Raw genomic sequence first — 144,179 nt, forward strand, 5'->3', positions numbered from 1 at the left:
GAGCACAGACTTTCACTGAGACTTGGATAGCAGGATCCAGCCCGTGAGGCTGTCTTGCCCGCCCTGAGGGTTGCTGTTGTTTCGACCAGCTCTCTGCAGCGGAGGCCCCAGGCAGTAACTTTCACCCGGACCGAAGGCTCTTTGACCGACCGGCTCTTTGCAGCGGAAGCCCCAGGCAGTAACTTTCACCCGGACTGGGACTTGGGTAGAAGACCCTGAGGGTTGTTGTTCCTCAGACCCTGCTCTCTGAGCCCGGCGCGGCTGCCGCTTCCGGGAGCCTTGGACTCTGCGCTCCTACCCCTGAGGTCCGAGGGATCTCGGGTTCTGGCTTTTAAGGGGAGCCGTACCTTTTGAACCGGGTCCAGGTCCAGGAGGAGGGTTCCCAGGGTCTGTGCTGTTGATCGTTTTGAATTTCGGCGCCTTAGGAGCTTATCGTTTGAGATCGGTCGGGAAGGGTTTTCCGGAGATCTGAACTTCAGCTTTCTCTAAGCCGCCATCTTAACCGGAAGTCCTATTATTATTATTATTGTAGAATTAATGGTTTTATTTTCTTTTTCCTTTTCTATAATCTGTAACCCAGGGCAAATCACTTACCTTATCTTTTCCTCAGTTTTCTCAACTGTAAAATAAGAATAATAAGAGCACCTACCTCTCAAAGTTATTGTGAGGCTAAAATAAAAGCTCCATAAAACAGGGTCTGGCACATAGTATGTACTGTATACTATATATGTTATATATGGGGTGCTCAGGGAGGAGTAGTATCTCTGGTATGGAGGGCTTGTCGTGCCCTCCTAGGGCAGCTCTCCAGCCTCTGACCCTCACCTGACACCCAGCTCTCACTTGTGGCTCCCAGTAGCTGCTAGCATGCGGCAGCGGCCACACCCCGGGCAACAGCTTCAACAGGCCAGCTAAACCTTGTGAGGGTAGCCATCGGGTCGTCGTGGACCCCTGGTGAACCAGGGCTTTGCTCACCCAGCATGTGAAGACTGCTTCGGCGGAACAGGCGGAAGAAACCAATAAGAAGGTTCAATGGCTGAGATGGCAATGCAGCAAGGCACTGTGGAGTGCTTAGGGCGTGTTGGAGCACAAAAGACAACACGGACATCCAACACAGCTGAGGAAGTCTCCAGGTGTAACGACTTTCCGTGCCACTGGACTCAGGCTTCCAACGCCGAGAGAGTGGGACTGTCTCTGTGCATCGACTTTTCCACTTAAATCTCCTTCACGCACAAGTGTCTTTGTGCACACTCATCTATCCTAACCCCGTCCACTCTCTTCAAGACCTGCAGCGATGGGGGAGTGGCGACGCAACAGGTGGAGGTGACCACTGGCAGTTGTAGTCATGATCCTGCACGTAGGCGGCCCACGGACCAGTGGTCGCTCGGCCCTGTGGGCAGCAGGGATGTTCGGCAGCATCCTGGGCGACTGAGCAGCCCTCTCTAGGACAGCACTGCTCACCCTAATCAAGGGAGGGGACTAGAAAAGGTGTCCCAAACATTGCCTGCCCTACAAACACCCGGTCAGCACACCGCGGCTGGCGGGTCATCCCCTTTAAGCGGTCGAAATCAAAGAAAACAAAATATGAAGAAACTCCTACTAGGAGCATGGAACATCAGGACATTACTTGACAGAGAGAATACCCCAAGACCTGAGAGAAGAACAGCTCCAATCGGTAAAGAACTGGCGCGATATAACATCGACATCGCAGCCTTAAGCGAAACACGCTTACCAGAAGAGGGATCACTCAGTGAACCCACCACTGGATACACCTTCTTCTGGAAAGGTAGAGCCTCAAATGAAGACAGAATCCACGGTGTTGGCCTGGCCATCAAGACCAGTTTGCTCAAACAGCTGCCAGACTTGCCTGTGGGCATCAGCAAGAGGCTCATGAAGATCCGTTTGCCTCTCAGCAAAGACTGGTATGCCACAATCATCAGCATATATGCCCCAACACTGACCAGCACAGAGGAGACCATTGAGCAGTTCTACTCTGACCTGAGTGCTGTCCTGCACTCAGTGCCCACAAATGACAAGCCGATACTACTGGGAGACTTCAACGCCCGCGTTGGCCAGGACCATGAAAGATGGAAAGGAGTGCTCGGCAAACACGGCGTGGGCAAAATGAACAACAACGGCCTACTGCTACTCAGCAAATGCTCAGAGTTCGAACTCACCATCACGAACACTGTGTTCAGAATGGCGAACAAATATAAAACAATGTGGATGCACCCAAGATCAAAACAGTGGCATCTCATTGACTACATCATTGTATGCCGGTGAGACATCCAGGATGCACAGATCACCAGAGCCACGAGAGGAGCTGAATGCTGGACAGACCACCAATTGGTTAGAGCGACTCTTCAAATGCACATTGCGCCTCGCCATCCAAAACGCGCCCAGACAGTTCGCGCATTTTACAATGTGAGTCGTCTTAGAGATCCATCTTATTTGCAAACATTCCAGTCCTGCCTAGACAACAAGCTGTCTGCCAAGGGACCACTCACTGGAAGCTCAACTGAGAAATGGAACCAGTTCAGAGACACAGTGAAGGAAACATCAAAGGCAGTCCTAGGCCCAAAACAACGCAACCACCAGGACTGGTTCAAAGACAACAACACTGCTATTGAAGACCTATTGAGCAAGAAGAACAAAGCCTTTATGGAGTGGCAAAATAACCCAAACTCTGCTCCTAAAAAGGACAGATTCAAGTCTCTCCAAGCCACGGCGCAGCGTGAGATCAGGAAGATGCAAGACCGATGGTGGGGAAAAAAAGGCAGAAGAAATCCAGCAGTTTGCTGATATGAAAAACTACAAACAATTTTTCAGTGCCCTCAAGACTGTCTATGGGCCATTAAAACCCACCACCACTCCCTTGCTATCCTCTGATGGTGACACTCGCATAAAAGACAAAAAAGGCATCAGCAACAAGTGGAAAGAACACTTCAGTCAGCTTCTCAACCGACCCTCTTCAGTCGACCAAAGCACCCTTGACCAGATCCCCCAAAACCGCTCCATTGAACAACTTGATGTCCCTCCTTCAATAGAGGAAGTGCAAAAAGCTATTCAACAAATGAGTGCAGGCAAGGCACCCGGTAACGACGGGATCCCAACCGAGGTGTACAAGGCCTTAAATGGAAAGGCGCTCCAGGCATTCCACATAGTGCTGACCAGCATATGGGAAGAGGAAGACATGCCCCCAGAACTCAGAGATGCCTCCATCGTAGCCCTATACAAGAACAAAGGTGCACGAGCAGCCTGTGACAACTACAGAGGCATCTCACTACTCTCCACTGCCGGAAAGATCCTATTACATTATTATTACATTTCTATTTACATTACATTCCTATTACATTCCTGGGGCTGTCTTTTGAGGATTTAGTGTAGAGGGTGTTCTATGAACTCTTTCAATGTCAATTTTGCCCTCTTGTTCAAGAACATCAGGGCAGTTTTCTTGGATAATTTCTTATAGTATGATGTCAAGATTTCTGTTTATTTCTGGATTTTCAGGTAGATCAATGATTCTCAAATTGTCTCTTTGAGATGGGTTCTCACAATCAGTCAACTTCTCAGTGAGTTATTTCATGTTTCTTTCTATTTTGTCAATATTTTGACTTTGTTTTATTAATTCTTGCTGTTTTGCAAGATCATTGGCTTCCAATTGCCCCATTCTGGTTTTTAAAGACTGGTTTTATGCTATAATCTTTTGATTTTCCACTTTAATCTTTTGATTTTCCTCTATAATCTTTTATTTTCTTTTTCAGTTTGGTCTATCCTGCTTTTCATGGCTTCCAGCTATGTAATTTTTATCTCTAGTTGGGAATTCCTGTCTTTTAAACTGTTATTTTCTTTTTGAATGATTTCCCACTTTTCTTGCCACAATTCATCCATCTTTCTCATAAGCTCTGATTTAAATTCTTCAAGAGCTTGTGGCCAATTTCCATTGGGGGGGGTGGATGCATTTATTTGTTCATCCACTTCTGCTATTTCCTCTGTAGTCTAGATTTTTCCTCCATAAATTTATCGAGGGTCAATCCCTTCTTCTTGTTCCTCTTGGTGTTGGGAGATTGTTTTTCCTGGGTATTGTTTGCCATCACTATGCTGGTTTTTCCTTCCCTTTCCAGTCAGAAGTCTGAATGAGGAGGGCAGGCTCTCTGTGTATGGAGCTAAGGAGTATGGTTTTTCCTTGAGGCCAACTCTCCACAGTTTCTATGATTTGCAGCCCACCTTTGCCTGCACTGTCTCCTCGCTCAAGGTCTGTGCTCTTCAGCCTGCTCGGGTCTCAAGTCTAGTTGCTCTCAAGGGTAGGTCCTTGGTGGTCTCAGTCAGCTGCCAAGGACCTACAGGTATCCCTCACTCACTTCAGAGGTACCCCTGCTCGCTCACTGATTCTAGCACACTGTCTCTGACTCTAGCATACTGTGGTACTATGTGGAGGGGAGGGGAGGGCTGGTCAGCTCATGCTTTGGTGGAACCTATTTCACCCCCTTATAGTGTGGGAATACTCAAATCCCATGTACCTTCAATGCTGCACTCCACTGTGGAGTCCCTTCATTGATATGAATTTGGGGTTTTTTGGCCTTTTGAGGTAGTATTTATCGGTAGGAGATGAGGAGAGGAAGAGTCCTGTGTCTACACTGCCTCCATGTTTACCTGGAAGTCCAATGCTATTAATTTTAGAGAAAATAATTTCAATTAAATGATGAGGTCAGAAACCAGATTGCATTGAGTTTTGTGTGTTTTTTAATTAAAATTTTATTTTATTTTCAAACCAAGATCAGTTTTTTTATCCATCCCAGATCCCTTGCTACACCCCTCATTGAGAAAGCAAGAAAAACAAAACCTCTCTTACAAACGTGTGTAGTCAAACAAAAAAATATTTTTCATTGACTATTTTTTTAATTAGCTCCAATCTGTCCTCTGAGTACATCACCACCTTCCCTAACAGGAGCTGAGCAGCAGGCTTCATCATGAGTCCTCAGAAATTGTGGTTTGCCATCTTCTTGTTTTGAGTTTTTAAGATTTCTAATCTGATAGACAAGCAGACAGGTGTGTGTGTGTGTGAGAGAGAGAGAGAGTGTGTGTGTGTGAGAGAGTGTGTGTGTGTGAAAGAGAGTGTGTGTGTGAGAGAGAGAGAGTGTGTGTGTGTGAGAGAGAGAGAGTGTGTGTGTGAGAGAGAGAGTGTGTGAGAGAGAGAGAGTGTGTGTGTGTGTGAGAGAGAGTGTGTGTGTGTGAGAGAGAGAGTGTGTGTGTGTGTGTGTGTGAGAGAGAGAGAGAGAGAGAGAGAGAGAGAGGTGCGTGTGTGAGAGAGAGAGAGTGTGTGTGTGTGTGAGAGAGGGGGGGGGAAGGAAAGGAAAGGGAGGGAGGAAATGTTTTAATCAGCCAAAATCCAACTTCTCACTCTCCAGCCCCAATCACTGACCCACCCCTGTTGCAACTTAGAACACAAGAAAAACAATACCCATTACAAACATGTTTAGTCGATCAAAACAACTTTTCACATTAGCCATGTGCAAAATAAAAATATTTCATTCTGTACTGAGTCCTTCACTTTTTTATCAGAAAGTGGGGAGCATGTTTCTTCATTAGTCTTCTGGAATCCTGGTTAGTCTTGTTACATTGATACAAGTTCAGAACAATAGTATTCCATCACATTTATACAGTTTTCTGATTCATTCTCAACTGATGGACAACTTGGCAAATTCTTATTCTTTGTCACCTCAAAAGGAGCTATAAACATTTTTGTACGTCCTTGGAATTTGTTTTGCTTAGAACTAATCCCTTCTTTAGTCTACCCTCCCTCTTCCTTTTCCCTCCTATTTCTCTTTTGAGAGAAATGTATTTCTGTACCTAACTCTGTGTGTCAGAGTATACTTCCTACTTTTGACCAGGTTAGATGAGAATAAAATTCAAATAGCAGCTACCCCACCGCCTTATTTGTATGGATGTTTACTTGTACACCCTGATTAGGTGCTAATTTTTCCTTCCTTTCCCACCCACTATCCCCTAGGTTATTCTTCTTTTTCCATTCTTTTCTTAGATCATTAAGACATAACAGAACCATTTCTAGACCTTGTCTAATGGGGCTCCCTCTATAAGTTCTGATGATGAGACAGATCAGAGGAAATGCATGTATCATTTCCCCATATTTGAATATAAGTAATTTATCTTTGTTTAGTTCTTTATCATTGTTCATCCACATTTACCTTTTTGTTTCTCTTCACTCCTTGTGGTTGAACTTCAAAGTTTCTCCACAGCTCTCTTGTTTATTCAAGGTCCTTTCCTCCTCCCTCTCCTCCCTGTCCTCCCCCAGCATTATATTCAGTTTTTCTGACTCTAAGCCCATAACCCTTGACACCTGGGATATCATATTCAAAGTTCTTGGCTCTTTTTGAATAATGGCTCCTAATTTGTGTGTGATTCTGACAGTGATTCCTCAGTAATTGAATTCTTTCTGCCTCCTTGCAGTATTATTTCTATGATCCTGAAGCTCTAGATTTTCGCTACAATGTTACTGGGAATTTTCATTTTGGGGTTTGCTTTAGTAGGTGAGCTATAGAGTCTTTCTAACTCAACTTTGCACTCTGCTTCTAAAAAATGTGGACAATTTTCTTTGAAGATTTCTTGAAAATGTCCAAGTTCTTTTTTTATCATAGAATTTTTGGTTTTACTTTATTTTCCCTTTTCTATAAAAAATATATAGTTGTGGGGTCAAGATATATCAGATTTGAATTGTTGCTGATCACTTTACTGCAGCCATCACTGTGAGAATGGGGATTTTCTTCAGCTTCTTACCTGAGAGCAAATGAACCAGCAGCCCTTGAAGGGAGCCATGGATTTTTCACGGGTCCCAACACGATCCTCATTAGTATATGGTCCAGTTCTCACCAGATGCAAGATAACCATTTTCAGCTGGCTGCTAATTCCCACATTTCTATCTCTGCTAGAGACAGCACAGTCTCATTCCACTGTAACCCTTTAGTCTACCCTTCCTCTTCTACCCTTTGCCTCCTATGTTTCCCTATTGAGTGAAATGTATTTCTGTACCCAATTCTGTATGTCTGAGTATTCTTCCTATCTCTTGGTAAGGAATGTGTGTTCTTGCCCTTATTCCCCAAGGCTCTCACTCCCCAAGGTCTTCAGGGATATGTGCCCATGGAGATATGTGTGATAATAGAGAAGATGGGCTGGTCACATGGGAGGGCTGATGGGTGGGCATCCCAAGGGACCCATTAGTATCCTGTCAGGAGAAAAAAAAAAGTCTCCAGCACACTGGGTGGATTCCTGTAGTAAACTTTAAGAATATGTGGATAAAAGTTATAGGATCATAGATTTTAATCTGGAAGAGTCTTTAGATGCCATTGGGAGTAACCTTTCTTCATTTGACAGATGAGGTAACTGAGGTGGAAAAAGTTTAAGTGACAATCCCAGGATCACACATCTAGTAAATGTTTTCAGGAGGGTCTGAACCAAGTAGACTATGACTCTTAGTACAGTGTCAGCATAGGCAGGCACAAATGGGTGGCAATCTCCATTGTTGGAAGGAACATCTAAAATTAGTGCAATTACAGATCCATTCAAATATGGCTCCATAAAATTCCATTACATTACATTCCTAGGCATTTAGGTGGTGCACTGGATAGAGTACTACTAGACTTTAGAGTGAGGAAGAAACTATGACCCTGAGCAAATAACTTAATTTATCTCAGCCTCAGTTTCTTCATCTGTAAAATTATGTCCTTGGTTCAATATTAATAATAGTTAGCATTTAACATTTGCAAAGCACTATATATCTGTTAACTCATTTGGTTCTCACAACAACCCTAGGAGTTAGGAGCTTATCATAATCCCTATTTTACAGATGAAGAAACTGGATTAGATTGAGATAAAGTAACTTGTCCAAGGTCATACAGCTAATAAATGTCTGAGGCTGGATTTGAGCTCAGGTCTTCCTGATTCCAGGTCCTGCATTCTACCCATTGCACCACCTTCTTTCCTCTAAAATTTTTTTTTTATCTTAGCTATCATGCACTAATCATTAGTATTCATTTTATGAATATCAGCTCATTTGATCTTCACAACAATACTGGGAGGTAAGTGCAATTATTACATTATTACTCTATTTTATAGATGAGGAAACTGAGGCTGACAGGTTAAGTGACTTGGCCAGAGTCACACAGCTATTCTCTGAAGCAGAATTTGAACTCAGGTCTCCCCAAACCCAGGTCCTACCTTCTTTCCTCTATATGACCTGCCTCCCAATGTAGACTTATCAATAAAATATTACTTATATTACTTATCACTAATTCTCTGATTTGGGGACATGAGTTGTTTCCCATTTTTTGCCTTTATAAAGCTGTATTTTTGCACAAAGATAAAAGTTTTGTACAAGGATAAATAATCTACTTGTAATTTTATTATTAAAATAGGAATCATCAATTATTGAAAGGCTTTTTTATCATTTATTGTATATAACACATTTTATAGTGTGTTCTCTGACTGTCAAATGGGCTTGTTAAGATACACTCTCGATATTGTTTTTTGTTAGATTCTTAAATAGCCGCTTTGACTTTGAGTGCTATTTTTTAATCTATCAATTTGAAGTTTGTAGACAAATGCCAAGCGATTATGCTATTGTTTACCTCTGTTGGAAGGTTGCCAGCACATCCATGTTAATGATGCAGATTAAACTTAAAAGGGTATTGTGGGTACACTCTCCCCCTTCCCCCCCCCAGAGAGCTGATCATTTAACATTTTACTAGCACGCTTCTGATCATACTTGCAGCCTTGCTGGCATGGCAAAACCTGTCAAAACTTGTGCTCCTCTGACATTGTCTTCTAGAGAGCTTGGTCATCTTCATATCCTCAAGGCATTCAAGTGGGACTTTTGGGGGAGAGGATTGATATGCATCAAAGGGCTTTAAACACCAGAGAATTCCCCAGAGGTAGTTAGTAATAGGGAGCCAAAGCAGTGAAAGAATGTGGTGGATTGGCCATAATTCAAATACTACTTTGGCAGCTCTGTGGAAAAGTGGAGAAATTTAAGGCAGGGGGAGCAGTAAGAAGAAGATCGCAATAGTGCGGAGCAAGAGGTGGTCATTTGAGTGAAAAGGAGATAAAGGCTGATGTTGAAGAGACAGCACTGACAAGATTTGGCAGCTGATTGAGTGAGGAGTCAAGGATGACTCCCCATGCAGAAAAAAAATCTGCATCCAATTTTCATGGAGCAATAATCATCGTGACCTTCCTTTGGCTACTTCTCCGATTACTTCAATTATGGTTTTGAGAACCTGGTAAAATTCAAAACCATCAGAAAACATCTGTGCCCCTTTCTGTTCACAACATAGTACTACTAAATTTAATGTAATTGTAGAGTCAAATGGAATTTAAGTGGTCTGTCTAGTCCAGTCATTTATAATTTGTGGGTCACTGACCCATATTCACAAAACGAGTGTGTGATATCATTATTTTTCAGTCAGTAGGCATTAATAATACAATCACTATCAAATATAATTTTTTAAATTATTAAAAGGGTTGGGGGGCAGCTAGTTGACTCAGTGGATAAAGAGTCAGGCCTAGAGATGGGGAGGTCTTGGGTTCAAAACTGGCCATAGACATTTTCTAGCTGAGTGACCCTGGGCAAGTCACTTAATCCCCATTGCTGAGCCCTTAACCATTCTTCTGCCTTGGAACCAGTACACAGTATTGATTCTAAGATGGAAAGTAAAAGTTTAAAAAGAAGGGCTTGGGAACCATTCCTTTAGTTCAATACCTTCCTGACTAGATTAGAAAATGGACACCCAAAGGAGATAAAGGAAATGCTCTAGCTTATACTGCTAATTGAATATCAAATTTGAGACTAAGAACAAAGGTCCCCTACTCCGAGGCCAAGAGCTCGCCATTATACCTTACAGGCAGTGGTTTGGCAAAGGGGTAGCTAGGTGGTGCAGTGGATAGAGTACTGGGCCAAGAATCAGGACAACTTCATCTTCTCAGACACTAGCTGTGGTCTTAGGCAAGGCACTTAATATTGTTTGCCTCAGTTTCCTCATCTATAAAATGAGCTAGTGAAAAATGGCAAATATGGGGAAATGGATCTGAGAAATGGCACAACCATTTTGGAAAACAATTTGGAATTATGCAAATAAAGTGACTAAACTGCTTATTCCCTTTGAACAAGAAACACCATTAATGGGCTTATACTCAAAGGAAACATTCATAATAAGAAAGTCCCAAATGCATCAAAATACTTATAGCAGCACTTTTTGTGATACTTAAGAATTAGAAACAAAGTGGATTTCCATCAATTGGGGAATGACTAAACAAACTGGTACATGAATGTAATAAAATAATCATGAATGTGATGAATGCAGAGAAACATGCATCTACAGGAACTGATGCAGAGTGAAGCAGAAACTAGAAACAATAGACAGTGACTGAAACAACCTAAGTCAAAAAAACTGCACATATGAATTAAAAGGGAACACAACTTTATCCAGACCAAGCAGTACTCAAATGAAGACATATGAGAGAAGACACCCCTTTGGAAAGGTCTCAGGTCCATGGGGATTACACATTGCACATACCTTGCAGATTTTTTGATGTATATTTTTGTAACTATTTTATTGTTTCAAATGTTTTACACTTGTATTTGTACAAGCATGTTTTCATTGATTATTTGTTTTTATTGAAATTTTATTTTCTTTGATCTATATCCCTAGGGCAGGTTAGCATAGATAAGGTGTAGCAATAAGAATAGGATAAGTGTAAGATTAAGATTTTTTAAAATCTCTCCATATGCTCAAAGGGGAGAAATTATAAGGATGTTAGAAATTAAATCTTGTTATATTAGTTTAGTGATAAGAAGTAGAGAAGTTGGCTTGAGAAAGAATTGGAGTTTCAAACCAAGCTGAGACAGTGTCAGTTTCAAGTCTAACAGGTTTTCTGTGACCATTGGCAGTCTCTCTCTCTGAAGGCTTGGAGGAAGTAACATCTTTTTTATCTCTCCTTATTGAGGTAGAAGGAAAGGAGAAAAAGGCCTGAAAGAGCTAAATGTTTTCCTTTCCCAATTTAGGAAATACTAGTGACTATCTATTTCTATTTTTTTTTAAACCCTTACCTTCTGTCTTGGAATCAATACTATGTATTGGCTCCAAGGCAGAAGAGTGGTAAGGGCTAGGCAATAGGGGTCAAGTGACTTGCCCAGGGTCACACAGCTGGGAAGTGTCTGAGGCCAGATTTGAACCTAGGACCTCCCGTCTCTAGGCCTGGCTCTCAATCCACTGAGCTACCCAGCTGCCCCCATCTATTTCTATTTTTAAGATTGTTTTTAACTCTGAGAAGACCAAAGAAAGACCTGGTCTTTAGTTTGAACTCTGAATATGCTAAGGCTCAGTCTTTACTTGGTTCTTGCTGAGACTCAGCCAGCTAGCCTTTGTTGTTTTTATAACTTGGAGACAAAGTTAAGAATTATAAGGATAGTAGTGTTAGTTTATTTAGAATAGTAAAAATTTGGGTTAGTCAGATCAGGATCAGTGTAGCCTGTGTAAATAAGTGAAGTGGTTCCTTGTGGAACCAGAATGTTTTATTTGGATAGAGTTAGAAATCCTTTTTTATCCTTATATTTTCAATAAATATTTAATTTTTTATAATAAGTCTCTTTAGCATCCTTGCACCTGGCCCTGAAGAGAAGTTCACTTACAAACTTCACCTCACTGATATGAACTGAAGATGTTTTGTAAGCATAGCAAGCAGAGTATCTAAATCAGTTTATAACCAATAATTAATTCATTGCCTATTATTTTTACAATATATTGATCAACTGTACTGATTTTTTCCTCTTCTTTTTCATTAAAATAAGTGCTATTTATTATATGAGATGAGCACTCTAGAAGTGGGATGGGAGAGATACTGGAAGAAATGATGATGTAAAAAACAATTTTTATTAAGATTAAAATAAAATATTTACTTACCTTACTTTAAATTATTTCATAAAAACTTATTTTAAAACTAAATTGTCTAAATTGTTCATCTCTGGCTTCCCATTATCTCATGTAAAGGTGGTTTTTAGAATGCTTCTTATTTAACCAATTGGCTGGTTGTTGGTTATCCTTCACACTCAAAGAGGTCTAAAATGATATCACTATGTTGGGGTCAATGTACATAGTGCGTCCAACTTATGGCTGATCAGACCAATATGAGCTTGGAGGGCTCTACACAGGTTGGGCACAAGATGTTTCCAAATCTGAGTATCTCATGTTTCTTTTGAGTTACTGAAATTGCTTTCTTTGATGTAGACATGCCATACTGAATGGTCCTGTGCCAGTGAATCCTGTGTCTCACAATCCATATCAAGGTTCATCAGAGAGACCTTGAGAATATCCTTGTTTCACTTCTTCTGACGTGCATGTGAGTGCTTGCCTTGGGCGAGTTCTTAGTGAAGTCTTTTAGGCAAACATAGGTTTGGCATTCAAACAATGTGGCCAGCCCATTGGTATTGTGCTCTCTGCAGTCTGAATGCAATCCAGTTTCTTGGCTGATCAGTTGGTTGTCCAGGTTTTGCAAGCATACAATGAGGTCAGCACAATGGCTCTGTAGACCTTCAGTTTGGGAGGCAGCCCAATACCTCTTCCCTCTCACACTTTCCTTTGGATCTTCTCAAAGCCTGGGATAACTGTGGTAAATGCATTGCATAAACCTCATCATCTAGGTGGCCATCCCTGGAAAGTACCTTGCCAAAGTAAGGGAACTTATCCAAAGCATTCACAATTTCTCCACCATCTGCTCTAACCAATGGTTTCACTTCTGAATGGTGTGGTGCTGGCTAGTAAGAGAACCAGTGTTTTCTTGGTATAAATTATCAGACCAAATTAGCACAAGTGGCAGAGAATTGATCCATGCTGTGTTGCACCTCAGTTTCAGAGACTGCAGAGTACACAATCATCTGTAAACAGAAAGCCATGCACCAAGTATCCCCCGATTTTATTCTCTGTAGACAGTCACAAGCTCTCTAGAAGTTTAGTGACCAGAAATGGGGACAAGGAATCTGCTGCAGAAGTTAGGGAGCAAAAATTATTTTTATTAAGATTGGGGACTACGAAGATATTTAACCTGAAGAAGAGATTGTTTTCAAATATTTGAAGGCCTGGCATGGATAGGAAGGATTAAACTTCTCCCATTCGGCCCCAGAGGACAGAATCAGGAGTGCCACCAAGCTCTATGCAGTTACACAGGGTTGTTTTTGTTCAGTTGTCCCAGCACATCTGACTCTTTTTGGCCTTGTGAACCATACCATATCAATGCTGTCTATGGGGTTTTCTTGGCAAAGATACTGGAGTGGCTGGCCCTTTCCTTCTCCAGTGGATTAAGGCAAACAGAGGCTAAGTAATGCCCAGGGTTACACAGTTAGCAAGTATCTTGGGCCAATCTTGAACTCAGATCTTCCTGATTACAGGCCCAGATCCAGCTCTACCAGGTAATAGCCTAGCATGAGATGATGGCAGCTGGTACCAGAGTGATGGTAGTGTCAGAGGAGAGGAGGGAAAGTATCTAAGACATATTAAGAAGGTGTAATCAGCTGGACTTGGCAACAGATTGGATATGGCAGACAAGAAGTGAGTTAAGGACAAAATCTAGGTGATCCAGAAGATGGTGGTGTGGTCAACAGAAATAGCAGAATTCAAAATAGGGGAGGGCTTTAGAGGGGAAAATATGAGATCAGCTTTGGACATGTTGAGTTGAACATGTCTATAAAACATCCAGTTGGAACTGTGAAGTAGGCAGTTGGAGATCTAAGACTAAAGATCAGAAAAGAGTATGGCTGGACAAATCAATATGAGAATCATCTGCAAAAGATTACATTTGGATCCATGGGAGCTGATGAGATCACCAAGCAAAATAATATAGAAGGACAAGAGAAAAGGGCTTTCTTGGGGAATGCCTTTTGTGAGGACGAGCTGGAAAAAGATGAAAATCCAGACAGGTAGAGAAGTTTTACAAACATCTGAAGAGAAGTGTATCAAGGAGAGGATTATCAGCAACATTTAAATCTGTAGAGGTCAAGAAGAAAATGGATTGAGAAATGGACATTCTTCAGTTTTGGCAGTTAAGAAAGCCTACTTTAGAGGGAGTAGTTTGAGTTGAACAAAGAAGTTGATTCCCGGACTGTAGTTTAAAACAAGAGAAGAAAGGAAGTGGAGGCAGTTCGCCACAAAAAGGAGGAGGGATAAGATACAGGTTGATGACTTGAGTATCAATGGATTGAGTGAAGGTTGGTTTTCTTAAGATGGGGAAGGCAAGGATGGACATGTTTGTAAACAACAGAGAAGCAATCAGTAGACAATTAGAAACCCAAAATAGAGAGCTGAGATGATAGGGGGTGCAACCTACTGGAAAACATGATAGGATCTGGGATGTAGAGTGCATGTGGATAGCGTTGTCTTGGAAAGGACAGTGGGTACTTCTTCATGGGACACAGGGCTGAAGCAGGAGAGAGCAGGGGGAAAGATGTGAGTAATGCAAAATGACCAAGAAGAGAGGAGGAACTTTTGGTTTTCAATGAAGTGTGAGGTGAGGTCTTCAGTGAAGGGGTAAGGGAAGGACTGTCATAAAGATTTGAAGGTGTGGAATACTTTGAAATAATTGGTGTGGTGATCAAAGTAGTAAATCAATCACAAAGGTGTAAAAGGATTGCCCTGACATTGTGAGGGCCCAGTTGCCATTATGGAACATAAATTTATAGTGGGTCTACGCCATGCCCAAATTTCAGGATTTTCTCCAGCTCTGTTCAGGAGTAGCAAAGACAGTGGATGGGTAGGAGCAGAACAAGGTTGAGCCCTGGCAGGGCACGATTTGCAATAGGATAAAGTGGCAAGGGTGCAGGGAGATCTTAGGTTTAAATGTGGCCTCAGACATCCTAGCTATGTGATACTGTGTGACAAGTCACAATGCCCATTGCCTGGTCCTTACTACTCTTCTGCCTTGGAACCAATACACAGTATTGATCCTAAAATGAAAGATACGGGTTTGAAGAAGATAAGGTAGCAAGGAACTTGAAAACAGGGGACAGTGAAGAGTTGAACTGGTTCACCAAAAAATCAAGATGAGGAAGGGAGGAAAGTATTGGAGTGATGGACTAGGTAAAAAAAAAAACAAGGGATAGAGGACTAGAGGCCATGATGAAGAACAGGTGTAGGTGTCATAAGGCAGAGAAAATGATAAACAATTGTGAGTGTGGTACATAACACCTACCAGAATCTTGATTGGGTAATAAATATGGATTGAATGAACTTCAAAGAAGTTACTGAATGATGGTGGTAGAGAAAGGGACAAAGGGGCAAAGAGAAACAAAAAGTATTATGTCTTCCACTATGATCAGTGCAGGGGTCCAGGGAGGCCATGTCATGAGGAAGACACCAAGTCTTGGGGTGTGTAAAAAGATGGAAGAAAAAAGGATAAGTTTTAAGATGAAATCGAGCTTCTTAACTATGGAAACTTAACTATGGAAATTCCAGAGTGCAGCAGAAAGAATGGGTAGTTTTGGAGTGGGATGTTACAGGACTCAGCTTGAGAAGGATGAGAGAAAGGGAGCAGGCAATGAGGGAGGAGGGCCAGAGTTTGGACAATGCCTGCCAGAGAAGATCAAAATCATTGAGATGGGGAGAGAATGGCAGGGTGGAAGTATGCCAACTACTAAAAAATTAATTCGGGCAGATCATCAATGACAGCAAAAAAAAGTCTACTGAGGGAGGCAATCCATTTGCCATTTCCCATAGCTGTATTAGAGGGTTGGTTTGGATGTTATGAAGGAAGGGAGAAAGAATGGAGCCTTCCCCTTTCAAGTTTAGGACAAGGGATAGAAGGAGTTGATGATATATGCCCCAGAAGGTAGAAGGGTGACATGGGTTATTCACCCCTTCAGTCCTCTCCAGATAAGTCTCCTCACTAAACCTGCCCCTTTCTCCCCTCTATTAAATGGTCTTGTAGATGAACTTCTTCCCTTGGTGAAAGAGAGAGAGATCAGCTCTCTCCCTCTTCCACTGTGACTATTTCCTTCACCCACAATGAAGTTTTTTGAGGATAAATGACAATCTTTTAGTCTTAACAATTAGTGTTAGGGGTAAAACAGGAAGATGTCTGAAGGGTTAGGGTCTAGAGGAAGGAGGGGAAAGGAAGTCCCCTGTCTAAATCTTCCTTCCCTCCCTCCAAAGTTGAGACACACAGGCTTGACAGCCTGGCCTCTGAGAAGTTCAGATGTGGTGAACCTTGGTCTTTGTCACAGCAGAGCAATGTCCAGACCCAGAGTGTTCAGGAGCTGTGAGATCATTAGGGCTATTTCTTCCTCTTCTTAGGTTTCCCACATTTCTTGGGATCTTGGAGGGGGGGGGGGGAGATGGTGTTCAGGTTCAAGGAGGGATTTAGTCTAGTGCTCAGGATCCAGTCTCAGAAAAGACTTTTCCCTTTGCTTTCTCAAGAGAAAGACCAAGGGTTTCCACCCTCGGAATCTCCTCCTCCCTCCAGATTCTAATCCTCTTGAGCTCCTCCCCCATTGCTGATGAGAAGCCTCTGCAGCTTTTCAGACTCTGTCCTTCAAGTCCTTGGATTAGACCTCTATCACATAGCCAATTTACATCCCTCACCCATCCCTCCTTACCCCAGCAGACATATTTATCTCCCATTTCACTAAAATTGAGGCCATCCCTTCTGTTCTCACATTACTCATGTATTCCCCTATTTTTTAACATCATGCCACCCTGGCCTCTCCAATGGATTGATCCCTCTATCATCTTCATTCTAATCTCCAATCTCTCCCTCTCTAGTAGATCCTTTTAAAAAATAGAAATAAAAACCCTTATCAGATCACTCCCATTTGTGATCATCCCATTACTCTCCTCCCCTTTATGGCTACTTGAAAAAACTGTCTATACCTCCATTTCCTTTTCTTCCCTGGACTCTAAACTCCTTGAGAAAGGATTCTCTTTTGCTACGAGGATCTTTATATCACCACCAGTCCTTAGCACAGTGACTGGCACATTACTGATAGTTAACAGTGGTTGCTTTTTAAGATTTTAAAGCATCTGCGAACTGACTTCCAAATTCTTAATTCTCCTAAAACTGCTCTCTCCAAATGACTTCTTCAGTGATCTCTTAATTGCCAAGTTATTGGCCTTTTCTAAATCTTCATCTTTCTAGAGTACTCTGAAGCTTTGGGTATTTGATCACCCAAACACTCTTTTCTAAATTTTGGGAATATTTTTCTGTCTCTAACCAGTTTTCCAGCATCTTCTGCCTGATTTTCACACAGGTCATGCCTACTAGTCATAGGTGTGCCCCAAGAACTGTCTTGCGTCTTCTTCTCCCTCTACCCTCCATATTACCTCACTTGGTAATCTCATCAGCTACCATGGGTTTCAATCGTCATCTGTATGCAGAAGAAGCTATTATAATAATAGCTCACATTTATGTAGCACTTATTATGTACTAGGCACAGTGCTAAGCACTTTACAATTATTATTTCATTTGATCATCATAACCACCCTCGGAGATAGGTGCTATTATTATTCCCACTTTACCAATGAAGAAACTGAGGCAAACAGAAATTAACTGACTCATCCAGGGTGACAACTAGTAAATATCTGAGGCCAAACTCAGGTCTTCCTGATTCCAGGACTGGAACTCTCTCCCTGTGCCCCCTAGCTGCACCTTTCCCAAGTCCTATGCTCACATCTCCAACTCTAAATGTTCAAACAAAAACTCATCATCCTTCCCGCTAAATACTCTGAACTTGTTACTGTCGAGGGTCTTCTCAGGCACCAAGGCTCCCGACTTCAGTCATCCTGAATCTCCTCCTCCATACTAAATTCCTCCCCAAGCCTTCCCTCATGTGGGGCTCAGAACTTAAGTTTCCTAGGAATTCCCTGCCTTCCTTCCCTGTTAGATTGTGAGCTTCTTAAGGGCAGGACTCTTTTGACTTTTTTGTATCCCTGGCATAATGCCTAGCACATCCATGGTAAGCTCTCAATGATTATTGGAGGGTGACAATTGGGAGACACCTGAGACAGGGCAAAAGCATTTGTAATAATCCAGGTGTAGGGTGATGAGACCTATATCAGGGTTGTAGTTGTGAGGAGAATATATATATCCACATAGAGCAGGATTTTTTTTTTGTGGTAGCAAAGAATTGGCCACCAAGTTGGAATACCTAAATAGTTATGCATGAATGTAATAAAATACTGCAGCATCATATAATTGAATATGGAGAATTCAGAGATGTCTGGGAAGATCTGCATGAACCAATGCAGTCTTAGCATTGTGCAGGGTAGATGCATAAAAATATTTATGGTCTGACTGAAGTAAGCAGAACCAAGAAAAAAATAAACACAATATAAATGGAAATTTTGGACTTAAAAAAAAAATCACCAGAATGCTGTCAAATTACAGCATTCAAAAAGCTTGGCCCTGGAGAACAAATGAGGAAATGGGCCTCCTTTTTTTTTTTTACAAAGGTGAGGGACTCTGGGTATGGAATATTTTATAGGATCAGATTTAGCTTATGAGTTGATTTATATCCCCTCTCTGGGAAAGGGAAAGGTAAAAATACTTGAAAATTGAGGTTTTATAAAAGAGGAAAAAAAATGAAAAGAAAAAGGAGGCTTACCTTAAAGTTTGAATTCTTTGAAAGAATTGGGAGTTTTTTGGTCTATAGATAATCATAAAAGGTATAACAAAAAGATATATTGCAAATAAAAGTACACCTCTATAATATAAAGACTTAAAGAGTATGAAAATATACTTATGTTAATAAAATATAGCTAAAAACATATAACCCATTAATTCCCTCTGAGAATAAGCTCACCGCAATACCCACTACACTCAATCATAAAAACAGCTGCATCCAAGCAGTCAATTCACTATTATCATCTCATACAAGAAAAAGTAAATTTATCTTGAGTAAAAAAAAAAAAGAGAAGCAGGCAGATGGGCACAGTTGGCACCAGAGATAGAAATCACCAGAGCAGAGGGACTTCAGTGCTAGAAGAGATTTTTTAATGAAAAAGGAAAAATTCTGTTTGAGGAGTCTGGATTTTAATTATGAAAATTTTATGTTGGAAAAAAGGGCTACAAAAATGGAAATTTTGTATCATATATGATTGAAATGATTTATTATATGACAGATGCCATGCTATTAATTCATGTTATTTTTTTCTCTAAAAATCATTTGGAGTACCACTGGTGGAGTAGTGTAATTCCACTTTTAACAAGTGTATTTTAAATGTACTGCTTAATTACATTTTGATTTTAAAATATGTAAAAGAACTAAGTGACCTACTTAAGATCAAAGAGACTTCTGAAAATGACTAGTATGATACTCTGAACCCAAAATTTGTAATGGAGTAATAGGTAGTGATGACAACAAAACATTATTGGAAATGGCAAAAACAAAAAAACTTCCTAAAAAAAATCATATTTAGAAGTACTACAAGATAATACTGAGGATTTTGGCTTTTTTAATTTGCTATATCTTTTGAAAATATTTTGGATTTTTAAAAAAAGAAAGGAAAAAAGAAAATATTTGGATTCTTCTAAATGCCACGGTTTCAATTCATAATTCAAATTTCTTTTTTATCTTAAGAAAAATTGGGCAGCTTTAGCATATTTGATTGATAATTTCCCCCTCTAATTACCTTTTTAAAAATTCCCTTATAGTATACTGACAAATATTCACAAGTTAAACAGGTTAGTCAAGTGATTTCTTCTATGATCCCAGAAGAATTAAAAAAATGGATGAACTCTCAAGAAGTTATCGACTCCATGGTGATTTTCAGCATGGTGGCTTTGGTGCCAAGCAAATCTCACAACCCAGCCTCTATCTACTGTAGGATTGATACATTTTATTTAAAGCACATGAACACTACTTGTGTTGGTGGAAATAAAAGTCAGCCAAGTGTTTGCTGCGATGTATGTTTTAATTCAAAGTGAGTCTTGACAGTGATACACCAGAAATTCTTATTTTTGACACTCACCAAAATAGTCACTTGGAAAACCCGCTTTTTGTGACAAAGTACAGAAGGCTTGGTCACATTGAAATCACTGAGAACTAGAGAGAAATACTATCGCAAACTCTAAGACACATTACAGCCATAAAAATTTTTTCCCAGTCCTTATTGTAATATTGCACAGTGCAACTGCTACATGACAAACTAGTGTAGCATAGAAATAAGAGCAAACCCAACCAACCAATGAGAGAGGGGGTGTGGAGGAGGGAAAGAAGGGGAGGAAGGGGAAGGGAAGAAAGAAGAGGGGGTGAGAGAGAATCAGTCACAAATCTACAAATTGTTACACAGGTAACAGTTAAAATTCAGTAATCAAGTCTACATCATTGGGCTTATATTTAAACATATCTTTCTACACCTTGCAGTGTGATTTAACTTTTACATAACAAAAATCAAGTCAAAATTAGCAGTAGAAATTTAAAACACTAAAATCAAAAGATTTAGCTGATACAGTAGCATATCTGATTAAACACCCTGAAAGATAAAAATTGATCAGGCATTTTTATAAAAATAATTTGCAAATTAAAAATAGTATGCAAATATGCAACTCTGTAGTCATGCAGTGTTTTATTTTAAAAAGCATTAAAACCAACAAATGCTTATATATAAATGGTTTAAAGAAGGGTAATATTTTTCCAGAAGTTTTTTAAAAATCCATTTGCTTAATTTAGATGAAAGAATTTTCAGAGAAAATTGCATTTTTTTCAAAATGCAAAAGATTTCCATGATTACAATCTTTACAGAGTAGCATACTTAACTGGGGGAATATCAGTAACAAATGTTATTGTGTTGTAAGACAACATTAAGGTTTTGAGTTCACTTGTCAATGTAACATCATCACAGCCTTACAACTTAAAACATGAGAAAATAAAATATATCAGAGCAGTGAAAGTTGCATGGCCCCCAACAAAAAGAAAACAGTTACTGTTGGTATCCCCAACACAACCATTGCCAGCAATGGATTTTGCATTGAGAAAATCTGATTCCCAGGACCAAGAGGCAGAAGAAAATCTGATTCCTAGGACCAAGAGGCAGAAATCAAAATCTGCTAGATTATATAAATAAACTAAGACTGTGAAGGCACATGACAAGTTCACTTAAAAATATTTTCTTGACTCCATAAGTTTATGCTTCTTTATATGTGTAAATTATATTTAAATTCATTTCAGGATACTCATTTTCTGATGTTTTATATACAATTATCTTTGTATAAAATGCATAGAGTTGATTACTAAAAACACTGAAACTTGTGGGAAAAATTAAGCTCCTTCATTTTCAGTGTGTCTAAAAATGTACTGCTGGTATTATTTTGTGGTCTAATACTGTTGTTTGTTTTTGTTTAAAAATCAATTTTAGGCACATTTAATTTCACCTAGATATTCATTAAATAAAACACTGCTTGTGTTAATGGAGTAAAGAAAAATATATCCCTTATTAGGTTACTGACAATTCGGTAAGACAGCTGTACTAGTGGTATGAAATTCATTCATTTAAAGAAATGCTCTAATTTCAAAACATTTGGGGAGTTTAAACTCAAATGCTTTGTTTGCACTGTTTATTCCAGTAAATGCTCTAAAGACTGTATTCCAGATTTTGTCTCTTAAAAAGAAAGTTAAGTCAAGCCTGCAAGATACAGCTTCTCAAGTGTCTACGCAATGCCAGTATGAAAACATAAAAATAATTAAGTTACATTGATATATCCCATTTATATGCAGCGATGAGCTCAAAAGTTAATGTTGATAAAATACTGATGCAAGTAACACACCCCAAAATAACATAGGCAATCATCTTCCATCATTTACAATACAGTAGTTACAATGACACTCCAAACAAGAAAGCAAAATATAAATCAAAATCCCACTTCTATTTCATTCAATCAGACTTATACAGAAATTAGAAAGCTAAATAAGAACTAGTTGATCATCTAATTTCACAGCTATCTGAAGTGGCAATCCTTATATAGCAGCTTATCTATGATACATTCAAGATAAATGATACGATTTATTACTTGCCCATAAGCTAAAACACAGCCTCATTTTAATATCTTTCCCCAAATCCCATTCCTAAACTATGATATACTTGAGGTCTATGCAAAAAGTAGCTACCTTTTTATAGGAAATGGATGATTAAGTCTTTGGTGCTGCAAAAGCAACTTCATTTAAACAGAATCACACACACATACACACACCCACAAAAAAAAAAATAGAAGAAAAAGAAACCCAAAACACACTTTGTAGGGAAAAAAAAGCACATAAAATTTCTTGTCCCTGACGGAATGTATTAAATTAGCACACACCACCAACAGGCTAAAACAAACACCATTGTGTAAAACGGTTAAAAGCTCTCACATGCATAAATGAAAGATTGCACACAAAGGACTCACATCTTTTCAAGCTTCAATAGTAAATATTCTGCTACTATTTATTAAATACTGCATGGTTTGCTCAAGCTAAGATGAAACCACATCATGAATCAATGAGCATTTTGTATTTCCTTTCATTATCTAGTCCAAGTCATGCCTCCTGCACCTCTAAACATTTTAGGAAATCCACTTAGACATGAACACTTCCAAAATAAACTCCTTACACTGTATTGAAGTGCCACTAAACAGTACAAAATGCTGAGTTGTGACAATTTACTTAGCAACTACCCATAAGATACTCAATCAACTTTTCTTAAGCATTACTAAACTGCTTGCTTTTCTTGAAGCTAGATCACACAAAAAATAATTAAGACAGCAGAATTTGGCTATAGCAAAACATGCTGCCTTCTTTATAAGGGAAAAACACCCACTACCAAAATCTACACCACACAAAACCAAAAATGAACATCACTCTATCCAAAAAAATCAGCAGATCTGAATCGTAAGTGCTGCAGTCCTCAACATTTCTATATATGGAGTAACATTAACAACCTTGAATATTTAAGGCACTATGTGTGGGAACGGTTTACAATGCAGCTGAGATTATTAGGACGACATTTAAGAGCAATGTCTAGGCAACATTTTGCCCATGCAAGACACATGCAAATGTGAGAACAATAGCTCGCCTTTTTCGCTAAGTGACCCGACATTTAAATACCAAGACATAGATAAGAACACAGACAGTTTACTTGTCCACTGTACATCTGACACGTGTGCATCTGTTGCTCTAAAGCTGTACACTGAATGGCTTCCCAAATGTAGGCATGTCTTGCACTAATTATAGAAGGCAATTTTATAAAAAATAACAGGAGCAAAACTGGATTTCGGCTCCCAAGAGTCACCTGTCTAGAGTAACTATAGAAGAGAACATGACCAAAGACAAGTTATACCAAATGTGCAAAACACATTAAAAGTGAGTTTTTTTTTAAAGCTCAAAGTTGTTTAAATTGCACCAAAGTCTACATGATTCAAAAAATAATTTTCTTGTGCCATGGCTAATATTTATTAAATACCATGTTTTTGTTTTTAATCAAACATTTGCATCACTGAACTTCCTTAATATACTGTACGAGTTCTCACATATATGGATATTGGCTAAGTTTTGTTGGACTCAGTGGAAATCCAGTGTAAGTAGGTGATGCTGCAATGTAAGAATGTGGTGGGAAGATTGGTTTGTATTGAGTCTGATGAATGGTTGGGGAAGGGAGCAGACGGGGATTGATTCCCACTGGGACTTGATGAACTATGCCATTGGGATGAGAAATACTGTAGGCTGGATGCTGTAATATGGGTCTTGAGGTACACGGAGAGGCTAAGAGGTGGGTAACTGGTGCAGCAGTAGCAAGGGGTGCGGCCGGTGGGTAAGGAAGAAGAGCAGGCTGCCCTGCGCGGGGTGTAGTCCCGGCCAGAGGGGCACGCACCGCCGTATGATTTGGACTCCCCTGGGACAAGGCGAAGGGGTGACTGCTAACAGTAGCTGGGACATAAGCTTGCTGTCTCCGATGTCCATAGTTCCCATTCCACTCTTGATGCCCAGATCCAAAGTGTTGAACCTGTCCATGTAGAAAAAAATAACTGAATGTTATACATAAGAGTATAATTAATTGTAGAAACAGAGCAAAATGGAGACATGTATTCACTGAATAAGACAGGAATTGTCAGTGGAAGGGGCCAAAAAAATCATTCCCAGAGGGTTAACCCTATGAGCTAATTATCTTCAAAGTTAATTAGGCAAGTCCTTGGATACAAGACACACAGTCCATTCCCAGGTCTACAAGAAAGAAAAACATTCAAACCTGGCAGAAGAGTTTGTGCTCCGATGGCATAGACAGGATAGCGTGCCAGAGTAGAATTTTAGTGTCCATATGTTAATCACTGATTAAGCAGGGACAAGGGATTTAGAGCTCTAAGGAAACCTGGGGAGATGACCTAATTCACATCCCCTCATTAAACAGACGAAGAAACTGAGGACTTTGGGGCTTGGAAATAGCACAACTATAATGGTTAGGTTCATTACAAATTCATGTTATCCAATCTCAACTGGACCCTCACCACAACAGGGAAGTCCCCCTCTTCCTCCTTGATTCCATATTTTACTTCCCCAAAAAAGCTATCTGAAATCTATTTAGCATCACTCCTCACACCTGAGTGTTACATCTTATTTTATATATATACATATATAAAAAGAGGCCATTCTTACTTGAACTTATTATTCTCCAATTCTCTTCATATCAAAATCCCTTGAAATCGTCTCCTATTCGCTTCCTTATTCCCTAGTTTATGGCAAAGAGGTGGTCCTTTTTCTTGCCAAAGTCAGACTCTTATATGTATACTGGATCTCATCCCCTCCTGTCTTCTCCAGAAGACTGCATGTTCCTTTATTCTCTATTCCTTCAAATCTTCAGCCTCTTACTGTTCCCTACATTTCAAATATGCTTAAACCTTCCCCATCCATAAAAAATACTTTGATTCATCTTCATGCCAATCCTCACCTCCTTTTCCCAGCCAAACTCCTGCCTCCATTTCCTTCTCCTTTTCCTCATTCCTCAAAACTTTGTAATCTAACTTCTAATTTCATCATTCAACTAAAATGGGTCTCTCCCAACTGACTAATGATCTTACTGGTTTTTTCTTAGTCCTAATACTTTTAAACTTCCTCCTAGATAGTCCCCCATCAGGGTTTTTAGGTACAATCTACTCTCTTGGTTCCCTTCTTCCATCCTGGCTGATTCATTAATTGTAACTACTGGCATTTCTCAAGTTTCTATCCTGGACCCTCAGGTCCACGAAGTTGGTAATTATCCTGGACTCCTCACTCCTGTTCACCTCCTATATCCATTGAGTTGTATGTCTCATATCCAACTCCTGTCCCTCCACTCACACAACTACCACTTTACTTTAAGCCCTCATTCTTCTTGCCTAAATGATTACAATGGTCTCCTAATTAGTATCCCTTCTTCAAGTCTTGTCCCTCTCTAGTCTATTCTCCATACTGTCTCCAAGGTAATTTTCCCTATTATCACTTCCCCACTCCACCAACACCACCAGATACCTAATGTCTTGAAGCCATAAACTCTTTTATTAAGTAAAGCCCTACACAACTTGGCCCCAACCTCTCTTTCTCAAGACTCCTTCTCCCATAACTCTGTGACACAGCTAGAATGGTCTTTTCTCTTTATTTCACACATAACATTCCAGGGCTTCTCTTCAGGCCTTCCATACCTGGAGTAGACTTCCCCCTTCCAGGAGCCTCCCAGTGATCCTCTCTTCCTCCTGGTCAGCTTGGGCGCCATTTTCTGCATTAAGCCTTTCCTGATCCTCCTAATTGCTAGTCCTCTCCCTCCCAAATTACCTTGTCTTTAACTATGTTGTATATACTTCTATTTATTCATTTTACACTGGCTTATATTATTTTATATATACTTCGTCTTCCCTAAGAACATCAAGAGAATAGGGACTGCTTCACTTTTTTTACTTATATTTCTACTGCCCAGCAAAATTCTTGGCATATAGTATGTGTTTAATATCTGTATTTGGACTGACTGTTGAGTGTGACCAAAGTCACATAGGTAGTAAAAAAAACACCCTAAAATTCTTATATATATATATATATATATCTTATATAGGGGTTCACACTTCAAATCCATTATACCACAAAAGAAAAAAAAAATCTTGAGATATATAATTAAACACTAGATCAAGTTAAACATGTAACTATGTAATCAATGGCCTGACTACCAATAATGCAACCTATAGTAAGGAAATCAGAATTCTGAGATCAAAGTGAAACAAAAAATGAGAGAACAGAATGACAACCTAAAGACCAGAACTTCCTGTAGAAGTCTTTCAGATCTACTTAATCTAATCTTCTAATTATTGTGCCTATCATACATGAGTTAGAAAAGAAAAATAAATCTATCAATGCACTATATTTAGGGCCTTTTAACAAAGTAAGACATAGCTGATGAATTCCAATGTCAATAACAACAGGAGAGTTCATGAATAAACACACCTGACTAAAATTCAAATGTTGCTGCTGGGATGCAGTTGTCAGTTTTTGCTGACGGTTACTCATAGCAGAAGACTGGTTTAATCTTCCAGGGGCAGATCGACCTTTTCCTAAAGGCTGACATATGGAATCTGGCAATAAAGAAAATATTGCAAAGTTGGTACATTTTAGATTTCTTAGTAGTTTGCATAGTTACCCAAAATCTTAAAATTAAGAAACAAAAAGGAGTTTATGGGTATAACTTTCCAAAACTTACAATGGCACAGAAAAGTAGTGGAAAGAAATATACATCAGTAACAAGACACTTTCCTACAAAGAAAATTATTTGTACTTTTAAAAAGCATAATGAGAAGAGTCAGAGAGAGAGAGAGAGAGAGAGAGAGAAGAACCCAATTTACCTGTACTTGCCATCTGTTCATCTGAATCGAGTCTATTTTCCAGTCTCACTGGAGGTACCACCACAGTACAGACAGCTGGTTTGGTTTCTGTGTCAACAGTTGCTATTGACTCTGTATTTTGAGAGGAATCTTCTACAAAGCTGCTTTCTACAAATGGACTGTCATTTCCTGAAGAATCTGAGGTTGGGGAACCATCCACTGTATCACAGCCACTCTCTTGTTCATCATCTGACATACTAAAACAAATGACATTTTTATGAAAAACATTTTCCTTAACATTAGTAATAAACATAGCTTTTATGAAATCTAGGTAGCAATGAAAACACCGAATCACAAACACGTTACTGAGAATATGATATAGATTTTCATCCTATAGTCCAATTTCTTTACAGAATTTCTATAATATATCCTTATCAAAAAGTTGCATTAATTGAATATCTAGTTTTCCACATTTTTCTTTCTTTTAAAAAAGAGTACCATCTTCAATTCTGTGCCTTTCAATAATATCCTGAAGGTTTCATGGTGGAACATGAGCTTTGCCTTCAAGGATACCAATAGAAAACATAGAGAAATGGATAACTAGTGGGTTAAAATTAGAATGGAATTTGTTTAGATCAGCTGTAATCTAAATAATCACATACACACAGATACACTGTTACATATACACTTCTGGCCAGGATGGTTTCTCCCTTTTCTGAACTCCTAAAGAGCACTTATTTTATATACCAACATCAGACATGACAGTACATATAACTCTGTGTTTATTCCTTGTCTCCCTATATAGATTATAATCTAATTTAAAGTGAGGAACACTTTATACATTTTTGTAACTGTTAAGACAGCTAACATAGTGGCTTGCATGTAAAGTAACTGGCATTTAAGCCTATCTGCTCATTGAATACTGAGGAAAAATAAGACAAATACCTAAAAACAAAGTGGAAATTTGAACTTAAATTTTAGTTGCCACTAAAAAAAAACTCACTTTTTTTTTCAAGCTGAAGTCAATTTATTTTACTTAAGTTTAGGAACAGAGTTAGGAGTTATAGTAAGCTAGTTATGCTGGTATGGAGAGACTATCTACAGTATGCAATAGATATTTGTTGAATGAATGAAGCATTAAAAACAGGCCTCTGATCAAGAGGAACAAGCAAAAGGATATTCCTAGAAAAATGCCAATCAGTTACCACTGTTAGAAAATACAGCAATTCAAAACCTCTGTCAGGAGGCAATGGGTTAGCTAGTAACATCTTACAAAGAAAGTACATATTTTCTTTTTCAGTTTATCACTAATAGTTTGGTGTGTGTTTCATTCTTAAGGCAAACCAAAGTGGCCATGAAATCAAACGTGCTCATATGGTTTGTTTCTCTATACCAGTGTTGGTGAACCTTTTAGAGATCACATGCCCAAATTGTACCCTGAGTCCCCAGCATTACCCAGACAGGGGAGGGAGGAAGTGCTTGCACTGGGCTGCTGGACAGAGGGGGCAAGGCATGCGAAAAATGTCCTCAATGTGGAAAGGGGGAACAGAGCAGCCCCCTCCAGCACATTGGGGCACATATGCCATGCATTCACCAACACAGTCTATATTGTGAAAATTTATGTAGCATTTAATAGTACTTTATTTCTCACTCCTCTAAACCAATTTAGTAAATTTCCACCACTAAGTGAACTTTTAAGAAAGTTGTCTGATCTAGTTTATTTGAGAGAAGTTATCAGTATGGTAATAGAAAGTCAGCTTGCTTTAGAACCCTAGTCGATCTGTGGCCAACACCACTAGGGTTCACACTTCCCAAGTCTCAGAATTGCTTCTCAAATTCATTTTTATGAGACCTGACCTAGGTATGGCCTTTCGATGGAGTCTTCTTTACCTGTTCGGTCTTTTGCCAGGAGAAGGGCTGGACTGGTCAGAGGAACTGGTGCTTAAGGTGCTATCAGGGCTGCTTAGTGAACACATGCGATCAATATTCAAAGTGCTCTGACAAGCTTCACAATTTAGACTACCTTTACAGCTGAAACAGGAAAGAGAACACAAGTCAAACAGGTTACCTCTAAAAGGAAAAGCTGCTTATTCCCATGACACAGTTATGGAAACATAAAGGAAGTCCCCCCAAAGCCTGGTGATATCTGAAAGTCCCCAAACTGATGCATTCATCCTATTCAATGCTTTCTAATCTTTTTCCATTTTCAATTCTTTTCACGTGAAGAATTTCTAACATCATCAAAACAGCAGGGGCACCTTATGCCATAGTGGGCAGTCAGGAAGACTTTTTTTAAATTTAAGTCAGTGTCCCACAAGTAATAGTTTTTCTGGATCCATCCCAAAGACCCTGGCAGACAAGGAATATTGCTGGAACAAGATGATTACCTTCTTTCCCAATACTCAAGGAACATTCTCTCTAAGGACCATACTAAAGCACACTAGCAGTAATACACTGTAAAGACACTCACTTTCTGACAGAATGGCTTGGTGCTGCATCTTCCTCATCCGTGTCACTACTAATGGTGATCACACTCACTGCAGGGCTAGGGCTATCTGCAATGAGGATGGCTTCCCGCTGTTTATCTGAGACTGATGAATCAGGCTCCTTTCTCACTGAGGTTTTGCAATAATTTCTTTCTTCTTCCAAATTATGATTGTCCTGTGTTTCTGTGCAACTTACTTGCTCAACAGCTTTCATATTTATTATCTTTGGAGAAATAAATGCTGAATTGGGGATATTGGTATTCTGCAAAGAATTACTCCTATAAAAAAAATCAATCATTATTTCTACAGAGACTTATTTAGGAAATAAGTTCAAGATGTCTTAATAAACAAAATATAGGATCATGCATATAACATACATTTATATAGAGAGCTTATGACTTTACACAAATATAAAACACATCATTAACAGCAAATATCATGGTAAAGTACATTCATGACCAAATCAAAAGGCTATTTTTGTAGACATGATATTTGAATAACCTAAATTACTAATATCATAAGTGAATAATAGATCAAGAAGTGCAATAAAAACAATCTTACCAAGTGAAAGTATTTATTTCCTCTCTTCCTGGCTCCCATTCCATTAGTTTTACCAAAATACCTCTGAGAAATTAAGAAGGGAGCTGGCTTAGTGTTTGTTTTTAAACAAACAAGGTCATTTCTAACACAATACAAATGGCCCTTTGTGCCCATGCAAAATGTATTCCCAAAATGAATAAACCACCTACCCCACAATATTAAATACCAACCTGTTCTGACAGAGTTTATTTTTCTTTGTAGAAGCAGGCTGAGGCCAGACAACGTGTGCAATGCCCACACTGATTGGCTGAGGGGCTGAAAGAGTCAGCTGATTGGCTAGAAGAGGTGGAGGGATCACCGAGTTATAATGATTGCTGTGGGAAATCATTTTCCTGGGGAGAAATTTTAGAAATATTAAATAATTTCTGGAGGAAAATCAAATTTGAAAATTTCACAAAAATCTATTGTTTTTAACTTACCCCCAGTCTCCAAGTCTTTGTGGGCCTGCCACAGTCTCAGAAGTCAGCGCTACAGTAGAAGGTCCTACAGGTGTTACTTGCTGCCAGGTGGGTACTAGGATCTGTTGAGTTCGATTAGACCAAGTCTGCTAAATAAATAACCATTTGTGAAGCAATGAGTAATCCTTTATAATACTTTACACAAACTTAAAACCTTAAGAAAAAAAAAACAGTAACCTACAAGTGTCAAAATCCAATAATCTACAGAAGTATTTAATCATCATAAAGACCAATTTCCATAAGTTTTCATGGTCACAGGGCTAACAGATCTTTATAAGAAAAGGAAAGCAAATAAGCTTACAATGCTAAATTGACCAACCTGAGAAAGAACACCTGGCCGGATCTGTAAGGGCTGAATTGTTGGGGCCTGTGATACCAGTGGAACAGCATTATCTACCCTTAATGAATAATTGCCAGCTTTTGCAGGGTTTGCAGGAATACCTATGAAAGAGAAAGTCTTCATAAGAACTAAGAACTTATTGTGCTCATAATAACTACAATATAGAAAAACTAAATAATTTTTAAAATACCAACTAAACTCAATTTGATGGGATTAATAACCACCATATTAAGTTCTCTGCATACAAGCTTTTCATACCACTGTCAAATGCAATTTGTTAGAAAAGAGGTATCCACTTATTCAAACATATGATTAACAATTTCTCTTTCAAATCTATTTTTTGTTAAAAATATATAATGCAAAAATAAAATTTCACATTCAGCCCTCAAAAGTTTGTCATTTCTATGAAAAATGAGCTATTAAAGCTACTCTTTTTTTTCTTCTTTTTTAAAAGAGTCCTAAGAAGGAATCTGACATGTTGGATAGATTTCTTCTGGTTCAATTGCAAGAAACATGGACAAGAATTAAACAGGATGAGAATATTGAGTTATGATCTCTACTAGCAGAGGAAGTATCATACCAGTTAAGATCAGATCTACTGAAGCATTACAGCTTAATTTTACTTTCCAGTCTTCTGGCTGCCAAGTGAAAGGAAGATTTTTCTGACTGCCTCAATAATCCAATACTAAACACTCTTCTTTCCAAAATATATAATTCTTTACAAAAACAAAGCATACATTAGTTTTACCTTCTTACTATTTTACCCTTAAAAATTGTGACATCAGGATCTTCTTCATAATGTCTTATATGACATTTTTGTTTTTCAATTAAATGTCTTGTGAACTGGAAAGCATTTGGGGAAAGGAGGTTATTTATAGTATACTAAAAGGATCCTATTTGATTGTGAACTTGCCCTATTTTCTTCTTCTTCCTAAGATCTCTTTAACAAGAGTTCCCTATAAGATGTTTGAAAAATGGCGGGAAAACAAGAAATGACATAAAATTGAGACTGTAGCCAATCTGTCCTAATCTATTAAGAAAAGAAACACTGAGAGGCCAGTGATGAAAAGTGTCACCTCTTCTCTAACCAAAATGAAAATAAGGTAGCTGAGTTACTACTAGTAAGCGGGAATACAAAGAAAAGCTAGTTTCAAACACAAAGTATATAAGACATTAACAGATTGCAGATTAGACTTAATAAAGAGATTTTTTTTAACAGCCAAATTTCTTTAGCAAGAAGATACATGCATGATACTGAAGAATAACAGATCAAAGTAAGAGCACAAAAATTAATCAACAAGACATTATTGTTAATATGTCAAACACAGCACATCATTTTGTAAATATTAAGCATCAAAACAATTCCATGGGATCTCCAATTTACAACTAGAAGAGACTTGGAGTGACATTTCCTAAGATTGAACAAGATAATCAACTAGGATAAATCCATTTCTCAAAACCTCAAGTGCATCATGTAAGTTACTTTCAATATAGACTAGCAAATGCATTTCAATACAAGCCATCCTCAGAGGCAACAACTTATCATGTGACTTTCTGAGCAGCCTAGATAGTCAAAATTCTAAGTGTTTTCCATTTCTGTTAATCTTGATCATTTTGCTGCACATAGAAATCACAGACAGGAATCCCAAGGAGCACACTAACCTCCTATGCTCCCTGGTATCCTTTCCTCACATCATCTTATGTACTATGGCTTGAGGATATTCCACCTCTATAAAACTACTAAAGCCTCTGTAAGTATCTCATAAGTAAGTGTGAATTATTTTAAGGAAAATTGATAGAATTTTACTGATCTTCTTACCCCTTCCAAAAAGCATGTCTTGATCAGCAAATTCTCCAAGAAAGGGAATATAAGTACACCCAGGCACTGCAGGTACATTGCAGCAATGAATAATCTCTTCAGAGAAAAAAAGCAGAATTCACTTTGATAAGAGTAAAAAGCAGAGCCAACTATTCTCAAACCCACCATGCCAAAAATCACCAAGCCCTAAACTTCTTTCCAAAATTTATTATCTACAAAAAGTTTTCTTTGTCAAGCCTTGTCAAAGCTACTATAAAATCTGACTTTCTAACAATGGGTAAGTTTTCAATTTACTACAAATCTATTATGTTAGCTAAAATCCTTAATACTGGTTAGTTTGCCTTAATACTTAGAAAGCATAATCAGTGCTATGGTATAAATAGGAGAACTTTGTGCAATTCATTTAAATATCTGATAAGTAGCAATTCATAATCCAATAAGTGATAAAGAAATGACTTCAAACTGCAAATATCTGTGCAAGGCACATCACCAAATTCAAGTTAAGAAAGGTGCTAAAAGAAACTTGTTCCTAAATAATAACACACTCTTCAAATCTCATATCTGACTTAATACTCAATATTGAATAGTCAACATTGTCATTAAAGATTTAGTTATCTGTCCATCAAAATCCAATCAATTTCCATATTCCCCTAACTCTATTGAGGGACTTCCAATCTTCTAATCAACTAAATTTTATCCGTGGAGTTATCTCACTTACCCCAGGTCAAGTCAGTTGCCAAGTCTTCTCAATTCTAATTCTATAAGATCTCTTGCAAGAGTCTCATTGTCACCCCAACCCCCGAGTCACCTTCAGCTTTATAATTTGGGCCCATCACATATAATGCATGGTATTGCCAAACTTTTAAATGTAATTCCTACTAAGATCTACTCACAGATCTTGAGCTAGAGAGACCATCAGAAGCCTTCTAGACCAATATGCTCATTTTTATTTCCTAAGCTCTTTTTGCCACATAATTTTTTCCTCTCTTCCACCCGACCAAAGAAAAAAGCCTTTGTAAGACATATGCAGAGTAGATAGAAACAAACATTCCCATGGTTATGTCCAAGAATTTCACTCATTTGGGTTTGAGAGACCATAACCTCTCTATTAAAAGGAAGTTAGCATGTTTCATGATGGATAGTTAGGATTGGTCACTGCATCGATAAAGGTTCAGAAGTCCTTCAAAATTGTATTTACTTCTGTAAACTGTTTTCATGGTTTTGCTCACATTACTCTGTATTAGTTGATACATGTCTTCTCAGGTTTCTTTGAAACCTTCCTTTTCATCATTACTTTCCACTACATTTATATGGCACGATTTGTTCAGCCATTTCTTAAGTCGATAGGCACCCCACCTCCCTGCCTTAGTTTCCAGTCTTTGACACTACAAAAAATAAAGGTGATAAAATTTTTGTGAATATGAATCTTTTTCCTCTTTCTTTTATTGCTTTGACATATAGGTCTATTGTTTTCCAGAATAATTGGACAAATTCACAGTTCTACCAACAGTGCATCAATATGCCAGTTTTCAGTTTTCCCATCATTATTTTTCTTTCCTTCTTTATCAACTTTGTCAATCTTCTGGGTGGAAGGTAGAATATTAGAGTTGTTTTAATTAGCATTACTCTTCTTTTCAAATAGTTGAAGACAGGTTCAAGGTAGCACAAATGAGGCCCAGATGGGTTAACTGAGTTGCCTAAGACCATAGGACTAACACTATATAAACAGCTGGAAGCAATCAATCTCAGACAACCCTCTAATTACAGATAGGAAAATTAAGAAGTCTTTCAATGCCGTACCCAGGTTAGAGGTGCAATTTGAACTCAGGTCCTCTGACTTCAGAATCAGTGCTCTCCCCATTCACTCTATCTCCAGACTATCCCTTTCCAACTCCACTTTAGTTGCTAAATAGCTAAAAGCTGAAGTCTGACCATGTCCTCTCTCTCTGCTTCAAGTACTCCCTAGGGCCTCTAAGATCAAATACAAATTCTTCTGCTTGTCATTTAAAACTCTTTAGAAGCTGGTTCCAACCTGTCTTTCCAGACTGATCCTGACCCATCCCCCTCACTCATTCTATTTCAAGCTAAATTGGCCTACTTACTGTTCTCTAGACATGACATTCTCTACCTCTTCCCTCCTTACCTTTGCATATTGTTCTCTACTCTATACTGTTCCCCCTCCAAAATCCCCCCCACCCCCAGGGCTGAGCTCAGGAGCTTCTAGCTCAAAGAGGCCTTTCCTGGATTTCCTCATTATCATGCCTCCCCATCCTTGAAATTGCTTGGTACTTATTTGGTGTGCACCTGTTGCTTTTTCCTGGTAAAGGCGCATCTCCCTAGCATAGTGCTAAGCACATGGTAGGCATTTATTAAATATTTAAACTTAATTGCCCTAACTATGGTATAGAGTAAAAGAATTCAGATTCTAAAAAAAAGATATATTTTTATTGAATTTTTGTTAATATCTTAATTATTACAACCTATTAGAATAAAGAGCACAAATATAATATAAAAATACATTTCTTGATTGAAAATAATTATGAATAATGCTTTTCTATTACCACATAAACTGATCCTGCCATTTGGTGATAAAAAACAATTGCACATACTAAAGATCACCCAGCTCAGTGGATTGAGAGCCAGGCCTAGAGATGAGAGCCAGGGCTAGGTTCAAATTGGCCTCAGACACTTCCCAGCTATGTGACCCTGGGCAAGTCACTTAACCCCCATTGTCTAGCCCTTTCCACTCTTCTGCCTTGGAACCAACACAGGTATTGATTCCAAGAAGGAAGGTAAGGGTTAAAAAAAATGACAACATTTTAACCTGGATTTTGTACAAGTATTTCATAACAAAGAGTCAGTCAAGAAGATCTAGCCTGAAGTACTACTTCACATGCCTATTGGCTATGTGACTGACCCAGAAAAAGTCACTTGAACTCTCAGACTACAAGGTGCAAATGAGGGGTTAATCTAGTTCTCTCACCGGGAAGCTCCTATACCAATGTCATCACAATTCCATTTCTTATGCTGCTCTCTAGAATCACAGATTTCTATAACTAGGAGTCTTAGAAAGTACACAGTCAGTCCAACTTGATAATTTTAGAGAAGAGTTCTTTTAAAGCAAATTCGGTGCTCTTTTCTCTACAGCATACTGTCAAGATTATATACCAAGTAGCTTCTGGGGGCCTCCATACTACTCTTATTCTAGGTTCCCCCTCTGATATAGTCCTTTAGGTTTTCTGCTGCCATCAGTGAACAAATCAAAGAGATTCACAGCTTGTGGGTTGAGAAGTGGTCTGTAACTCACTCAGAACTCCACTATATCTCCAGGGGACTTGAAGACACAATGTTTACACTAAGAAACACACTAAGTAAGGCAAGATTAATTTAATCCAAGAGACTGCCATCTAACAGAGCAAATCTTGCAACAATAAATTATGGGCTCCTAACAGCACTTCTATGATATTTCAAGGCTCCCCAAAGCTCTGGAACCAAAATTGTTACACTACACTATAATATAGCTTCGGCTCTAATAATACATCAACAGGCAAAATGAAAAAATTTCCAGACTTCAAGGTAAAAATTTATGTTGAAAACATGAAAATATGTCAAGTTTTTCCTTGGAAGCTCAACTGTATTTGTGTTTAGAGAAAAAACTTAAAAGGTAGACTCAAAACTCCCAGGTTTAACTAATGATGCATATACTTAAGTTTTTTGTGTGTTTTTGGTTTTTTTAAATAGTATTTCTCCAGGCATCCAACAACTTGACTGCTTGAGATTGTGAGAAATTACAGTTCAACTCTTATGCTCAACTGAAAATTATGAGGAAATATCAGATTTGAGATTATGTCTCATAACACGCATTGCTATAAATAATCTTTTTACCACCGGTGATAAATTCAAGAGTACATAATCAAGCATTCTAAGGATCACAAGATTAAAAGTAGTTTCAAGTTGGATTTTAAGCAAACATTTCATAGTTTAAGGTGGCATCATAATGAATTGTCCAATATAAACTGCAGTGCAGCACATAAAAATTTAGCACTTCCTCACATAAAGAGTTATATGGAAATAGAATCATGGCTAGGCTGAACAGGTAAATTCTATAATTTTACTACCAGAAAAATGATTTTAATATACCTTAAAATATATGCTTTTATTTAAATAGCTATAATATAGTTAAAACTGACTTGGAAAACACAGAGAAAATTGATTATGTGATACTTGCAGACTTTTGGTGATTAAAGTTAAACATTTAGAACTGTCTTCCAAATAAAGTAAGTTAAAATGAAGCAAACATATGTTCCAAGCTTCAGACAAATCTACTCAGATCCTTAAACTAAAATGCTTGCAGTTCTAGATAACATATTCATTGCATATTAATATATCCAATAAGGTAACATAAAATAAAAAGATATACCAATTAGATAAATAACATTCAATTAAAATTGCCTCTTCCTTGCCTTTAAATATAAGACATGTACATAAAACGAAGGACCAGAAAAAATATTATTCCATTTTTTAAAACTGTCAAAATATTTTGCCCCATGATTAAGTTTCTGCTTGGATGTACCTCCTTTTTCACTAAAATTCCAAAGCATAGGACATCCGTTAAAACATTCAAAAACTATTTTATAAGTACTTACTCCATTAATGTAAATTTTTTGAGGCTCCCTAAAAATTAGTAGGTGATCTACAGTTACTCTGGTCTGAAAACTGATCCTTTTTGCAACTAATCTGGAGATAATCCTCTGCAAAATTGACTAGGCTAGTCCTTAGAAAATAAAAATAAGAGTTGACCAGTGGGCCTTTGAGAACCTCCATACTACAAGGAGGTTGGATTCTGATGGATAGCATCAATGAATACCATGTACAAATTTGAAAACCTAGAGCAGTGATCCTCAGAACACACATGGCTTTCAAATACACATAATTCTGCCAAATTATCTACAAGCTCTTCAAGATAATTATGTGGAACCAGACTATAGAAAGTAATGAAGATTTGTGGCATTTTTGGTTAATGACAATAGCTTAAGGGTCAAAAAACTGATCACAATAACCCATAGCCATAAAAAGCATAAAATAAAAGTTCAAATATAAAACTATGCTGAGAAATTATGGAATACAAGCATATGCCAAAACCAGAAACATAACTTAAGGGTACCATACCTTGAATTGATGGGGGACAGATAATCAATGTCTGTTGGGCAGTCCCAGTCTGCACAGGCACTCCATGGTGCATAACTGAATGAGCAGATGTGGTTAATGCCTGAAATATTCAGAGTGAAATAGGCTGGTTCAAATCAATTCTCCCATAATTATATAAGTATAATTTTTTAAAAATCAGACTATTTCCTAAGAGTTCAATTCTTATGGAGTGACAAATGTGCCTAGTAGTAAGTATAACAGAAGCTGATAAAACCCAAAGCCAGAAAGTTAAATTCTAAATGAACTAGAAAAAAAAAACCTGGGAAAGGTGCTTTAAAACAAGAATAAAGACATGAAAATTTCTATATATATTTCTGAATTTAAATTTGAATAATTTTAAAAGAATATGGAAATATAAATTCTTAAATTAAGTAATTTTATTCTTACCTGACTTCTTAATGTGCCTATTTTGGTGAAATTTGTAGTTAGACTAGCAGTACTGCCTGAGGCAACTGGTCTCATAAGTGAAGTTTTATTGCGATTATTTGTATCATATGAGTTTGAGTGAGATTTGCAAACATCCATAATATGAAAACAAGATTTTACACTGCAAAGTAGAAAAGTAAATATAAGTACAGTTGAGTGTATAGTATTTAAAACAAGTGTACAATAATATAAGATCCCAAAAGACTAAGAAAAAAATAGAAAGCTCACATGCAAAGAGAAAGCCAGTAAGAATGTAAAAGAAAAACAATTTCCAAAGAAAAAAAATTCATTAAAGCATACAATAAAAGATTTTAAAAGCCATAAAAGCAATTTTATTACTGTAATCTTTTTGAAGATAGTAAAATAGTAATAACTATCTTGCATCCAATCATTGTTTCCCTAGAAAAAGAACTCCTTCTGAATCTCTAGATATGTCTGAGACAATTGTCTGATATGTGTTGGAATCTTGATAGTTTTAAAGCTTATGAATATAAAAAAAAAGCTTATGAATAAAGAAAGCAAGGTGTGATAATAGAGCTTGGACTTGGGAAAATCTGGTTTCCAGTCCCATTTCTGAAACATACTTCAAACAAAACTAAGTTTAAGATATTCATTGTAGAGGGGATTTCTTCATAAGGAGATGGCTACATTAATTAAATCACTTTCCCCCCTTCATCTCCCCAACCCCTACCCCAAGCTCTTAAGTACAAAGGACTCTGATATTGTATGGAGTTTTTCAAATGGGCTATCTGTCCTCTGCACCTTCTCCCATCATTTTTTTTAAAGCAGTAGCCTGAATATTATTGTCCTAACTATTTAAAGGCATAATTATTTCCATGGGGTCCCATATAAGCATCTTTATCCCTTCCCATACTTCAGGTTCCATCATTAAGGAGGCCCAAGGTATGAGGAAAGGAAAGAGACCTCGAGGACTTGACACTAACTGATATCAACAGCATCCAGAAAAAGTCCATAGTTAAAAGCATCAGCCAGCATCCCTGGTCACACAACTGTCAACATCCTCATACATTTGTATATATGAAGGTATATGTGTATATTTTTGGATTTAATTAGATGTATGATCTTAGGCAAATAACAAGGCCATAGAATTTGAAAAAACTCTAGCCATTGTCTAATCTTGGAGTCAGCAAATTAAGGCCTAAGGGTCAAATCTGTCTAACAACTGTTTTGTATGACTTAAGAACTAAGAATGTTTTTACATTTTTAAATACAAAATTGCGGACCCCTGATAGTACAATCCCTTCAATTCATAGATGAGGAGTCAAGATAAGTGACACATCAAATATCATACAACTATAGTGGTGAGAGCCAGAAAATGAACTTTTTAAAAAATCACAACACTCAGAGCTCTATCCACTATACTGTAAGATTAAAATTAATATCTAATAACGCCAAGTATTATATAAGATGTATCACTTGAAGTAGAAAAAAATACAATAACAGAAGTAAATACCTGAGTAAAGAAAGATGAGAAAAATTCTCCTGCCTGGCACTCCCCCCACCTCCACAAACCGAGATCAGGGGAAAAAAGAGCAAAGGGTAGGGCTACATCAAATTATATCCTTCCTATGTAAGGATATAGGTAAACATGTAAATAGGATGCTGGGATTTAAGAATCCTGGGGAGCAGATTCTAATTACACAATACTTAAGTACTTAAAGAAATTGGCCACAAAGGATTTATAACAGGTGATTAAAAGGATTATTCAGCAAATGTGGAGTTCAGAATAGATGAATGCTAATATTTCTAGGAAAATGGCATCACATTTTTTTCCAGAAATACTTCAAAAGTATATTGCTTAGAACATACTGGTTGCTATGAGGAAAATCTAGAAGATGTTTCATGTTAACAAAAGGATGATTCAATGTCTCAACTGGAGTGATTCTCAAATCGGCATCAATCAACAACATTTTCTTCAACAGACTAACAAATTCTCTTCTATCAGCTTTCTCCGCCAAAAGATCACTTCCTTCTAAATCCATCACTGTGTTCACCTGAAAACAACAACAACAAAACAACACCAGAATTTCAAATAAAAAACAGAACAGAAAATATATTGAAATCTTATATTTAAAATTTTTGCAATCAAAATATGGACATATTCTGAACCAGAGGAAAAGTTTCACAAATATTTTGAAGATTAAAAATGGCATAGAACACAAAGCAGCTTGAGATAAGGGCATAAAGTTTATTCCAATGGCACAAAGGATTTATGGCAGATTCTTTAGGAGTACTATCCTATACTCTACACCCACCATATCCTTACCCCCTAACCCCTGGGCTAGTTGTTCCTTAAAAGGTATTGAGACCTTTCTCAAGAGTTGGTTGGTTCCAGGGACCAAGGGCTCAGGTGATTGATTGCTTTCTGATCATGTCTTGACTTCATCTACAAAAAGAAGACTCAAGACATTGGAGGGTTTATTTATTCTTTGAGTCAATAAAATTGCCTACAAGTGCTAGATTTACAAAGGTTATAATACATAAGAAACTTTGTCTAGAGCAGCTTTGGAGAAGGTTTTTGAGTTCAAGTGCCCAAACTGCAACTTCAAGCTGTCTGTGAGCTATCCCACCTTACTCTAGAGAGCAGAGGAAGTGCCAGCTGAACAGAGGAACAGGGCATGCAAAAAATGTCCTTAGGCACTGGGAAGAGGGGGAACAGAGTTCCCCATGCTGGCTCCCTGCACAGTGCCAAAACTTTGCCAACACTGGTCTAGAGGGTCTTCCCCCAGAAAAATGTTCTACAGCTGAGGGGAAAGAATCTAAGAGGGGAAAGATACAATGAAATGAGAGAATGTTGGCTGGTGGATTGGAACAGGAACTTTGCTCAGTTGAATCAAGTCAATATCTCTCCTTGTTGTATATCTTTCTCCAGCTATGATTAAGTAAATCTCATTTTGTTCACTCTTTCATGTCTCTTTTTGTTCCAATATGGAACATAAACTACCAGGGGACTGGCCTGAATCAGACTCAGAACAGCAGATAACAAAAAATGAAGACCTAACTAAATTACTAGAGGTTTTTTTCATTCAGCAATGTAAAAATGACAGCAAGTAACTAAGAAACTATGGCTGTCAAAACAATAGATTTTGATCAATTAGATCACTTAAGGTGGCCAAATTCATTCAAAGCTACCAAGGACTTTTAAGTTCAAAAAGAATGTTTAATGTATTTTGCCATACTTAGCATTCAAGACCATCAAAAAGAGTTTATAGTACTCACATGCACTATGTCATCCAAACTGTTGAAAATGTACTTTCTGGCTTCTTTAGACTTCATTCCTGTCTCTGCCTCATGCTCTTCAAGAGTCTATACATAAAAACAACAATTTTATTTCTTTTTCTTAAAACATAGACATTAAAATATTTTCAGTATACTAAGGCAGTAGAAGCTTAAAATAATACACATTAGCAATGCTGTATAATATGAAGATGAAAGGTAGAATGGGGATAAAACTTTCAAATGCTACAGGATTACATAAACTAAAGTTACATAATTACATAAGCAATAACTAATAAACCTAATCTGTCCCCTTCTCTCAAATGTTAAAAATTTTATTAAAAAAGCATACAATTAAAAGAAATTATAAATAACATAAAAGTATACCAAGGTAGAAAAGATCAGTGACTTTGTTGTAGAGAATGAACTGATTCTTTTTTTAATATTTTATTTTCTCCCAATTACATGTAAAAATAATTTTTTAAAACTTCTTTTTAATTTAGAGTTTCAAATTCTCTCCCTCTTTTCCACCCTTCCTCTCTCCAATCCTTTTCCCACCTTCCCTGAGATGATAAATAATATGATACAGATTTTACATGTGCAATCAAAACACCTTTTCATATTAGATAATGGACTGGTTTTTAAGAGGGTAAAGAAAGGGGGAAGGGGAGGGAAATAATTCTGAACTGAAAAGAAAACTAAAATTTTAAAAACTTCAGTAGGAAAGGGAAAAAAGAAATTCTATTCAAATGAAGTACAAAATACTTTAAAATATTTTGCTAAGGCACAGACTGGACTCATATATGAAGAAAGAAAAAGAAAGAAGCAGAGAAAATGAGCTGAATTAAACTCGCAGAGTTCTTAAATGGTTTGGGCACTAAATTTATGCAACACGGAAAGAAAGTACAAGCAAGAGCAAAGGGAAGTTTAAGCAAAGAATTTTCTGAAGGTTTTTATTCATTACCTTTAATCTCCATCCAGAATGTGAAATATCTATTTCTCTACAGAAGAATCTTGTAGATTTTGTCCCTACATTTAACAACTGTTCTCCTGGTAAACCTTGAGTCTGTGAAATGTAACGAATCTGAAAAAAAAGAAAAAATTATTAAGGTTCAATTTTGAATCCTACTTCATGGCCTGTATCGGTACGAGTGTTCCCTTCTACCAACAAATCACAATTCTTGTACAATTTAGGAGTTGCTGTGGCCAAATAATTCATCACTCTCCAGCCAACTTGGCAGTGAGGTTCTCTGAGCTTACTTTAGGATATTACTCAAACAATAAAAATTGAGGGGGTTATTGGAGTTATATCTAAAGCCTTTCCAGCATGGAAGAACCTATCAGAGTTAATATTCCACTAGCACAGCCTTTGAGAATCCAAAGTATCTTCTGTAATGTAAAAATATCCACTTAAAACTGATCTTTCAAGAAACCACTATAGAAAAAATTACCAAGATAACTAGAAATAAAAATTTGTGGGAGTAGGTTGGGTAAGACTTAGCAATGATTGAGTTGAGATTGGAGAGAGAGGTTAGGGGAGAAGGAAAAGCTAAATATGATCCCTATTGTTGCCAACCCTGATGACTACAAAAACGATATAATCAACAGAAAGAGGAAAATGTGGAGGATGAGTGGTATGCAGACTTGAAGAATGATTACTATTTAAAATCAGAAAAAATAAATGTATGAAATTCAGTTCAACTATAACCTCTCTTTAATACAAAAGACAAAAATCAGGCAAATGGACAGTATTATGTCACATTCCACTAACTTGTCTTGACAAAGGAAGTGTTCAATCAGTTCAATTACTGATCAAGAATTAACTCTGGAATAGTGAGAAAGGAAACACAGTAGAAATCATGAGAACAATAGCCTTTGGAGAGGCCCCTCATCTTGGAGGAGGCCTCATGGCTGGAAGCCATGTTAAATTTAATTCTCTGCCAGGCCCTCCCTTCCTCTCTCCCTCCCTCCCTCCCTCCCTCTCTTCCTCTCCCCACCCTCTCTCTATCATTTCCTTAATTTCTTCCCTCTTTTTGTAAATAAACTACCATAAAAGCCATTCTGACTTGAGTATTTCCTTGGGATTTAGTAATTAAATCCCTGGCAACCAACTCGAAATATATTCAGTCCAACCATAATTTTTAGCCCTAACACATCCTACTTTCCGTGTTTAGTTTATGACCTCCAAGTCCCCCAATTTGTCCTCTTTTCTATCAGCCCCAACTCCTCTTTTCTTTCCTGGAAGGCAAGACAGATTTCTATACCTGATTATCATGTATGTTCTTCCTTTACTGAGTCAATTCTGATGAGAGTACAGTTCACATGGTCTCCCTACCTCCCATATCTTCCCCATCACTATTAAAGCTCTTTCCCCTCTCTCTTATATGCAATAATTTACTCCATTCTGTTTTCCCTTCTCCTCCTCCCAATGCATTCCTCTTTCTCATGCCTTAATTTAATTTTTTATATTATCCCATCATATTCAATTCACATCCTTGCCTTCTGTCTATGTATACTCTAACTGCCCTAATAATGACAAAGTTCTTTGGCATTACAAGAATCATCTCCCCACATAGGGATGAATATAGTTTAACCTTACTGAATGTGTTTAGACTTCTCTTTCCTGTTTACCTTTTTATGATTCTCTTGAGTCTTATATATGTGAGTCAAATTTTCCATTCAGCTCTCATCTTTTCATCAGGAATGTTTGAAAGCCCTCTATTTCATTGAATGCTCATCTTTTCCCTTGAAGAATTATGCTCAGTTTTGCTGGGTAAGTAAATCTTGGTTGAAGTCCTAGCCCCTTTGCCCTTTGGAATATCATATTCCATGTCCAACTGATCCTTTAAAATGCAGAAGCTGCTACATCTTGTGTTATCCCAACTGTGGCTCCACAATATTGAATTGTTTCTTTTGGGCTGCCTACATTATTTTGTCCTTGACCTGACAGATTTGGAATTTGGCTATTATATTCCTTATTATTATTCTTTAGGAATCACTTTCTGGAGGTCTTTCAATTTCTATTTTGTCCTTTGGTTCTAGAATATTAGGGGTTCTAGAATATTAGGGCAGTTTTCCTTGATGATTTCTTGAAAGATGATGTCTAAGTTCTTTTTTTACCTTTCATGAAATCCAATAACTTTTAGATAATCTCTCCTGGACTTATTTTCCAGGTCAGTTTAAAAAAAAAATATTTCACATTTTCTCCTTTGTTTTTTTTTTGTTTGTTTTTAACTTTGTTTGATGTTTCTGGATGTCTCAAGGAGTCATTAGCTTCCACTTGCCCCAGTTCGAATTTTAAAGGCCTAATTTTCTCAAGGAAGCTTTTGTACCTCCTTTTCCATTTGGCCAATTTTACTTAATAAAGAGTTCTTTTCCTCATTAAATTTTTGTCCTTTTTTCCCCAAAGAGCCAATTCCATTTTTCAAGGAGTTTTTCTCTTCAGTGCATTTTGTATATCTTTTTCCTTTTGGCCAATTTTGCTTTTTAAGGAGACTTTATCATCTTTGTTGTTTTTTTTAAATTCCTCCTTTACTGATTGGCCTACTGTTTTTAACATATTCATTTCTTCAGTATTTTTTGTGCCTCTATTATCATGCTATTGATTCTTTTTTCACAATTTTCCTGTATCACACTCGTTTCTTTTCACAATTTTTCTTCTATCTCTCTTGACTTTTTAAATCCTTTTTGAGCTCCTCCATTAATTCTTTTTTTGGACTGAGAGCAAATCATATTTTTCTTAAGAGGCTTTGGATGCAGTTTTATTCTCCTGAGTTTGAGTCTACTCTGTCACCAAAACAACCTTCTATGTTGAATTTATTTTTTTGTTTGCTCATTTTTGTGCTTTTTTCTTTCATTTTAGTTTTTAAAACTATTCAAATGGGGAGTGGAGGGCAGCTGGGTAGATCAAAAGATTGAGAGTCAGGTGTAGAGGTGGGAGACTGTAGATTCAAATATGGCCTCAGACACTTCACTAGGCAAGTCACTTAACCCTCATTGCCTAGCCCTTACTACTCTTCTGCCTTGGAACCAATACATAGTATTGATTCTAAGACAGAAGGTAAGGGTTTAAAAACAAAACTATTCAAGTCGGGCTCTGAAACTGTGGTGAAAGGAACAGCTGTTCCAAGCTTCAGGTTCTTTGTGCAACTCTTGTCAGATTTGGCACCGGGTATCTATCTGCTTTCAGTTCTTCCAAGGTGGTATTGTAAGACTTAAATTAATATCCCATTACTCGAAGTATTATATTTTATAAGATTTATTAATAATCACTTGAAGTAGAAGAAATAAAAGAACAAAAGTAAAAGTCTGAGTTAAGCCACGTGAGTAAAATTCTCCTACCTGGCACTCACCCAACCACTACAGTCAAGTTCTTGGGAAAAGAGTGAGAGGGCGGAGCTATACTCAAAATATATCCTCCCTACATTAGCACATAAGTGAGAAGGTACATGGAAGCTGGGAAAGAAAGTTCTGGGGAGCAAGTTCTAATTATATAGTATGATGTAAGGAAAGGTGTATTTAATACTCTCCTGGACTGTGCTCCATTCTGTAATTCAAAGCATTTTTACCCCCCTTGGAATTGGAACCAGAGTCTTCTGCTCCGCTATGGCTGCAAGTGCTGTTATATACTGATGCTCCTCCTCACCCTGAAACTATGCCCCAGGACTGTGATCTGGATCTGCATATGGGCAATACAAGAGTCTTGCCCACAGAGTCAACAAGGGGACCTCTATAATCCCCTTCTGAGCTGTTATGTGACACCCCACCACTACCACCACCCATACCATCCTGTGGCTGAGAGAGCCAGAAGCTGAGACAGCTGATTCAGTTACACCTAAGACCTTGGTGCCTGCCCTTGTGCATCAGATCCATCATGCTAGCTTTCTAAGTTGTTTTAGGTTGAAAAGTTACCTCAGCCTATCTTTTTTTGTAAGTTATGCTGCTCCAAAATTTGTTTTGAGGTATCAAATCATTGCTTTTTGGAAGGCAATTTGGTAGATATTAGATAGACTCCTGCATCCTCACCTTCTTTGGCTCTACCTTCCAATTATAATCTTTAAACCAAGTACTATAAATAGAAGCATTATGTTTGTACAATGTCACTGAAGTGGTGTGATTACCTATCTGGCCCATTCAAATGTTGGAAGGCATTTCATTAGTGACATTCTATGAAATAAATATACTGTTATTTAAATCTTTTACATTATCTTCAAGAATCTTTGTAATCTTTTCTTAATTATATTTTGTTGTAAAACCATAACTAAAATTGGTAGCATAACTCTAGTGAAAAAAATTCAAGAGTCAAGAGGAACCAATTAGGATAAAATTATTCTCAAGTAAAAACAAAAATGGCCTTATGCTAATCCAATCTGCATTAGAAACATGATCAGAGGACATCTTTTGAAAAACATTTGGACAAGGATGAGTTTGTGAACAGCAAACTCAATGAATCAAAAGTATGATATGGTAGCCAAAAAGCAAATTCAATCCTAAGTCATTAAGAGAAAGGTAACAAGGTACCTCTGGATAGAGGGCCAAACCTGGAGACAAGAGTCCTATGCTCAAATCTGGTCTAAGATGTTTCTTAGCTCTGACCCTGGGCAAGTCATTTAACCCTAATTGCCTATCATTTACCTCTTATCTGCCTTGAAATCAATACTCGGCAATACTTTGAATCAATAGCATTGATTCTAAGACAGAAGGTAAGAGTTTAAAAAAAGAAAAAAGACTATATTAAGAGAAGCTTAGAGCACAGAGGTAAAGGATGCCATAGCCTTGCCCTGGTCAGACTACATCAGGATTGGGAGTGAGGGGTAGGATCATATTTTAAGAAGGGCATTGATGAAACAGTAAGATGAATAAAATGGTAAATATCATACCTCCTGCACATCAGCTGTAAGAGCCTGAGGTGTTTAGCCTAGAATGAAAAGACTTAGGTAGAGCCCATGATACCTACAGCTTCAAGGCTGAAAAGCTATCACATAAAAGGATTAGACCTATTTTACTTGAAAGTAGGGGACAGAAATCAAAGAAATTGCTGGACATTACAAAGGGCGTGTGTGAATGGAGGCAAGCAGTCAGATGCAAAAGATGTTGTAGAGGTGGAAATGTACAGATTTGGCAACTGCATAAATATGAAATATAAGGGAGAATGAGAATCCAAAGTAATGTGGAGGCTTCATATCTAGGGAACTAGAAGGATCTGACCTGCTTCCCTGTGCTCGCTCTAGCATGGGTCAGGGGAGATTGACCTAGGCACATTGACCGGAAAGGATCTGGTTAGGATCCAGGGGTAAAGGAGAAAATATAAAAGAGGGAGTTCCAGGAAGTGGACTCTCTTTACTCTTGAGAACCCAGTGAAAGGACAGTGACTGAAGAGAGAGCCATGTGGAGGAGCATCCATGTGGCTAGTTTAGAATAGACTTCTTTCTCTCTGTCTGCCTTCTCTTATTCAAGTAAAATAAATTCAAGTAAATATTCATAAACTCTATGGAAATTAAGGACTAGGGTTTTAATTCAGTTTTAACAGTTTACAAAGCATATTTATCTACATGGACCTTCACAGTGCTATGATGAAGATGCTACTGGACTACCTTCTACAAATGAGGAAAAAAATTCAGGCTGGTTAAATGCCTTGCCCATGGTCCTGTAGCTAAAGTGGCAGAGGTAAAATATGAACTCAAGACTCTTCTGACTAAAGATTCAGAGTAGGGTTTTGAGTTTGTCTTTTTTTTTAAAGCCCTTACCTTCCATCTTAGAATCAATACAATGTACTGGTTCTAAGGCAGAAGAGCACTAAGGACTAGGCAATCGGAACTAAATCACCTGTTCAGAGTCACACTCCTAAAGGCCAGATTGGAACCAAGGATCACCCATCCCCAGTCCTGGTTCTCTATCCACTGAACCACCTAATGCCCTTCAGTTTTGAGTTTTTAAAATGTTCTTGGGAATGCCTGAAAACTCCACACACACATTAACTGCATTAAATTAATTCAGAACTTTAGAAAGCCACAATTTAAAAAAACATTATTTATCAGCAAATATTCTTTTATTTTTAATTTTATCTTTATTTTATTCCAATAACAAATTTACACATAAGTTTTCCAAAATTATATGATTCATGTTGTCTTCTTCCCCATCCCAGAGCTGATAAGAAATTCCACTGGGTTATACTTGTACTATCCACTCAAAACATATATCCATATTATTCCTTTTTGTAAAAGAATCATCTTATAAAACCAAAACCCCAAACTAATACACCTGAATAAACAAGTGATAAATCATATGTTTTCATCAATAGCAAAGCAAATATTCTTAAAGGAGTTCTATAGAATGCAAGGCCAAGATGGTTGAGTAAAGCAGGATCTCACCTGAGCTCTCCCAAATTTCCCTCCAATTTTTAAAAAGTTATGGTCAAAAAACTTTCCTGCCTAAGACAACTTAGGAATTTCACAGGAAAGGTCCATGTCAGGGAGTCAGGCTTAGAGCACAATGTAGTACAAGCATGCACCATGGAAAGCCAGCAGTAGTCCTTAGGAACAGGTGCATTGCAGGGAGGGAGAGAGAAGGCTAAAAAGAAGCAGTAGCTTGAGTAACTAAGTTCACAGAGGGTAAAAAGGGGATGGACAACTAGTCAGAAAGGATCAAAGGGTCAGAAGGATCCTTTTCCTGGCACTAGGTGTGTAATGGTAGAAATTTAAGGCTTTCTGGGAGAGATTACAATATTGTAATGGTTAAGAATGTGGCTACAGGATTTATGTAATATTGAACAATGGCCGCCAAGGAATTTACTTATGAAATTCCTAAAATGAAACACTCAAGTCAGAATGGAGTTTATGGAGGTTTAATCACACTGGGAGTAGGGAAAAGGATAGGGAGAGAAGGAGAGAAGAGAAAAGGGAAAGGGGCTACTCAACCTCTGACCAAGGCAGAGGGAGTTTTAGGCCCAAAGGCCCAGGTGGAAAGAATCAGTCCTTAACTCACGTGACCGATCTGAAGGAAAGCTGTCTGCGGGCGTCCTCTCTGTCCAAGCTCCTAACACCAACTCCTTCTCGCTATCCCCACAGGAAGTGCGCGAATTCCAGAGGCTGTTCCCTCCCTCACTTCCTGTGTCTCACAAATGCCAATGGTTGGCTCTAGCTTGGCTTAGGACAGCCCAGGTGGGCAGTTAGTTATTTCTGATTTGTCATTGACTAGCACATGCCCGTGTAGTGTGGGTGTGCACAATTTTTTGGGTGCTAGACCAAGATGGAGACTTTTTAAAATTCACAATCCCCCCTGATGATGATTGGGAGACTAGTCTCCCCAATTGATCACTAAGCATAAGCATACTGCACCCCAAAAATTTCTAACTATAAGTGTATACAAAATTTTTTTTTTTACTAAGTGGAAAATTATAATAGCTATAAATATGGGGAAACAGAGGAGAGAGAAAGACAGCAAACCAATGTTTTGCTGGGCGCATTGACAAAAGCCAATTAGGGGGCAGTCCCCTTTGGCATAAGAGTGTACATTAAAAAATGTTCAATCAACCACACCCCAAGGTTCATTCTGGATCTTCCTGTAGTGAAAAGGTTTAGATATCTTTCTGCAAACAGTTCATTCTCTGGATTCAGTTAGTTAGCAAGCTTCTTCTCTGAAGATTTATCTCGAACAAAATTTAAATCTTGGATTTGATGAAATACAATCCCCCCTGAAGAAAGTGTTGAAAAAACACTGAGTCCAGCTGAGGATTCAAGTTTTAGTTGTGGGAGTGTGGGAGTTAATTCAAAAGAAAAACAAAACAATATGAAAATAAAATCAAAAATCAAAATCAAAAGAAGAAAAGGGAAAAATTAAGGGAAAAAATATAAACCTTTTATATATGCATATTTATATTAAAGAAGAATTCAAAATCAGTATCAAAATCAAAAAATCTATGTATACAAAATTTGAAAAAGCAAGAATAAAAAAAAAAATTTTTTTCCCCACAGGCCCCTGTATTAGGGTCCAGTTAAGTAATTTCTAATCCCACAAGTCTGTAGGACAGAATGTAGCATATTTTACTTCCCTATTTGCAGCCAAGGCTACAGGAAGTTGCCATACTATAGGAGAGAAAAAAGAGGACCAGATTTTTATTTTATATCTAGGGAAGTGTTATTCCCTCGTCTGATTTTACCTTCACAGGTACAAGACCACAGGTGCAAGACCAATGCAATGTCCTTTTGTGGTTCCAGGCAGAGGAGAAGCGCTAGTGCTTGTAGCCACAAGGGAAATGGGGTCACAGGGCATAGTTCGAGGGATGAGAAGAGTGCTTGTCCTCACTGATGGGGGGTTAGGGGGTGTGGGACCTAGTCTTAGGTCCAAGGTAGAAAGATGCACTGACTCATAGGAACTAAAGCACTTGTGGTCACAGTTCCACAGCATAGTGAAGAGTGCTCGTCATTGTTCACAGATAAGAGCACAGGTCAGGAGAACTGTGACATACTTCTCTTTAGATTACACCACCTTGAAGAACTAAAAACTTACAGAGCCCAAAACTAGCTCAGAAAGAAAAAGAAGCACAAAATACCTGAAGCTTGGGACAATGCCGCTGCAGCCAAGGAGTAAAACCCAGTTTTAACATGAAGTTAGAAATCAAGAAGTAGGTTGGAAAAAATAAAAGACTTTCAAGCATGAGTTCTTTTGAAAAACCCAGAGCTGAACAGAAAATATGACTTTCAAATATAAGATGCAATAAAAGCATAATTTTCTAATTCCTGAATTTTACTAATATTATTTTAAAAGATCCCCATGGTAAAATTCACATGAAGGATTAGGTATTTCTTTAATTTTTGAACAAAATTTTAAAATGTTAGTTTTTGCATCACTTTCATTTCCAAATATATTCTTCCCTTACTCTGTAAACTATGACTTTAAAATAGATATTTTAAAAAGAAAGGGAAAAAAACTGCTTGAAACCAACCAATACATCAACGATATCTGGCCAGTAAGGACTAGGCATCAGTATAAGTCTAGTTATTTTAAAAAATTTTTATATTCAAATTTGTTAGCAAGTATCATAACAGTTCTACTACCTGGTCATACTCCAGGGCTCCTGGGTATAGTGGCCATCCAAGGAATAACTCAGCAATCACACAACCCAGCGACCACATGTCTATGGCTTCACAAAATGGCAACCCCAATATGATCTCTGGAGCTCTGAAAAATTAAACAAAGTACATTTGAAGAACTTACTAAATTAAAACCAAAATCTAAAATAGGATTTTAACATTTTCATTACTTTTAAAATGACTTTAAGCAAAATATCCACTGACATAAGAAAATGATTTACCTCTTTTTCTACTTAAAAATTATAAATAGGGTTTTTCACCTTTGCAATTGTGAGATTTTCTTATACTTTAAGACCCTTTGTACACATTACTGTCAAATCATAGATTCCCTTTGCATTAATAATCCATCTGTGCCAAGAGTTTGATATTCCAAAGTGCCTATCAAAGATCCTGCAGTTCTAACCTTCATATTTAATGTTAATAAGTTTACCTAGCTTCTCAAATCACAGCAGGTTATAAGCAAGAAACTGGAGGAGTGGGAAATGAATTAGTCACTATGTAGTAAGAGAACATAGTAAGAGAAATAAATGATAGCTAAAAGCTTGACAGAAGGAAAGGCCAAAAAAATCTCTTAGAACACAAAATAATGGATAGTAATAATAATTATTAATTTTAAATAATTAAATTTTAAATATATAGAAAGTACATAGTTTAGAAAACCATCTATGACTATCAAAATGGTTAAAATAAGTCTTTTAACACCCAAAGGATCACTTTGGTTATCTGTAATTATACCCACACCCGACTGCTCCTTCATTTCCCTAGAAAGCTCAATAACAGCTCAAGTTAAATCTTTGGCCTAGTCTATACCTGAATGCTAGTCATAGAATAACAATCAGAATTCTAATCCTAAAGTGACTAGAAAAGATATATTAAACTCTTTGAAAATTGACATTTCAAATCCTGGCCACAAGGGAATTACATGCTGAAGCACTCCTTCCCTATCCCACAAATAAATAGTCAATCTTTTTACCAAAAATATGTTACAATATTCCCCAGGAATAAGCAGTTCCTAAAGTGATTTTTTTCAGGATAAATATTGTAAATTATCTATTATCCGATGTTCTATAAAAATGAATCCTAAATATTTTTATATGTAGTATGATAATGGATATTTTATTATTTTATTTTAATATCGAATTTCCATATAGGTTTTGCTAAGTTATATGGTCCACATTCTCTCCCTCCATTTTTACTTTCTCTCTCCCAGAGCTGACAAGAAATTCAATCTGGGTGATATATGTATTATCTTGCAAAACATATTTCCATATTTTTCATTTTTGTAACTGAACCATCTTATAAAATCAAAACTCCAAAACATATACTCAAATAAACAAGTGATAAATCTTATTTTCATCTGCATTTCTACTTCAACAGTTCTTTCTCTGGAGGTAGATAGCATTCTTTTTTCTTAAGTCCCTCAGAACTGTACTGGATCATTATATTGCTGTTAGTAGCAACGTCTATAACATTTGATCATTCCACAATATTTCAGATACTGTGTACAATGTTCTCTTGGTACTGCTGATTTCACGCTACATCAGTTTACATAGGTCTTTCCAGCTTCTATTCATCGTTTCTTATAATACAAAAATATTTCATTATCATCATGTACCACAATTTGTTCAGCCATTCCCCAATCAAGGAATATCCTTAATTTCCAATTCTTTGCAACCAAAAAAAAGAGCAGCTATAAATATTTTTATGCAAACAGGTCCTTTCTCATTTTTTTTAAAGTTCTTTGGGATACAGACATAGTAGTGGTATTACTGGATCAAAAGGTATGCACTGGTTTATAGTCCTTTGAGCATAATTCCAAATTGCCTGTCAAAATGGTTAGATCAGTTCACAACTGCATTAGTATTCCATTTTTGCCAAATTCTCTCCAATATTTATCATTTCCCTTTACTGTCACATTGGCCAATCTGATAGGTATGAACTGGTTCCTTGAAGTTGTTTTAATTTGCATTTCTCTAATCAAGAAGGATTTAGAACATTTTATCATATGACTATTGACAGCTTTAATTTCTTCATCTGAAAACTGCCTATTCTATCCTTTGACCATTTGTCAATTGGAGAATGACTTGGATTCATATCAATTTGACTTAGTTCTTTATATATTTGAGAAATGAGGCTTTTATCAGAGAAATTTGTTATAAAAATTTTTTCTGAGTTTGTTGTTTCCCTTCTAATCTTGTTTGCATTGGTTTTGTTTGTACAAACCTCTTTTATATAATCAAAATTATTCATTTTTTATCTTGTAATGTTCTCTGTCTCTTGTTTGGTCATAAATTTTTTCCTTCCCCATAGATCTGACATGTAAACAATTCCATGTTCTCCCAATTATTATAATATCACTTTTTATGTTTAAATCATATACCCATTTTGACCGTATTTTGGTATAGAGCAGTGATGGCCAACCTTTTAGAGACCAAATGCTGTGTTTTGCCCCCCCCCCCAGTCTGAGTGTCACACATCCCTCTTACCCCAGATAGAGGTAGAGGAAATATTCCCATTGGGCTGCTGTGCAGAAAGGCATGTGAGGTGAGTGGCCCCAGCATTCTGCTCCCTACCAGCTATGGGCCATGTTATGAGCTCTGCTCCCCTCAAACCTAGCTCTTCTCCAACCTCTCCCTGGGAATCACCCTCACCACAGACTCAACAGGCTACTATCTGCATCACACCCAGGATGTCTGCTGTCTCTCCCCTCAGCTCCTTATCCCAGACAGAGGAGGGAAGAAGCGCTCCCATTGGGTTGCTGGGAAGAGGAACAGGTGATGAGAGAAATGTCCTAAGTCACATGGAATGGGAAGGAACAGTTCTGCCTCAAGTCCCTCTGCCTTTCTAGTAATGAACTCTGCGCATGTGTCATAGGTTTGCCACCATGGGCATAGGCTATCAGATACTGATTTAAACCTAATGTTTGCCAAAGTGATAATGATAATGGATATTGATTAGCTAACTTGAGATATGGGCCAAAAGTACCTTAAGAATCATGAAGAAATGTTAAATTACTTTTCTAAGACTTTTCATTTAAGAATCTTAACTTTCTTTATCTCATGGACCTCTTTGACAGTATAGAGAAGCCTATATAACTCAGAATCATGTTTTGTTTTTTAAATCATGCAAAACATATTTCCATATTAGCCATATTGGATATGAGAAGCAAGAAAAATAAAGTGAAAAAAGTCAAGCTTCCGTCTGTATTCATACTCCATTAGTTCTCTATCTGGAAGTAAACAGTATTTTTCATCATGTCTTTCAGAATTATCTTGAATCATTATACTGCTAAGAACAGGCAAATCATTAAGCAATCATTGTATTATGTATAACATGTATAATGTTTTCCTGGTTCTGCTAATTCACTTTGTATTAGTTCAAATAAGTCTACTCAGATTTTCCTGAAATTATCCTGTTAGTCATTTATTTCAGCACAATAGTATTACATTACAATTTACATTACATTACATCATATCCATAAATTGTTCAGCCATTCCTTGACTGATGGGCATCCTCTCAACTTCTACTTCATTGCTACCATAAAAAGAGATGCTATAAGCATCTTTGTACATATTTCTTTTTTGATTTTTCTTTGAACTCTTTGGGATATAGACCTAGTAGTGCTATGGCTCGGTTAAAAGGTGAAGCATTCTCTCTGTCCACACAGATCTAATACCCCTTAAAGGCCTGTACTAGAAGCCCTCTATTTTGAGGGGACCTACCAGAGTTTTAGCCCCACTGAATCACCTTTGAAAACAGGGTGACTCTGTACTTTATTTCATAGGAGGATCTAAGTGCAGGTGACTGGTACATAACTTTATTGAACTGTCTTTCAGAAAGGGATTTGAGGCCATTAGCTGAGTGGAGCAATGGAGAGTGCCAGGCCTGGAGTCAAGAAAAGCTGAGTTCAAATATTACTCCAGATATGTACTAACTATGTAGTCCTGGGCAAGTCACTTAACCTCTCTCGACCTCAATATCTTAATCTGTAAAATGGGTACAATAACAGAATCCACTTCCCAGAGTTGTTGTAAAGATCAAATGAGTTAACTTTCAAAGGCACTTTGCAAACCTGAAAGTCCTATGCAAAAGCTATTATTATAATTACTTACTATTTTATTAATATTATGAAAATAAGGAGTTCTGCTACATTTCCAAATCACTCATGGAGTGAAAGTTCATTTGTAGATGTAATTCAACTTAAGTCAACAAACATTTTCTAATCACTATGTGCCAGGCACTATGTGTGACATTCAATAAATATTATTAAATGTATGCCATGTGCAGAATTCTATGAAATACAATAGATTAAAATAATTTCCTCAAAGAGTTTATGTTCTAATGAAGATAGGTTACTGATATAATCATTTCTGAGTGGTCTATGTGCAGTCACACCACTTACTTGTTAAAAAAAGATAAATATCAAAATGGAGGAATATGGAAAGCTGATATATAATTAAGGCAACTCCAACTTGACCTAAGTAATCTGCTAATATAAGAAAAATAGGAAACGGCTAAAAGGACTGACACTGACACTATCATTTCCCAAAGGAGCTTAACAGATAAAAATTAGTTGACATGATGAGATCAAAAGATCCTAGAAACCACCTCAACCTTCTCAGAAAATGTTACATAAGTCTTACCAGGTGGAGAAATAACATCCAAAAGCAATACTAATTTAGATAAAGAATGTAGTGAAGTGAAGGGGCCAGTTGACATGTACTTAGAAAGTCTTGGGTTCACATCCCACTTCAGATACTTAGGAGAGAAGGAAGGCTGAGCAAATCTCTGAAGCTTTCTATGCTTCATCTTTAAAATGAGGGAGTTAGATTTGATTATTTCCAAGGTATCTACCACTCTAAATTTATAATGCTGAACAGAATAAAATTTTGTTTGTAAAATCTTAGGGAAAATAATGATGCAAGGTTATGAGCAATATTTATTCATATGAAGGTACAGAAGCAATAAAGGGACAAGCAAGTCTGTGAAAAAAATTAAAAGTACAATTAATCATATCTAGAACATTTAAAGAAAGGATAATGAAAACTATAAAAACCAAACATTTACTAAATAAATGAATAAAGCATTTTTTGTGCACTCACTGTACAAAGCACAGTGCTAAGGGCTGAATATACAAATAAAAAAGTAGGACAGTCCTGGTATTTAGGGCAGTTACTTTCTAATGGAGAAGGAGAAGATATCTATAGAAGGCTTCAACTGCAAGTGAGATGGAAAGATCCCACTGTTCTTAGAATTCTGAAAGTTCATTAGCAAAGCAGACGTTACTTTTAACTTTTAATGTCATTTCTACTGATAAAATCATTAACATTATTATTTCTAATAATCTTTAATAAACCTCATAAAATATAATATTTTTATCAGTAGAGACTAATTTAACTTTTACACAAGGAAGAGATGGCATCTAGACAGTTAAAAGTTTCACTAATGGACAGGGCAACACAAATTTGCCTAGCCCCTACTTGGAAATATAATGATTTCCCCCAAAGATTCATCATTGCTGGTCATTTAATGAAGCTTTACACAGGATCTGGTCAGGATTTGTGTAACAATAAATAGAAATTAATTTCTAAAACAGTGTTTTATAAAATTCATTCAACTATTAAATGATCATTTATGGAAATGTGATTTGGAAGTGTTTATGGAAACATTATTCTATGACCCAAAAAAATCTATAAAAGTATTAGTTAAAACTACCAAGATGTCTAACATGACTATTCACAAAGACCACAAAAGTACCCAAGCCAATGTTCATTCCCCTAAATTCCCCTTTGTTTTTCAGATCTAATTATTCTCCACTTCTCAAATTTGTTATTCATTATTAAAAATTTCTAAATACCTTTGGCTTATATTTTCCTTTTTCCAAGTAATGCATTTATTTATTGTACCTCTACTACTGAAATAAGAACTACTCTATTTATAGGAAATCTTTGCTGTCTATAATAAGCTGTGTAACTAAGTATCTTTTTCAACAGTTTGGTGTCATGCCATGTCACACTGAAACAGGTAGGTAGCTTTAATTAGGCCACTGTACCACACTGCACAAAATTTCTTCACATATGATTTGACTTCCTCCAAGTTCCTAAGTGACTATAAAACAAATTAGAATTAGAAAATTATTCTGCTCCAAAATATCAATCTCAGTTCCTAGAGGCACATTAAGATGCTCAGACAAAAAACAGAGGTTAGATGTCAGTCTAGGTTCAATTCATGAAAAGATGGCAAAAGCATTTTTGATATCACTTTTCCCACTAATGAAATATGATAGTATGCCTTGTCATTTAAAATGTGTTCTGAATTAACAGTATCTTTCTCTTCTGGGGAGGAGGGCCTTGAGAGTTTTCATTATTTGATTTTGTACAGTCAAATAATAATTCCTGAAGTTCTGAACCACCTCATACCTGTAATAGTGGGATTTTGCAAACGTCTTCTTCCTATTACATACCAGAAGAAGAATTCCTTCCATAAAACAACCAACAAAATGTTCAATCTGCCTTTAAAGCCTTCCAGTGAGGGAGAATCCATCATCTCTTGAGGTAGTCTTTTCTTTACACCAAGTCTAAACTTGTGTCTCTATAAATTTCTCTATTACCTCTAGTTTTACACTCTGACAACAAGCAAAACAAATAAAATCCCCTTCCATATCCAGACTTTCACATATTTGAAGACTAAAATTACTATGTCTCCCCCTAAGTGTCCTGGTTTCTAGAAAAAAAAATTTATAACACATTATATCTAAGTTCCTCTACCATCCTGACTGTCCTTGAGATTATTAATGGCCTTTCTAAAATGTGGCACCTAGAACTGAACTTAATATTCCTGATGAGGGCTAAGACAGACTCTCATAAGATCATCATCTACCCAGGACTGAACTTTTTGCTTACCTAAATGCAGATAAAACTATCTTAATTTTATGGGTGCATTTGTACCATATCACATCAGTCACTCATATTAAGCTTGCAGACTGTTTAAAACACCCTTTTTTTTTAAAACTGCCAACCATCTCTGGCCTCCCACAAACAGTATACTTGTAAAGCTGACTTATAGAAAGTCCAAATATAAAATCAGTTAATTCGTATTTATTATTCCAATGGCCAGGAACTACTATTCCCATTTTATAGTTGAAGAAACTGAGGCAATCAGAAGTTAAGGGACTTGCCCAAGGTCACACAACTAGTAAGGATTTGTATTTTTGTAAGGAGGCATTGTATTCTGGGCTTCCAGATTCCAGACCCAGCACTTGTTGCATAATGGGGCCACCAAGCAGCCTCAAAAGAACTGCTGTCATGCAAATAATTAGGAATTGATAATAAAGATTAAATAAGGTCAGTAATCAAGTTAAGCTGATTTTTCTTTCAAAATATAATGAACAGGATGATTTTAGAAAGAGCTGGAAAGATTTATGAACTGATGCAGAGTGAAATAAGCAGTTAACCCTAGGGCAGTCACTTAACAATATTTGCCTTAATTTCCTCATCTGTAAAATGAGTTAGGGAAGGAAATGGCAAACCACTCTAGTATCTTTACCAAGAAAACCCAGAACAGGGCCACAAAGAGTTGAATACAAATGAAACAACTAAACAACAAAAACCCTTAAGGGGTTAAATTGGCAAAGAAAACAAAAAGATAGAAATTATCTGTGATTGAGGAGCTGCTGGGAGGCAGGATCATATTCTACAAAGTAATCTGTAATTATACTTAAAAAGTGATTGAAAGTCCATACCCTACAGTCAGAATTTCTTGTGGCAGCAAAGAACTAAAAGTAAAATCAGTACTCACTGATTGGAGAATGGATAAACAAATTGTATACATGAAACCAATGAGTTATTACTGCACTATAAGAAATAATAAATATATACAATTTGAAGATGCACATGAAATCATAGAAACTTATATAAATAGAAGCAAATTGAAGCAGGAAAAAATTGTGCAAAATAACGATGTAAACAGAAAGAATAAAAGAAAATTGAAAGCTGTGACCAGGCTTGGCTCCAGGGAAAAGATGGAAAAATGTCACTTCTTCTTTTCTCTAGAGAAATGAGAGGATATTTACACAGAACCAATACGGAAAGTTATATGAGATATTATATACATTGTCAATGCATTGGCTAGTTTTATGGATTTTTTTTTTCCTTTAAAAATGTGTATTACACTGGCAAGAATTTAATTCAAGATTCTATTCTTTTGATTTAACTTTGAAAAACCTTACACTGAGGGGTAAAAAAAAATATATATATATAGTGGAATGAAGAGCTCAAGAGGGATCTTTGTGCCAAGGTTCCAGGTTTAAAGATATCCATCCCTTGGGAAAATAGAGGCTACTGTGCTTTGAACAATTATTTTGAACCAAAGGACTATTTTAATTTGGATTTTAAATGAATAAATTTATGGATTTACCTAATAGATCAATAAACTTCATTTTTTTCAGAGGAAGGCACACTAGGGAAGGAAATATTAAGTATGTTCAGGAATAAATGTAAAAGCAGATCCAAACAGGACATCTTCAAAACTTACATATGGCATTTATTGTAAATAAAAAAATTAAGTTGTATATAACAGTCATAGCTTTTCATATAACCCTTTTTTCCATGTCTAATTTGTATTTGGAATGCTGTTGTATTTGGTGTTTAAGTTCATACTAAGAAAATGAAATAGCATTCAACAAATAATATTCAACAAGTGCCATTCAACTGAGTGATCTGTTTCTAAACCAAAAAGAAACCCAATTATTTCCATTTTTAAAGCATGAAAATGTCATTAATGAATGACAGAAAAAAATGAAACTAAGTTTAATCAGTTATATTTGTTCCCTCTTCTAAAAAAAACGTTACTGACCTAAGTTAGCTTGATAGAATTATTATATAAAAAGCACAACACAAACTGTGATTCTTTTCTGTAGATTCTGAATAATTTTCATATTTATAGGTTAAAATTGCAGCATTTCTAAAAGCCATCAAATATTTGTAAATAAACATTGTTGAAACATCAAGATACCACTTTAGCATGCCTTTTTAATTTATATAATTTTTTAAAAAATATCAATCCAGTGGGCAGCTGGGTGGCTCAGTAGATTGAGAGCCAGGCCTAGAAATGGGAGGTCCTAGGTTCAAATCTGGCCTCAGACACTTCCCAGCTCTGTGACCCTGGGCAAGTCACTTAACCCCCATTGCCTAGTCCTTACCACTCTTCTGCCTTGGAGCCAATACACGGTGTTGACTCCAAAAGGGAAGGTAAGGGTTTTATTAAAAAAAATGTTATATATATATACATATATATATATCCACATGATCAAAAATTTAGTAACATTTTTCAGTTATGCTTTACTGGGCTCATTGGTAGATATCAGTGTGATTTTCTTCTCTTTAGAAGATACATATTTTAAGCCAGATATAATTTTAAAAAAGGAAATATGCTGATTTCATAACAGCCCTATTTGGCATTTTAATTAAATCTTTTCATGACTCAAACATTTCTTCATAAAGTTTTTTTTACATGATATATTGCATTCTAAAAACCTTTAGATAAAACATCCTATTCTGAGAGCTACTGTGGTCCCAAGAAAGACTAACAGAACCAATTTTACTCAAGTCAAATAAAAGATATTTATTAAGCACTATCACATGCCAAGTACCAAGTGCAAAGCAATGAGGCTAGAGAGTCAAAATATAATCACTGTCATCAAGGAGCTCATGATCTAATGGAAGAGTAAACATACAAATTATGTTCAAACAAGATATGAACAGGGTAAATTTGGTATAAATATCAAAGGGAAGGCACTAGCATTGAGACTGACAAAAGCTGCTTGCAGAATGAAGAATTATAGTTGAAGACCTGAAGGAAGTTAGAAGACAAAGATGAGCAGAGAATTAACAGGCACACAGTGCAGTCAGTAAAAATACTAAGTAAAGAAATGAAGTGTCTTGTGAGAATAACAGCAAAGAAACCAGTGTCACTAGAAGGCAGAGTATATGTAAGGCAGTAACCTATAAGAAAACTAAATTGGTAGGAAGGGGCCAGGTTTTTATTTTATTTTGGAAATAAAAGGAAACCACTACAGTTTATCGATTTATGGGGATAATATGGTCAGACCTGTGTTTTAGGAAGATCAATTTGATAGTGGGTAGAAGATGGACTAGAATGGGCAAAGACTTGGGGAATGTAAACCAAGCAGAATTCTACAGCAATAATCCATGGGTGAGATGATAAGAGCCTGTACCCAGGTACCAACAGTGTTAGAGGGGAGAAAGGGGCTTATATAAAGTGATATCAGAAGTATACAATCAACAGCATTTGTCAATTGATTGGATAATAGTGGTAAGAGAAAGTAAGAAGTGATGGATAACAACTAGGTTGTGAAAAATAATCTGAGCATCAATGGCTAAAGCTTCTTTATTCTGTACACTTCAGATGCAATGACCAGATCCAACAAACATGCATTAACTACTTACTGGATAACAGTGTTTGATATATTTCATTAAAGAGAGTAGAGCTAGTTTCACAGAGAAGACTCGGGAGAGTGAGGGGGAAGAAAAGAGGGGTGGGGGAAGCCCCAGAACTTTATTTATAAAGATACATAATTTGCTAAAAACAGAGCTGCCTTTTTTTGTTTTAGCAGTTGTTAAAAGATTAATCATTAAGTTGAAGAATACTACATATTACTTTGTGTAGTTACGAGGTTTTTATGTCACTGAAAATCAAAGATATACCAAGCCAAAAATTAAGTTCCTCTTTTCACAAATGTTTCACAATTTAAAGGCATAAGACAACTCATATATTAGACTAATTAACTGTACAAAAGCATTATATACAAATTTAATCTATTTGAAGAGGCTGATAGACAAATGCAAACACGTTATGGCACAATTCATGTACATTTTACTCCATATTAAATCAAATCAATAAGAGCTTAATAAATGCATACTGTAGGGCAATGAACAAGAGGTCCTGGGGGAAGGGATGAAGATTAGATAAGGCAGTCTCTCATCATAAAACTTACATATAAGACCATAGTATATAACTACAATAGTTTCAAAATAAAGAGCAAGGTCCTAGGGATACGGCTCTAAATGTGTGATGGAAGAAAGGCTATGTAAACTACAAAATAACATTACTATTAATATAAACATTTCAAATTTTGTTCACTGAAGCGAATGGAAATAGGCAGCTATAAATACATCTCTTCCTTCAGGGAAACATTCTTTTAAAAAAAGACAAGCTCAGTATTCAAACTAATTTATCGGGGGAAACCAGGAGGCTCAGTGACTTGGACCCAGAGAACAGAAGTCCTGGGTTCAAATTTGACCTCAGACACTTCCTAGTACCTAGACCTTTCTGCTCTTCTGCTTTGGAACCAATACATAGTATTGATTCTAAGATTGAAGGTAAGGATTTAAAAACAAACCAAAAAAAAAAACCTAATTAATCTTTTCAAACTGAAAACACATTTTTTAATCTTTCAAATTTTTAAACCATCAACTCTGAAACCATATCAGTTCCGAACAGATCATATCTTAACCAGAACACATCACCTGAGGGGCATTAGTGAGTCTTATATGTAATATGCATTCTAAAACAGGAGGACCTCTCAATAAATCACCCCAGCAGGGTGCACACATATATGCCCCTCCAAATAGATCATTTCACAACTAAAACCATCTTTTAGTCTTCAGGCAGCCAAAATACCTAATAACTTTTTCCTCAGGTCTAACTTACCATATGGAAGTCAAATGCTGATCAACCCCAAACCACATTGCTGATAATGACAGGCAAGGATGTAAATAGAAAACAGTGCACTGTACTTCAAGTTAAGGAGAAGTGGATCAGAATTTGGTTCTCTCATTCAAGTCAGATGCTTAGAACTCAGAAATTCATTTTCCCTAAAAACCACTATAATTGGTAGGCATGTGTCCCACAAAAGCCTATTTTGCCTATAATCTAAAAGATGTACCATATATTTAAAATATTTTTAACCTTCTTTTATTAAAAATACAAAATTTAAACAAATAGAACAAAAAATTGTTAAAGTTAGACATAAATGATTCACATCCATCTCAAATGCCATTGCTTGAGGGGAAAAAACTAATCTATTTGTCATTTAATATATTTCAATACTCTGAATGCTCTGTGATTTCACTGATATTCATAGTTCTAATACTGAAGATGAATCAGACAGTCACGTAGCATTTACTAAGTGCCTCCTGTGTCAGACACTATCCTGAATGAGGGCATCTTCTCTTATCCATGTCTTCCTATAAATAACCACCTAAGGGTTTATTCCTAGAGATCTCTTGATATTATGAGAACACCACCTGATATTATGAGAACTGCAAAAGAGCATACTCATCAGTCACTATCGGTTATATTTGCATCTGCATATGTATTTTGGCCTTTTAAATACTTTTACTTTGACTACTATATTAGTCTCCAAATTTGTGTCTCTGCCTCAAATATCTCCCCATTCAATCTATTTCAAACACAGCTGCCAGAATGATTTTTAGATAATTTAAAATCTCTCCCTCCTTCTACTTCCTCACTTATCCCATCCCGCAAAAAAACCATCACAAAGAAGTATGGTCTAGCAAAACAAATTCCCTTAATGACTATGCCCAGAATTGTATGTATGTCTATCTCTGCATTTTAAATTAATCTCTTCTCCAGCAGTTGATAAGCAGAATGCTTCATGTTTAGACCTCTAAACTAGTAGTTTAACATTGCACTGACCAGATTTCTAGTCTTTTGTCACTGTATAAATTGTTCTGTTCTGTTCACTTAGCTCTGCAACAATTCAGAGAAGATGTCTTCTCAGTTTCCTCTTAAACTGTGCATTGTACAGAACAAAAATAGTCCATTATGTGCAACTATCAGAGTTTGTTTATACATTCCCCAACAGGAAGACAGTCGCTTAGTTTCCAGTTTGGGGTTAGTGCAGAAAAAACTGCTATAAGTATTTTTTTACTTATGGGTTCTTTTCCTCCTCCTCCTCCTTTGATCTCTCTGGGGTCTAGGCCTTGAAAATAGAAGCACTAGGTCAAAGGGTAGGCACTGGTTAGTGATTTTACTGGTACACAAGTAGGGACTCTTGGTCAGAGAGGAGATAGATTAGACAGCCAGTTTCAAATTCTATGACAGTTAAGAAATTGCAGATTTCAATAATCAGAGAGATGCAAATCAAAACAACTCTGAGGTATCACTTCACACCTAGGAAACACTGTGGGAGTAGAAACACCAAAGAAAAACAACTGCTTTGACTACATGGATCGAGGAGGATATGATTGGGGATGTAGACTCTAAATCAACGGTTCTCAACCTCTCAATTTGTAGCAATGAGAATACATAATGCATATCAGATATTTACATTCCAAATCATAACTGTAGCAAAATTACAGTTTTGAAGTAGCCACCAAAATAATTTTTTGGTTTGGGGTCACTGCAACATGAGGAACTATATATTGCAGGGTCACGGCATTAGAAAGGTTGAGAACCACTGGTCTAAATGAACATCCTAGTGCAAACATCAACAACATGGAAATAGGTTCTGATCAAGGACACATGTAATACTCAGTGGAATTGCGGTCGACTACGAGAAGTATGGGGGGAAGGGAAGGAAGGAAAGAATATGATTCTTGTAACCAAGGAATAATGTTCTAAATTGACTAAATAAAATTAAAAAACAAAAAACTAGGCTGGGAGACAAGAACTAGAATGGATCATTGGGTTGTTCCAAATAAAGGTACTCAATCTTGATGAAAACAAATAAAGACAGCTGTTAAACACACACACACACAAAAAGAAATTGCAGATTTCAAAGAACAATGAGTTAAAACTAGCTAGCTGCTAATTACCAAAGAATTTGTTATTTTGCATACTTGGGAATATGCTAAGGAGAATTTCTGTCTCCTTTGCAATATCATACAGTATAAAGAAATTTAAAACATGGTTATAGTATTCTTCTTTTGTTAATGAAAAAGGTTACCCAAAAGAATAGAAATTAATACCATCACCTAATGCCAACATGTTTTTTATTTAATCAGTATAAATGTAACAATTCAAGTGGATTTGGTTTTGATGTTATATTTAAAATTTCTCCCAGTATTTTCTGTGACATTTTGAAATAAAAGCAACATCTAGGCCTCAGACTTGGCATTTCTTAAAATACAATTTTAACTACAAACTAACTGTATTACAACAACAACAAAAATACTATACAGCAATGTTATCTGTTAAGCATCCTAGTGGTAATGCAAACTAAAAGCGAGGAGGAGGAGGGGAGGGGGAGGAGGGGGGAGGGGGAGGAGGAGGAGAGGGAGGAGGAGGAGGAGGAGGAGGAGGAGGAGGAGGAGTCTCTCAGAACGATTGTCTTTGTGCATTTTTGTACAGAGACACTTGTGCATGAAAATTTAAGTGGAAAAGTCGATGCACAGAGACAGTCCCACTCTCTAGGCATTGGAACCCTGGGTCCAATGGCACGAAAACTCGTTACACCTGGAGACTTCCTCAGCTGCATTGGGTGGCCGTGTTGTCTTTTGTGCTCCAACAGGCCCTAAGCACTCCACAGTGCTTTGCTGCGTCGCCCTCTAAGCCGTTGAACCTTCTTATTGGTTTCTTCCACCTGTTCAGCCTAAGCAGTCTTCACATGCTGGGTGAGCAAAGCCCTGGTTCACCAGGGGTCAAGAACCCAATGGCTACCCTCACAAGGTTTAGCCGATCTGTCGAAGCTGTTGCCTGGGGTGTGGCCGCTGCCGCATGCTAGCAGCTACTGGGAGCCACAAGTGAGAGCTGGGTGTCAGGTGGGGGTCAGAGGCTGGAGAGCTGCCCTATGAGGGCACAACAAGCCCTCCATACCAGAGATACTACCCCTCCCCGAGCACCCCATACACCCATACTGCCACTTCAAAAAACAAACAAGAAAATCTAACTAAAATGTCAACCGAAAAACCTAAAAAGGTATGAATTTACATTATATACTGTAATTTTTTGCCAAAGCCAGAAAAGTTGGACAAGATAATTTTAAACAGACACAACTCACTAATAGGAAATATTTTCCCAAAACAGGGAATAAAGAGGCTGTATTATCTTTACAGAGAACAAAGGCAATAAATCTACCCCTACTGAATACCCTGTGCTATTAAAATTGACCATAGTGGGGAAAAAATAATAGCAGCTGGGGTTTGCAAAACACTTTATATAATCCCAATTGATTTTTTTTCAACATATGAATTTAGGAGTTTTTAGCTAAAATTTAGCTAAAAGAGATATAGTGGCTTGCCCAAAGTTCCTATGGCACGAGCAAACGAAAAGTTTTAAACTCTATTTAAAACTTGCTGATTCCAAGTAAAGGACCAAAAAAAAAATTGTAGATGGCAAAAGCAACCTATGAGGAGAAAATATCTTTGCTCTGAGTTCCAAAAACACCACAACTCAAAACCACCAGACAATTTTTATTCAGGCCCTGGCTACTCTCAAAAGAAGGAAAACGAATACACAGTGAAATAAAATCACAGGTATAAATTCACAAAAATATTGATTTAATTTAAACAGCAGCATAATAGGCAGTGCAAATTTCACTGGATCTAGTTTTCTTATGTTCTATTTCTTCCTTGGAAACTCTGGCTTTGTATTCATGGCACTTGAATAAGTAAGTGCTGTCAAAACCCAAATATGACAAAGTAGGAAAGCCAACAAATCAGCCCACACCAGTTAACAGAAAATAGTATTTTGAAAAACAGCTGTTCACAAATATGAGGAAACTGAGGCCTCAAAGAGGTGAAATGCCTCTCACAGTTTCACTTGGATATTAAATAGTTTAATTTCAAGCCCAAGGATCCTCTGATTCCAAATCCAGCACTTTCCCACTATCCCAGATGTCCTCTCTTAACTGTTTTTCCCTGATTCCAGCAATGCACAGTGGTCAAATTAAACTTATAACAAGCTATAGTCATACCAGTCCACAGTCAGTCTGCCAACCAATGTCTTGACACTCTTTAGTCTTATGTCAAGACCCTTGATGCTCTGACTCCAAACAACATTTTTGGAAGACTCCTTCTCCTACATACATCTCAAACTACAACTAAATTGGATCACTGGTCATTCTCTGAACATATTTTGCATTTTAATCTTGCCATTTTTCTTACACTATTCATCCTGCGTGATTCCTAAAAGCCTACAGTCTTTTCTCCATTCAGTTTTCCTTAATCCTCTGGTGGAAATGATATTTGCTTGTTTTGAATTCCTATAGCCACCTATTATGGCCCTTACCACATAATCCTTTTATTTACACAATTTTCTAGCTATACTTTATGTAGTTTATATCTCTAACACCAAAGACTGTCATCTTTTTATCATGAATAATAATTAGCCCAAAATAGGCAATTTGATGGATACTTAATAATCATAGAGTATTGAAATGTATTGTAAATACATGTGAAGTATTTTCAACTTTGCAATAGCTACCACCTCTTTTATAATTCATTGTTAAATTCAGAAGAAATTACCTCAGAAAGAAGTAGTTAGAGAAGCTTGATTCATGGAATCAGCAGAGATTAACTGCTCTATGCTTTTAATATTAAGAACCCAAAAGATAACAAATTACAAAAGATTAAATATTATAAATTAGGAATGATTTGTGGCTTTCTCTAATGAACTACATACTTCTATAATTCCTAGAATATTCTTGACATCATTGTCTGATGGATGTACAGCTGAGAGCATACTACATGCAACACTGTATCTAGAAACATATTGTATCACAAATGCCCCTATTGCTGTCTTTAGGGCTAAAAGGAGACATGATCCCCGGGGCCAGAGAGATGAGTTTTCCTCACCAACAAAATTAAATGATGAATCTAGATTCCTGAAACCTCTTACAGCTCAGCTCTAAAAGTTTATGACTTAAATGACTCTAAAACAAAGAGCTATCTAACATCTGACTTGAAAATTATTAATGTTTTTTGGAGGCCAGAGTCAGCACTGTTTTATGTTCTGGATAAGAGAGCAGAGCTTAAGAGTTAAGAAGTCCTGGATCCAAACCCTGCCACCAATGTTTATTAGCTAACAAGTTACTTAGCTTTTACATGCCTCAGAACTCAATAGGATAATTTAGAGTAGCAGAACAGTTTGGGATTTATTTCTGTTGGTAGAAGGAATTCCCACACAGGGATTTCTTCAGCTAATAACCAAGACATTTTACTGTGTCTTCAGGTTCTAAAAGCATAGTCATCAGAATACATATATATTCAAAACATAATAAGAAATCCATAGATTTTCTTTGCATGTATTATACCATAACAAAAAAGAATTGAAGTGAAAAAAAAATTTTTTATGATGTTGGGCATACAGACCATATAACACTTTATCAAATTATTCCAGTGCTAGTTCTCTCAATTGCTATTATTTTCCAACATATTCTTACAGCAGAGTATATTAAAGCAAAACATCAACTGCAACTTTCCTCTATTCAGCATTTATAAAGGACATGTTACTTTACTTTCTTTGGTTTTTACCTTGCAAAGGATTTCCCAGATGCAGAGCATACATATTAATATACAGAAAATGATTGTACAAGCTAATTCCGAGTTAAGCATCCTTCCTCAATGCTTCTTTAAAACAAATGATGCACTTGTTGTGGTGGCAAAAAAAAAAAAGGAAAATAAAAGGATGTCCCTTAATTGGAGAATGGCTAAACAAATTGTGGTATATAAAGGTAATGGAATACTATTGCACTATAAGGAATGATGAATTGCTTGATTTCTATGAGAAATGGAAAGACCTATGTGAACTGATGTGGAGTGAAATAAGAAGAACCAAGAGAACATTATACAGAGTAACTGAAACACTGTGGGACAATCAAATGTAATGTCTTTGCTACTAAAAGCAATGCAATGATCCAGGACAAAGCTGAGGGTCTTATGAGAAAGAATGCTACCCACATTGAAGGAACTGTGGGAGTAGAAATCTAGATGAAAACATATGATGTATCACTTGTTTATGTGTATTTATGGGGTTTGGGCTTTAAAAGATTACTCTACTGCAAAAAATGAATAATATGGAAATAGGATGAAAGTAATAATATATGTAAAAGCCAATGAAATTGCTTGTCAACTCCAGGAGAAGGGAGGGAAGAGGGGAGGGAGACAAGAAGCATCATGTAACCATGGAAAAAATTTAAAAAATAAAAATTTCAGTTAAAAAAAATACATGACATGTCACTGGTATGGGAACTACTTCTACAAATGTTAAGTAGATAGCCAGTTCTCCAAGTTCTAGCTGTGGTCAGCAAAGATCATCTCCAAGTACTGATCCAGAAACCACTCCTACATAATTTCAGAAGAGCAAGAAAGCTAGCTACCATATATTGAAGTTTTGGGTCAGAGGAATTCATGAATACACTTGCCACAAGAGTATCTGCTAACAATATTCTCTCTCTAATAAGGAAAAAGACTTGTACAAGAATATTCATAGCCACACTCTTTGTGGTTGCAAAAAATTGGAAAATGAGGGGATGTCCTCCAATTGGGGAATGGCTGAACAAATTGTGGTATCTGTTGGTGAGGGAATACTATTGTCCTCAAAGGAATAATGAACTGGAGGGATTCCATGTGAATTGGAACGACCTCCAGGAATTGATGCAAAGTGAAAGGAGCAGAACCAGAAGAACATTGTACACAGAGTCTGATACACTGTGGTACAATCAAATGTAATAGACTTCTCAGAAAGAATGCTATCCACATTTAGAGGAAGAACTGTGGGAGTAGAAATAGAAGAAAAACAACTGCTCGATCACACGGGTCAATGGGGCTATGATTGGGGATGTAGACTCTAAATAATCACCCTAGTGCAAATATTAATATTATGGAAATGTGTCTTGATCAATGACACATATAAAACACAGTGGAGTTGCACATCAGCTACAGAAGGAGGGTAGGGGGAGGGGAGAGAAAGAACATGAATCTTGTAACCATGGAAAAATATTCTAAATTAACGAATTAAATAAAATTTTAAAACAAAACAAAAAACAATATTCTCTGCTGGAGGGGGTGTGGCAAAATAGGGACATTAATTCATTGCTGGTGGAGCTGTGAACTGATCCAACCATTCTGGAGGGCAATTTGGAACTATGCCCAAAGGGTGCTAAAAGAATATCTACCCTTTGACCCAGCCATAGCACTGCTGGGTCTGTACCCCAAAGAGATAATGGACACAAAGACTTGTACAAAAATATTCATAGCTGCGCTCTTTGTGGTGGCCCAAAACTGGAAAATGAGGGGATGCCCATCAATTGGGGAATGGCTGAACAAACTGTGGTATATGTTGGTGATGGAGTACTATTGTGCTAAAAGGAATAATAAAGTGGAGAAGTTCCATGGAGACTGGAACAACCTCCAGGAAGTGATGCAGAGCGAGAGGAGCAGAACCAGGAGAACATTGTACACAGAGACTAATACACTGTGGTATAATCGAACGTAATGGACTTCTCCATTAGTGGCGGTGTAATGTCCCTGAACAACTTACAGGGATCCAGGAGAAAAAAACACCATTCATAAGCAAAGGATAAACTATGGGAGTGGAAACACCGAGAAAAAGCAACTGCCTGAATACAGAGGTTGAGGGGACATGACAGAGGATGGACTCTAAATGAACACTCTAATGCAAATACTATCAACAAAGCAATGGGTTCAAATCAAGAAAACATCTAATGCCCAGTGGACTTACGCGTCGGCTATGGGGGGTGGGGGGGGGGGGGAGGAAAAGAAAATGATCTATGTCTTTAACGAATAATGCTTGGAAATGATCAAATAAAATATATTAAAAAAAAAAAAAACAATATTCTCTCTCTCTCCAGCAACAGAGATGTAACCCAAACTGGGAAAATTATAAAAACTTATTTAAATCAAAAATCACTTTTAGCTATACTAGACCAATTGGCCACACAATTATACGTCAGCTTTCCCTAGGTAAAACAGAAGGGAACTGGAAACAGAAAATATTCGGAACATTTTGGAAAAAAGTCAGAAAAATTTTAAGTAATACTTCAATTACAAAGCCTCCTACCACAGCCCTAGTTTAAGAGACTGGTGAGACAGGAGAAGAAACTTTCTTCTCTCCTCATATGTTACATATTTTGGAGCCATTATCAGGACCATGTTACAAACATATAAAAGTTGCTGAATTACATAAGGGGCATACATTATTCTAGTCATTCAAAAACAGTATTCAAATAATTTATTTGACTTGCCTTTGCATTCTCTCCAAGTCGGAAGGCCTACCCAAAGAGACCAGTAATATCCAAAGGCCCACTTAAACCAAAAAATGATTCCCCAAGTGGAGTCAAGATGGTGGCATAGATGCAGCAAAAGTTCAGACCTCTGAAAACCCTTCCTTACCAATTACAAACTAAATGCTCCTAGGGGACTGAAAAGCAAACCTAACAACAACACAGAGCCAAGGAACCCTCCTGCCGGACTCAATTCAAAAGGCACACCCCCCACCAAAAGCTGGAATTCAAGAACACTAGGGTTTAAGGGGAAGGAAGAAAGAAGTTTCCCAGCACCCCTCCCCCACCTAGAGCACTAAGCCCTCTGGGAGGTCAAAGGCACTTGTCTGGAGGGAGTACCTTGTGGGCAGGACTGTGTCAGGCTCAGAGTGTCAAATACAGGCAGTGGGGAAGGAGCTGGAGAGGGAGTGCAGAGCAGGCAGCCTGGTCACAGCAGCAGAGACCCTCCATATTGCTCCAGCCTTCCAGGAGGTTTTGGCCTCAGGGCAGATCCAGCCCAACCCAGCTCAATTTAATCCCATCAAAAGTCTTCAGAGGTCAGGGAAACTCAAGCTCCAAAACCCCTCCCCCACAGACTGCTGGACTTTAATCTAATCAAAGCCTCCAGAGGACAGGGAAGCTCAAGCTCCAATACCTCTCCCCCACAGACTGCAATGAGAGATCTCCTGACAAAGCTCCAAGAGGGGAAACTGACAGAAAACCCAAAACAAAAAAGAGAGAGAGAGAGAGAGAGAGAGAGAGAGAGAGAGAGAGAGAGAGAGAGAGAGAGAGAGAGAGAGAGAGAGAGAGGAGCAATAGCACAGACAACTACAGGGAGCAAAGAAGGGGTAAATATGAGCAAACAACAGAAAAAGAAAAAAGAAATTACAATCAACAGCTTCTATACAGGCAATGAACAAAGAGCAAACAGAACAGAGAAGGAGGAGGGAACATCAAGCAATAAAACAGAAATCCCAGTGAAATGGTTACAGGCTTTGGAAAAACTCAAAATGCAATTCAAAACACAATTAAGAGAGGCTGAAGACAATTGGGAAAAGAACTTAAAAAACTAAAATAAGTCATCTGGAAACAGAAAATAGTGTCTTGAAAGCCAAAATCAACCAGCTTGAAAATGAGGCAAAGAGATGAAAGATGAGGCAAAGAAGATGAAACATGAGGCAAAGGAAATAAAAGATGAGGTAAGGAGGATGAAAGATGAGGCAAAGGAGATGAGAGACGAGGTAAAGATAATGAAAGATGACCTCCAAAGAAAATCAGACCAGAAGGAGAAGGATGATCTAAAAGCCTGGGATGAAATCCAGTCTGTAAAAACCAGACTATAACTAGAATTAAGTGACCTCACAAGGCAGCAGGACACTATAAAACAAAACCAAAAGAATGAAAAAATTGAGGAAAATATGAAGCATCTTATTCACAAAACAAAAGATTTAGAAAATCGTTCAAGGAGAGACAACTTAAGAATCATTGGTCTACCAGAAGACCATGACAAAAAAAAAAAAGCCTGGACATAATACTACAGGAAATTATCCAAGAAAACTGCCCCCATATTCTAGAACAAGAGGGAAAAGTAGAGATTGAAAGAATCCACAGATCACCTCCTGTACTTAATCCCCAACTGACCACACCCAGGAATGTTATAGCCAAATTCAAAAACTATCAGACCAAGGAAAAAATATTACAAGCTATCAAGAAGTCATTCAGATACCATGGAACCACAGTGAGGATAACATAGGATCTGGCTGCATCTACAATGAAGGACCAAAAGGCATGGAATATGATATTCCAGAAAGCAAGGGAACTAGGTCTATAACCAAGAATCAACTACCCAGCAAAACTGACTATATTCTTACAGGGGAAAGTATGGTCTTTCAACAAAATAGAAGAATTCCAACCATTTGTAAAGAAAAGACCAGACCTGCACAGAAAATTTGATGCCCAAGCACAGAACAAGAGAATCATCAAAAGGTAATTAAAAAAAGAGGGGAAAAAGAAAAACAAAACAAAACAAACAAAGCCTTTTTTTTAAGAGACCCAATAAGTTAAAATGATATGTATTCCTATAAGAAAAGAGGTCATTGGTAACTCTTAAAAATTGTTATTATCACCTGGGCAGCTATTAGAATTATACGTAGAGGGAACAGTGACAAACTACACAGGATGAAATGACAGCACATAAATATGTATATAGATATATGTATGCATAAATACATATATGTTGTGTGTATATATATATTTATATACAACTAGAGCTAAAAAAAGAAATTAATACTAAAAGAAATGAGAAAACAAATAAAAGGGGATAAATTTATATGTCACAAAGAAGCTCGTGGCGGGAAGGGGGAGAACATCAATACACTGGAAGGGTAAAGAGGTTGGAGATAGGAAATGCTCAACTCTTGCATGCATCGAAATTGACCCAAAGAGGGAAGAACAATCCAATCCTTTGGGGCTGAGAACAGACTTGTACCCTATAGGGAAGAAGAAGGATAACAAATGGACTGGTGGGGAGGGAAGCAAGCATCACAAGGGAAGGAGAAGGTGGAGGGGTAGTTTTAAAAAGACTGCAAAGTAAATAAGGTGGGGAATAAGAAGAGAGAGGGGTAGAAAGGGAAGTAAAATAAGGGTAGGAACTAGGGGGACTGATTAAAAACAAACACTGGTATAGAATGAAATAGTGAAAGAAGAAAAGGTAGGATCAGGAATAGAAATCAAAATGCTGGGAAATACACAGCTAGTAATCATAACTCTGAATGTGAATGCAATGAACTCACCCATAAAACACAAGCGAATAGCAGAGTGGACTAGAATCCAAAACCCTACCATATGCTGTCTACAAGAAATACACAGGAGGAAGACAGATATGTCTACAAGAAACACACAGGAGGAAGACAGATATGCATAGGGTGAAAGTAAGAGAATGGAGCCAAATATATTGGGCATCAACTGATAAAAAGAAGGCAATCATGACATCTGACAAAGCCAAAGTAAAAATAAATCTAGTTAAAAGAGATAGGGAAGGTAATTACATCCTGATAAAAGGCAGTATAGACAATGAGGAAATATCAGTACTCAACATGTATGCACCAAATGGCATAGCATCCAAATTTCTAAAGGAGAATCTAGTGGAGCTCAATGATGAAAGAGATAGAAAGACTATACTAGTGGGAGACCTGAACCTTCTGCTAAAAAATGATTCCCTATATTTACTACTAATCTTAGGTCACTGATTTACATTGAATAGAACATACACAAAAGTGAACAGGTACTCAGGAACGAAAGGACCATAACATCAAATTCCTTGAGGCACAGATTATACCAATACAGTATTTTAAAAAGTAGTTTAAAAAAGAAATTCAATTCATAACCTTAACTTTAAAAGCAGGAATCTTTTTGAAAAGAAATCTTGACCCTGACAAATTTTTATCATATTGATTCTAAAATAATCAGTATATAAATATTAAATGTCTACTATGTTTCAGGTCCTACGCTAAATGTTATGGGGATACAAGCACAAAGAATGAATTGCTCACCAAGCCAAATAAAGTAGAAAAGGCTGTTACCAAATTAAAGCACATAACCTTTCATTCTGTTAAAAAACAAACTCCAAAATGGAAAGTGACAACTGCTCTCAGTTATAATCACTATAGTAGGTGATTTTCCTTTACCATTTTTGAAGAATATATTTCATGAAAGATGTAATAACAAAATATATCAAAGATAATCTTTTAAAATACCAAATGTAATATGGAAACAGGTCTTGATCAATGAAACATATAAAACCCAGGGGAATTGCACATCAGCTACAGGAGGAGGAAGAAGAGCTCAAGGGGAGGGAAAAAACATGAATCTTGTAACCATGGGAAAATATTCTAAATTAATTAAATAAAATTTTCCATATTTAAAAATAATAATAAAATACCAAATGTACTTAAGTCTATACTAAAATCATTAAAAAGAAACCTGTCCCAAGATCATGTAAGACCTGAGTGAAATATAAAAAAGGCAATTTTAACCATCTATGCCTTTTCCATTGTATATAAAATGTGTTTGTAGCTCTTTCTATGAGAAACTGGCATTCTAATACTGGTCCCCATTAATTAATTGTGCCACTCAGAAAAAATCAACTGGTTCTACCACTATTTGTGTAAATATACACATACATATATGGAACATGACAAATATTCTAAGTACCAATTTTTCTGTACTTAATATTTTCTTCTGCAATAGATAAATATTATATTAATCTCAGGAAAAGAAACTATAGGGGGAAACCCTAGTCTGTCTATATCCTCTTTTAAAAATGTATTTTGACCTTTCCATTGCCTAAGTGAAAGGACTTTGAAATAGTATAGGATTGAGGATGCCCACATATGATTACTTTGTAAAATACAGTAGTATATTTATTGTCAAAAGAAAAATGCAGTTCTGCTTTCAGTTTATTAATTCTTAACATTCCATTATTTTTCATCCCAAAAAGTTGAGTAAATATTATACTATCCCTTAAGTAATACGATCTTGTTATACCAGCTGATACCTAAATTATTTATTGGCCACTGAATTGGCACTATTCCATACAAAGACTCACTCCAACTAACAGCATCCTGAGAACTGAATTCCACAGTTAATTAAAATGCTGAAGAGTCAAAGGCGCATAAGTGCTGGAAGTCCTTCTGTAGTATAAACATGAAATTTTACTAACACACCAGAATTTCACGCTTAGCATAGACAAATGATATTTTTTAAAATATCATTTTTAACAAACAAAAGAATAAAAATTAATATGGCTTTAAATATTCACAAAAACAATGTATATGAACATAAATCAATAAAAAAATCTCTGAGGTTTCCCCTTCCCCCAAATGAATAATTTAGTTAAATAAGCATAAGCAATCCTGGACTCATAATCTGAAGCTGACTGAAGTCTTGTATATGTAACATATTTTTTATAGGTACAGACTACATAATTACCACAACAATATCACTATGCTAGTAAGCCTTTAAAAGTATTTTTCACTCCATCATTACTTGGCATTTAGATATTATATGGCTTTATACTCTTAACATTACTCATTCAAGGAAAATGAGTGAAAATTATTATCTGTATTTAACCAATGAGTAAACTTAGTAATGGGGAAGTGAGGCAACTTATTCAAAGTTATATACAATGAGTCAATGGCAGAATTAGATTTGAATTGAAGGTTCCTTATTTCTAGTAATACTCTTGAATTCAGTTGGGTCATATTAACTTTTCCATAATGTTAATAAGAAGGCTCTTTTTTTTGTTTGTGTTTTTTTTTTCAAAAAAAATAATTATGAGGCAAAAAGAAAAGATGTCTATGAAATATTTTTAAATGTTCTCTAAATCAACTACAATGCTTTATCTTTATATAAAATTGAGGGAAGAGAAGAGGGAGAAGATTATCAAGAGGCAAGTTATAAAGAAGAGTACAAAGGGCATTAAATGTTAAGAAGAAAAGCATGAGCTGTTTGAACTGAAAAGAGTAACTATATTGAGAAAAGCATCTGAACTTCTGGAATTACAAATACCACAATCCTTTAGTTTTGTTCATCCAAAATTTAAAAAGTAAAAAAGTCATTAAGTATATTAGAATCATAGAATTTTATTCTGGAAGGGGTTTTAAAGTTTATCTAATCCAATCCTGCTATAATATTATTCCCAGTAGAACAGAACTTAGAATCCTTTGGATTCCACCAGGAGATCTAATTATTGAAGTATTTAAAACAATCCCATTTTGAGGCAGTTTTATCTATATTAAAGGCCCACAGCATCTATCCAGAAACCAGTGCTGTAGCCCAATTCTCATGTACTAAATGACATGACTTTAACATTTTGATAGTGTATCTATCATGGCCTAATTAACTAAATTAATAGCCTTCCTTGATCAATATATTGAAACTTATGCAATTACTAATTTCTATGACTATAGCCAAGTATCTAACACAATATTTAGTTTTCAAGTTAATGGTTCATCTATTTCACAATTCTCCCAAGGAGCTTTTAATATATTGGAAAACACTTCTTAAAAGCCAACAATAATTTTTGACAATAAAGAGAACGAAAGAAAGCAAAACTCAATATTTTGCTGAACTTAATAAATGCTATTTTAATATCCTAACTGCCTCAAATAAGTACAACCACATAAATATAGATGCATCTGTATCAATATAAGCAAGATAAGTTGATTGATGAGCATTAGCTAGTTGACCTATTTGCCTATAACTTAACATACAGGTTAAATTCTAAAAGTTAATTGAATCTTATGATTTAACATGAATTAACAATTCTCAAATGATTAGGTCAATGTGAGATTTCTGTTTATAAAACTCTTCAGTTTCTCTCTGATAGGCAGTATATTTCAAGAGAATTTAAGAGAGATGTTCAGGGGGTAGGATATACAAAGAAGTAATATGAAAAAGAAAAGAGTGTAAAAATACTTTTATAATGTCTATTTTTCCAATAATGATATCTAGTGCTTTTATTATTTAATTGTTTCTCAACATCGATATCTAGAAATGAAACCAATTCTTAAATCAATCTTTAAAAATATGACTAAAGAAAAAGATCTCCTACTGTTTTAAAAGATTTTATCTTGTATTAAAGAAAAACAAAAAAATACATCTCGAGATGATCTAAAACTATTTACAGAAGTCAGGAAGCTTTTTTAATAAAAGCTATTGTTAATATGCTTCTGGTGTCCAATAAAAGAGTTACTGTATATTAAAATGTTTGAAGGATGTTTAAAGCAAACAAACCCAACAACTCCAGGAAATTGGTCATGGTAGCTAATAAAAAAAAAAAAACTGAAAAATATCAAAAGGGGTCATGAAAGCTTAGGAGAACTAAAGGAAAAAAGATGATTAAGTCCCGAAGCTTCCATCATTAAATTAAAACTACCAAATTTTACACTTTTGTTATAAGCAACTACCCTCAAATAAAGAATGCTTACAAGATACTACACCAAAGGATAAAATAAGTTTAGACTTTTCATTAATATTCTATAGGAATCGTTATTGGAATTTTGGTATGCAGGGAGGACAGTATTTCCCACCTTTTTCCCCACCTTATCCCATTTATAGTTTCCCATCCTTTTAATTTAAGGGACAAAGCCAATATAAACTTTTAAGAAATGTTAAAAGTGTAATGCTAACAATCTAAATTGCATTTAGATAGCTAAATTAATTACTGCAGAAGAAGAGAAATATATTAAGGAGAATGCAAAGTTAAGGTGATTATAGAATTAACATGAACAAAAATTAGATTTTGTGTTGTCTTACAGTTGCTACAATGTGAATTAAAAACATAACAAAAAACATTCTAAAGCAAAGAGATTTAACTTTTTCATTATATTATTTTCTTTTCAAAGATTAACACTTCAGATACTTACCACTTAAGGTAGTATATTTTGATAAATAGTCCTAGGATATTTTCAGCATGAAATATTACTTGGTTCAGAATTTAAAAGGCAAGCTTTTCTTTCTTTCTCATCTGTATAACTGTGTACCAAATAAAATGTTTATGTTTTCAAATTTTTTCCCTTGTACCTAAAACAGGTCATTATATTATATATGTATATATAACACACATTATATATACACAAAATAGTTTTAATATATAAAAAGGTATGCTGAATGAGTGTGAGTAAATGCCATCATAATTAAGAAAAATTTTCTGGGAAGAATCAGCAAATTGACCAGTGAATTAAGTCTGTATTACAGTGGAAAAAGGTCACTTAATCAAATAATTTACTTGAAAAACCATGAATAAATTTTGATTTGCAAGCCTATAGTAGTAATAGTTCTCTGAGCCTGAAGTCACAAAACATGACTCATTTCCAACTTGTAGAGGGAAGAGGGAAAAGAGGTAGAGAAGATTCCAAACCTTGGAATCTGGGATGTAGGCATGGTCTCCAGAGTACCCTGGAGGAGTTAATTTAACCCAATGAGATTTAGGATTCTCAACTGTCAGATTATCAGTCTTGCCTTTCTCATGAAAAATATGAGAAACAAATAAAAAAAAAATTCCAGCACCACCTAATTCTATGATTTCCTTAGCACAAGACTCAGTGTAGCAGCTCCCTCCATTAACAACCTCATTCATGTCTTAGCAAAAAATGTTCCAGTTAAATGACCTACCCACAGGAAACAGAGCTACTAAATTTCAGTCAGGATTTTAGCCATGGTTTTCATAAATCTAAATCTATGATTCTATCCACTACATGTGAAGGAGAAAATGTAAGTGAAAATGCTTTGAAAAATATAAAGTTGACCATAAAATGTTTATCTACTATATATTATTAATATCTACTAATAAAAATGATTTTACAACTATATTTTATATCTATTTTAATGGTTCTGTATCGAGCTGTACAACAATAATCTGCTTCTTTTCATAAAATGTAAGCACCTTACAAATGCGGTATCATTTTATCCTCATAACCATGCTGGACAGTCAGTGCTATTATTTATGCCCATTTTACAGATGAGGAAACTCAGGCAAACAGAAATTAAGTGATTTGACTAGTTACACAGCTAGTGTGGAGGCAAAATCTGAACTTGGGTTCTTTTGGAAGGATCCACCTCTCTACAAAAATCTCAAAAAATTTAAAATACCATAAGAAAAATTATTGAGAAATTAAATTAAGCTTTTTGTGGTAAAGCAGAAAATAAGTCTTGATTTACAAATTGAAGTTAAAGTTAACTCAAAAGTTGCATTAAAAAAACAAGTTCTAAATGAAAATCAAGAACATAAAAAACAAAACAAAAAATGGTGTGTGTGTATTATTGTGTGTATTATTCCTGTGTCCCCACTTTCAAATGAAAAAAGGGAAATAGGAATTAGGTCTTGAAGTGACCCAGAATATTAGTGCCAAAGTTTACTATGTTAGAAAAGAAACTCATGACCTAAATCCAGTCACTCACTCCACTTCATAAACATGGTACTTACTTGCTACAACTTTTTATGCATGCAAAAACCCTACAGGTTCCAGAGAGTAGCCACATTCATAAGTATAGCAGCTGACTTTAGTACATGCTGACCTTGAGCAAATCAATGCCCTTAGTAGCATGCACTTCTGGCTTCTTTCACTGTAACAGTGAGACAGCCTCGCCATCTATAGTAGTCAACAGTCTCTGGCCACCACCCTCTGCCTATTTTAAGATATTCCCGCACTACATTTCTCTGATGCACAGTTCAAAGTGATAGAATAACATGTGAGGCTATTCCCAATTGCAAGTTGTTTACATAGGGATTGTGAGCATTTGTGCTCATACTGTGCTTCTCTCTCTTCAAGGTTTACTTGTTAAGGTTAGTCTCTGAAGCTTAACTGCCATTTCCTGTTGACATTATGTTTTAAGATCAAGGTGTAACACACAATCAAAGGAATTAGGTTTTCATTTACACCAACTCACATAATACACTGACAGAGTTATCAAGGGCTAGCAAGGTTAAAGTTCTAAACATAAAATATCAACTACTAATAAAATATACTCCTGGCCAGATGATGCTTTTCATATAACAATTTCTAGAAATCATGAGTTAAGGATATAAAATATTATCTATTTTCCCCCTCATACTCTCCTTAACTGTGAAGCCTTAAAAGTATAGGCCTGATTGTACTGGGAAAAGATAAATTTCCAGACAATTATACCTTCTTATTCAGGAAAGATTTTGTTCCTTAAAAAGATAATTCTATTATAAAGATCAAGAGAACTGTGATTAATTTCTCTATATGTATATACATAAACACACTATTTTACAATGAAATTATTTAAATTCTAGAATATACAACTTAATATTGATATCTTAAATTTTAAAAATAGTTTTAAAAAATTACTCTGTTTTCCATGAATAAAACAGAAAAGCTAGTTTAAGACTATCTTAGTAAGCTTAAACTACCAGTGCTATATTAATAATATACTGTGGATATATATTTAATAGTTTAGGCCTTTCTTAAATAGCTTATATTCTTTCCACTCAATAAATATTAGATAGCAAAATTTATTTGGAACCCATGTCTTCTTTAAGTCAGGCAATACATTTCCAAGTTTTAAAAAAATCCAGATATTAAAAAAAAAGGTCCTTAAATCTGAGCTACTGAAGAATTCCATGACCCAAATATAGGAGTCATCTAAAACAACAGGAAATTGAGTTACATGAAGTTGGGAGAATCCAGTAAAATCTCAGGATAAAAGTTATATAAAGAAAAATTATTACCCAATCTATGTTGAGACATTTAAGATATAAATATCTACATTCCTCCCCCTTACCCAAAAAACTAAGAAATTTTAGTCTCATGAGTAATATTTAGGAGAATAAATTTATATTTATTTCAATTAATTTCACTGACTTGAGTATCACTATTCCTGAGCAAAACAAAATGTATTCTCTTTTACACAGATAATTTTATTTACATATGCTCATTGCATGTATTATGAATTGATTTTTCAATAAAAGTTATTAACTTTTTTAACCCTTAGTTTCTGACTCAGTAACAATTATGACAGAAAGGCTAAAAGGTGACTTGCCCAAAGTCACATAGCTACAAAGTGTCCAAGGCCAGATTTGAACCTAAGATCTCCCATTTCCAGGTCTACTGCTCTATCTACTGTCCACCTAGTTGCCCCTCTAATAGTTACTAACTTCTGCTGAACTGTCGACAGGTTTGACCCTCTCCAAATCATCAAAATTATATCTGCCCAAAATTGCTATCAAGGTAAAAGGACATATATTATTAAGACAATTTAACTGGCTCCTTTAAAAATCAAACCAGGAACTTAAATTCTGTTCTAATCACTAATAAAAATCCTATCTACAAATCTACACATACAAAAATGTATATATTAACAAAATCACATATACTATTAGTGGTAAACTATATCATGTAGGTGGATAATCTGTGACAAGAGAAAAACATATATTACGGGATTATCAGTTTAAATTGAGAAATCATCAAGGAAAGAAGAACTTATCTGTTCATATATTAAATTAATTTTTGGTAACATCCTTAAATCTTTCATAAAAATTTCAAATACCCAATTATTGTCAGTATTAAATCAATCAACAAATATTTATTAAGCACTATGCTAGATGATGAGGAATAAAAAAGATAAAAATGAAAACAGTCTCAGTATTCTCTTGGTGGAGCTAGCACATACCTATATAAACATATATCAATTTCCTACAAAACAGAAAGAAGCAATAGTTAATGGTTGAGGGATCAAGAAAAGATCCCTAAGCCTGTGTTATCAAACCTATGGCACGTGTGCCGGAGGGGGAATGCTCCCTTCTACCACCCCATGGGTTCCTGAACACATTCCTCACATGACCTGACCCTCTGCCCATCAGCCCAATGGGAGTGCTTCCTCCCTCCCCTGTCTAGGGTAAGACCGGGAAGGGGGTCAGGGAGGGTTGGTTCCCATGCTATGTGGGGGTTGCAGTTTGGGCACTCAGTCTCTAAAATGTTCACCATCACTGCCCTAAACAAAGTGGTGCCTCAAGTGAGAAGTTTGAAAATGAAAAACAAAGAACACCAGAAACCTTTCTCAGTAGGTTAACTTATTTGTACCTTAGCTCTAAAATGAGAATGAATATCCTTGTTCTTCATATTTCACAGATGTTAGAAAGAAAAATGCTGTTCCTACTAAAGCACTTCTGTCTAATATGAGCTATATTATTATAAAGTGTGACACGATTAACCAAAAGCTGTGCAAGAAGGACCCCAGATGATAGAGGTGTGTTTTGTACTTTAAGGATATTAAGAAATCATCAGACCTGTGTATCCATGTCGATTTCTATACATGTCTTTGCAATCTTGGAAACATGCCTATTTCTTCAACTCAAATTAAGCATTCCTTTGGAATTAAAAACAGTTCCCACCTACCTGTAGTACCGAGACTGTAAATATGTAGAACAAACAGTCTTTGATACGTGGCTAGCAGATCCAAAGTCTATTACTTTAACCCTGTATGGCTGCCGGACAGGATCTACCAACATAATGTTCTCTGGTTTAAGGTCAGCATGAATTAAACCAAGACTTTTCAGTTTTTTCAGTGCAGTAGCTACTTGTTGAAGGATAGGTCGTATTACTTTAAGTGGCAGCGGACTGAATTTATTTTGCTTCAGAAAATCATATAAATTCTGTTCCAACATCTCAAAGACCAAGCAAGTATGGTTACGGTGTTGAAAGCATTCATAAGCTCTTACAAAATTAAATTCATCAGCATTTTCAGTACTGAGTCTTGATAATATGCTCACTTCTATTTGTCCTTGACGTGCATAAGAAGGGTGATTCTTCAGAATTTTGATTGCCACAATCTCGCTTGTCCCTCTTTTCCAGCATTTGACTACCTGGCCAAAAGTCCCTCTCCCAAGAAAATCAAGGACTTCATATGTATTTTTTAGTGAACATAAAACTTCATGCTGTACTAACTGATAATCTCCTTCTCCACTGGTACAATTCTGCTTTGATGCTGCTGTAGTTGTAACAACCGTCACTGGATTTCCCATGTTTGTTTGCAACATTGCAGGCAGTATAGACAGTTCATCAACAATCTGCATCGCGCTACTTTGATTCTCTAGCTCTTTACTCTTACGCTTCAATCCCCATCGCTGGGTGCTTCCCCGGGTACCAGATGAAGGTGCTTCCACGTGAGGGGGCTGCGCCCGGGCACCTAAGACCTTGGTAGCACCTGCAGTGTTTTTAAAAGCAGCAGTATTTGTCTGCAACAAAATGTTATGTCCTCGTGATCTGTTCAATGGTATCTTTGTATGAAAAGTACTCTCCTTAATTGAAGGATGAGAAATTCCAAAGTTTCTACCATTCAGATAGGTTTGGGGATAGGTTTTCTCATGGTATACACAACTGCTTGGCTCTACTTTGAGTTTTTTCACGCTACAAAAGGCACTTGACTGAGTTTGATAAACATATGGTGGATAGACCAAGACTTGTGAGGCCATACCTACAAAGGAAAAGAAGAAAAATAATAATTAATTTACAATTCACAAATAAGGCCAACTGATGCGAAAAATTTTAAGTTACTTAAAAATGCACAAAGCAGACACACTTCTGGTATATAAATATATATGTATGTATGTATGTATATATGTATATATATGTGTGTGTATGTGTGTGTGTATATATATATATATATATATATATATATATATATATATATATATATATATATAAAAATATAAATTTCAGGAGCTTAAAGTTTCATCTGCATTTATTGAACCTTGAAAAATGTCTTCAAAAGAGATGGAGAATATGTCCTGAACATTCCAAGAGTGTTTCTATATCTCTTCAAAACATTTACAAATTTTACTAAATTGAAGCTTTAACTTTGACCCAACCAGATTAGAAAGGAGGAAGTGTTATAACCACATCTACCATTTCATTAGTACAAGGAACTCCTAGTAAGAAACTTGTTCTCTCCCAGTGCAGACCTTACTAACAATCTTTGACTTATTTTCTTCACCTCCTTCCACATTTATTTTCAGTAACATTCTAATAATTCTTTAAATATTTATCAAATATCTATAGGAAATGTATATTTATGCAAATAATACAGATTCTAGGCACAAAGTCTACTAATTAGAAAATGATTTTAGAAAGTGACTGTAATTTAGTATTTTAACATGAGTATAAAGATTGAACCTAACATTCTTTATGGGCATTAACATCCTATTATTCACCAACCTGGAATTTATGTGCAGTAAAATCAGTATAATACCCAACCCATCTAAATACTCAGCAAAGATATAATATAAAACATTACTTTTATAAAAGCTTTTTGAGTATTTCCATCATACACTCCTACAACATAGATATTTAGAACATCAGAAGATGACAAATAAAGCAAAGTTTAAATATTCAATAGGATCCAGATTTGGTTAATGTTCCCTTTGTACATTCAAAAAAAAGTCTTATTTTTAACAGAGAAATTCTTTATTCCAAATTGTCAAGAATAAGAAATATAGGTACATAAACCAGATATGGACTTATAACTCAAAACATATGCCAACAAAATAGGAGGAAAATATATAAATATATATATGTAAGAATAAAAATTGGTAGAGTCCTCAAGCAAGCCAAACTTTGTACCAGTGCTAACCAGCAGCTCTAACACAGAAAGAGCTGAATTTCCATCTGGTATTACTTGAATACAGTCAGTCAGTTTCCATTAAGTTATATCAGTTGATACCAAAGGCATTGACATGAAATAAGAGCCAAAATTATCTATGATTCCTAAGCAACGTCTTTTTTTTTTTAAACCCTTACCTTCCGTCTTGAAGTCAATACTGTGTATTGGCTCCAAGGCAGAAGAGTGGTAAGGGCTAGGCAATGGGGGTCAAGTGACTTGCCCAGGGTCACACAAGTGGGAAGTGTCTGAGGCCAGATTTGAACCTAGGACCTCCCATCTCTAGGTCTGGCTCTCAATCCATCCACTAAGCTACCCAGCTGTCCCCACCTAAGCAACATCTTAAGATGCCTTGAAAAATTTTCTATTTCCTTATACTTCCACTGCATCTTTTTAATAATTCCCACCAGCTGCTGCTTGAGGAACAGGGTTGATCTTGTTTATAGTCCTAATACTGATAAGAAGCTCAGAGTTTTAGGTTTTCTAAGCTTAGGAACATAAAAAATACAAGCAAGCTATTTAAAAAACACCCTTAAAATGCCAATTTTGTGCTAGATTCCAATTCTACCATGACAGGTGATAAGATAGAAAGATGAAGATCAGTAGTACAGAACCCGTCAACCAGTTTACAATCTAAAAGGGAGAATATGGTTCCTGTGGACATAAATAAGTACAAGGTAAGACAAATGAGAGGCCAAATCAAATAGCTCTAAAAAACATCTAGGCCAAAAAATCACTTTCAACTGGAGAAGTCTAGGGAAGAGTTGATACCTGAGATCAGACCTGAAGAGGATAACAGACAAGAATATGGTAGAAGTACAACAGCAGCAAAGGGGATCATTTGAACCAATGCAGACATCCAAGAGATGTCAGGACCTGAAGAAACAATCACTATAAGTCTAATTCTGAAATATGAGTGCATAAATGATAGCATGAAAGAATGAAAAGTATTTTAGAGACAAACTATATATTCTGAGCTAAAGAGAATTTTACCCAATCAATAACAGAACACCCAAATATGTTTAATTAGAACAGTCAAACCTGCCACATTATAGAAATTGCTATGATTATAAGGAGGATGGATTGACAAAGGGAGAGGCTAGAGAAAAGATTTGTAAGGAGACAATTTACAACAATCTAGGTCAGGTCTTTTGCCGTTTTTTTTGATATGTACCAAATATAAAAATTTTGAGCATACATCCTCAATGTGTTTTTAAAAGGATAAATTAACAATAAAATATATGATCCTAGGAGCATCTAGGTAGCACAGTAGGTAGAACATCAGGCCTGGAATCAGGAGGACCTACGTTCAAAACCAGCCTCAAACACTTCCTGTGTGACTCCGGGCAATCCACTTATTCCCAATTACCTAACCTTTGCCCTTCTGCCTTACAGTTGTTACTAAAACAGAAGGTAAAGGGTTTTTTTTTTTAATAATTTAAATATTTGGTTCTGCATTCAATAGGAAACCAATAGAATTTAATCAGTAGTGAAAAGGCATGATCAGATCTTCAGTTTAGAAAATCATTTTGGCTGCTGTGTGGAGGATGAATGGGAGAAGGGAAAGACTTGAAAACAAAGAGGTCAATCAATTAGGAGGCTATTCCAATAAACCAGGCGGAATGATAAGAACCTAAGCTAGGGTAGTTAGCAATGTGAAAAGAGTAGAACCTAAATTCAAGAGATACTGTAGAGATAGAAATTATGAACTATGGCAACTGACTGAATACATAGGAGGAAAGTTAAGTATGACACTGAGGCTATAAATTTGGGTAACTGGAAGGATTGACAGTAATAAGAATGTCTGGATGATAGATGGATTGGGGGGGGATCCAAATCCATTAATTCCTGAGTGACTCAGATGCACCCAAAGTGAAAATACACTGATATCTACCTTCCCAACCCAGAGCCACCCTAGATGATCTGGGAGGAAGAACATGGGGGCAGAATTTTTTACTTATACTATCTCCCACTGAGTTTAAAAAAAAAAAGATACCATGGGATAAGGGAAAAGGAACAAGCATTTATGAAGTGGCTACTATATGCTGGGGCACTGTGATCATTGCAATAACCTATTGAGTTGATACAATTATCCCCATTTTACAGTTAAGGAACCAAGGTAGACAGACAGCAGTTAAGTGACTTGCTCAGGGCCACAGTGCTAGTAAGTGTCTGAGGTAACATTTGAACTCAAGTCTTCCTGATTTCAAGCCCAACTTACTCTATTGATAACTGTAGGTGGGACTACCCACCTAAAAAAGGACTACCTTAGAGCTTACATAAAAAAGATCATAGCAGGTAAAAAAGATTGTGGAGCAATAAGGATAGATGTGTTTATGCTTGAGACAAATCCCATTATTGGCTATCTGCTGAGGTATGGAATAAAACCAGTCTTCCCATCTTCCATTTGATTAATCACAAACCCCCTTGGGATCAGTTCCCCTCAAGTTATGTCGCCGACTGCTCAGGGAGCTCCAGTCCCAATTTTGGAGACCACTCACTAGTCTAATAATATAGTTTCCTATATCTCAATAATGTTTCCTTGCTTCATTTTACTATGGAGCTAAATAAAATGCTTTGATCAACTCCGGCCCTTTGAAAAATAAGAAATACTCTTCCCTCCCCTCCCCCCACAGTGTTTTACACAAGAATCTTACTAATATCTCAACAAGACCTGGACACAATCCCAACACTCTGAAGATGACAAAGAGTACAAATTCCTGGGAAAAGCTTCCAAGTACTATGCCATTAGCCTATGCCAGCTTTCTGAAGAATAGCTAAGTATAAAGAGACTTAACTCTCCAGAACTAACCACTAATGATGAATTCTTTGGGATAAATAGGAAACAAAAAACAACTATAAAATAGCTCTATTTTACTTGTACCATGATGGAAATCTGGCATAAAATTAGGAAGCAACAAGTCCTTAGAAACAACTCAGTTTTTAGAGTCAATAAACATCAAAATGAGATGTTTCCCTAACAATGTATGGTAAACATACTATTAGAAGAAACAAACCATATTATATTGACATTTTACTCTAAGTGAAACCAGCAGACATTACGTTGCAGTTAAAACAGGAAGGATAGCTCCCAGTTTCTCCTTAGAGGAGCAAATAAAGAAGTTGAAAGTTTTGTCATGCACCCAAAGGCAACAAGTATCATTTCATGGAACACTTGCTCAGATTTCTTTCAGGGAGATGAGCAAAGGAAAAAAATCTATTCGGCCTTATAGATAACTGCAGCTTAAATAGCAAAACTCGTTACAGAGAAATATCAAAGTACTTAATGATAACCTCTTAACAAAGTTAATAAATATATGAACACCCAGTAACTTCAAATTAAGGTTAAGCATGGAGAAAATAGTCAAAATGACTCTTCATAACTATAAAACAAAAGAGGTCAAAGATTTGTTCATGGAAGTTTCATGCCTTGCATCAACATGAATATTTTTTCAGGATTTAGTAAGAAAGATGCTAATATGGTAAGAAATGAACATTAAGAAACTGGCTCTAAGAAAATAAATGCATTTTTAAAATGAATCATAATCATAAATATCATATCATAAAACAATATTTAAAATATAAAGCAGCAGAAGATCTAATATGGAATTTGTTTTTCTTTCCTTCTTAATTAGTAGAAGGGGAAGGAGAGAACTCAAAACTGAAAATAAAATTAAATGGAAATGTATACTTTTTATTAACTTTATAAATAAATGAATTTAAATGCATAAAAGTTTAACTTCCTAACAGAACTTATTTCATAAAGGCCTTTCAAGAAATTACATGAAAATACCATGACATTAAAATAATTTACTTAAATAATTTCTTATTACTGGATATTTATGAACACTGGGCTCAAAATTCCCAGGAACTTCTCTAAGACTAAAAATTACATATTAGTGCCAACCTGTAGCATCGGAGACTAAACCAGGTGTTCTCTCAAAAAACCTCAAATGGTTTTATTAATTTGGAAATTCTTTCCCAACAAATCAAATCAAAATCCACCCATGCCTACAGACCAATATGACTCTAGTCCATGTGTTTCCATAAGTTCCATAAAAGGGTGAGAGGCAGGATTCCACTCTTGGGGCTGGAAGCTTTCCTTAAACTCTCCTCTTGAATTCTACAGGTACTCTCCTTGTCTACTTGTTATCCTTCATCCTAGCCATATAGCCAGATCATCTTTTCCCTTCTTATCATTTCCTAAATCTCTTACTCCTATTCTTTTAAGTTCCTGATATTCAAAAAGGAATTTTCTACACTAATGACATTACAGGTTTAAATCAAAACAGCCAATTATTTTACAATTATAATTACTAACAAAATAGCATTTTTTTTAAACCCTTACCCTCCATCTTGGAGTCAATACTGTGTATTGGCGCCAAGGCAGAAGAGTGGTAAGGGCTAGGCAATGGGGGTCAAGTGACTTGCCCAGTTGGGAAGTTGTGACTTTCACAGTTGGGAAGTGTCTGAGGCCAGATTTGAACCTAGGACCTCCCGTCTCTAGGCCTGAAAAATAGCATTTTTGTATAACATTTTGTTAACATTTTCATGATATATTACCAACAATGGAATCAGTAGGTTAAAGGGAATGATTTTTGTAATTTTTATCTGTAATGTTCAGATTGCTTTTCAAAAAGATGCTGCAAAATTACTTCACCAGCAATGAATACCACTTGTTTCCTCTACAAATTCAAAGATTATATTTCATTTAATTGTTAAACTACCTCAATACTATCTGAATTTCTATTTCATTATATTTTTCAATGATAAAGTATTTATTTCTCTCCCTTAAAATAAATGGTCAATCAAAACAACAAATTCTCACATTAGCTACATCTAAAAATATGTCCCATTATGCATATTGGATAAACATTGGTGTTACAAGGTGGGCAGCATTTTTCATCACTTGTCCTCTAGGATCATGGTCAATTATTGTTCATTGCTTTGTTTTTCAGAATTGTTAGTTTTTAACTTTGATTTTGTAGTACAAACTATTTTCCTGGTTCTGCTCACTTTACTCTGTAACAATTATTACAAGTTTTTTAAGTTTCTCTTAAATCAAAGTTTCATTTACAACAGTTACATAATATTATTCCATTACATTCTTATGCTATTATTTGTTCAAATACTTGCCAATTAATGAACTCCTCCATCAGCTCTTAACATCATATAAAATGCTGCCACAAATCTTTTGATATCTACAGGACTCTGGACCAATGGGACAAAGATCACACAGTTTAGTAATTTGGGAAGCATAGTTCCAAACTGCTCTCCAGAAGGCACTGACCAATATACAGCTCCACTAACAGTGGTCATCAATGCCCATTTTATCATAGCCCCTACCATATTTGCCTTCTTCCTTTTTAGTCAACTTTGTCAGTCTGATAGGTGTAAGGCAGAATGTCAGACTAATTTTAATTTTCATTTTTCTAATTACCATTGGTTTGGAGCATTTTTAAAATATGGCTATGTATGGCTTATATTTCTTCCCTTGAGAGCTGCCTATTTAACTGTCCTTTATTATGTCTTGGAAATGAGACTTTCCAGAGAAATTTGTTGCCAAGATTTTTTTTTCCCAGATACCCTTCTAAATCTTAGCTGTGCTGGACTTACCTGAGCAAAAACTTTTTAGTTTTATATTATCAAAACTGTCCATTTTCTATGATCCTCTTATCATTTGTTTGGTCTTGAACTCTCCTCTAATCATAGATTTGAAAGTCTTCCTTTTTCATTATTTGTGATGTGACCTTTCATATCTAGGTCCTATATCCATTTAGAGTTTATCCAAGTATAAAGTGTGAGTCAATAATCTATACTTATTTTCAGCCAGAACCCTTGCCCAGTTTCCCCAAATTTTGTCAAATAATAATTCCTTACCCCAGAAGCTGAGACGGTCTTTGGGGATATTACATCCTAGATTATAAAGTTTGCATCTGTATGCTGTATACTTAATCTGTTCCATTGATTGGCCAATTTTTTTTTAATCCTTTACCTTCTGCTTAGCATCATTACTTAACATTGGTTCTAAGGAATAAGAGTGGTAAAGATTAGGCAACTGGGGTTAAATAACTTGCCTAGGGTCACACAGTGGGAAATGTCCAAGGCCAAATTTGAAGCCAGGACCTCGAGTTTCCAGGCCTGGCTCTCCATCCACTGAGCCACTTGGCTGACCCAAATGGACTGCTTTTTAACCAGTTATCAACTGGTTCATAGTATGTAATGTTTGGTACTGCAACATTCCCTTCCTTCCCACTTTTTTAAAATTAATTCCCTGGAGATTTATGAATTCATTGCTCTTCTAGATGAAAAGTTTAGCATTTTTCTAACTCTAAAAAGTAATCCTTAGACAGTTTTATTGGCAAGGAAGTAAATAATAAAAATAAAAGGATTATTGTCACTTTTATTCTATTGGCTCAACCTAACCATGAGGTATCCTATAGGTATCAAAATATTTGTGGCAGCATTTTATATGATGTTAAGAGATGATGGAGGAGTTCATCAATTGGCAATAACCATAAATTTTTCCAATTATTTAGATCTGTTTCTGAAAAGGTTTTTGTGGAGTTTTTATTCAGATAAGTCCTATGTGTATTCTTGCTATTTTGTACATCTATTAATTATATTAATTTTTTTGTTTCATATAGAATGATTTATGTGGATTTATTTCATATCCTACAACTTTGCTGAAGTTGTTTCAATTATTTTTAATCAATGCTCTAGGGTTCCCTAAGGATACCATCATATCATAAAATGAGAATTTTGCTTGTGCCTTGCCTATACTTATTACCCCAATTTCCTTTTTTTTTTTAAGTTTACAGATAACATTTCTGGGAGGGAAAGAAGGAAACAAACTTTTATTGGTGATTAATAGGTGCCAAGTACTGAAAATACAAATAGAACAAAACAAACAAAAAACACCACATTGTTTGCCCTCAAGAAGGAAAGACGAGGGGAAAGAGATGAAGCAACCCAGATGATTTTGAGGGGATATCCCCCAGTATGATTCTGAAGTTCATAAAGTTAGGAGCAAGACAGGAATGAAGGCTGGCCAGCCTGGGTCCACTAAAAAATAGGAGCCCCAGGAGGTACTCACTAGTGTGGGAAGGGGTGGGCCTTATGGAAACTATTCCTGGATGATAAAGCAGTAAGGTTGGTGGGATTTAAGGAGGCCTCAGGCACAGAGAAGTTCCAAGCAGATAAAGTAGCAGAGGCATGCATGTCTGAGGTTAAGACAGTATTAAAAAAGCTGTGATGAAAATAACCATCCTTATTTCTCCCATTATTGGAAAGGACTCTAGCCCTATAACATGCAATGCTGAATCTTAGTTTTAGATATGTATTATTTACCAAGGAAAAGCCCATATTCTTTCATATTCTGTTGTGATGAGAAAAATGAGTGTTATATATTTACCAAAACTTTTTGCTGAGTCTACACTCATTTCTTTTCGTTCTTTTTATTACTTTCCTATTAAACCAAACCTACATGGTCCAGGTATAAATCCAACCTGATCATAGTACATAATCTCTATGATAAGATTATTGAAGCCACTTTACTTTTATTTTAAATGTTTCAATTGTGCTTATTAGGACTATTATGTTGGTTTGTAGTTTGCTCTGTTCTGACTTGCCCTGATTTAGGTATCAATACCATAAATATGTATCATATAAGAAATTGAGAAGGAGCCCTTCTGTTATTTTTTATCAACAATTTATGTTAGAATTATACTTTGAATTTTAGATAGAACTCACATGTGTATTCTACCAAAGATTTTTTTCCCTCTGGATCTTCATTTGTGAATTGTTTAATTCCTTTTTCTGAGTTTTTTATATCCTCTCCCTTTTTTTATTATTATAGGTATTCATTAATTATTAATAATCATTTGAGTTTCCCCTCTTGAAAAATGTCCAAAGGGAAATACCTTTGTAAACCTCTAAGAGTTCCTTACATGTTTTAGATGACAAATTTTAAATTTGTTGTAAGAAAGACAGTACAATACAATGGATAAGAGAGTGATAGGCTCAGAAATCAAGAAAACCTGGGTTTGATTCCTTCCACAGACACAATGGCTGTGTCACCTAGGCCTAAACTTGTGTTCTGGGCAGCTCTTTAAGACACCAACTTGTAAAGAGGTGCTTATCTGTAACAGTGGAGAGAGTGTTTTAGTCACCTATAAAATCACAGGTCCAGGTACCAAAAATATTTTACTCAGTCTTATTTTCTTTTTATTTTTATCACATTTTCTGCTATATAAAAAGTATTTTAATACAATAAAGCATGTCTATTTTGTTATTTTTAATTCCTATTTAATAGAAAGTCATTTAGTTCCCCATCATAAAAAGGTCATTTCATTTTTACTGTTTTATATTTTATGCTTAAGCTTATTATCCAGATGGAATTTATTGTAGTATATGATGAGATGTGGTTCTAAATCCATTTCCTACTAAAAGTTGCTAACCAAGTTTTTTTAATATTTGTTTAATAATCATTCCCCTAGGTTTTTATTAGTTCTACATTTAGCAAGCATTAATCTTCTGCATGTGTTAAATGACATATCTATTATATTCCATTGATCTATTTCTTTTTGTGAAGTTCCAGATAGTTTTGATAATTAGCTTATAACATATTTTAAAGTCAAAGAATATGAGAACACTTTCATTAGTTTTGCATATTTCCCCCTATCAAGTCCCTCAATATTCATGCCTATTTGTTATTCCACATAAATTTCCTTAAAACTTAAGTCAATTCCATGAAGAAATCTTGTCATCTTGGTTGACATTGCATTAAAATGTAAAAATGTGAGTCTTGTTTTCACTATATTATTTTAATCCAATATGATCAATTCTTGAATAGAATATTCCTGCCTTCCTTTAAAAGAAGTCATGTGTATATGACTAGACTAGTTCCCTATTATTTTTCTTATTTAACCAAGATGTCTTTTTATATGTTCCTTTTATTTATTATTAGCAAATAAGTACGCAAATGATTTTTATTGGGAAATCTTGTGTCCTGCAATCTACTAATTTATTGTCTCCATGAAATTTCTGATTGAGACACTTAAATTTTCTAAATTCATGTCATCTATAAATAAGGATATTTTTAACTCTTCATTTTCTATGTTAATCCCAAGAGTATCTTTTTTTCTCCTTACAATTGCTGCAATTTCTAATACTACGCAAATAAAAGTAGTGAGACTTGGTATTACTATAAACTTGTAAACTTAATTTTGTACCTGTTATTAGTGAAACTGCATCTATTTCTTCCTTCTTTGCCTATTATGGTGACCTGTGTTTTAAGGTTCATATTTTAAATTACATTGCTGGAAAATTCCCCTACTGCTTTTTATGTGTTCAGCACAATTGAATGGATGGATTTTATAAAAGACTTTTCTGAACCCTGTGATATTTTTTAAGTTGATAATTTTTTTTGATGCTGTAGACTTGTATAAATGATATAAATCTTACTTAATGAGTTAAATTACTGCTATAGTCGACTGCCTAATCTACTTTGTATTTCTATATCCAGGTTCCTTAAGAAAATTGGTTTTAAAATCAACATTGCATTTACTGAATATAAAGTAAACGGTGATTTTTCTCTAGAACTATGGATGTACTACAGAAACTATTTGTTCTTGAACTGTTTAAAAGAATATGGGAAGTTCTTGGGGGGGGTATCTTGGGGGGTATCGAAGTAATTCTTTGGTTACATATCTTCCTTCTCTAAATTCTATTTAAATTATAAATTGCTTTTAAATTTGTATATGTCAAGAATCTATTTCATTTTATTTCTCTAATTTGTTAAAAATTTAGTTGTTCAAAGTATCCCCTGATGCAATTCTTTTGTTTTATTTTGTGTTGCCTGGTCATGGCCACAGAAAAAGCCTCAAGGCAAAGGTGGGAATTTGAGTTGAATCTTGAAGAGAGCCAGGAAAGAGAGTCTGTCTAGGAGGCAACTTAAAAATTAGTTAGAAGACAAAGTAAACGTAAGGAGATAATTAACAATGCAGCCTGTGGAGCACAGGCTAAATGCCAAATGAGTGAGACAGAAGTGAGAGATCACTTATAAAAATAGTTACCCTACTTTCATCAGAAGAAGAGCATTCTAGGCAAGGGGGATAGCCCAGTGCAAATGTAACACTATGAGATGGAAAGTCCTGTGGAAGAAAATGCAAGACTAATATTGTTGGTCCTTAAAGTATATGAGTAGAGGAAAGCAAAGTGTAAGAAGTCTAGAATGGCAGAGAAATAAAATCAATGTCCACTAACTGAGAAAATTGCTAAACCAATTGTGGTACATGAATCAAATGTATTATTACTATGCTGTAAAAAATTAATATGATCAATTCAGAGAAGCATGAAAACACTTCCATGAACTGATGCAGAATAGTCAAGAAGGCAACATACAATGGCATAATGTAAATGGAAAGGACCACAAAACAACTGAAAGTAAATGTTGCAAAAGTATAAAGAATAATCACGGCTCTAAAGGGATTGAATACATCTCCCTCTACTCCCTTTGCAGAGGTGAGTTCAAAAGGGTGGAGCACTGCATATTTTTTTAATAAACACAGACACATCTGTTTTGTGCTGATTACATTTTTTTCCTTTAAAAAATTCTTATATGGGATGGTTCTGTGGAAAGAAAAAGGGGAGAAATACAGAGGGAAATTTAGATACTATAAATGCTCCAAATCACATTAGAAGAATCTACATTAAAATAACTAAGGCTCCAATCTCATATCCATCATATTTGCAAAGATAACAAAAAAAGGAAAATGAAAATTATCAGGAGATGTGTGGTAATGTACTCTAAGTGAAATCATGAATTGGTTCAAAAATTTTAGAAAAACAATTTGGAACCATACCCCAAAGTCACTACTAACTAATCACACCCAGCTATGCCACTACTATCAAAAAGGGAGGGAGGGGGCTCATTTATACAAAAACATATATAACATCATTTTGTTTGGATAGAAAACTGGAATTAAAGTGTCCATTAATTAGGCAATAATAAAACAAATTATAGTACATGAAACATCATTGCACTATAGAAACATATGTATAAAAGTATGTAAAATATAGATTCAGAGAAACCTAAGAAAACTTATATAAATGGAAACAAATAATGAAATCAGCAGAAGTAGGAGGCCAATTTATATGACAACACTATAAAGGACAGAAGTCTGTCTGATCAATACAAGAACCATGATTCCAAAGGCTGATGAATACTGCTTCTCACCTCTCATGAAGTGGGAGTGGGGATGGGGGTGGCGTGGGGGCACAGCTGGGTGGCTCAGTTGATTGAAAGTCAAGCCTAGAGATGGAGGTCCTAGGTTCAAACCTGGCCCCAGTCACTTCCTAGCTGGGTGACGGGGCAATTCACTTAACCCCCATTGCCAAGCCCTTACTGCCCTTCAAGGTAAGGGTTTAATTAAAAAAAAAAGTGAAATGATGGACTAGAAGTACACAAATGAAACAATAATTACAGAGAGAACTAATTTATTCGTTGTCATTGTTTGATAGCACTTATTATAAGGGAAGGCAGTTACATATTTTTTCACTGCAGGAAAAGTTATGAAGAAAACAGGATAGTGAAGGTAATGTTCCCCAAAAAGGAAGCAAAGAATTTCAATTAAACATTTAAAACAAAACAGAAAAAAGGAGAAAAATTTAAAGTATACTAAATAAGGGCAGTCTTTAAACAATCATGTTAAACTTATCTTTGCTTTTTTAAAATTTGTACATCATAGAAAGTTATGACTTCATACGCAATCCTTTTCCTCTTTGAACATGGATACGTTTGTCAAGTTATTAAAAAAGGATTTTCAAAAAATACGTAAAACATGAAATCCCTTAAATCTATCTTTTTTTAATTCAGTTTTTCTTCCTTTTCAAGCAGGAGCAAAATCAACTATTTCCTCAACTTCTTTAATCAGGTACAAGCAAAACTAAATCAACTTGTGACTCACTCATTCCTTTTTGATACTTACCAAGTTGCCACCCACTTAATTCCCAACCTGTTACTAATCAAGGAAGTTACAAGGCAACAAGATCTTTTGTCAGCATAAGATGCATCTCTAAAACCTCAAATTTTATTAAAGCTTTACAACCAGATGTTCATTTCCCTATAAAATGCTAAGAACTATGCCATAATATATTTATACCTATTTGCACCATATTTAAATACTCTCACACTGTAATTACACACCAACTGATGTGTTAGAATTTCTTTCTGTAAACTGGCACCTAAGGTAAAGAATGAAAACTGTACAAGAAAAACAAAATCTAAGAACCTCGGTGGCTTTTAACAAACCAATTCCAAATATAAGGAAACATAAAGGCTAAAATAAGCATTCCTACTCTAGAAGTTACACAATACTTACATAAATTTGGGTAGATTAAAAGGAACTCTACAAATATCTATACATTTTTTTGGCAAATATTTATTATTTTAAAAAAATCAAACCCATCCAAATTTTAGGACTTATGAACACCTAAAAGTATAGCTTATCTCTTCCTCCTATCAGTACCAAGGATTTAATTTTCAATAAATCCACATTTCATGTTGTGTTTTCAATTTTTTTGTTAAGGGAAGTTGTTTTCAGGGCTTTTCAAGTATCTTTCTTAACTAAAAGTCAGATTGAGAAGGCCTGGAGAGACATGCAGAGAAATCATCTGAAGGTTACTTGAAGCCTATAAAAAGTAAAAAATTAAATTAACTGTCTAGGCAATGTTTAAGTCTCCCTCTCTAAAATAAACCCCAAAAAATTATTTTTCACCTTACCTTAAAGTTGCTCTTTCCTCTGTTTTTAAAAACAACAAAAGGAAAAGACAAATTGTGAAGCTTGGATATAAGGAGTAAGGTATAAAAAAATCTGAACATTTTTTAATACATAAATACATATCCTGATAGCTCATAAATTAAATTTTGCTGTCAAATGTATATATGCTGAAAAAACGTTAAACTGAAAATATACTCAGGTCTTGGGTATTTTCCATGGTATTGTGACCAAAGTGTCCAGAGAATGTGTTGACGCTGACATAATCAGCACATTAAATAACAAGCTTCACTTGGCTTTGCAAAACATTCCAACTTTAGGAACAAAAAAATACATGTTAGACATTCCAAAGTTACTAGGAAATACACTGTCACACAACTAGTAAGGATATGTTATTGCCTTATTTACTCCAAAAAGGCTCTATTAACCAAAACAACAACACCACGATCACCCCTAAAATGATACCAGGTCACATTTCAGGAGAGGTAGTCAAAAGGTTTTTTTTAAATACCCTGCTCCATTGCCTATCTTCATTATATGTAACAACATATCACATACATACACCAAATGATGTTACCAAAGGTTGTGTTAACAACTGCATGCCATATTACCAACAGTTGTGTTGATTTTTTTAAAAGCCCTTAAAATGAACAGAAGAAAGACTACTTCAGAAGGAAACACTTTCTATGTAAAAAAAAAGGCTTGTTATATAAGAACAAAAATTTGATGTAACTGAGTGGCATGAATAGTTAGGAGTAACACTAAAATAGGATGAAATGCTTGAATCTACCATACAAAAAAATATAAAAAGGAAATGAAATAAAAGAAAGTCGAATGGGTTGAAGATTGCAAGCAAAGCAAATTCTCCCTAGCAAGGCAGTTTATTTATGCTTAAAGTTTATTAATGCAAAAAAAGAAAATGGAAATAAAGTAGGCAACAAAGAAATTTTACTGTACAAGTTTGTTAGTTAGACCACTTTAAAAATGGAGTTCTCTTACATAATGTTCAAATTCAGAGAGGCAGCCAGTATACATGAGGAAGCTTGGGTAAATATTCTGATATTTTGAAGAAAATAATCAAAGACCGTGGATATACATTAATCAACTTATTTTTAAAGAGGATAAAATGGGCTTACTCTGGAAAAGGATGCCTTCAAAAATCTACATTTCTAAGAAAGAAAAGACAATCAGGATTTAAAGTATGCATAGGAGGTAATACAGGAGGTGTTATATTAATACCAATATTTATTTATCAGTCTCAAAATTCTCCTAGTATAAGAAGTTACATCTATCACTTCCAGATCTTTTGTGGTCAATAAAAAAGCACAGATGATTGAAGCTCTTTCTGAAAACTGTTTTACAAGTTATCTTGGCACAAACTAGTTATTTTAGCACAGCTGGGAAAAATACAGCAAGGATAATAACAATATCACACTTAATCATTAATAATTTTGGATGATGCCCCAGGTAATCCAACTATACTTGATTCATACTATTAGAATTTAAGCATGTAAATTCACAAAGATACAGGTAAAAATCTCAGCATCTACCAGGCTTATATTTGAAATTTTAAAGAAAGAATGCAGTTCAGTTCATGCTGTTAAATGATCTTTTTAAAGGATAAAAAAAATTTCATGATATTAATGTAGGCTTATATTTAAGTATGATAATCAAAATCTTAAATATTTTATTTTTTAATTTTGCTTTCTATAATTTATTTTCTATAATTATATTATATATATATAATTTCTATAATTATATTTTAATCAGAAATGCATTTTCTTAACCATTGCTATCACATTAATAAAAAAATGCAAGCTTAAATTTTCACTGCATATTTCCATTAGGCTAGATACAATTACCATATTTTATATAATTATAATTTCAAATAATGAGAATTTGAGTAATACAATTATTCACACGGAGGCTTCACTGAATTTGTATCCCCAACATTCAACTAGCACAAGGCAAAACACTTAATGAATGCCTTTACTCATTCTTTCATTCTTAAAATTCTCAGTAACTAAACTACAATTAACCTAAGGATGTTTGAAAATGAGAACAAGTACAAATTAACTGAATTTGAGACTTTTTAACCCCAATCTATATCTGAAATCACTAGAATTACAAATATTGAGTAACTCATTAAAACCAGATCAAATGTTTAAAGTGGGAAGGACAAAAGAGGACAAGGATGGAGGGGAGGTAAAAATATAATGCCTCAGAGTCTGGGGCTAGGTAGCTCAGTGGATGGAACCAGGCCTGGAGATGGGAGGTCCTAGGTTCAAAATCTGGCCTCAAGACCCTTTCGAGCTGTATGACCCTGTGCAAGTCACTCAACTCCAATTACCTAGCCCTTGCCATTCTTATTTGCAACCAATATCATCAATTCTAAAAGGTAAGAGTTGAAAAAAAATATGCTGATTCTGCTAACCATATCAGTGGTAATAAAGAAGCAAGAACTTCAATAGTCACCAAATTCCAAAAAACAAGTCTATCCAGAGATCAATTTCATTATATGTTATGAAATTATTTAACATCAATAAAAACTCACTTAAAAATGTTTAAATAAAAATAAAAATATTTCATTTTTATTTTATTCAATACTATATTTCTAATAAAACATGTTAGTGTCTTGGTCTAAATTAAAGAAGTCTTTAAAAGCATTTAAATTTGATAAAAGAGCCAAAATGGCAGAGGCAGAAACTCAGAACTCTCCCAACATTTCCCTATAAACAACTTTAAAAGAATATCTGGAGAGGGTAGCTAGGTGGCTCAGTGGTCTGAGAGACTGGTGGTCCTAGGTTCAAATCCTCACCTCTCTTCTACCTTGAAACCAATACATGGTATTGAGTCTAAGACAAAAAAAATTTTTAAGTAATCTCAAATAGAAATTTGGGAAGCCAAGAAAAGATCACGAGGCATTTTTCCAGTCTAAAACAACTTAGTAGAGATTTGTGGCACAGGGTGTGGGGTGGGGAAGGTAGAGGCAGCACCAGCAATGGGCCTTGGTGGTGGCAGCAGCTTCTAAGAGCTCTCAGACTGGAAAAGGTAAAGAAGGGAGCCAGACAATTGGTCAGAAAGAAATTATAACAGATCCTTTGCTAGCATTGGGCTGTAGGACCTGGTCCTGTTTGGCAATTCTACTGCCCATTTTATTTTCTGGATCTGTGTTTTCTTTCACAACATGATTAATATGGTGATACGTTTTGCATGACTACACATGTATAATCTATATGAAATTGCTTGCCTTCTCAGTGAGAAGGAAAAAAAGGGGGAGAATTTGTAACTCAATTTTTTTTCAACGTTTGTTACAATTTTTTTACATTTAACTGGAAAAAAATATACTTAAATTGGAAAAACAATTATTTTTTTAAAAATAAGAAATAAAGGGAACTGTTTCAGAAAAAAACAGTTAAGACCTACATGAAGTGAGCGAAACTTGATCATATACAGTAACAGCAATATTGTAATGATGATCAACCATGAAAAACTTAGCTACTCTGCTTAATACAATGATCCAAGAATATTCCAAAGAACTCATGATGAAAAACCCTATCCACTGAAAGAGAGAGAACTGATGAACTCTGAATGGACATTGAGGTATAGGATTTTTTTAACTTTTATTTGTCTTGTTTTTAATTACATGTAGAAACAATTTTGGACAATTGTTTTCTGACATTTCATGATTCATATTCTCTCCCTCTCCCTACCTAGGAGGTAAAAAGTCTGACATAGGTTATACCAGTTATTTCATGTAATATACAGAAGACACATACCACACATACAATAAAAAACTTAAGAAGAAAATAAAGTGGAAGATGGCATGCTTCAATTTGTACTCATACTCCAACAGTTCCTTCTTTGCCCGTGGAAAGCATTTTTCATGAGTCCCTAGTGGATATCTTGAATAAATTGCCCAGGGGCGCACAGCTAGGCCATTTTTTTTCTTTTTAACCATTACTTTCTGTCCTAGTAACAACTCTTAATATAGAAGGACAAGGGCCAGGCAACAGAGGTTAAATTACTTGCTCAGGGCTACACTATTAGGAAATGCCTGAGGTCACATTTGAACTCAAGTCCTCCCAACTTCAGGCCTGCAACTCTAGCCACTCAACTACCTAGCTGTCCAAACTGTATAAAGAGAATTTCATCCTCCCCCGTCCTGGACTGTAGACCTATTTCCCACATTCCATTTTTGTGTGCATGCCTGCCTTATGTGACACGGGGGCAGGGGGAATAAAGGTGTGTTGTGGGCCATGCCTACCCTCTCTACTTCCCTAAATGTGGCATGAGAGGTGGATGGAGAGTCATGTGGGACGATCAACATGTGGTCAGACTTAAGAGTAGAAAAATAGACTTTAACCCTATACCTGTCTGCTTTCTTTATTTCAAGTAATTATTAATAAACTCTGTGGAAAATAAGAACCTGGAGTCATTCATTTAAATCTAACAAAACAAAAGCATCATTTGTTCAGTCATTTTCAGTTGTGTCCCACTCTTTGTGACCCCTTTTGCAGTTTTCTTGGCAAAAAAAACTTGGAAGCAGTGTGCCATTTCCTTCTCTAGTTCATGTTACAGATGAGGAAACTGAGACAAACTGGGTTAAGTGACTTCCCCAGGATTACAGATATTAAGTGTCTGAAGCGAGATTTGAACTCAGGAAGTTGAATATTCCTCATTCTAAGCCCAACACTCACTGGGTCACCTTGTGGATATCGTGGACACTTGCTTTGCTGATAACAGTTTGGTTCTTCACAGTTGATCATCATACAAAATTTCTGTTATTGAATGCTGTGTTCTCCTGGTTCTGCTAATTTCACTTTGCCTTAGTTCAGAAAAGTCTTTCCAGTTTTTTCTGATCTCATCCTGTTCAACATTTCTTATGGCACAATAGCATTCCACTACAACCATATTCCACAACTTGTTCAACCATTCCCCAATTAATGGATACTTCCTTGGTTTCCAATTTTTTGCCATTACAAAAAGAGCTGCTAAAAATATTTTGGTACAAGTAAGTCCTTTCCCCTTATCTCTGATCTCTTTGGGATACAGACTCAGTAGTGGTATTACTAGATCAAAAAGGGTATGCATAGTTTTATGGCTCTTTGGATGTGATTACATATTGCTCTCCAGAATGGATGTGTCAGTTCACAGTATCACATTCATACAAACAGTGTATTAGTGTCCTAATTTTGTCACCTTCCCTACCCCACACCCTGTGCCACAAATCTCTCCTAAATTGTTTGCCAATCTTATGGGTGTGAGGTGGTATCTCAGTTGTTTTAATCTGCATTTCTCTAATAGAGTTTTGGAGCATTTTTTAATGACTTTAGATTTTTTTAATTTTTGTGGCATAACTAAAATGGAAATATGCTTTGCATAATTTCACATGTGTAATTGATATCATATTGTTTGCCTCCTCAGTGGGTGGGGGGAAAGGAGAGAACCTAGAACTTATTTTTTTTAAATGTTTAATGTTAAAAACAAATAATTCTATTAAAAATAAAGTAAAACAAAGATTTTTTTAAAGCACATAAGTTCCCTTAGTCAAAGGCATTTAAATTCATATAAAGTGAGTTGTATTTGTGTCAATCTAAATACTTTTCATTTCAGAAAGACTAAAGGAGAAGAGGTAGAAAACTACATCATCTTTTCAACAGCATACCTTTTGAAAAAGCATCTGATCTTTAGAAAACGTTGGTGATTAGGAAGTTTTTGAGGTTAAAAAAAAAACTACCAAAAGATGGTTAATAATATTCTTCCAAAGAATATTAAGGTCCCAATGTAACCTAAACTACTGTTTCTAAAATTATGTTTTATGTAATTCATATACATAAAACTCATGCTTTATGTAAATTCCTGGTTTCGGATGATTAGATATCCTATTTATATGTTATTTTTTAAAAGCAAGAAATCTTAGAAATGACCACACACTATGGCATCACAAGACAATAACCAAATAGAGAAAAAGTATAAGAATATAAAGGCATTTAAAATACAGATTTTCTTGGAACTTGGAAGGGGATAGTGAGTCCAACTCCCTCACTTTATAGATGAGGAAACCTAAGTCCGTAAGTTCAATTACTTAATTGTCTAAGGTTGTAAGGATGATAAATAAAAGAGACAAGATTTAAATCAAACTCCTCTAATGTCAAATCCTGTACTCTTTTCATTATACCATTATACTATTATAAAGTAGAAAGAAACATAATGTTCCTTTCTTTTTTCCTTCCTCACCTAAATTTGAAATCTGGAGCAAGTAAGAGAAGTCCAAAGAGTCAAATGAAGCTCAAGAAAAATTACAGTGATCTTTCAAGGAAAGTCATCTTAACATAGCCTAAGTAGTACAGTTTTAGAAGTGTCACAAAACTCATTATATTTAGACAAACATTTATCATGACCAAATAATACTGATCAATTTGATTATTATATGAGGGAACAGAGTAAGGACATTGATTTCTTTTTTTTCCCCACCAAAGGCTTTTTTATTTCAACTAAATTTGAATTGATCTGTTTTCATTTTGTATCAGCTACATTTCCTACTGTATAATCTCCTCCCAACCTTCTTTTAGAAGCCCATCTTTCTATAATCAGAAATTTTAAAAGAGGATGATAAAAAAAAGCAGACACAATTAATCAAAGTACTGACAAAGTCTAATTGGGCTATCTGCCCTGTTCCACATCTCCAGAATGCAAAAAACTAGGTGGAAACATCTTTTCATATCTCTTCTTTGGGGTCAAATTTGCTCATTATAAATTTTTTTAAATCCTTACCTTCTGTCTTAAAATCAATACTATGTATTGGTTCCAAGACAGAGGCAAGGTAAGAGCCAAGGAATGGAGGTTTAAGTGCCTTGCCCACAGGAACTCAGCTAGAAAGTTTCTGGGGCCAATTTTGAACCTCTAGGCCTATCTCAATCTCCTTAGCCACCTACTAGCTACCCCCAGCTCATAATTTTACAGCATTAAATTATGATTGTTTTATTGTTCTTTCCAATTATATGGTTGCAGGTATTGAGTATATTGTTCTCCTAGTTCTTCTGGCTCTACTTTACTTGTAGGAGTCTTTACATGATTCTCTATTCATCTTATTCATCATTTGAATGAGCACAATAATGTCTATTATTCATGAACCACACATTTCTAGCCATTCTCCAAACCAATGGGCATTTACTTTAATTATAGTTTTTTACTATCATGAAAAGTGATGCTGTTTTGTGTTGCATATGTTTTCTTCCTTTTTGTCTGTGTAATTAGAATTTGCTCCCCAAGACTCTCCTACCTAGCATCCCCCCATTTGCTTACGCATGCAGTGTGCATGAGCACACAAATAGGATGTTGGGTAAGAAAGTCCTGGGGAGCAAATTCTAATTACACACGTCCTTCATTTTCTTAGACCATATAGTTAGCGGTAGAATCTCTGGAGTAAATGCTATGAACAGTTTAGAAGCCATCAATTTTAAAACACTGCTATTTAATTATTGGTGATTAATTTTTCAAAGAAATTTAAAATTTTGAATTATAACATACAGCCAAATCAAATATTTTGCTTTCCCTGGGTTCTTTTCCAAACAAAACAATGGATGATCAAATTTCCAAAAGACAGAAAAAAGCCTGGATCCACACAAAAAGAATCACCATAAGAATTTGTCAGATCACAACACAAACTTTTGAAATAGAAAAAGAAAAAAAGAGAAAGAATAGACATACTCTTGATTATGTTGAATTTCAATAATCAAACTAATCAGAAAAGAAAAATGGTAAGAAAATCCCTCAAACTTTTTTCAGATCATTCTTTTTCTAATTAAAAAAAAAAACAACACTGGTACTAAGTTCTTGCATTAATAAAGAAATCCAAACACGAGGATCTTTCTTAAATCATGAAAATAATCAAAAATCATAAAACAATCCTTAAGAAAAATATCAGTATGATACAGTAAAGAGTATTGGATTTTTTCATCAGAGCTAGGCCAAATTCCAGGTCTGCCATTTATTATCCAAACCCCTTGGAAAAAAACCATTTAACCTTTTTGACCTTCAAGTTTCCTTCTCTATAAAGTGATGGCACTAGACAGATCCCCCTTCTAGTTCTAAATCTATGATACTAGTCAAATTATAACATTTGTTCCTTAAATTGATTTTTTTTAATCCAAAGTGATTTATTGGTTAGATAAGTGATAGCTGAATAATTTCTAAAATTAAGAAAGCAAAATATTTTTTCATTATTCAACTATATACCAACAAAAGATGAGTCACATTCCATTAACCTCAGTGTTATTGATGTTACACTGTTATGTTTCTTACAAAAGTTTTATAGATTCATTCATGGCCATGAGATTAGTAAAACTGGAACTGTGAATTCTTAAATTCATAAATTACTATAAAATGTTATTGATATAATAAAAACAAATTTCAAGATACAAGTTATAATACTGAAACAAATATTATAGTTAAGTGAAATCAAGCAAGCAGTCTTCCAGAAAACAAATTTGCCTAATTCTGTCATGTGTAGTATGCCTGCATTCTTTATCAAAAAAAGCAGCTTCTCAAGGGCATCAAGGTGACTCAGTGTATAGAATGCCAGGCATGGAGTAGGAAGACCTGGGTTCAAATCTAACCTTGAACATTTCCTAGCTATGTGACCCTGGGCAAATTACTTATCCCCCCTCCCCCAATAGCCTAGCTCTTGCCCTCTGGCCTTGAAGTTATTAATAAACAAAAAGTTAGTGAATATGGAGAGAGTAATAAGAAAGACTTCATTTTGTTCTAGTTATATTGACTGCTGGAAATTAATGTACAAAGGAAGTGAAAAGAGTGATGAACTTAGAGACACAGAACTAAACATGAATCTAGACTCTGCCACTTACTGCTCCTAGCCCTTTCCCAGGATTTAATCTGTAAAAAGAGGTGGTTGATCCAGATCATGTGACTCCTATAGTCCCTTTTACCTCTAGATTGAGTTCTTAATCCAAGGACTATAAACTTGTAGTAGTATTTTAATTCAACAATTTTATTTTATACATTTGACAATATCATTTAGAGGAGTCAAAGGTTTCCACAGGCTGCCAAAGGGATACAAGCTACGGGGGTTGGGGGGGAAGGTTAAAACTCCTTGCTCTAGATTTATGACTTAAGATCTTACATGGGACCTCTCAGGGAAATCTGATCATGCTGTAGGTCTGAATGATCTTTGTCTCTTTCCTTCTCTTATCTTATCCAGTTACCAGACTCTATCAATAGAAACTCAATTCATCACAATTGACACTCCAACCAAACTGAAAAACTTTCTGAATCTTCAACATATAACTCTGTCCTCCTGTCTCCATGCTTTTTTTCACATTGTTCCCACTGTATGTCTGAAATATCTGTTCTCTTACGTCTTCTGCTCATCCTTCTAAATTCAACTCAAATGTCAAATCTTTTATGATGCCCTCCCTAATTCCCTTCCCCCACATCCATAACTTCCCTTTTCCCTTTTGATCTCATATAGTACTTTGTTTTGAAGCACTTAATTAAAATTGTGCATACCTCTATTAGACTATAGAACTCCTTAAAGATGTTCCACACCTTGATAAAGTTCTGCATGTGTCCCAAATACAAAAATGTTCAGTAGAGTAGGAGTTTGATAAATTATATTTTCATTTTTTACATTCACTAAAAAACACAATTCAACAGCATGTGCTATTAAAGCACTAAATCAAAAATGAAAGCATATAAGGCTTAGTGCCAATCACAAGTTTATAGGCTCCGGGCCTCATGCTTAGTGCTGGGATACAAATGACCCCAGCCTGGAAGGAACTTATATTGTAATAAGACTGTGTCAATTAGGTAAGCAATGCCAGAAATTGATTCTGTGAACCAAATCTACTCCAGATATCTTCAAATTTAGTGCACAATAATAGGTGACTAATTTACAGATTGAGAGCATCACATCAAGTTTTTTTTAAACTATTTTTTTAATAGTCAACTGAAGTTGCAAACTAGAAAACCTTTTTGGATTTTGAATTACTCTCTCTTTGTACTCATAATTATTAAACAATCTAAATCAAAAAGAGCTGCAAACATTTGAACAAGAATCTTAAAGCTTTTGAGCTTTGCAATCAACAAGCACTAGATTTTTAATATTTACATACCTGCTAACATGCAAGTCACAGTTCTAGGCACTGGCAATATGAATACAAAACAAAAAACAGTCCCTGCCCTAGAGGAGTTGATGTTATAATGGAGAAAAATATTGTCATATACAGGAAATCTTGAGAAAGGGGCACAAACAACTAAAGTTTTTTTTTTTTTTAATAACCCTTAGTTTCCATCTTGGAATCAATACTTCATATTGGTTCCAAGGCAGAAAAGTGGTAAGGGCTGGGCAATGGGGGTTAAGTGACTTGCCCAGGGTCACACAGCTAGGAAGTATCTGAGGCCAGATTTGAACCTAGGACCTCCCATCCCTAGGCCTGGTTTTCAATCCACTGAGCTACCCAGCTGCCCCTGAAGATATTTTTTAAAAGGCATCATACAGAAGGTTGACAAATAAACCTGGAGAACAGATTCCAGACTTATTCCAGGTATGGAAGAGATAAGCTATATAAAGATGTGGAAGTGGAAGATGAGCAGTCAATAGGCTAATTTGGCCAGACTAAGGGGAATGGTGTGCCATGAATCTTTAAAGAAAGGTGCTGACTAATTTGTATTTTAATTCTAAGGACAGTGAGGCGTCACTCAAGATTCTTGAGCAAGTGAGCAAGGGTGATGTAGCAAGCTTTAAGAAGATGATTTTAGGAACTGTTCAGAGAATATATGAAGCAGAGAGAAAATGGAAGTCAGAGCATCAAGAAAAATTACAAAAGTCCAGGTGAGAGGGGATTTAGGACTGACTAACTGGTGGTCATATAAAAGAAAGAAAAGTTGGGTAAGAAGGATATTGTGGAGACTCCAGTTGGCAAATGACTAGATGTAGATGAGAGAGAAGAGCAAGGAATGATTTCAAGGCATCAACTTGGGTACTACCCACAAAGATTTGTGTTGCCTTTAAAAGAAATAGGGAAGTTTAGAACAGAGGTGGGTTTAGAAAAGATTTCATTTTGTAACTAGTTGATGTCCAAAAGGGTAAGTGAAGACCATATAAGCTCATGGAGGAGACTAGGGCATTATCTTATCTACCCCAAGATAATTGAGCTGAGAAGAGCTAATAATATCACCAAGAAAGAAATATTAGAGAAAGAAAGGAAATGATTGATGATCCAGCAAAAGAGACTGAGTGCACAATTTAATGGAAAAAAAAGAGTAAAGAAAGTATACAGGAAGAAGAGGCAGTCACACTGTCAATGAGGCAAAGGATTTTAAAAGTTTGAGAAATGAGAAAAGTCCATTAGATTTTGCAATTAAGCGATCTGGTGACCTCAGAAAGAATAAGCTCATTGATAAACCTAAAAAAGTAAAATTGGAAACCAGATTGCAATGTTTTAGAGTGGAAGGAGAAGAAAGTGAAGGCAGTTGAGTGTATACAGCTTTTTCTAGGAGTTTTCCATGAAAGACAAGAGATACTAGGATAATAGCTTGTAGGGAACACTAGGGTTAAGTGAAGTATTTTCTTAGGCTGAGAAGAGCCAGACATGTTTGAAAAAGAGAAGGTTGGGAACCAGTAGAAATGAAATGACTGATGCTATGAGATGGAAGAGGATAGGATTAAAGGTCTAAAAAGAGCTATCCCAGGCAAGGACTGGGAAAAATAATGGTGAGGACTTCTAAAGAATAAAAATAAAAGGGAAGTATGATAGGACTTTATTCTCTCAGTTAAGTAGAACACAAGTTTCTCTGATGAAATGGGAAATTGAAAGGGAAATAGTGATTTAGGAAAATTAAAGAGAAGAAAGAAGGCTTAAATAGTTACTACAGAGAGTATAACAAAGTTGATTAAGAAAAGAATAAAAGGATTGCCAAATGCAGCAATGAGGGCCAAGTGGAAATCAAATAACAAAAATTTGTAGTGTATCCAATCAACATGATGGAGAGATTTCCTCCAATGCTATTCAACAGCCTATGAGTAGAAATAGGGAAAAAAGATAATGAGCATGAGATACTGAGCAAGACAAGGAGGCAACAGATTTAGGGAAAGCGTAAATTAAACTGGTTAACTATACAATCCAGATTGGAAAAGAAAAGTGAGACCTAAGCAGCAAGAGATTGGAATGACAAAAGGTTATAGTAAAGATGAAGTACAGTTTTAGAAGGTGTGAAACTCAGGGAAAGATGGAAGGAGGGAGAGTTGACAGATTTAGGAATGGAAGGCTTCAAGCATCAAATGAAAAATGTACTGTTTTACAGATAATCAACAAAAACTCCTGACCTCTAACAGCTGATAAAACTTCAAGACTGTGATCTAAACATGGGGGTAGAGGGAAACTTGATTAAAATTAACCTGAAAATAATTTTAAATTATTAAGATAATCTATGCCACAAGATCAATTTTCAAACCTAAATACATTTTCCATTCACATGTTGCAAATCACATGAACTTTAATGATATAATTAATTACTTTCCTATGGCCATAATTATAATCACTATAAAATTTGCAATTATACTTGTGTACTTCCAAATTATATTAAACTATTATAGAAGATTTTTTAAAAATTTTCACTTTCAAATAGATGTGAGTCTATTATATTTAACACAACAGTTTTCTGGATATCTGTCTTTAAGCATCTAAGACTAACAAATTGCCAGGTATTTTAAGATTATCACAAAGCTTTACATACCTTACAGGCAACCTGTACAAAATCCTTCCATTAAATTATATCACTAAAAGAAAGGGCACTACTTCATCTTAAAAGTTTAGGATCAACAGAAACAAATTCTACATTACACTAAACAATGAACAAATTTCTCTAGGAAATCCAATTCCATTTTTAGTATGAAATCTCTATTGGGCTTATTAATTATTTAAAATCAGCAATATTATACAACTGAAGTCATATGGTCTTCAAACCTATTAGATCCTTTTTGTATTATTAAACAGATGACAAACCAGCATGTAAAAAATAGATATAATTTTCAAAGCCCTTAAAGGATTGTTTATAGGATTCTACAAAGCCCTGGCAGCAGGTACTTCAGAGTCCACCATTCTAGAAAATTAAGTTTTCTTTATAATTCGTGCATCCCCAGGAAAAACATTTAAGAAAAGGGAAAAAAGCAAAACAACTTGGAATTATTGTAAATGTTTTAATCAACTCATTTAAAAATTTTTCTAAAATGGAACTTTTTCACAAATCAAAACAAATTTTTATTTTTTCTTATCAAGTTTTAGCTTATAAATAAATTTCATCATCTATCACAGATAGAAACATATTTTAGAAGAAATAATCAGACACAAAATTAACTTAGAAAAACAAAAAACTTTTTTTCCATAGTTGTTAAAACCAAACTGAACTTTACTGAACATCTGAAAGTTACTATTATAAAAAGATGTCTAAAACATAAAGATATTCTATCTGAACCTTCTCTCTGGTGACTCCACCTCATCTCTTCCTCACCTTTTGTATCCCCAGAGCTTAGCACAATGCCAGGCACATAGGTGCTAAATGTTTAAAACAGGTCAAAACAGAGAGGCTTAAAAAACGTTTAAGTTACTACTAAAAATTTTCTAAGCAACCATCAGCTTAGAATCAGCTTATACCAAACAACCTAATTAAAAGATGACTACAATGGCAATGACAGTAACAAAGTTCAGAACTTGTCAAATAATAGGTTGTAGACTAGCCCTGTTTTAATTAAAGCTGTTTCATTTGTTTAATTAAGCTGCTTTTACCTGCAGCATAAAATTTTTTAAAACTGTAATCAAAATACCTTATCATTCTTAGACACCACACCTTGAGTAAATCGTTTCCATGCTGAAGAAATAATCCAAAAAGAGGAGATGGTGAAAAGTAGAAGTAAGGAGGAAGCAGGAAAGAGAAAGAGAAGATGGGAGTAAAACCCAAGGAATATAAAACCAGAGACAGAGATGCGCTAATGCTACTTCAACCAGACTGATCATTTAACAGGTGTCACTGGCCTATTCTTATCCTTCCAGCTAGCACAATTGCTCACTGACTTTCTCTGTCTTCATAAATAAATGAATTTTGATCCCCAGAAATTTGAGCTTTTAGATCAAAACATATTTCTCATTTTTTTCTCAAATCAACCCAAAATACCTGGTCTCTTTTATAGGATCTTTATGTTAAAGGACAGTAAGTTTCAACCAAATACAAATGGTTTGGATTCAACAAAAAAAAATACTATGTGTTTAAGAATTAAAAAATTTTAGCCCTTAGTTCACATAAATGAAAACATATTTTATGCCACCAAATAAATGGTTTGGATCCAATTAACAATACATTTAAAAGTCTAACAGGGGGACAGCTGGGTGGCTCAGTAGATTGAGAGGCTTTGGAAGGGAAAAACATTTGTGCCCCAATTTCAAGTCATAACAAACACAAAGATCAGTGGCAAGCCAGACTTAAATCCATAAAAATATGATTGGCTCAGTCCTCAGACAGTTCTTAACATCATACAAGCAATGTTTTCATAGTCCCAACTATTTCATACTTTAATCATGGCGAACTGAAATGACCAAATCTTACTACCTTAATTCAGTTTCCATGGCACAAAAGGACAGTTGAAATAACTAAAGAGAGAGGAGATTGATTTGTCTTTATTTTTGAAGAGCAATATCTAATTTTACTAAAATGTATGCAATACAGTTTTTATCCATCACACATTGAGATATTTAAAACTCAAAATAAGGAAATTACAACCTATAAAAGCTGTGCACTAACCGGTCATTTTTCACCAAAAGCACACTTAATTTAAACTAAACTAACCAAAATAAGTGGACTATGCTCTCACAAGATATGGATTCTAGGTATATATATATACCCTTCCCATCCCCATATCCTCCATTGATACAAATGTCATCAATCCCTCAAAAGGTCAGCTTTGCATCATCACTCATCTGATATTAACTGCTTAATTTATTACCTAAGAGGTGGTCTTTCTTTTCAGCAGCTGGATCCCAAAGCATAAAGAGCTTTATGGAAGATTTCCTATTGACCTAAACTTCCCCTAAAAACAAACAGTTGACCATTGTAAAGATCTTAACAGTTTAAGGCAATTCACATTATTTAAAAGGTGAGCAGCAATACCATATCATGCTTCTTGAGAATACTGCCTTTTAAAAGAGAGACACAGACAGGCTGCCTCATTCTGGACAAGCTGAGGTTCTACTTTGTCTTCAAGAGTAGCTTCCATGTAGAGCATATCACAATGGAGGTCACAAAGGCTTAGAAGGTCCATTTCAGAGAAAAGGCTGTACCTTCGTACAGTATTGATGCCTAAAGAAAAAGGCATTCTAAGCTTTAATAAGGCAAGTCATTAGGAAATTAGGAGAACTGCAACTCAGAAATTTTACAACATGCTAACTTATTTTGACAACAACATTATGATAATCATGTAACAAGTTATTCTATGGTCTCTAGTAAATATAAAATAAAAGTAACAAATTAAATGTACTAAGTTACAAACCCTTTTGACATGTGTAAAGGTTCTAACATAAATTGTGTCATGACATCTTTTCATTTCCTTACTCAAATCTGAAGATTCCTCAAAAGGTTACATCTTCATGCTTCTGACTCAACTAAGAAGAAATTCTGTCTTGAACAAAGATTTGACAAATTGCTAGTGTATGAGAAGAGGAAGATTTGTCTATGTCATTAAATGAAAAAAACAAAACTTAAGTAAAAATTCTGTTCTTATCTTGCTTTTTTAAAAAAAGGAATAATATTGTGGAGGGAAAAGTATTCCAAAGGCTGGTCATGTCATCTACTCAGTTTAATGTACAGTTCCAAGTTTCTGAAATCATTTTTTCTGCTCCTGTATTCTTCCCTCACCTAAGTCCATAGGGTCGTATCATCCAATGATTGTGCTTCATATATATTTCAAATAAAAACAACTAATCAGAGCACCAGTATACTGGTCAATAATAGCTTGAAAAGTTGTTTACTAAAGATTCTACAAAAGACGATGGTTAAAAATAAGAATCTATGGCCATTATATCAACCTAATTACAATTATTTTATTTTGTAGTTTTCCATGAACAGACTCAGACAAAAAGCAAAATCCTGGAAGGAAGATTTAAGTTTCTTTCTGGACATTTTAACAAAAGATTAACTCCTACCTCAAAAGAAATTATAGGTGAATAGAATCTAAAACCCCAGTCCCATAAACTAAAGACAAAGTTGATTTTAATGTTACATTGACTAGTGAAAATTTTAATATGAAAATAAGGCTGATTCTTCATCTGCTTGGCTTGCATAGATGTTTAGTTATCTGGGTCTATGTATGTAAATAGCATCATAAGTCATTATAATTTGTTTTGTATTTTCAAGCCCATTCTCCCTTATTCTAAAGATTAAAGTAAAATAATTTACTTTCATTCTATTTGGTTGAAAATTATTAAATCAATTTCAATTATTATGCAGTTTCCCATGCCTAAACTGCAGTGACAACATATATGAGCCATCAAGGCGTCTTATATATTATTTTTAACTTTAGTTGCTTGGCACACTTTATATTTATACTCTGACACAAATGAACCACCAATTCACCTTTTCACCTTTCAATATAAAAACAAGTTTCAAAAACCAAAATTTCTAAAGAAAAAAATTGGAGGATGTAAAAAACAAAAACAAAAAAAAATCTAAGCACTATGTTCATATATGATATTCCACACATTCCATAAATATAAAAAATAACTTCTTGATTTAAAGCAACTTTATTTGGTTTTCTAACTTTTCACACTCGGAAAAGAATAATGTATAACTGGAACTTTAATAACTAATTAATGGAATTTTGTTTACTTTAAAAACTAAGTATAATACTTGAGCTCAATTATGACCTATCAAGACCTTATCATTGCTCATTGTATAAAATTAGCACTGAACTTGCAAACATAAGCAGAATCTAGTCTTATCAAGTATAGAGTGGGTGGGAGAATCCTAAATTCTTAAAAGTTAAATCTGAAGAGCTAGTAGGAAAGTAATCTCTAAAAAATGATCACAAAAGTAGCCACAGAGCATGCTGAAAGTTTTCATCAAATAGAAACTTCCTTCTTTGGAAACAATCAACTTCGATATTAAACAATATAAATTTCAGAAATAAACTTTGAAAGAAAATTTTTTCTCCCAAGTACTTCCATTTAGGGAAGCACCATTAACAGGAATGGACCTAAAAAAATGAAGCAGTTTTTAATTATGACCTGAATATTTACAATCCTAGACTCAGCAATGTTTTCCCCAAATACAAGAAAACGGCTTCCAACAGAGCGCAGCAACAAGCTCTCTTCCAAAGGCAGACTCTGTCGCGTACAGAAGAAGCATGACAGGTGGGAAGAGGCAATTCCCATTCGACCTACCCCAAGCCGGTGAAAACACTGGTTCAAGGAAGGGCTCGGCATCTTATGACTTCACCACTCACAGGCCCAAAAGAGTTTAAAGGCTGACACCTAGCCCAACCCAGCCCCCACGGCTGTGTCTTCTGAAGCGCCCATCCCTCCACTTCGCGGAGAGCCACGTACCATTTCACTGCCCCCCTCTCGGTCGCGACAAGAATAGAGACGTATTTCTGTGACATTTGCCCAAGTTTCCGTGGGCCCGCCCGAAAGGGAAGCGGCGGCGGCCACAGTAAGGGGAGAAGTCCAGACGGCAACAGCAACAACAGCAACAGCAGCAGCCGCCGCAGCCACCGCCGCCGCCACGCCTTCCCCGGCCCTGGCAATTGGAAGCCGAGGAGCAGGATCACATTTCTCTTTCACAACAATCACATACACACGCATCTCCCGGGGAGTTTGACACACTCCATCCCCACCGGCTCCACCGAGTCGTCGCCGCCGCCACCGCCCGCAGAGGCAAAGGGGGAGGGGGTCCAGGAACTAGGGAGAGGGTGTAGTGAAGGCTTTCATTGGGGGGTGAGGGCGTCCAGGCTAAGGACAAGGGTAGAGACGGCTTTGGGGGGGAGGGTCTAAGGTAAGGACTAGGGGGTAAGCGTAGGAGAGGGCTTTTATAGGATCTAGGCAGGGAATGACAAGGGAGGAATGGGGGAGGATTGTAGGGGTCTGTAATGGCATGGGGAAAGTGAAGGTTTATGGGGGTTCTAGAGTGGAAAGTGCAGAGTTTTAGGGGGCTGAAGTAATGACGAGAGGCTGTGAAGGATCCAGACGAAGGCCAAGGGGGGAAGAGGAGGAAAGGATGGGGGGGGGGGCGCCCAAGGTAATGACAAGGGGGAGATGGAAGATTAGGGTGGAAAGGTGCAAGAAGAGGGATTGGGGGGGGGGGGGTCCAGTAATGACAAGCGAGGAAGATACGAAGGAGGGGGCCTTTTATAGGGACCTGGGGTAATAACAAGGGGGAGAAGGTGGGGTTTTATGGAGGTTCTAGGGTGGAAAGGTGCGAGGGGTTTTATGGGGGGGGTTCTATATGGAAGGAAGGATATGATATGAAGGAAGGGATGGGGGGGGCCTAGAGCAATAACAAGGGGTGAAAGGTTCTGAGGTAATGACTAGGGAAGGGTCCTCGTTTTCGAGGTCGAAACAAAACTTTGAGCCGCCGCGAAGTACGGAAGGGTTTGCGGGGGTTGCCCTCCCCGTCGGAGCTTAAGCACCCTGGGGCCGCTTGGGCCTGGGTGAGCGGGGAAGAGGCCGCCCCGGCTCCCCGCCGAAGGAAAGAGGACATTCTCAACGAGGTTGAGGGTAGGAGGCGAGAGGAGAGGAAGGTCATGGTCAGCCCCGGGATCCGCGGCTTCCCCGTAGCTGGGAGGGCGCGAGCCCCAAGGATCCTCACCTTCCTAGAGGCCGGCGCGCTCCCCTCGGCTGGCGGCCACGGAGACGGCCCGGGGCATGTCCGTGGAGGGGACGCCCGCGGAGCCAGGCGCTTCAGCAGGCGGCACCACCCAGCCCAGGTTCAGCCCCTCTGGGCGGCCGCTGCCATCTTGGGCCGGAGGCTGAGAGCAAACGGCGGAACGACGATGCCCCGGTCCCGGTTCCGCACCCGCTGCTGCTGCTACTACTGCTGCTGCTGCTGCCGTGGCGGAGCCTCGCGGCCGCCCGCCTCATCTTCCTGCCCGGGGGCGCGGCGCGGCGCGGGCTCGCGGGGCCTACGGGCGGCGCGGGCTCCCGCGGCCACGGCGGTTGGGGGCCATGCGCGGCGCCGGGTGCGCGCGAGGACGAGAACGAGGCGGCGGCGGCAGCGGGAGTGGGAACTGCGGGAGGTTCGGCCCTCGGCTGCCTGCGCCGAGGCTGCTGCCCGTCCAGTCCGCAGCTACTCCAACTACCACTGGCGCGAAGACCCGGCCCTCAGCCTCCAGCTCCTCCTTCCCCTCCTCCTACTCCTCCTCCTCTTCCGCTTTGCCTTGCCTGGCCTGGCCTAGCGGCCTTCGTTCCCCTACTGCTGCCACTGCTACTGCTGTCGCCGCCGCCGCCTTAGCAGCGCCGCCGCGCGCCGGAACCCAGGGCTAACCCCAGCCAGCGCAAGCTAGCCTCCTCTCGGAGCGCGTGCGCGGGCGTGCCCGAGCGCAAGCCAGCCCCGCCCCCTATCCTCCGCCCCCGCCAGAGCGCGAGTCACCCCTGCCCCGCCCCTCTTCTCCCCCAACCCCAATCCACCCCCGCCTCGGCCTGAGCGCGAACGGGCGCGGGAACAGTCCCTCCCTAACCCCCGACCCTGCTCTCTCTTCTTCTCCCGCCCCTCCCCTCTGCGCGAACCTCGATGCAAGCTGTCCCCTAGCACTCCCTTCTTTTGAGCGCGGGCGCGAGCCCGAGCCGCACCCTTGTCCCAGGCGCGACTCCACCCGGGACCATCCTTCCCCTCCCCATCTATGCCCTTGAATCCTGCCTGGTTCACACTCTCCTCGTGAGCTCTAGAGAAACCTTGTCCGAGTCCTGACAGAGTGGGCATCTGCAGGCTCCTAGACCTGCGCCACGCACCGGCTCCTTCTGAGGCGGGGGCTTGGTCCTGGGAGGAGCCCTGTGGACATGCACGCTGTTCCTTGCTACGGAGGAGAGTAAAAAGGGCCTGGGGAAGCAACACCCCCAAGAAAAGGGTGAGAGATGTGATTCCCTCTTTACCCTGAGAGCCTCCATCCAGAGCGGCACCCTTCCTTCCCTTTCTTTCCTTTCTTTCTTCCTTCCAGTCCACAGTGAAGTGCGTCCGAAAATCCGGAAACAGGGATGGGGAGACCCCTTTGTAAAGATACTCAAGGAAGATATGGGATTCTCCAGACCCTCCAAAAAAAACAACCGTGGAATTAAGGAGAGCTTGAGAAGTTGACACTCCCACACACGCACACCCCCAGAACAACCTCCACTTTTTTCCTCAGGAAACCAATGGCGTGACTCATGTCAAACCACAAATTCACAGGTCTGAGCTGGAAAGGACCTTAGATCGACTAAGAAAAGCACGACCCCGGAGAAGTGAAGGGACTTCACGCCACGGGGCCAGAATTGAGTGGGGGATTTCACTTCCATGTGAAATTGGGCAATTCCCCAGCAGCCTTTTTTTTTTTTTAAGATTCATTAAATTCTAAGTCTGAGAGAAACATTTGAGATCATTCCCTTCCACTCTTTTTAGAGATGGAACCAAGTAAGGATTAGTTCGAATTACTCCAGCTAGCTAGTGTGGAGATCCAAGGCTAGAAATTAGGTCTACCATGCTCTTTCTTTTGGCAAGACTTGTATGACATTGAGTGATCCTTCTAAATTCAACAACTCAGGTGAAATTAGTGAATTTAATAAAAAAAAAATAACATCCCTAACTTTTGGTTTGTCTTTAAATTAGCATCTCCCTCATTGGAAATTTCTAGCAAAGTTATGTGATGGCTTACAGAGATAGTGTTGGGAAGATTCTCTTGGTTGGATTAGATGGCTTCTGGGGTCCCTTCTACTCAGAGATTCAATGGTTCTGTGAATATTTAACTCTAAAGACCTTAGAAATCCCTACCGCCTCCTACAGATCATCTGGAATGCCTGGAATTTGCTCCCTCCTCAACTTGGCTTTCCTTAATTCTTGGCTTCTTCAGGGTTCAGCTCAGGAGCTACCTACCCCAGCTATCATTCCTAACCTCCTCAAAGTAATACTTATAACCTGCTTTCAAGCTTAAGAGTTTTTCTCACAGTTGCTGAAATGTGATACCTAGAGGGACCAAGTCAACATAAGAGCTTTGGACTGGAGAGATCTTATTCTTCATACCTTCTTGGAGAAACTCATGTGGCTCCAGATTCTACCCAAGAAGAGACTCATTGTTCTAAGCTGGGCCTGACTCAAATCTGTCACCTGGGTGATTGGATATTGGAATAAAATGAGATGCTCAATAGATCATCCAATAGCTAACAAATGAGATGTACTGAGACCTTGTAAGGTTGAGAGAGAGAAGATATTCACCAAAGATAATCAATGAAGACACCAAATAGATTCCACTGAACCAAGCAGAATGCCTTTTACCCAAGTTGCCCATAATTTTCCACAAGGCAAGTATTAGATGTCTTAAGGACTCAGATCATCAGAAAATGATACCAACAACTTGAGACTTTAGTTCCCTAAGTCAATCAATTCCTGAAGATAGTCTTAATAACGTTGATGTGTCAACATGAAATCTAGGAACCCCAAACTTGTAGCCTAGTAAGATCTGATGAACCCCAAGTTTTAGGACTAGCTTGTAAGTTTGAAACCCCAAAGCTTGTATTTGTTCCCTGTTCCCAAGAGAATCCACCCTAAAGGGAATCTCAGGCTAGCAGTTTCAGACTTAATTATGGACCCTAAGGTAAAGACAATCCCTGTTAGGTGGGGCCAAGCCCAAGCCAAGTGACTAGCACAGTAGGCATCGCCTCACTCTTGTAAGCTGAAGGTCCTGAGTTTGATCCTTGAAAGGAGGGTGTGATACAGTAGAAGAAGCTTCTGGAGGCTAGTCACTTGGCTACAAGTTTGGGGTTTCTAGATTCCATGTTGACAGAAGAAAAAAAATAGTCTAATTTTCATGGTGGTAGTGGTTAGACTATTGTGAGATTTGGGGAACTGGCAGACATAGAAGAGTAGGCACCTAAACACATTATAATCACACAGGTTTTCTCCCTAAAAACTTCAAGGTTTGGGTAGACTTGAGATAGTGGGCTTCCATCTAAAGAACTCATTCACTATATATTTTCTGGTATATTTTAGCTCTATAACATCTTCAGTTTCTATTTCTCTTAGATAAATGGGTTCACTTGCTAATCTCACCATTTGAGATGGCCTTTGGGTTAACCAGCATTTAGTGGAGAGAAGTCAAGCCTTCTAATATCTCTTTAAGGGATAGGAACTGAGAAAATGGCTTGAACATTAAAAAATAAATTCCCCTAGACCAGAAATATATGAATATGGAGGGAGGCATAAAATTTCAGTCTTTACCTCTTTCTCAGAATAGCCAGCCTCCTATCTCCTTTTACTCCCCTAAAGGCAGGCAGAGCATTATGCAGTATTAGAAAGCTATATTCAATGTTTCCCCAGAAGTTGGATTCCTTTGGTCAGATACATTGTACTCAAGGAACACACATATGCTACATGCTTAATTGTGAAAATGCTATATCCTTATTTTCCTCCTTTATTGAAAGTAAACTCCTTATTTTATAGTAGTAGTCTTTTCATCTGTGATGTAGATGAGTGTGCACAAAAACACTTATGCGTGAAGGGGATTTAAGTGGAAAAGTCGAGGCACAGAGACAGTCCCACTCTCTCAGGGTTGGAAGCCTGGGTCCAGTGGCACGAAAAATCATTACACCTGGTGACTTCCTCAGCTGCATTGGATGGTCATATTGTCTTTTGTGCTCCAACACGCCCTAAGCACTCCACAGTGCCTTGCTGCATCGCCATCTCAGCCGTTGAACCTTCTTATTGGTTTCTTCCGTCTGTTCCGCCAAAGCAGTCCTCACATGCTGGGTGAGCAAAGTCTTAGTACACCAGGAGTCGACAACCCAATGGTTGCCCGGGGTGTGGCCACTGCCACATGCTAGCCGCTACTAGGAGCCACAAGTGAGAGCTGGGTGTCAGGTGAGGGTCAGAGGCTGGAGAGCTGCCCTAGGAGGGCACAACAAGCCCTCCATACCAGAGATACTACTCCTCCCTGAGCACCCCATACACCCCACCTCCTTATCTTCAACAAGGAGCCAAATGGCACAATGGATAGGGCACTGGGCCTGTTGTCAGAAATATCTGAATCCAAATTTGGCCTCAGGCACTTGTTAGTTGTGTGGCCCTTGGCAAGTCACTTAATCCCTGTTGGCCTCCAATTCAATTATAAAATGAGGATAATAATAGCACCTAACTTCCAGACTTATCATAAAGATCAAATAAAATATTTGCAATTGCACTTGGCATAGATCCTGGCACATAATAGATGCTTAATAAATGCTTTTTTTCAAGGGGTAGCTAGCTGGCTTAGTGTATAGAGCCAGGCCTGGAGATAAGAGGTCCTGGGTTCAAATTTGACCTCAGATTCTTCCTAGGTATGTGGCCCTGGACACTCTTCTGCCTTGGAACTAAGATAAAAAGTAAGAGTTTTTTGTTTTTTTTAAATAAATAAATGCTTGTTTCCTTCCATGAGGTTAAGGGCTATCTCATTCTCCTTTTTTTTTTAACTTTTTTTAACTTGACTTTTAAAAGTCAAAGTAAAGTACATTCTTATCTTATTTGATACAACCTTTTAAGGTATTCTACTATACCTTACCTGAAACCTTACCAAGTATATTCTAACATATCTTGTGAGTTTGTATCATATGAGATAAAGCCTGTTTGGTGCCTCAGGTATTATCATCCCCATTTTACAGATAAGGAAACTGAGGCTTCAAGAGATAAAGTGGCTTGCCTAGTGTTGGGACACTATAGTTAGTAGCAAACAAGGAAGTATAAACCGGGTCTCCTAATTCCATTTGAGAACAGAAACATTCTTCTCTAGTCCTATTGCCTAGAGTATTTGTATTTATAACCTCCTCTGTTTTATATTTAAAGGTCTTCATAATCTGCTCCTAGCTTAACTTTCCAGGATTATACATTACTTCCTCCCCACCCCCACCTTGGCAAGCTAGGTCCAACCAAACTTACTTTCTGTTCCTGGTATAAATCATTACATCTCTCATCTCCCAGCACAAGCACAGGATGTCCTCCATGCCTGGAATGCATTCCCTCCTTGTCTCCACCTCTTAAAACCCCCAGTTCCCATCAAGATCCACCTCCAGTCATTTCCTACTAGAAACTTCTGACTCTCCCAGGTGTTAATGCTCCTACCCAAAATTACTTTAGCTATATTTCATACTTATATGTCTCTGTAATATTCACCCCAGCTCAGTTAATCATGAAAGCCTAGACATCTCAATTCAATGATTCAATGAAAAGTAAACTAAGTATGAACAGGTCCCTAGTAATCAATTCAGAAGAATCATAGGTGCTTCAGGTGATTGGATGAAAACAAATAAGCTCATAGATTTAGAACTAAAAGGACTTCAGGGGCCATTAGGTGGCCCAGTGGATAGAGTACTAGACCTGGAGTCAAGACTTAAAATTATATCTGGCTCCAAACATTTACCAGTTGTGTGACCTTGGGCATAGTTTCCTTAACTATAAGTTGGGCACAATAATATCTCCCTGGCAGTATTGTGGTTTAGAACAAATAAGATAATATTTTTAAATGCTTAGCATAGTGGCTGGCACATAATAGGTGCTTAATAAATGCTTATTTCCCACCCCTCCCCAATTCATGTTTAAAGAAACTGAAGCTCAAGGAGTGAGCTGAAAAGTGTTTTACCCGGGGCAACTAAATTGCAGAGTAGGCTGCTCCAATCCTTGGACGGGGAAGAACGGTATTCCAATCTGATCTCAGATACTTCCTAGCTATATGATCCTGGGCAAGTCATTACCTAGCCCTTGGCTTTCTGTTTTAGAGTTAGTACAAAGACTGAAAGTAAAGGTTTATAAGAAATAAACAAACAATACAGTGATTTACCCAAGGTTGAGCAGGTCTCTACAGCCATTCTTCTTTCCACTGGAGAATGACACCACCCTGGAAATGCCTCATGATAGACTTAAAAGAATTAGTCATGCTCTTTGGGGCTATGGATAAAACATCCAGGTAGTACTGGATTTTAAGCATACCAGCTATAGGCCAGTTAAAAGATAGTCATATTTAGAAGTGGTTAAAGGACTCTTGAAACAGCATGTTCTTGTCTCCCTCTCCCCTTTTCCATTGATTTGTTGACTGCTTGGTGAATTTCAAATAGAAGATCTGGACTTCCTAATTATATTGGTAGCAATATCCCCATAGTAGCAGTAGCTGAGAGACACCACAAGGAGATAAAACAATCCAAGGAACTGCAGCTTTAGGACTCAACAAAGGCACTGAAACAGATAGTCCCTCCACCCCCCCCCCCAACTACACCCAATGGAAACTTCTTAGGAAATTCCACAAAGTGAGATGAGGATTCACAGTAACCAAGAATCGTAAGTTTACCCTTTGGTCATATGTTCTTCCTAAATTTGAGCTCTTCCCCGGGAACCTTGAGAATCTGTCCCCTTTCAGAGGGAGGGAGGGGATCCTGTTTCTGTACAATTGTCCTTGCACAATTTTGATTAGTTAATAACTTTTCTGCAAATTGTTTGACTGATAATCAAGCGGAAGCATATCAGTAGGGGCTTGTAAGCAATAGTTCTAGAAACTCAAATTCCCTTGGTTATCTATAGAATCCTGAAAAGAGCAATTCCCTGGCCTTCTGGGTATGTGACCAATGTGAATGTGTTAAAAAAGAAACACAGAAACGATAGTATATATACATGTTGTTTTTCTCATCTTCCCAATAAAAAGTGATATCACCAAGGGCAGAGACTATTTTCTGTCTTTGTATTTTCAACCCTTGAGATAATTAAGTGCCAAGGCAGATGCTTAATAAATGTTAACTTGAATTCTTTGAAATAGAAAAGTTCCCATTAATAGCCACTCACCATTTTATAACACTTTAAGGTTTGCAAAGCACTTTTTCCACAACTACCATATGTTACGTAAAGTAAGTGTTATTATCCCCATTTTGCAGATGGAAAAGCTGAAGCTCAGACAAATAAATAGCCTGCAAATGGTTACATAGCTAATAAATGATAGAATTTGAACCCAAGTCTCCTAACCCAGTATCCAGCATTTTCCTCTCCCTTGTGTTCTGCTTCTCACTGCTTCAAAAGGGGGAATAGAACTTGTAGGATGATTATTTCCTTGAATTTTTCACTGTTGTAACTAGAGAGAGAAGAGAAACCCATTTGTGTTAAATACCAAACACTTTTACTAACCTGCAACAAGAATATGTTAGATGATGCCTTTAAAAGAGAAAAAAATAATACTCTTCATCAGTTATAAATAAAATTTAGTTTTTAACATTTTGTTCCTCCAAGTAAATGAATATAAATATCTCCAGGGAAACTAAGTGGCTCAGTGGATAGATAGCCAGGCTTAGAAACAGGAGATCCTGGAGGGCCTCAGACTCTTCCTAACTGTATGACCCTAGGCAAGTCACTTAACCTCAATTGCCTAGCACTTCCCTCTCTTCTGCTTTGGAACCAACACTTAAAATCAATTCAAATACAAAGGTAAGGATTTGGGGGTGGGGAGAAGGTATTTCCAAGATGAATAAACAGAATCATGCCTAGGCTTGGGTAAGATACAGCATGAAAAACATTTTCCCCTTAACTTCTGGTGGGTTTTGGTTGAAACAGTTGAAGAGTAGAAAACACCATAAAAGGATAAATTATTTAAAGAAAAAAAGGTTAACATGGTAGGAAAAAAACATCCCTAGAACAACAGAAGATATGCTCTCTCAGTACTTCCAGCTCTCAGACTTCTTCAGGGGAACTCTCCAGGGACAAGATACCTTTAGAAGGAGACATCCATGCTCCATACTTGTAATAATGTTCATCTTTCAAAGGTGCAGTCATCCCTAAAAAGGCTTCCCCTTTTGGGAACTTTCTTATTTTAATGAAAGGTAGAACAGTCTCCAATGTTTTTCATATTTTCTCGTGCCTCCCACCTCTACCATCTTAATTAAGGTTATCATCTCTTTAGAGCTGGACTATAACTAGTTTCCTTTTGTCTCCCAGATGCCCTCAGCCCCACTTCTAAAGCAAGGTACTTCAATCCATACTGCATTTTATTTCCAAATTTATCTCCCTTTAATCTCTTCATTCTCCTACTCAGGAGCTTTCCCTATAGCTTATTGGAGAAAGTCCAGCTTCCTTGGCTACTACAAGATCTGTCACCATCTGACTCTAGCTTACCTTTTCAGCTTGTCTCCTACAGCTCTCCTGTAAATTATTCTATGCTCTAGCAAAATTAATCTAGCCAGCAGATCTGCTGAGTGCTTTCCTAGCCAAGTGGCTACTCATGTCGTGCCCTAGCTATAAACTTTCTCTGTCTCTGTCTGTCTGTCTGTCTGTCTGTCTGTCTCTGTCTCTGTCTCTCAAAATAGCCTTGAGGTCTATTTTCTTTCTTTGGTGTCCACCTGCCAACTAGCTCTCACCTGTGGTTCCCCAAGAAGCTATAACTTGCACAGTAGCCATACTCTGTAAACTATTTTGGTGGGCTGAACCAAGTTGAGGGTAACCAATGGGCCATAAACCCAATGAGGGAATTAGAAGGGTGTCTGCCCCAAGCATGTGAAAACATCCACTGCCTGCCTTCCAAGCCATTACCAGTATTGCCTTTTGCCACTGGACTTTGACGACTGGAATAGAGAGCTGACTGCTCCCTCACTTAAATGCAATTCATGCTCAAGTTAAAAGATATCACCCTAGTGATGTCATTTTGGTCCTCTTCAAGTATAAGGGTCAATAACTAACAACTCTCCTCCTCCCACTCTCCCACTAACGCCTCTCTATTCTAATTCTTGAAATTTTCATCTCTCAAAGGTTAGTTCCAATCTCACATCTTTCATTAATCTTCCCTTGATTACGGGAGCCTAAAGTCCATCCTCTATGTCATTGGTAGCAAATTCAAAAAGAAGCTAGTGTCACTGAACCGTACATAAGGATTCTTACAGGCTTGACTTAGAAAACTACATATTAACATTATCTATGTTCTATTGTACTTATACTTATTTTGTTAAATATTTCCCAATTACATTTTAATTTGTTTTGGGCTAAACACGGGATTGTTTTGTAGAGCATGTTTTACATGTCTGCTTAACACCATTCATTAAATTTATTGATTATTTTAAAGGAGGTTTTTTTAAAGGTTTAAAGGAGTATTATGTGGCATGCCCCCCCCCCCAATAGATTATAAAAATTTTGAGGTCAGGAACTGTTTTGATTTTGTCTCTGCTTTCCTAACCTAGGAACAAAGTAAGAGCCTAATCAGTGCTTGCTGAATGAGTAAATGAATGAATGATCATTATGTATGTATAGTTCTTTTTTTAACCCTTACCTTCCACCTTAGAGTCAATACTATGTATTGGCTCCAAGGCAGAAGAGAGGTAAGGGCTAGGCAGTGGGGGGTTAAGTGACTTGCCCAGGGTTACACAGCTGGGAAGTGTCTGAGGCCAGATTTTGAACCTAGGACCTCCTGTCTCTAGGCCTGGCTCTCAATCCACTGAGCTACCCAGCTGCCCCCTCATGTATAGTTCTTAAAGGCAAAATGAGGTGGTATATAAGAGTGTTGAGCTTGAAGTCAAATCACAGCTCTTGGCACTTAGTAATTGTAAGTTACCTAGCTTCCGTGTTCCTCAAGAAGCATTACTATATTCCTCTAGTTATTAACTCTACGTGCTCTCCAACATTGCTGGAAGGAGTTCCCCACACTTATGAAATCATTGATATTTTGTAAATTCTCACATTCGTGCCTTTTTTACCTACTAAATCTCAAACTCCAGGAAGGCAAAAATTTCCTCTTATTAATTTTGGCATTCCACCCAACCTCCACCAAAATCTTATTCCATGACCTTGAAGTCACCCATCCTTAATAAGGATGAACTCTAGCAGGTCATATCAAACTAGGGAGTATAGGGTTAGTGATGGATTGTTTGTCTGTCAACTACGGACTAACCAAGCTAAATTTAGAAAGGCTCGTTTCCAAAAGTTTGGCCATCAACTGATAAGTTATTTCTGCCACAGCAACTCATGAAAACTTTCAACTATGGAATGAAAGGATTACCCATACCTATAAAGTCACACCTGTTTAGCAGTATTGAAGAAAAAATGGAAAGAAAAAGGCTAAAATTTTACATTTTGTTTATGCGCCTAAAATTATCCAGAGAAGGAGAAAAGAACTGTCTAAAAATAAGAGACAGCAGTTTCACATCTCAAATCTGTCTCTTCCTTTAAACTCCTACCTCTACTCTTAGTATTAAATCTCTTGTCCTCTCAGGGCTAGACTGGTTTTTGTACTTATGTCCCTAGCTCTCTGGCACAGTGCTTTGCATATAGAAGATATCTAATATATGCTCCTTCCATTGTTACTGAACCCAAAATTTTACAACTGGGTTAACAACTAGCCATGCGTATTGTCTCTAGTTTGTTTAGCACCATCGATGGGGATGGCGTAATTGAATATGAAGAAAAATTTTATCATCATGGTAGCTATCACCCTGTAAATATGTTAACTGCTTTTACCAGCACAAACCTAGCTGTCATACCCTTTGGGTTTTTTGAACCTTTACCTTCCATCTTGGAATCAGTACTGTGTATTGGTTCCAGGGCAAAAGAGTGGCAAGAGCTAGGCAATGGAAATTAAGTGATTTAGCCAGGCTCACACAGCTAGAGGTCAGATTTGAACCCAGGATCTCCCTTTTCTAGGTCTGGCTCTAAATCCACTGAGCCACTAGCTGCTCTTCCTTTTAATATCTTTTTTTCTGCAGCAAACAAAAACCTTACAACCTATTCCATGGACCATTTAAGAAAAAATGACCATTATATCAGAGGATTGTTTCACATGCCCTCCGCTAACCCAAAATTAATACAATTAATGTTACTCTAAGCCCTGATATCTTTATCTGTAAGAATTGCCTTTCATTACATTATAGAATAAATCAAACATGTAGAGTAGGAATAAACAGTTACTAGAAACCTTTATTGAATACATCAAAGGTGTAAAACTAGGTACAAGAAGTGAAAGCTTTCAGCCATTAGATAAAATCAGATTGACAAATATATTGGGATTAATTGAAAGGCAGTGAAAGATATCGCTTATCCTAAAACCAGATAACAGAAAGGGATGAGGGAGTGGGGTAGGAAAGAAACCTAGTTCTTCTATATCCCTCCTCCACTCACTATATCACTGAAGAGATAAACAAGATATCCATCTGGGAACCAAGAGAAATCAAACTAGACAAACCGAGGAAAGCTGGCTTTGGGGAGCATGAGTTCTTTTTTTTTTTTTTTTTAATTAAAACCCTTACCTTCCATCTTGGAATCAATACTGTGTATTGGCTCCAAGGCAGAAGAGTGGTAAGGGCTAGGCAATGGGGGTCAAGTGACTTGCCCAGGATCACACAGCTGGGAAGTGTCTGAGGCCAGATTTGAACCTAGGACCTCCCATCTCTAGGACTGGCTCTCAATCCACTGAGCTACCCAGCTGCCCCCAGGAGCATGAGTTCTTTGGGAATAGATTCAGGCCTCTACAATCTGAGCCTCAGAGTCCATTAGGGAAGTATGTTTCATGGGAACTTCACGAAGAGAAAAGGACTTCCATGCTACCATTGAACCAAGAGTTTGAATTATTCCATTGTCACATGTTCTCTAAGCTAAAGGCCACTTTCCAAAAGACTCTGTACGGATTTATAGGAGTTACAAACTCTTAGGGAGGACATTTCTATAATAATTCTTGCTATACCACATTTTTAAATAACCCTTTTAAAAAGCTAATTAAGTCTGATTGGCTAGTATAGTTCATTCCCAACATATACACTTCATCTATTCTGGTGGGAGAAATAGATACTGATTCTGCACTCATCCTTTCTTGCTAGAGCTAGTCCCAATTTGTGTAAATAACGTATCTCATAAAATAGTCATGTTTTTCAAATTTGTACTCCCATGTTTCCTTTTGCTTGGAATCAATTTTTACACAATTTTATACTTCAAAAAGTGTACATTTGAACACATGTGACCACTTCCCAGGGTGCATTATTCAAACTAATCAGGACCTAGCTGAATCTTCTTGTTTAGTGCCCAAGGAATGGCTTTACCTAACTCGGTGAAGAGGAACACTGCAGAGGAAATGTTCACCTTATCCCAAACAGGGCAGTCTAATGATTATTCTATCCTGATTCTAATAAAGCTATAAATCCCCACTTTAAGGGAATGGAGAGCTCTAGTTGGGTTGCCTAGACCCCTTAGTTTGTGATTCAAGAATCTTCAGAACTTTAACCAGTTACATGCTTCAACCCCTTTCCTAACCACTCAGCTGAAATTAAAACTTTGAAATTTGATATATAGAAGTAATATTAAGTAATCACTTATATGAACTGCTTATCATTCATAAAGTAATGACTATTACTATATGAATCAGCATAATGATGATCATTAAATTGGTTTTATATTTACTTTGTAATAAGTTTAGATTTGATTATAACATTGAAATGTTCAGTCTACTTTGCATGTAGCATGGCCTTCCACTCACTGACTTAAAAAACTAAAAGGCATAACATCCATGATGATATCGTATGGATTTATGCAACAATGTGAATGTGTCCAAAACATGAGGAAAATCACAAAAATATAGAATTTCTGAGTGAGAAAGGATCTTGGAGGTCATCTAATTTAATTCCTACCCAATTAAGTAATTTCCTCTTTACCATCCCTGACAAGTAGTCATCCAAACTCTGTTTAAGTATTTCCAGTCATGGAGATTTTCATTGCTTCAGAAGATAATTCATTCCTTTTTTTTTTTTGATAGGTCTAATTGTTAGAAAGTTTCTCTTGATATTGAATTGAAATCTGCCTCCTTATAATTTTCACTGGTTAGTTCTAATTATGTTCTCTGGAGCTGTACAGAAACAAGTCTAAACTCTTCTTACACTATTGGCCCTACAAATATTTATTTAAAGGCATCCCTCCCAAGTCATCTCTTCTCTAGGATAGATATCTCCAGGGTCTTCAATCTTCTCCATTGAATCAACCAACAAGCACCTACTATGTGCCAAGCACTGTGCTAGGTGGGTGCTAGGGACACAAAGATAAAAATGAAACAATCCCTGCCCTCAAGGACCTTGCATTCCTCATATTACATAATCATAATTGCTTATTTACATTTGTGCTCCTCTAGACAATCTGGAGTTTGCTCTGATAGTCTAAACATTTAATTCCTAGAATTGAACAAAACATGCGAGATAAGATCTGACCAGAGTAGAGCCCATATTTCAGCTGAAATAAAATAAGATAATGTATCTAAATACACTTGTAGGTAAAACCTACAAGACTGCATAAAATTAAGTTATTGCCATCACTATTATTATCATTAACAATGCAAACTAAAACAAAACTACTTTTTCTTGGCAGCCTCATTACTCTGGGGGCTCAGTGGTTGGATGAGACGTATAATTTCACCTGAAAGTTAGAAAGCTTTTCTAAGGGGTATAGTACCCCTAAATATTACTCACCCCCACATTTATAAAAATATAATGGATGAAAAATCTGAAAGTGATTTTCACTATTGTAGTCCTCACCTCCACATTACAATGGATAGAACATAGAAAAGACTTGCCTTGATAGTCTCACGCCAAATGAGGAAGCAAATCCAAGGGGTCTGGTTACCCTGTGATGAGTTATAGTCTTGTATGGGAGGTAGGAAAGTTTTCCTAAGGGGCATGGTACCCCTAAATGGCCCATATGAGGGAGCATTTCACCTGAAGTCTAGTAGCTTCTGAATGATTTTTTTATATATTAAAAAGAATGTCAAATTGGGGGCAGCTGGGTAGCTCAGTGGATTGAGAGCCAGTCCTAGAGATGGGAGGTCCTAGGTTCAAATCTGACCTCAGACACTTCCTAGCTCTGTGACCCTGGGCAAGTCACTTGACCCCCATTGCCTAGCCCTTACTACTCTTCTGCCTTGGAGCCAATACACAGTATTGACTCCAAGACGGAAGGTAAGTGTGTATATATTTAAAAAAAAAAAAAGAATGTCAAATTAAAGGTAGAGGACAAAACAGAAGTTCCTGCTACAAAAGAAGAAAACAGTAAAGGTAGAGAATAAAACAAGTTCCTACTACAAAAGTTTTATATAAAGCTGTTTTTCAAATGAAAATTAATGTATCCTGAGTTGATCCCAGTGTTGGTTAACACCCTCCCCAGGGTGGGATTGTATCTATTTTCATTAAGATCTAAGACTTAAATTTTTATTTCAGAAAAAATTTCAGGGAAAGAAGCTTACTGACTCCTTGAATCCAGAAAATGAACTGTTTGAAGAAGACACCATGAAGATGCCTGAAGAAACCTCCACACATCAGAAGACCCAGAATGAACCTTGGGGCATAATTGATTGAACTATGGGGGGTTGAACACATTTATACTGAATGTAAACTCTTATGCCAAAGGGGACTGCCCCCCTAATTGGCTTATTGACAGTAGAATGTGAGCTGCTTAAGAACTGCTTTTGCTTTGTTTTGTTTTCATTTCCTTAGTATTTATAGTGTATGGGGCACAGTAGGAGCTTTAAAATGTTCTTGGATTGATTCATATGTAAAAAAAACTGGTACATGTGCAGATAAATTCCCTATGTAGATAGATTAGGGAGATACTTTCAGGAAATGTATGGTAATGGTAATGAAAATGCCTTGGGGAAACTGTAGAGCATGTTATATAAATTATCCTATTCCACTAACCAGCTGTATCTGAGAGCACTTTCAAAAGGCTTTGTCTTTAGCTATTCCTTTCAGGTCCTTGCTTGATTCAACTCCTTTGCTGATGGATCCAGTAAGAGATAATGCTAGAAGGGGAGAGGTCTTGGGCTTTCTCTCTGACATTGAGGTGGTCCTGTGAAATAGGTCTCATTCCTTTACCTCTGCTGGGGACCATTAAGCCACAATGTTTTGACACAGTCAATTGTGGAAACTGGAGGTTGCAAAGAGACCCCCAGGAAGGATGGAGACATCCACTCAGCCTCCCTCTGTGTGACTTCTCTCACTAACATCCCTTATTATTGAAATTGATATGATCATTGTTCTCTCCCTAGCTTCAGAAAAAATAATATGAGAGCAAAATACTTGCAGGATTAATACTAATGTTTCACATTATCCCCCCAGAATATCCCCAAAAGTTCATACTTACAAAATCAAACCTAAAGACAATCAAGGGTTAACTCCTGCTTATACATATAACTTCTAACAAAGCTGCACTTAAAATTCCCCACCCAATGTACAGGCCTGGAACAAGTAATTACCCTTCAGTACCCCATTCCTCAATGAGTTGTTTTACCAACTAAAATCTGTTTTGGAGATCCTCGATGTAACATTAGAAAAATGATATTTAAACCTGGATTGTTTCTGTCATCCTTTGATCCCTCAACTTGGCAATAACAGAGTTTGTTGATTGTCTTATAGAACTCCTGATTGATTATCTATTTTATTAAAAGTAACAAATCATTTTTTTATTATCCACAAGCCCAAAGCGTCTCACAGGTTAATGAAAAAATTGACCTCTAGCCAAGCCGCCTGTGATGAAATCATTTATCATTTGGAAAAGCTTTGTGTAGGTTGTCAGAATCAATCGTAATAATATAAGTATATAGAATGATCACAGAATGTTATTCAAACAATTTGTTAAAAGTTAATTTATCACTTATACAATTATCTTCACTGAACATGTATGTTGAATAATGTAGCTGTGTGCCAAGAAAATATGTACTCATTGTGGTATAAAAATAAAGCCTAGTGGAGGAGCAGTTCCATGCAAAGCCTAACCCAGGCTGACACTCTCAACTGTCTTCCCATCACTCATTTATGCCTTCGCCACCACACCTAGTGGAGGACCCCCAAAGCCATGGACAGGGTGGGTCCCAGAGACCATGGCATACCTCTACATGTGTGAGTTTTTGTTTTTAAATATTGTCTCCCTTTCTTTACTAAGCTGGGTATGCAGGAACTACTCACAGTCCTAATCTTATACTCATAGGTATGGAAGCTTTGAACTGCCCTGTTTCAAATCTGGCCCAGTTTGCCCCTTCCTTAAACTATGGGTTTATGTTCCCTCTTCCAGGAGGGGGATGGAATTCACTATATTGATGTCAAGCTTACAATATATATCTTATTACCTTAGTTCACTGCAGTTCAGAGCACCTGAGTTCAAGAGATCTGCCAGTCTGAGCCCCCTGATAGCTGGGATTATAAATGTGTGCCATCATGCTTAGCTCATGTGTTCTTTTCCATTTAGTTGAAGAAATTATAGACTACAACTTTATGAGTTGTTTTTAAAAGTCAGAAGAGCCATCCTCTGAGTTTCCCAGTGTCCTGGCATTGAAGTTTTACTGCCAGCTGAACAACAACAACCTTCTTTTAATTATTTCCTATTTATCATATATATAAGCTTGCTTTGTATTTGCTTGTTTGCATGTCATCTTCCCCATTAGAATGAAAGCTCCTTGAAGGGAGGGACTACCCTTTGCCTTTTTCATATCTCCAGTGCATAGTGCAGTTCCTGGTAAATAGTAGGCATTTAATAAATGTTTATTGATTGATTGTTGATTGATAAAAGTATTACCTTCAGGAATTACTTTTTAGGATGTAGTCCAGGAATACCTGAAAGTAGGACTTAGCTGGCAATAATACAGTTAATGTTTAAGCCCACTCCCCCTAAAGATGGAGGTGAGGTGATAGAGAGTGCACCACCAAGGAGCCAGAAAAGAATATATAAAGTGTTTGTTCTTACTATAGCTTCAAAATAAATATTGCTTTTTCAAAACCAATTGATATTAAATGGCTAAATGGAATTGTAGAGACAACTAGTTACTTATATCTAACAATAGGGAGGGAGGGACTCGAGTCAATAACATTAGAGAAGGTATACTCCAAAACCTCTCAGAATACCTCAAAGAACACTAAAGGGAAGATGTAGCAACCTGACTCTGGAAGAAGGAGCCAGAGCATAGACATTATATATACTATCTGCAAACTTGTAAAGCATTTCATCAATGCCTTCAACCAAGTTACATACAAAAATACTTAGTAAACCAAGCACAAGGATCTAACCCTAAGGCACTCCACTAGAAGACTTCTTCCACTCTGAAATTAATCACTGACTTTTTTAATCTGGATATTCACACATATATGATTCTACTTGACTTTCTAGATGTGACTTTGCCTTCCTCAATCCATTTTATTCACACATGATAACACATGATACCCAAAAGACTATCACAAGAGATTTCACCAAATATTTTACAGAAATCCAGACTTGGTGTCTCTATGACATTTTCCATGATCTAAAAGAGAAATGAGGTTAGATTGGTTTAATCAAGGCTGAGCCACTATATTCTTTCCTGGTCGTAATGCATTTGTGGCATTATGTTGGGTTCTGGGTGCCACATTTTTGAAAGAATGCTGATAAATGGGAGAGTGTTCAGAGGAAAACAACAAAGAAGGGCCATGAGTTCATGCCATGTGCAAATTAGTTGAAGAACCTTGGGATATTTAGCTAGAAGAGACATCAAAGGGGAAAAATGGCAGGTCTCTGCAAGTATTTGAAAGCCTGTCCTGTGGGAAAGTAGTAAACTTGCTATGCCATTCCAAAGACCTAAGGGCAATGGGTGGAAGTTTCATAGAGGGAAATTTAGGCTCAAGGTAAGGACAACCTTAGTCCAATTCAAAAATGGAAATCAGATACTTGTAAGTTGGGTGGCCTTGGGCAAGTCAATTAAACCTGTTTTTTTTTTTTAAGTTTCCTCATCTGTAAAATGAGCTAGAGAAAGAAATACCAAATTATTCTAGTAGTTTGGAAGTTTGCAAACAACTCCAGTTGCAAGAAAATCCCAAATAGGGTCAATAAGAGTCAGACATGACTGAAAAAATGGCTGAATAAAAAAAAAATTTAAACAGGATGCCTTGGTCTCCTTTCAGAGGAGATCTTCAAAGGTGCCAAGAGAATTTGTAAAAAATGTTACACAGTTCACTGTGCAGATCTTCAGGGATGATGAGAGGGCTTCTGGATTGCCTCTAATTCTGGGAATCTGGGACTTTTTCTTACTGAGAATGACCTGACTTTTAATGATCCCTATATGTGTTCACAAACACAAAAACAAATCACCACATTAATAAAGCATTCCAGGGGTAGCTAGGTGACTCAGGGAATAGAGATCCAGACTTGGGTTCAGATGGAGGTACTGGGTTCAAATTTGGACTTGGAAACTTCCTAAGCCAGTGATGGCAAACCTATGGCACAGGTGCCAAAGATGGTACATAGAGCTTTCTCTATGGGCATGTGGCTGCCCTTCCCTTCCAGTTTGTTACTAGAAAGTCAGAGGGACTTAGGCAGTGCTACTCCCCTCCCCCTCTACACCACACCTGAGGACATTTTTTCATCCCCTGCCCCTCTGCTCAGCAGCCCAATGGGAGTGCACTGGGGTAAGGTGGACAGCTCAAGGCCACAGAGGTGGAGGGAAATGGAGCTCTCCAACCATTTGCTACAGTTGCTGAGGACATTCCTCACTACACCTGCCCCTCCATCCAGTAGCCCAATTGGAGTACTTTCTTCCTCCCCTATGGGAGGTAGGGCGGGGTGCACCCAGCACTTTTTGTGGGGAATGGGCATGACACTTGCTCTCTGGAGGTGGGGAACCAGCACAGCACTTGGTCTGGGGAATGGGGTGGAGATGGGCTCAGCACTCCAAAAGGTACCCCATCATTGCCCTAAGCTATGTGATCTTGGGCAAGTCACTTAGTACCAATTGCCTAGCCCTCACTACTCTACTGCCTTGGAACCAATACTTAGTATTGATTCTGAAATAGAAGGTAAATATTTTTTAAAATAAATTAAAATTTTTTTCATAAAGCACTCTAGAATTCTCCAGGAAATAACCATTAACATTAATCTTTTTCCTACTCCCTTACCATCTCCCTCTCAGATATAACATGAATAAGTACACATCCCTCATCCTCATTGGCACACCTTTGAGACAATCCAATTAAAAACCACATGGACAACTACCAGAGCCCCCCAGGATGAATTATGAAACCAATGAGTTGGGTTTTTACACATAAACACATACACTCACACAGACACATCCCATGATTCTTGAAGCACAGCCTAACAGTACTTCATATCTCCAAATGAGGAAACTCATGACATATTAAAGGATATCCTACACCAGATATTTCTAAGAGCCAAAAACATCATCTTGGACGTATGTAGAACTGTTGGCTTTCTCTTCACAGTGAGTTAATTCTTTCGGAAAGATGAGTAATTGTGTGTGCGTGTGTGCATGGGGAACATTTGATAAATATCCAATAAATTAGAGAATTTTCAAGTCTCTTGGGTACAGTGTTCCTTTCTAGCAGATAAACATCTCGCTAAGGGCTAATGTTCTTTTGGAAAATTTTCCCAAACTGACATTACAGTAAGTTGGCACCATTTACAATATAACATTCCTGTCATTCCTTTCTTGTAAGCAATAGAGTAATATTCAGAAAAGAAGAAAAGGATCTGAATGAATTTGTAAACGCAATGGGGTTTTTTCTTTTTGTTTCTGAGTCATTGGCTTAAGACTAAACTAGTTTCTTGGACATTATTTAATTTTTAAAAGCTGTTTCTTGGGGGTGGGGAAAGGCGAGAATGTTTGTGTTGAAACTTTGTAGACCACAACTGCTGAAAATCCAACAAGAATAGTCATAGTTCAGCAAAGGTTGGGCTTTTGGCCAAGTGTTACAGAGTATTTCCAGCAGCCACTGAAATACTGTGGAAATTGTGTTACTGGTTTGCATATGTCTCCAGTAGTCATGTTGTAACAGAGACTTTCTCTCTTCGTTGTTTCACTTCGTGTCCATGTTTCAAAATTCTAAAAGTAACTTGCTATTGAAGCCACCAGCCAGAAGAGATCAGGGAGAAGTTTGACTTCTAAAGCTGAAACGGTCTACTATAGAATGGCAAGCCTCCTGAAATGATAGCACCAGACAAAATATAGAGGCATTATAATTTCTTATTCTAAAGACCAGCACTGCAAAATGCTTTTATTTGATAGTTCCTTAAAAGAAATGACTACTTATGGAGTAAAAGCTACTTAATGAATAATAAGTCAATCAGAAATGATCTATAAATAATAAATAAATGAAAAAAAAGTCACTCAACGAAGTTCTAGATTTAGGTCCACCTAATTCTGTTTAAAACAGAGGTTTTGGGGGGGGGGGCAGCTGGGTAGCTCAGTGGATTGAGAGCCAGGCCTAGAGACAGGAGGTCCTAGGTTCAAATCTGGCCTCAGACACTTCCCAGCTGTGTGACCCTGGGCAAGTCACTTAACCCCCATTGCCCAGCCCTTACCACTCTTCTGCCTTGGAACCAATTCCAAGACAGAAGGTAAGGGACTAAAAATAAATAAATAAATAAATACATAAACAAACAAACAAATAAATGACTGAATGACTGACTGACTGAATGAATGAATGAATGAATAAAATAGAGGTTTGTAACATGTTGTGACATAAGCCTATATAGCAAACTAGTGAGACTTCTGAATCCTTTCTCAGAATAATGTGGTTTTGGGGTTACTATTTATTTTCATTTTTATGTATAACATAATATGTAATGTAACAATGTAATACCTATGATTTATTATAAATATGCAATAAATTATAATAAATGTGCTTATCCAAGAGAAATAAATTCTCACATTAGCTATATCCAAAAATCTGTCTCATTCTTTTCCCCTTCCCTTTAACCCTTCCCCAAGAAGGCAGATCAGATGATAGATAGATTGTACATATAGTATCATGTAATACATAATTCTCTGTTCATCCTGTTATGAAATAAGACACATATTGCCAAACTAGAGAAAAATTCACGAAGGAAACAAAGCAAAGAATGATACATTTCAATCTGCATTTGGACTCTGCTCCTTCTGTGAGGATTGATATCCTTTTTCATCATGAGTCCTTTGGAGTTGTCCTGGATCCTTGCCTTGTTGATCATTCATTCATAGTTGATCATCAAACATGATTGCTGTTATTCTGTACAACATTCTCCTGGTTCTGCTCAATTCACTTGGCATAATAACGTTTTTAAATGCATAAAAAGGAAAAGAAAATTAATTGTGATTTAATAAAAAAATTTTAAAAATCAAGTTCAGGGTAAGAATCCCTACAAAAGATTTATGTTGTACCCTTCCGTTTATTAAACCTCTCTAGTAATAGTTAATAATATTAGAATAGAATTTATATAGCACTTTAAAGTTGCAAAGTACTGTAATTTGCAAATATTATTTCATTTGATCCTCATAACAACCTTCTAAGGGTTATTTATATATATATAATAACTTATATTATCATCCCCACTGTCAGAAGGAGAAACTAAGGCAGACAGAAGTAACTTGCACAGCTTCTTCTTACATTATAGGAGACAATAGCACCACAATTTAGGAAATGGATAGTCTTCTAAAAGAGTCAAATTGGCCAAACAATTCAGCCCCTGAAGCGAACATGGTGATGAGCCTCTCCAAGTCTTTCCAGCCTGGTTTTTGGAAAAACAGACATATGGTCTATCCTTGGACCCAGATTCGACACCTTTCAAGCTGGGTAGGGTCTGTTAGAACATATGTTCCTTTCCCCCATGTTTTGATCTGCATGATACAAAGAAAATATCTTCAGCCACTCATAGACTAATTTATTCTTTTCTGATCACTATAAGACTACCAGGTCACAGAATGTGAGATTTAAATAGATAGATGGACAGACATTTAGAGAGACATATAGATAGATCAATAGGTAGATAGGTCGAGGGATGGGTAGATGGCTGGATGGATGAATGGATGGATGGATGGATGCAGAGGGGGAAGAGACACACAGGCAGGTAGAATATTTTGCTACTTAGTTTCAAAAGGAATGGAATTTTTCCATGAATACAGGTGTGTATTGATATATTACTAATACAAAGAAAATTTAGCATTAAATAAATGGTTAGGTAGTAAGCCAACTAAAGCAAAGGATATATCTGCAACTCTATGATTCTAAAAATAAAATACCTTGCTATTTCTGAATCAAGATTATCCAGTCCATCTTACCAGATGATTTCAAAGCTTTTGATGGGAATGATATGCTAAATCCTATTTTTAAGGATTTTAAGCTTTTGGAGGGAGGCTATAAGGTGGGAAAATGGCAAAAGGAAAGGTATATTAAATGGAGTTTCCATGATAGGAGTGTATAGGATAATAGATCTAGGACTTGAAGGAATCTCAGAAGTAATCTAGTCTAAACCCCTCATCTTATAAGTGAGGAAGCTAAGATCTATGGAAGTTAACTATCTTATCCAAGGTCACAAAGGAGATAAACATTAGAGGCAATATTCGAACCCAGATCATCTGATTCTAGAGACACTGTTATTCACTAATCCCATGAAATTATAGATGAGAACCCAAAAAAAAGTTTTTAATGAATTTTAACTGTAAGAAACTGACATCTAGTAATCATAAGTACTTTTGGGAATATTCTTTGAAAAATGAACATCACCACAGAAATGTCTTCCTATTTCCAGCAAAATATAGCAATAAAACAAATTATTATTTCACTGAGAAATGTATGAAACCAAGATGTTCAATTTGCAAAAAGTTTTTCCTTTAGCATATTGTGCTGAAGCAAATAATGAAGGTTTACTGGAAATTAAAACTTGTTCTTTGCTGTTCTTAAAATGTTGAGATATTTTTCAAAAGTGGCATATGGGTCTTTTTTGTTGGTTGTGCTGTCCTCATTCCAAGGCCATTAATTCTTTGTGGTTTCTTTTAAAAGGTAAGTGTGACCATGGGCAGCAAGTTAATGCAATCAACAATACTATATCCATGTTAGGAATGAGTTGTGGGATTTGAGGTTCCTGGTTTCATCACTGGAGGGACCAGAATAGACAGACATCTCTCTGCAATTTATAGTCTTAGCAAAGTCTAGGTGGAACAGAAAAGTGAACTGGCTTAAAAATGTGGCAGAAGCAACAGTGTTTGTCCCCCACCTCCACTTGTCTTTGAACTGTGTTGGCCCTCTCCCTTATTTTGAAGCAGCTCCCTTTGGTGGCAACTCCCTTCCTGATTCTCTCCATCTGGAATTTGAGATTGACTGTGGATAACTAAATCTACAGAAAGCAAAACCTCAAATAAATGGGGACTATTTTACTGTGCACATTGTTTTCCTGGTTCTACTTATTTCACTTTGCATAAGTCCATATGTCTTCCTAGGTTTTCCTGTAACCATACTGCTTGTCATGTGGTTTATTTTTGTTTTTTCCCCTATTACATGTAAAAACAATTTTTGAACATTTGTTTTTTTTTATTTTGTTTCCAAATTCTCTTCCTTCTTCTGACCTTACCTCTGTCCCTCCCTGCCCTCCTCCCTCCTGAGAGAGTAAGTAATCTGATATAAATTTTAGATGTGTAATTGTGTAAAATATTTTTCCATAGTAGTCATTTTGTGGAAGAGATCTCAAGTGAAAAGAAAAAGAAAAAAAGAAAATTTAGGAGTCTGTATTCAGACTCCATCGGTTCCTTCACAGAGGTCAGATGGCATTTGTCATCACGAATCTCTGAGATTGTCCTGGATCACTGTATTGCTGAGAATGACTAGGTCATTCACAGTTGTTCATAAAAAAAAGAATTGTTGTCACCGTATATAACAGTCTTCTGGTTCTGCTCACTTCACTTTGCATCAGTTCATGTAAGTCTTTCCAAACTTTTCTGATATCATTCTATTTGTCATTTCTTATAGCACAATAGTATTCCATAGCACAACTTGTTCAGCCATCCCCCAATTGATGGACATTCCCTCAATTTCCAATTCTTTGCCACCACAAAAAGAACTGCTATAATTTTGTTCATTTGGATCATTTCCCTCTTCCTTTCCTCTCTTTGGGATACAGACCCCGTAGTGGTAGATTTATCTCTCAGAACCTGGGTCAAAGAGTAAGCACAGTTTTATAACTCTTTGGGCAAAGTTCCAAATTGCTCTCTAGAATGGACAGATCAGTTCACAACTCCACCAACAGTTTATTAGGGGCTCACTTTTCCCACATCCCAAAACATAGTTCTTAAACACCATGAAGAGTTCCCTTAAGCCCAAATGCACTTAGAACTAATTACATTTAGAGCATTTTTTGCCTCAGAGAACACAAAACACAATGGCCAAATTCAGCCAGAAAAGGAACAGTTTTGACAAGACCATCAGAGAAAAGGAGAGGGCAAAATCATTTTAAAGCATTCTAGTGCCCTTTTTCTGCTGATAAAGGAAGGAAGGGGAAATACTGACTATGTTTACATTCATTTGGGGGTGTTAGAATAAATTGTTGTCTTCATTCATTTCAAGAAAGTAAACAGATTGGGAAGATACTTGAAAGAGTATTTGAAAACTACTGGGCTTGATTTTTTTTAAAACCTTATTTGGAAAACCACATTTCGGGAATCTTATGGCTTTTTTTTAAATGACAGATTCTGAAACTTTCAACACAGCTTCTAACAAACTGCAGTCTCTAAATAGACTTGCCTTCTCTCCTGTTGATGTTATCAGATGCAAGAATGGAAAATACACTGGGAGGTTATTTATGGAAGAATAGATTGAGATAGGCCCCCACTTTTCTGAAGCAGCAATTTCCAGTCTTTATCAGAAAGCAGGAATTTGCAAACTTTTGGGAAAATCTATTTTTTTTAATTAATACTGAAGACTAGAGGGCAGCTAGGTGGCTCCATGGATTGAAAGCCAGGCCTAGAGATAGGAGGTCCTGGGTTCAAATCTAAACTCATATACTTCCCAGCTGTGTGGCTCTGGGCAAATCACTTAAACCTTACCATTTTAATGCCATTCTACCTTAGAATTAAAACACAGTATTGATTCTAAGATGGAAAATAAGTGCTTCAAAAAACAAAAAACTGAAGGATGAATTTTCTGGAATAATAGCTCCAACAGAAGGTTTTTTTTTTGTTGTTGTTGTTGCTAATATTTTTTTTATTTTATAGTATTTTATTTGATCATTTCCATGCATTATTCATTAAAGACAAAGATCATTTTCTTTTCCTCCCTCCCACCCCCCCCCCCGTAGCCAACACGTGATTCCACTGGGTATCACATGTGTTCTTGATTCGAACCCATTGCCACATTGTTAGTATTTGCATTAGAGTGCCAACAGAAGTTTTTAAAGCAAAAGGAATGAAAGGTATAGATTTTAAACTGGAATAAAACTTTAAGTCATCTAGTCTAACCCCCTTACTTTATATAGAAAAACTGGAGCCTAGAGATATATGACTTGTCCAAGGTCATAGAGCTAGTGGGATGTCTCTGAACTAAAATACAAAACTATGCCCTCTGACTCAGGATCATAACTAAGAATTTGAACATTTGGGTCAATTCTGGGCCCGAATTTCAATCCTTTGTTCTAGACAACAACAACAAAAAATCTGGATTTGGAGGCCAATTTGGGCCAATTCTGATGACAAGGAGCAGGGTTTGGGGGAGTATCTAAGGAATGGCCTCTCCTATATGAGGTTGATGTAGATTAGAGATAGATGTCATGGCAGTTAAAGAGGCTGAAAATCTGGAAGGTCAGAATTTTCAAATTGGATAAAGGTTAGGATAAAGATTGAATTAGGTATTGAACTTATTAGTAAAGATTCAGTGAGAGGCAGCTGGGTAGTTCAGTGGTTTGAGAGCCAGGACTGAAAACGGGAATTTCTGGGTTCAAATTTGGCTTTAGACACTTCCAATCTGTGTAACCCTTGGCAAATCACTTAACCCCTTTTGCCTAGCCCTTACCTCTCTCTGCCTGGGAACTGATATTTATTATCAAGTCTTAGAAGATAAGAGCTTTTAAAAAAAATTTAGTGACCTGGAAGTCCAAAAATATCTGGAAAAGTCAGTGAAATTTAATGAGAACCAAAAGATGGCAAAATGTGAGACTAGACCTAGGGTATAGGATGACCGATTTAGAACCAAAATTATGACCTTAGAGATCATGTACACATTTTTTTGTTGTTATTTTTCAATCACTTCCAATCATGTCTGATTTTCTCTGACTCCATTTGGGGTTTTCTTGGCAAAGATTCTGGAGTGGTTGGCCACTTCCTTCTTAGATCATTTTACAGATGTGGAAACTAAGGCAAAGGGTTTTAAGTAGCAAAACAAGGGCCGCAAGCTAAAGTATCTGAGGCCAGATTTGAACTTATTAAGATGATTTTTCCTGACTCCAGACCTAACA

General features: G+C 36.7%; 2 protein-coding genes across 12 annotated transcripts; one reads left to right on the plus strand and one right to left on the minus strand.

The window, feature by feature from the left end:
• Positions 1–19,942: 19,942 nt before the first annotated feature.
• Positions 19,943–117,758, minus strand: HIPK3 (homeodomain interacting protein kinase 3). Of its 11 annotated transcripts, none has more exons than XM_007497238.3 (19): positions 116,360–116,511; positions 113,767–114,119; positions 83,709–84,786; positions 51,486–51,609; positions 42,395–42,514; positions 41,434–41,520; positions 40,024–40,208; positions 38,155–38,314; positions 37,729–37,828; positions 32,560–32,655; positions 30,720–30,841; positions 30,362–30,486; positions 30,113–30,274; positions 29,904–29,966; positions 29,327–29,620; positions 28,747–28,887; positions 26,878–27,113; positions 26,483–26,610; positions 19,943–24,023 (listed from the first exon to the last, which is right to left on the minus strand). In XM_007497238.3, the coding sequence occupies exons 2-19, from the start codon at positions 113,807–113,809 to the stop codon at positions 23,547–23,549; spliced, it is 3,741 nt and encodes a 1,246-aa protein (XP_007497300.2). In that variant the 5' UTR covers positions 113,810–114,119; positions 116,360–116,511; the 3' UTR covers positions 19,943–23,546. The 11 variants fall into 11 exon arrangements, with proteins under 11 accessions (XP_007497300.2, XP_016278962.2, XP_016278961.2 ...); XM_016423476.2 differs by having other exon boundaries at positions 30,362–30,489; positions 113,931–114,119; positions 116,360–116,510; XM_016423475.2 differs by having other exon boundaries at positions 30,362–30,489; positions 116,360–116,510.
• LOC103101856 (uncharacterized) lies at positions 117,154–119,586 on the plus strand. Its single transcript, XM_056801970.1, has 2 exons — positions 117,154–118,875; positions 118,966–119,586. Exon 1 carries the CDS (start codon positions 117,556–117,558, stop codon positions 118,204–118,206), a length of 651 nt encoding a protein of 216 aa, XP_056657948.1. The 5' UTR covers positions 117,154–117,555; the 3' UTR covers positions 118,207–118,875; positions 118,966–119,586.
• Positions 119,587–144,179: the final 24,593 nt, after the last annotated feature.

Source organism: Monodelphis domestica, chromosome 6 (genome assembly GCF_027887165.1).
Source record: "Monodelphis domestica isolate mMonDom1 chromosome 6, mMonDom1.pri, whole genome shotgun sequence".
Taxonomy (NCBI): domain Eukaryota; kingdom Metazoa; phylum Chordata; class Mammalia; order Didelphimorphia; family Didelphidae; genus Monodelphis; species Monodelphis domestica.

Excerpts from the sequence above, each read along its gene's own strand:
- HIPK3 (XM_016423475.2), bottom strand. The coding sequence starts at position 113,809 with ATGCTTTGGGATCCAGCTGCTGAAAAGAAAGACCACCTCTTAG. Across the intron at positions 84,787-113,766 it reads AAAGAAAGACCACCTCTTAG|GTATGGCCTCACAAGTCTTG; the intron begins GTAATAAATTAA and ends TTTCCTTTGTAG. Across the intron at positions 29,967-30,112 it reads AATAAACTCTGTCAGAACAG|AGGTATTTTGGTAAAACTAA; the intron begins GTTGGTATTTAA and ends TTAATTTCTCAG.
- LOC103101856 (XM_056801970.1), top strand. The coding sequence starts at position 117,556 with ATGGTCAGCCCCGGGATCCGCGGCTTCCCCGTAGCTGGGAGGGCGCGA.